This window comes from Hemiscyllium ocellatum, chromosome 13, assembly GCF_020745735.1.
Source record: "Hemiscyllium ocellatum isolate sHemOce1 chromosome 13, sHemOce1.pat.X.cur, whole genome shotgun sequence".
Classification (NCBI taxonomy): Eukaryota; Metazoa; Chordata; class Chondrichthyes; order Orectolobiformes; family Hemiscylliidae; genus Hemiscyllium; species Hemiscyllium ocellatum.
Window position 1 is genome coordinate 31491099 of NC_083413.1, and position 137250 is coordinate 31628348.

The 137250-nt window shown below is 45.3% G+C and overlaps 1 protein-coding gene across 9 annotated transcripts; it reads right to left on the reverse strand.

Annotated features, from left to right (window-relative positions):
• Positions 1-36812: 36812 nt before the first annotated feature.
• On the reverse strand, positions 36813-121342 carry LOC132821840 (mucin-2-like). 9 transcript variants are annotated; one of them, XM_060834699.1, is made up of 24 exons: positions 121134-121342; positions 103869-104012; positions 100457-100642; positions 99982-100164; positions 97027-97119; positions 96295-96390; positions 90221-90406; positions 89480-89575; positions 87247-87432; positions 86528-86623; positions 83935-84120; positions 83180-83275; positions 80939-81124; positions 77582-77767; positions 76830-76925; positions 74230-74415; positions 73476-73571; positions 70553-70738; positions 69800-69895; positions 58191-58316; positions 54133-54255; positions 39383-39506; positions 38277-38366; positions 36813-38052 (listed from the first exon to the last, which is right to left on the reverse strand). In XM_060834699.1, the coding sequence occupies exons 1-23, from the start codon at positions 121210-121212 to the stop codon at positions 38309-38311; spliced, it is 3090 nt and encodes a 1029-aa protein (XP_060690682.1). In that variant the 5' UTR covers positions 121213-121342; the 3' UTR covers positions 36813-38052; positions 38277-38308. The 9 variants fall into 9 exon arrangements, with proteins under 9 accessions (XP_060690682.1, XP_060690689.1, XP_060690681.1 ...); XM_060834706.1 differs by lacking the exon at positions 39383-39506; XM_060834698.1 differs by lacking the exon at positions 36813-38052 and having other exon boundaries at positions 38120-38366.
• Positions 121343-137250: the final 15908 nt, after the last annotated feature.

A 137250-nucleotide genomic window follows, 5' to 3' on the forward strand; every position in this document is an offset into this window, starting at 1 on the left:
GGGGTGGTGCCAGTGTAGTTGCGGAAGATGGACTGTTCCACATATCCTATGAAGAGGCAGGCATAGCTGGGGCCCATGTGGGTGCCCATGGCAACTCCTTTAGTTTGGAGGAAGTGGGAGGATTGAAAAGAGAAGTTATTCAGGGTGAGGACCAGTTCAGTCAGTCGAAGGAGGGTGTCAGTGGAAGGGTACTGGTTGGTGCGGCGGGAAAGGAAGAAGCGGAGGGCTCCAGTTCAGTCAGTCGAAGGAGGGTGTCAGTGGAAGGGTACTGGTTGGTGCGGAATTCATACCACAAGGTATGAATTCAGATTTCTCCAGTTTCCTCATTACCCCTCCCCCCACCTTGTCCTTTAACTCTCCCTCCCACTCCACCGAGGACATGCAGGTCCTTGGACTCCTCCACCGGCAGAACATAACAACTGTGATCTCCAGCATCTGCAGACCTCATTTTTTACCCTTATTTATAAAGACAACCTGGTACCAACACTCAGTACTTGCAAGCTTGTTCTCAATACATGGAGAGAAAAAATAGCTTGAGCAGTAACAAATTGCAAAGACTTTGTTATCGTGTTTTAAAAATTCAATGAATTTGAGAATGTGCCCCCTTAGCAGAGGTGAGTGCAGTTCAAAGCCAGTGCCATATTCCATTTATTTTGTGGCGCTGAAAAAACACAGCCAGTCAGGCAGTATCCGAGGAGCAGGAGAGATGATGTTTCCGGTATAAGCCCTTCATCAGGATTATGGGGTGAGGGGAGTGGTAAGGGGGCTGAGAGATAAATGGGAGGGTAGGGGTGAGGTAGCTGGGAAGGCAATAGACAGTTACAGGTGGTGGGGTGGTGATGGTGATGGTGATGGTGATGGGTTGGAGGGAAGGGTGGAGCTGATAGGTGAGAAAGAAGATGGATAGGTAGGGCAGTTGAAGAGGACAGTGCCGAGTTAGAGGGTTCGATCTGGGATGAAGTGGGGGGAGGGGAGATTAGGAAACTGGTGAGGCCGATGTTGCTGCCATGTGTTTGGAGGGTCCCAAGGCAGAAGATGAGATGCTCTTCCTTCAGGTATCAGATGGCTTGGATTTGGTGGTGGAGGAGACCCAGGACTTGCGTATTCTTGGCAGAGTGGGAGGGGGAGTTGATGTGGTCAGCCACAGGGCAGTGGGGTTGCTTTTTTGTGAACGATTTCTGGAAAGCTTTTTTACTTTTAATTTTATTCATTAGCACATAATCTTTCTACTGTCTTTAAAAACCATTAAAATCAGGTGTAAGGGTAGACCACACAACCTGGTAAAGCTATTGCATCATTCACTATAATCATGGTGGATCTTTGGCTTCAATTCCACTTCCGCCTGTTACTATATCCCATGATTCCCTGAGTGAGCAAAATTCTGCCCGATGCAGGTATAAATATATCTAAACATAGAATATTCATAATACCTTGACACGGAGAATTCCAAAGACTCTCAACAACTTGTGTGAGGAGATTTCAACAAATCTCAGTCCTAAATAATCAGCTGATTATCCTGATGAAATGTTCTTGCATTCCAGATTACTCAACCAGAAGAAACAAATTCAATGTCTAACCTGTCACGCCCTCCAAAAATCTACAGGTTTCAGTGAGATTATTCTTTTGTTGATCCCATTCTTGTAAACACTAGAGAATATAGAACTAATTTACTCTACCTCCCCTCTAAGGAGCAACCAATTATCCCAAGAACCAATCTTATGTTCTGCACTGCCTTAGATGTAAAATATTCCTTAAATATGGAGACCAGAACTTTCTCCCAGGTATGGTCTCCCCAAATCCCTTCACTACTATAACAAGATTTCTTTGTTCTTCTATTCTAGTCTCCAAAAGTCCAACTAGCCATTAGTCTTCCAAATTGCTTGCTTTACATGTGCACAGACTTACTGAGATTGCATACAAGTGCACCTCCTTCCTTCTGTACATCAATGTTGACATGTACAGCGAATGTTGGAGAAACTCAACAGGTTGGGCTGTATCTGTGGAGAGAGAGCAAAGTTAATGTTTTCAGTCAATTCTGAAGAAGGATCCAACCAGAATCGAAACAGTAACTCTTCCTCTTTCCCCACCTTTTGCCAGACTTGCTGAGTTTCTCCAGCGCACTCTGTGTTTGTTTCAGATTTCCAGCAGATTTGGTGTTTATCAACAATGACATGTTTTACATATTCAACATTGAGAGATTCTGCTGGAAATCCCTTTGAAATGTCCATACACTACAGTGTGAACTGGAATTGGAAAAGCTTGTCATGTTTATATTGATGCTGAAAATGTGTTGCTGGAAAAGCGCAGCAGGTCAGGCAGCATCCAAGGAGCAGGAGAATCGATATTTCGGGCATGAGACCTTCTTCAGGACAGGCTCATGCCCGAAACATCGATTTTCCTGCTCCTCGGATGTTGCCTGACCTGCTGCGCTTTTCCAGCAACACATTTTCCGCTCTGATCTCCAGCATCTGCAGTCCTCATTCTTTCCCAAGTTTATATTGATGTGAATATTGCTATTTGCGTTTATGCTTAAGTATTGAGGACGAATAAGAAGAACTGAAAGCAACAACTTTCCCAAGAAAGATTTCAATCTCTGTTAGCTCATAAAATAGCATCATGCTACAGCATGGTCTAGATTAGAGTGGTGCTGGAAAAGCACAGCATATCAGGCAGCATCCGAGGAGCAGGAAAATTGAGGTTTCGGGCAAAAGCCCTTCATCAGGAGTAGAGGCAGGGTGCCTGCAGGATGGAGAGATAAATGAGAGGGGGATGGGGTGGGGGTGGGGAGAAAGTAGCATAGACTACAATAGGTGAGTGGGGGTGGGGATGGGGATGGAGGTGGTAGGTCAGAGAAGAAGGTGGAGCGGATAGGTGGGAAGGGCAATTGGCAGGTACGACAGGTCATGAGGGCATGCTGAGCTGTAAGGTTGGAACTGGAGTAAGGTGGGGGGAGGGGAAATGAGGAAACTGGTGAAGTCCACATTGATGCCCTGGGGTTGAAGTGTTCTGAAGCGGAAGATGAGGCGTCCTTCCTCCAGGTGCTGGGTAGTGAGGGAGCGGCAGTGCAGGAGGGGGAGTTGAAATGTTCAGCCATGGGGCAGTGGGGGTGGTTGGTGCAGGTGTCCTGGAGATATTCCCTAAAGTACTCTGCTAGGACGCGTCCAGTCTCCCCGATGTAGAGGAGACCACATCAGGAGCAATGGATACAATAAATGATATTGGTGGATGTGCAGGTAAAACTTTGATGGATGTGGAAGGCTCCTTTAGGGCCTTGGATGGAGGTGAAGGAGGAGGTGTGGGTGCAGGTTTTGCAATTCCTGCAGTGGCAGGGGAAGGTGCCAGGACAGGAGGGTGGGTTGTTGGGGGGCATCACAGAGGGAACGGTCTTTGCGGAAGGCAGAAAGGAGTGGGGAGGGAAATATATCCCTGGTGGTGGGGTCCGTTTGGAGGTGGCGGAAATGTCGGTGGATGATTTGGTTTATGCGAAAGTTGGTAGGATGGAAGGTAAGGACCGGGGAGGTCCTGTCCTTGTTACGGTTGTAGGGGTGGGGTTTGAGGGTGCAGGGGCGGGATGTGGACGAGATGCGTTGGAGGGCATTTTTAACCATGTGGAAAGGGAAATTGTGGTCTCTAAAGAAGGAGGCCATCTGGTGTGTTCTGTGATGGAACTGGTCCTCCTGGGAGCAGATACGGTGGAGGCGGAGGAATTGGAAATATCGGATGGCATTTTTGCAGGAGCTAGGGTGGGAAGAAGTGTAATCCAGGTTGCTGTGGGAGTCGGTAGGTTTGTAAAAAATGTCAGTGTCAAATCGGTCTTCATTAATGGAAATGGAGAGGTCCAGGAAGGGGAGGGTGGTGTCAGAGATGATCCAGGTGAATATAATGTTGGGGTGGAATGTGTTGGTGAAGTTAATGAATTGCTCAACCTCCTCGTGGGAGCACGAGATGGTGCCAATGCAGTCATCAATGTCGCGGAGGAAGAGGTGGGGAGTAGTGTCGGTGTAACTACGGAAGATGGGCTGTTCCACGCAGCAAACAAAGAGACAGGCATAGCTGGGGCCCAAACGGGTGCCCATGGCTACCACTTTTGTCTGGAGGAAGTGGGAGGATTCAAAGGAGAAATCGTTAAGGGTGAGGACAAGTTCAGCTAAATGAATAAGAGTGTCCGTGTTGGGGACGTCGGGAGAGGAAGAAATGGAGGGCTTGGAGGCCCTGGTCATGATGGATGGAGATGTAGAGGGATTGGATATCCATGGTGAAGATGAGGCATTGGGGGCCGGGGAAACGGAAGTCTTGGAGGAGGTGGAGGGCATGGGTGGTGTCTCGAACGTATGTGAGGAGTTCCTGGACTATGGGGATAGGACAGTGTCGAGGTGGGTGGAGATGAGTTCAATGGGGCAGGAGCATACTGACACAATGGGTTGGCCACGGTGGTCAAGCTTGTGGTTCTTGGGAAGGAAGTAGAACCGGGCAGTGTGGGGTTCCCAGGCTATGAGGTTGGAAGCTGTGGGTGGGAGATCTCCTGAGATGATTAGGTTCTGTATGGTCTGGGAGATGATGGTTTGGTGATGTGGGGTGGAGTCATGGTCGAGGGGGTGGTAGGAGGAGTGTCTTCGAGTTGGCATTTGGATTCAGCGGTGTAGAGGTCAGTGCGTTAAGCCACCAATGCACCCCCTTTATATGCTGGTTTAATGGTGAGGTTGGGATTGGAACAGAGGGAATGAAGGGCACCGCGTTATGAGGGTGAGACATTGGAAAGGGTGAGACATTGGAGTGGGTGAGAGCTTGGACAGGTTGATGCGGTTAATGTCTCGGTGGCAGTTGGAAATGAAGAGATCGAGGGTGGGTAATAGGCCACAGACACAGAGACACGCACACACATACACACAGAGACACAAACACACACAGACACACACACACACACATAGGCACACATACACACACACAGACACACACACAGACACACACTCACACACAGACACACACATAGACACACACAAACATACACACAGACACACACACAAAGGGGGACACACAGACACACACAGGCACGCACACAGACACACACATACATACACACAGACACACACGCGCACACACAAACACACACACAGACACACACACATACACACACACATACACACACAGACACACAGACACACACACACAAACACACATAGACACACACACATTCACACACACAGTGACACACAGACACACACACAGATGCACACACACTCACGCACAGATACACACGCACACACACACACATACACATATACACACACACAGGCACAGAGAGACACACAGACACACACACACACCACACACACACAGACACACTAACACAGACACACACACAGACACACACACCACACACACAGACACACGAACACAGACACACACACACCACACAGACAGGCACCAACACAGACACACACACAGACACACACACACTCATACACACACAGACACATACACAGACACACACATGCACACACACACCACACACACACGACACATTAACACAGACACACACACTGACACGGACACACACACAGACACACACATGTACACACATACATACACACACACAGACACAAAAAGACACACACACATATAGACACACACAGAGGCACACACACATACACACAGACATGAGCACACACATACATACACACAGAGACACAAACACAGACACACAGACACACACACATACACACAGACACACACACACAGAAACACACACACGCACAAACACTGACAGACAGACAGACACACGAATACACATACACACACACAGACAGACAGACACACACAAAGACGCACACAGAGACACACACTCACCACACACACAGACACACTAACAAAGACACACACACAGACACACGCACACACAGACACACACTCACAGACACACACACAAATACACACACAGACCACACACACAGACACACTAACACAGACACACATACAGACACACTAACACAGTCACACACACACACATACAGACACAGATGCACACACACCACACACGCATAGACACACTATGACAGACACACACACCATGAACACAGAGACACCCACACCGACACTGTCACACACACAGACACGCACACTCACACATACAGACACACACACAGACACACACACAGGCACACACGCACACACAGACACACACACACACACACAGACACACACACATACACTAATACACACAGACACACACATACGCACACAAACATAGACACACGGAGACACAGACACACATGCACATACGCACACACACACATATATATACATCTGAAAATGTGTTGCTGGAAAAGCGCAGCAGGTCAGGCAGCATCCAAGGAACAGGAACTTCGACGTTTCGGGCATAAGCCCTTCATGTCCCTTGGATGCTGGCTGACCTGCTGCGCTTTTCCAGCAACACATTTTCAGCTCTGATCTCCAGCATCTGCAGACCTCACCTTCTCCTCCTATATACACATCTGCGCAACTTTCGATACAAGTTAGGTGACTGTGGCTCCCCTACATCTTCACTGCATTATAAAGGCATCCATTCCTGCTCGCTTCACTGTAGGGGTTGACTCTACATGTAACCCCAAATCTTCATATTACTTTGTTGGTCGCCCACCCCATCACAATCATCAGCTTTGCTCTTCTGGTTCCCACCAAACCGGTTTATTTATCTGACCAGTCACCTACTCACTTTATCACCTGAGCCCCAGGTATATCACACCATCATCATGCAAGACAGAGTAGTGTGTTGACCCCTTCCCCCACCTCCCACCAACCCCACCCCCCCCATCACCTTGAAGCCAGGGTGGTGGTGACTGTCAATGTTGTCCCTGCATCCTGACCTTTTTGTGACCAATGCAGTAGAACACCTAGATTTCGCGCACCTCACAATCCTGAAGTCCTTCTCCATATAGATAGTCCTCTGCTTTTTCATTACTCCTGCCTCAGTGAACATTTCATATTTTCCCACACAATACTCAAATGTACATTCCTGATCATTCACTTAACTGACCTCCATTGGTCTGTAACCTTACAATGTCTTCATCGCAACATACTTTCTAGGTTGGTGTCTTGGTGAATTTACCTACAATGACCTCACTCCCCTCATTTAAGACATCTAATACCTTGACGCCCCAGCACATACCACTGCAGGACTCCACTTATCACATTCTGTAAATCAAAGATTCATTTATGTGTACTGTTTCTTTTCTGCCAGAGAGCTAAAATTCTACCAAAAGCTGATATGTTGCCTCCATACCATGAGCCGTTATTTTCCACAATAAACTTTGATGGGCCCCCTTTCAAATGCCTGCCAGAAAGCCAAGTACGGTAGGTCAGTTGGCTCCCTTATATTCATAGCACATGTTTCTCCTTCAAAAAATTTCATTGAGTTGATCTAACATTTAACAAATGCTAAATCCATGTCTTCCCAATTCCTTTCCTCATGGATTTCTTTCTCCCAGACCCAAGTGAACTTAATTTAGCCAAGCATTCTTGTGGCAACAAAGAGTGAATTTATTAATCATTAAGCACAAACAGAATTAGAATTACAGCTTTTTTTGGAGATAAAGGGAGAGTGCAAAAAGTTAACACAAAATATATGTATCAGTTTTTGAACTGCTCATGAAGAATAGATAAAATGTCTAGAATGTGAAAGTAGGCCATTTGGCCCATCAAATCTATCTGCTCCTCAGAAGGGCATCCCACCCAGACCCATCCGATCCCTGACACCCTGCAATTCCCATGGCTATTCAACCTAATCTGCACATCCCTGGGCACTATGGGCAATTTAGTATGGTCAACCTAACTAACCTGCGTCTTTGGACTCTGGGAGGAAGCTCATGCAGACACAGGGAGAATATGCAAATTGCATGCAGACAGTTGACCTTAGCACTGTGAGGCAGCAGTGCTAACCACTGAGACCGCATTAAAATAGAGATAGCACACCTTATCAGAATTTTTTTGGCTTTGGAGATTGAACCTGATTGATTTTGTAACTAGTTTGCAGTACTCGGGGTGAGAGAATCTGTATCTGAAATCTAGCAGTAACTGGTGGATATATATTTTTATGGGACATTCCCAGCATGCATGCTTGAATCTAGGATGTACACAAGAGAATGTTTAGGCCCACTAGTACACTCCAATAAAGTTTGCAACTAGCTTGTAGCCCCTGCATCTGTGTGATCTTCAAAGAGAAGAACTCGAAAGTGTCTGCAGTTTGGGACAGAATCTGAAGAGGGTGGCCAAGTCGCCAGTCTCCCATTGTTTTTGCCATCATGAGTACAGTCAGTTTGAAGTTTCCCTGACTATTTAAATGTGCAACATTCCGTGGGCTTAACTCAGGAGTTTGCCGGTCACTGAATTTAAATGTGCAATGTTTCCATAGCAGTCCTATTAAAAACAATACGTTTTGCAATTAGAAGTAAAAATGTCTATAATTTCTTTAAGGATATTTTTCCTGTATCATTCCATGGCATGAATAAAATTATGTGGTATATTTTATTGAAACTGTATATCCATTTATTGTTTTTTTTACTGCAATTGGCTGAGAAATGTTTGTATCTTAATTTATACAAAGTTAGGAAATGCACGTCAGCAAAGGTGTGGTGAGGTTCAAGAGGACATCTAGGAGTTTAGTGCTGAGGGACATCAGAGCAGAAATAGACATTCAACTCTTCAAACCTTCTCCGCCATTTTAGATCATAGTTGATTATCCATCTCAGTTCCATGAACCCTTGTAATCCTCAACTCCCTTCAAGTCATTCGTAACCTGAAATATTTTGATCACGATCTTGGAGAAATTTTATGACTGAGCTTCCCTGACCCTCTGAAGTAAAGAATTCCAAAGATTCACCTCATCTCATTTCAGTCTGGAATACCTTATTTTGCTTTGAGATTGTGTGTCCTGGCTATACACCTCAACCCTCTCCTCTCTGTATCTACTCTTTAAGAATTTAATAAGCTTTAATCAGTTGTGCTAAAATTCTTTTAAATTTCAGGGAATGCAATCACTGTGGGACATCCCAAACTTATTTATTAAGACAACCTGGAACCAACATTCAGTACTTTCAAGCTGGATCTCAATACGTGGAGAGAAAAAATAGCTTGAGCCGTAAAAAAAACTGCAAAGACTTTGTCATCATGTGCACAAATTCAAAGAATTTGAGAATGTGTTCCCTGAGCAGAAGTGAGTGCAGCTCAAAGCCAGTGCCATAATCCATCCCTTCGATACTGGCTTCATATGGAGTACTTGTATTCAATTAACCTGGACTCCTCATTTTGTGAACATTTATCCCTCAAAGTGACATGATACCTCACTCATGACTCATGTGCATTGTGAAGATATCCTTGTTGCAGGAAGATCCATCCATATGTAATTTACTTCATCTGAGATGATGATAAAGTATTTATGAACAAAAATTCAATTCGTAAAAGCACGCTTTTATTTTCTCAGGACATTCAAACTATTGTTTGTGATTGTATTATGTTGAAAGGTCACATGTTTAATAAGCTGGAACTGGAATGTAAACAGACATGCTAGTTACTGGATTTATGATATTTTTAACAAGACTATTCATGTGAAGTCACGAGTAGATAACGTATTTTGAAGTGAAAGTCACAGGACGAGAAGCTTTAAACTTTTTAAATTCTTTGAATCCTATACAAACATCTAATTATTTCCAATCAATAGCAATCAACTAAATCATAGTTTAAAATGCAGCAAATATTATTAGATCTCCTTGTCAGAATCTTATTTTTTGCAACGTATAACAACTGTCCATTAAGGAAAATGTGAGGACTGTGGATGCTGGCAATCCGATCGAAATGCAATCACTGTGGGATATCCCAAACTTATTTATAAAAACAACCTGGAACCAACACTCAGTACTTGCAAGCTGGATCTCAATACGTGGAGAGAAAAAAATAGCTTGAGCCGTAACAAATTGCAAAGACTTTGTTATCGTGTTTTAAAAATTCAATGAATTTGAGAATGTGCCCCTTTAGCAGAAGTGAGTGCAGTTCAAAGCCAGTGCCATATTCCATTTATTTTGTGGCGCTGAAAAAAGACAGCCAGTCAGGCAGTATCCGAGGAGCAGGAGAGATGATGTTTCCGGTATAAGCCCTTCATCAGGAATATGGGGTGAGGGGAGTGGTAAGGGGGCTGAGAGATAAATGGGAGGGTAGGGGTGAGGTAGCTGGAAAGGCAATAGACAGTTACAGGTGGTGGGGTGGTGATGGTGATGGGTTGGAGGGAAGGGTGGAGCTGATAGGTGAGAAAGAAGATGGATAGGTAGGGCAGTTGAAGAGGACAGCGCCGAGTTGGAGGGTTCGATCTGGGATGAAGTGGGGGGAAGGGAGATGAGGAAACTGGTGAGGTCGCTCTCGCAGTCATGTGTTTGGAGGGTCCCAATTCAGAAGATGAGATGCTCTTCCTTCAGGTATCAGATGGCTTGGATTTGGTGGTGGAGGAGACCCAGGACTTGCGTATTCTTGGCAGAGTGGGAGGGGGAGTTGATGTGGTCAGCCACAGGGCAGTGGGGTTGCTTTTTTGTGAACGATTTCTGTAAAGCTTTTTTTCATTTAATTTTATTCATTAGCACATAATCTTTCTACTGTCTTTAAAAACATCAAAATCTGGTGTAAGGGTAGACCACACAACCTGGTAAAGCTATTGCACCATTCACTATAATCATGGTGGATCTTTGGCTTCAATTCCACTTCCGCCTGTTACTATATCCCATGATTCCCTGAGTGAGCAAACTTCTGCCCGATGCAGGTATAAATATATCTAAACATAGAATATTCATAATACCTTTACACGGAGAATTCCAAAGACTCTCAACAACTTGTGTGAGGAGATTTCAACAAATCTCAGTCCTAAATAATCAGCTGATTATCCTGATGAAATGTTCTTGCATTCCAGATTACTCAACCAGAAGAAACAAATTCAATGTCTAACCTGTCACGCCCTCCAAAAATCTATAGGTTTCAGTGAGATTATTCTTTTGTTGATCCCATTCTTGTAAACACTAGAGAATATAGAACTAATTTACTCGACCTCTCCTCTAAGGAGCAACCAATCATCCCAAGAACCAATCTTATGTTCTGCACTGCCTTAGATGTAAAATATTCCTTAAATATGGAGACCAGAACTTTCTCCCAGGTATGGTCTCCCCAAATCCCTTCACTACTATAACAAGATTTCTTTGTTCTTCTATTCTAGTCTCCAAAAGTCCAACTAGCCATTAGTCTTCCAAATTGCTTGCTTTACATGTGCACAGACTTACTGAGATTGCATACAAGTGCACCTCCTTCCTTCTGTACATCAATGTTGACATGTACAGTGAAAGTTGGAGAAACTCAACAGGTAAGGCTGTATCTGTGGAGAGAGAGCAAAGTTAATGTTTTGAGTCAATTCGGAAGAAGGATCAAACCAGAATCGGAACAGTAACTCTTCCTCTTTCCCCATCTTTTGCCAGACTTGCTGAGTTTCTCCAGCGCACTCTGTGTTTGTTTCAGATTTCCAGCAGATTTGGTGTTTATCAACAATGACATGTTTTACATATTCAACATTGAGAGATTCTGCTGGAAATCCCTTTGAAATGTCCATACACTACAGTGCGAACTGGAATTGGAAAAGCTTGTCATGTTTATATTGATGCTGAAAATGTGTTGCTGAAAAAGCGCAGCAGGTCAGGCAGCATCCAAGGAGCAGGAGAATCGACGTTTCGGGCATGAGCCCTTCTTCAGGAAAGGCTCATGCCCGAAACGTCGATTCTCCTGCTCCTCGGATGCTGCCTGACCTGTTGCGCTTTTCCAGCAACACATTTTCCGCTCTGATCTCCAGCATTGGCAGTCCTCACTTTCTCCTATGTTTATATTGATGTGAATATTGCTATTTGTGTTTATGCTTAAGTATTGAGGATGAATAAGAAGTAGGAACTGAAAGGATCAACTTTCCCAATAAAGATTTGAATCTCTGTTAGCTCATGAAATAGCGTCGTGCTACAGCATGGTCTAGATTAGAGTGTGCTGGAAAAGCACAGAAGGTCAGGCAGCATCCGAGGAACAGGAAAATCGACGTTTCAGGCAAAATCCCTTCATCAGGAATAGAGGCAGGGTGGAGAGAGAAACGAGGGGGGGATGGGGTGGGAGTGGGGAGAAAGTAGCATAGACCACAATAGGTGAGTGGGGATGGGGATGGAGGTGATAGGTGAGAGAGGAAGGTGGAGCGGATAGGTGAGAAGGGCAATTGGCAGGTAGGACAGGTCATGAGGGCATGCTGAGCTGTGAGGTTGGAATTGGGGTAAGGTGGGAGGAGGGTAAATAAGGAAACTGGTGAAGTCCACATTGATGCCCTGGAGTTGAAGTGTTCTGAAGCGGAAGATGAGGCGTCCTTCCTCCAGGTGTTGGGTAGTGAGGGAGTGGCGGTGAAGGAGGCCCAGGACCTACACGTCCTCGGCAGAGTGGGAGGGGGAGTTGAAATGTTCGGCCATGGGGCAGTGGGGTCAGTTGGTGCAGGTGTCCTGGAGATATTCCCTAAAGTACTCTGCTAGGACGCATCCAGTCTCCCGATATAGAGGAGACCACATCGGGAGCAATGGATACAATAAATGATACTGGTGGATGTGCAGGTAAAACTTTGATGGATGTGGAAGGCTCCTTTAGGGCCTTGGATGGAGGTGAAGGAGGAGGTGTGGGTGCAGGTTTTGCAATTCCTGCAGTGGCAGGGGAAGGTGCCAGGACAGGAGGGTGGGTTGTTGAGGGGCGTCACGGAGGGAACAGTCTTTACGGAAGGCAGAAAGGGGTGGGGAAGAAAATATATCCCTGGTGGTGGGGTCCGTTTGGAGGTGGCGGAAATGTCGGTGGATGATTTGGTTTATGCGCAAGTTGGTAGGGTGGAAGGTGAGGACCGGGGGGTCCTGTCCTTGTTACGGTTGGAGGGGTGGGGTTTGAGGTTGGAGGGGCGGGATGTGGACAAGATGCATTGGAGGGCATTTTTAACCACGTGGGAAGGGAAATTGTGGTCTCTAAAGAAGGAGGCCATCTGGTGTGTTCTGTGGTGGAACTGGTCCTCCTGGGAGCAGATATGGCGAAGGCGGAGGAATTGGAAATATCGGATGGCATTTTTGCAGGAGGTAGGGTGGGAAGAGGTGTACTCCAGGTAGCTGTGGGAGTCAGTGGGTTTGTAAAAAATGTCAGTGTCAAGTCGGTCTTCATTAATGGAAATGGAGAGATCCAGGAAGGGGAGGGTGGTGTCAGAGATGATCCAGGTGAATCTAAGATTGGGGTGGAATGTGTTGGTGAAGTTGATGAATTGCTCAACCTCCTCGCGGGAGCATGAGGAGGCGCCAATGCAGTCATCAATGTAGCGGAGGAAGAGGTGGGGATTAGTGTCGGTGTAACTACGGAAGATCGATTGTTCTACGCAGCCAACAAAGAGACAGGCATAGCTGGGACCCATACGGGTGCCCATGGCTACCCCTTTGGTCTGGAGGAAGTGGGAGGATTCAAAGGAGAAAATGTTAAGGGTGAAGACAAGTTCAGCTAAATGAATGAGAGTGTCAGTGGAAGGGTACTGTTGGGGACGTTGGGAGAGGAAGAAACGGAGGGCTAGGAGGCCCTGGTTATGACTGATGGAGATGTAGAGGGATTGGATATCCATGGTGAATATGAGGCATTGGGGGCCAGGGAAACAGAAGTCTTGGAGGAGGTGGAGGGCATGGGTGGTGTCTCGAATGTATGTGGGGAGTTCCTGGACTATGGGGGATAGGACAGTGTCGAGGCGGGTAGAGATGAGTTCAGTGGGGCAGGAGCATACTGACACAATGGGTTGGCCACGGTGGTCAGGCTTGTGGATCTTGGGAAGGAAGTAGAACCGGGCAGTGTGGGGTTCCCAGGCTATGAGGTTGGAAGCTGTGGGTGGGAAATCTCCTGAGATGATTAGGTTCTCTATGGTCTGGGAGATGATGGTTTGGTGATGTGGGGTGGAGTCATGGTCGGGGGGCGGTAGGAGGAGTGTCTTCGAGTTGGCATTTGGCTTCAGCGGTGTAGAGGTCAGTGCGCTAAGCCACCAATGCACCCCCTTTATATGCTGGTTTAATGGTGAGGTTGGGATTGGAACAGGGGGAATGGAGGGCTCCACGTTATAAGGGTGAGACATTGGAGTGGGTGATAGGTTGGACAGTTTGAGGCGGTTAATGTCTCGGTGGCAATTGGAAATGAAGAGATCGAGGGTGGGTATTAGGCCACAGACACACAGACACACACACACATACACACAGAGACACAGACACACACAGACACACACACACACACACAGACACACACTCACACACAGACACACACACATAGACACACAAACATACACACACAGAAACACACACAAAGGCACACACACAGACTCACACACGCACAGACACACACAGGCACATACTCACACACACACGCACACAGAAACACACACATACACATACACACACACATACACAGACAGACACACAGACACATACACACAGACACACTCACATACACATACATACATACAGACACACACACAGACACGTACACACAGACACGTACACACAGACACACACACAGACACACACACAGACACACACTCACCACACACACACTGACACACTAACACAGAGACACACACAGACACACACACTCATATGCACACACAGACACACACAAAGACACACACACACCACATGCACACACAGACACACACACACAGACACACACACAGATACACACACACAGACACACACACACATAGACACACACACACAGGCACACACACAGACGCACACAGACAGGCACGCACACATACACACACACAGACAGACACACACAGACACACACATGCGCACGCACACACACAGACATAGACACAGACACACACACAGACACACACAGACACACACACAGACATGCACACATACACACACACAGACACATAGACACACACATACAGACACACACACAGAGACAAACAGACACACAGACGCACACACACTCACGCACAGACACACACACAGACACACACACATACACATACACACAGACAGACACAGAGACATGCACACAGAGGCACACACACAGACACACACACAGACACACACACACAGACACACACTCACCACACACAGACACACTAACACGGACACACACACACAGGCACACACACCACACACAGACAGACACACACAGACACACACATGCGCACGCACACACACCTCAGGAGAGGGAAGAGGTCTTCATAGTAACCTTGGGGCTGGTGCAGAAATTGAGTCCATGTTGTCAGTATCACACTGCTGTGTGAACCAACCACCCAGCCAAATGAGTTAAACTCACCCCCAGGTCATGCTATTGAGATAGATGAGAAAAATGATTAAATTAGATTAGATTCCCTACAGCGTGGAAACAGGCCCTTCGGCCCAACAATCCACACTGACCCTCCGAAGAGTAACCCACCCAGACCCATTTCCCTCTGACTAATGCAGCTAACACTATGGGCAATTTAACATGGCCATTTCACTTAACCTGCACATCTTTGGGCTGTGGGAGGAAACCGGAGCACCCAGAGGAAACCCATGCAGACACGGGGAGAATGTGCATACTCCATACAGTCAGTCACCCAAGGTTGGAATCAAACCTGGGACCCTGGTGCTGAGAGGCAGATGCTGAAGCAAATTCATGTAAACCATCCTGAAATTGAGCCATGTCTCAGGATGGCCAGAGAACTACTTTACCGGCCAAATGTGATGAGACAAAGGACCAATCTAAACAGTGACATCAAACTAAGTAAGCTAAGGAGCTGACTGACTCATGACATCTAAGGAAGAAATTTGGAATAGATCCTTTACACTCTTAACCTGATATGGATTGTCCTGTCACGGTCAACCACTATTTAGTCTACTGAAAATGGCTGACATTACAACTACCAGTGAGGTTGTAGCAAGGGCAATAGAATATTTCCGTTTTCATGGCATTCTAACCATTATGATGAGAAAGGATGTCAATCAGTTAATGAGTGAGGTATTTGCACACTTGATAAACAATTGGGAAATTCAGCATTCTGTCACTGAAATATTAACCCCAGCCAATCATAATATGGAGAAACAATAGCTACTATTTGCATGGAATGTACCCCAGTTCAGTGACGAATGTTACACCACACCCAGATTATCTTTCTATCAGTGAACAAAAACTACTGAAGCCAAAAATAGTAACAATTATCAACTTGAATCTACAGAAAGACAAATTCCACATTAACAATGTAAAAAATAAAAGTTGGAGAACTGGTCTCCGTGAACACTCAAAGGATTCAACAAAAGCCAGTGCGTGTGGTCGTAATTATCCCACAAAGTGTACACAGCCTTTAGAAAGAAAAACATGTTTCTCATCTTTGTCTTACATGGGATAACATGAATTTTTATAATTGTGTCTTGTAGTTCTCCTGTCTCCCATAACAGGAAACATCAGTTCAGAATCCAATCTGTTCTGAGGATGCAAAGCAGCACTAACAGCATGGGTTTAATTCCCACATTGGTTGAGATTATCAGGATGGACTATCCTTATCAGTTTCTCCCCCGATCTAAGGCACATTGACCCTCAGGTTAAATCACCACCAGTCGTCTCTGTCTTATGATAGAGCAGTCCAACAATCCCTTGGGATAATGACGACTTTATCCTTCCCTTTAGATATCAGCCTTTCAGGTTCATCATCAAGCTTGACGTTTGAATCTTCATAACACATTGTGATTGACAAAATTAACTCACACAGAACAACCGAACAGTAACATGTTCTGGTGTTAACCCTCCCCACCCCATCCACTTTCCGCAAAGACCGTTCCCTCCGTGACTACCTGGTCAGGTCCACGACCCACCCTCCCGTCCTGGCACCTTCCCCTGCCACTGCAGGAACTTCAAAACCTGCACCCACACCTCCTCCCTCACCTCCATCTAAGACCCTAAAGGAGCCTTGCACATCCATCAAAGTTTTACCTACACATCCACCAATATCATTTATTGTATCCATTGCTCCCGATGCGGTTTCCTCTACATTGAGGAGACTGGACACCTCCTAGCAGAGCACTTTAGGGAACATCTTTGGGACAATCAATCCCACTGCCCTATGGCCGAACATTTCAACTCCCCCTCCCACTCAGCCGAGGACATGGAAGTCCTGGGTCTCCTTCACAGCCACTCCTTCACCAGCTGACGCCTGGAGGAAGAACGCCTCATCTTCTGCCTCGGAACACTTCAACCCCAGGACATCAATGTGAAATTCACCAGTTTCTTCATTTTCTCTCCCCCCACCTTACCCCAGTTCCAACCTGCCAACTCAGCACCATTCCCATGACCTGTACTACCTGCCAATCGCCCTTCCCATCTATCCGCCGCACCTTCCTATCACCTTCATCCCCACCTCCATCCACCTATTGCACTCTTAGCTACCTTCTCCCCAGCTCCACCCCCCTCCCATTTATCTCTCCACCCAGGAGGCTCCCTGCCTCATTCCTGATGAAGGGTTTTGCCCGAAACATCGATTTTCCTGCTCCATGGATGATGCCTAACCTGCTGTGCTTTTTCAGCACCACTCTAATCGTGACTCTGATCTCCAGCATCTGCAGTCCTCACTTTCACCCTGTGTTTGGCTGTTGTCAAAGGAAAACTCATATAATAACCCACCCTTGGTCAGGAGCATATTCAACTTCCTGTATATGTTAACAGCAAGACTCTGGAACATTTTGATTAATTCCCTTGCCTTAGAACTATTTATGAGAAGATCCAACACCAGGTCAGTTGCACTGGCTCAGCCTGATACAAACTACAGCAGTGACAACTAGATCTTCATAAGGGAACAAAAGTTTGCATAAAAAGTGAGGTCTGAAGATGCTGGAGATCAGAGCTGAAAATGTGTTGCTGGTTAAAGCACAGCAGGTCAGGCAGCATCCAAGGAACAGGAAATTCGACATTTCGGGCCAGAGCCCTTCATCAGGAATGAGGAGAGCGTGCCAGGCAGGCTAAGATAAAAGGTAGGGAGGAGGGACTTAGGGAAGGGGCGATGGAGATGTGATAGGTGGAAGGAGGTCAAGGTGAGGGTTATAGGCCGGAGTGGGGTGGGGGCGGAGAGGTCAGGAAGAAGATTGCAGGTTAGGAGGGCGGTGCTGAGTTCGAGGGAATCGACTGAGACAACCTTCCGCCTGGGAACCCTCCAACCACAAGGGATGAACTCAGATTTCTCCAGTTTCCTCATTTCCCCTCCCCCCACCTTGTCTCAGTCGATTCCCTCGAACTCAGCACCGCCCTCCTAACCTGCAATCTTCTTCCTGACCTCTCCGTCCCCACCCCACTCTGGCCTATCACCCTCACCTTGACCTCCTTCCACCTATCACATCTCCATCGCCCCTCCCCCAAGTCCCTCCTCCCTACCTTTTATCTTAGCCTGCCTGGCACACTCTCCTCATTCCTGATGAAGGGCTCTGGCCCGAAACGTCGAATTTCCTGTTCCTTGGATGCTGCCTGACCTGCTGTGCTTTAACCAGCAACACATTTTCAACAAAAGTTTGCATGTCAAACATAGTTGTTGCCTCCACCCTCCTGCCCTGCAGTGAGGCATAGACTTCATATCAATGAGGCATTAGAGTACTATAGAAATCTAGTCAACAATGCCCTCACCACATCCTCTGGGTTCAGCGTAAGCTTGCTGCCCAGTATCCCTGAAGCCGTGTTCACATGAACTAAGATTCACCCCAGGAAGATCTATGTGGATGGAAAGGATATTGTGTCCTTTTTGTTCAACTCTCACATGTCCAATCTTCCAAAGGAGGACAAAGAAACACTGCAAAGTCTGAAAGCTCTTCCTGAAGTACAATGCCGTTGAGTTTGATGACCTCATGTAGCAAGCTACCAATCACTCAGAATGACAACAACCTGTTCAACAAGTTGCATCATTCATCAAACTCCAACTACTTGACAAGAAGGTTGGAGGAGCGAAGAAGGATAGAAAAGGAGGCAAATCCCACACTCTGGGCCTCACCACCTCATGAGATGTCCTGTAATTCCTGAAAGTATGTAACTTAATTTGAGCCCTTGCGTTTAAATTTTCCAGCCGTATTGCCTTCTTGTCATGAAGGGTAGAACACTGAGACATGGCTGCTTGGTGACAAGGGCAATGGCAATTTTCCTTATCAACTTCCATGCTGCACATGCATTACCAATCCACATGACTGTCACAGCATTACTGCAGTGAGGAAAGCACTCACCAACATGACACATTGTGAATGGTGACCTGCCAACAGCATTAGAATGGGACATGTTCCAATTCCATTTAACATCCTGAATGAGGTATTCTTGCAAAGCAATGTGAGAATGATAATGTCTCCCAGCACCATGTGGAATCCTGCTATCTCAGCTAAACGATGTGTCTGCAAATCAAATGGTTTGATCATGAGTCCATGAAAGCCAATTAACACATGAGGATGTCTGTTGGAGAAAGTTCTAGCTTTTTCAGCAGCATCAAGTCGGTGAATATGTTTTACCTTCTGTAACAATTTGAGATTAACATTTCTAAGGAATGTAGGGTCATTCCAGACACATTGAGGCAATGGTTATTATTTTGAAAGTCTTGTTAATGGATACTCCCAAAGCTTCAATGTCAGAATACAGTTAGGTGTGAACAAGTATTTGCAATTATTTCTTGGTTAACACATTCACAACGACAATTAGATCTGCTAGAGGGTTATTGTCAAGGCCTCGCCTGCTAGCTGGAGAGCTGGTGAGAGGTCAGTGTTACCTCTTCCAGTGAAAGCACATTGAATCACCTGGCAATGAGGAACGGCTGCTGGCACCAGCAGGTTGTCACCCAGAGTCAAGACCAAGGGACTGATGTCCCACCAAGCAAGAGCTGCCAGATAATCAGAGGTTGGCAGCTCTTGCACTCAGTTTGCCCATGGAAAAAGCCATGGGAACTGCAAGAAGAGACCCACCTCCCACTGGACTCCCAGGATTTCATGGTTGTTCTTGGGTGGGAGGTCAGGGGCAGATGAGGTCAGGGAGGTTGAGAGTAAGTAAGGGGAATGCAGGTATACCCTTTTCCCTTACTATGTCCAGTCCCTCACTCAGGCACTGGTTGCTTTTGATGAAAGAGTCTCACTACCACCCCAGCCCATACTGTACTGATAAATGGCCCATAGAGGGTAGTCTATCAGGCATGTTGCCCAGTCACAGATCTATTTGCAGCTGCATTAATCCCAGCAACAAGGGCCTTTAGCTATCTTTGATTGGCCACATTCCTCAATGGTTTTTTGGTGTAGGTAGGAAAGCAGATCCTGGACCTCCCTGACAGTACTTAATTCGGATGGAGGCAAACAGATGGCAAGGTTTGAATATACCATCATCCTACCGAGCTAAGTTACCTTAGCTTTAAGCTCACTACTTCTGGCAGCAGAAGACTCCACCTGTATCTCTAAACAAATGGTTTGATTTTGATATCAAGCTTGTTTTAAAAGATTAGTAATATTCCTGTTAGATTCCCAGATCACGAAACTTTTCGGATGAGTTTTAGTTTACAAACTCCCATTATATTGCAGCTGTTTATCTTTTAATGTTAGTTTATTTTAAACTAAACATAATATTGCTGCAGGGCTGACTACAAAATAATAATGATTTGTTATTTATTCTGATTATGCCTTTCTTTTATCTTTTTTTTATTGACATTGAGCAATTGTTGGAATGAAACCAGTTTTTATGTTTCTGACTGTAGTTTTCACTTTAACCTTCAGAAATATATCCACCTTATGAGATCTTGAATTGTATTGTAGACATCGCACATGGGAGCTCAATATCTACAAGAATTAAGACAAATTCTTAGAAGATAACATTAACTTGAGATGTAACTGGAAGGATGAAAAAGTAGGCCTAAGGTTTACAAGTATAAAAGAGGGAGGCTTCAAGAAATTCATTATGAATTGGAATGGATCTCATGATTATGAAATCTCTGGAAGTAAGTAAAATCACCATAGTCTTACCAGACGATAAGACTAGTCATTAGAGAGATGACTAGTGGCGGCTTAATCTAAAGGTCACCATGCCTTAGGAGAGGGGAAGGAGCATCCTTTATAGTAACCTCAGCTGATACAGGAATTGAACTTTTGCTGTTAGCTTCACTCCACATCACAAACCAAACAGCCAGCCAACTGAGTTAACCATCAGGGGATAGGCATGCCTACATTGTTTGAAGCCCTTGAAGGAGATGCTGCTGTAAATCATTGGGTCAGCAACTCTGAGATCATCATAACTGCCAGAACACAAAGGCCATTCAAGTCTTTGACCCATTTCTGCTTTGAATCTTCTTAAATCCCATCACTGTCATTTTGGTATCTGTACAAGTTGCAGGTATTGTGACAAATAGAACTCTTGACGTCTACCCAACACTTCTCCTCATTCCAGTCCTCCCCTCCTGCACAAATACTTTAGATAATCAGGAAGTTCCATCTGTAAAAAGTTCTCTTCACTTATTGAGCTTCCTACAAAATGTTTTCCTGAATGCAATTTAAAGATTTTGTTCCCTCCCTACCTTGCACCCTAAAACAATGCCCATTAATACTTGAATAGTTAAACATTCCCTCATTGTAATGCTTATTATTCTTACGCTTCTGAAATTTTTAATTGTATAGTCACCCCCCCAACTATTCATGAATGTTTATAATACATACTCAACAGCTCCTTCAGCTGGAAGATCAACAGGTTTCGGACAGACCAAAGAGAATCTTTGACCAAGTTGATGATCCTCCAAGCACAGTTGATGTTTGTCTCGGTGTGCATCCCGGGGAACAGACCATAGAGAATGGAGTCCCACGTCATGGAGCTGCTCAGGACGAAACTCGACAAATACCATTGCATTCTTCTCCAGACTTCCCTTGCATAGGCACATTCCAGAAGGAGGTATGTGATAGTCTCATCCCCTCTCCTCCCCCCCCCCCCCGCAGCCACTTCGAAGGCAGCATGCGGTGCGGCAGAGAGTCCGGGCATGCATAAAGGATCTCACAGGCAGATCCCTCTCACCACCAGCCAAGCCATGTCTTGGTGCTTATTGGATAGTTCTGGCGATGAGGCATTCTGCCAAATAACTTTGATAGTCTGCTCAGGGAACCACTGAATAGGATCCACCCTCTCCTTTTCCTGAAAGGTCTCAAGGACACTACGTGCTGACCACTTCCTGATGGACTTGTGGTCAAAGGTGTTTTTCTTCATAAATTTCTCCACGAAGGACAGGTGATATGGAACGGTCCAACTACTTGGAGCGTTCCGCGGCAGCGAGGCCAGGCCCATCTCCTTCGCAACACCTTGTTTTGTTTCTGAATAGCTTTCTCGGTCTTCTTGCTGACCACCTTAAATGGAGTCTGCTCTCAACTAACACCATCACCCTTTTAGTTGCTCTTACAGAACCCTGTGTACACATTTGCTGCTACATTTACCTAAGTAATAGTTTGACTGTGTATTGTAAGTAATCTACTAAGTGAAGCACTTTGGAATACTTTGAAAACAGTTCATCTTTCCTTCCATATGCAGGCACTTGAAAAAATAGTGCTCACATATGGTTTTGCTCAGTGTTCTTTCCCATTGGAGGAACAGGTGAAAAATATTTCATGTACCTCTGAGACTTCGGTTAATTTCCAAGTAATTGAAGGAAGTCAATAGTTCAAGTAAGGGCAAGCACGGAAGGATTTCATGCTGTTACATGTTGATAGCTTGCAACAGCACATTGTTCTGTTGTCACTGATTCTCAATGCACAGATGAATGTTAGGAATAAATTAAATCAGAAACACCATTAGACTCAGCCAAGATGTTAAATGTGCAAAGACCATGAAATATCCAAATCACTCTGGGTACAAGGAAAATGCTAAACCAGAGTTTCACTTCACTTAAGTGCCAGAGAAAGTGTTACCTCTTTTGAGCTGCAGTTTGTTTGGTATAAAGAAATGAAAAGAAATGGTCACAGAATCAGCATAACATTTTGGACTTATTTGATGTATTGCAATTCTCATCAACTGTGTCAAGGACTCTCCATGTGTAGGTAAAGGATGAATGGATGATGGGATACCAGCCTCTGTAGAGTTATTTCACAAAGTAATTTGTGATTGTAATTATTCCAAACATTACTACATTCTCCCAATGCTGAAATTCTTATCCATTGCATGCAATAACAACTTAACTGAACAATGAAACTAATCCAGTAATTAATCAGTCTAACTTTAATATTAGTGGAATGCTATAAAATGTGCACTGAACAATGTTTATAATGGATCACGCTGACCTTAAAAATGATTGCCACTTGTACACTTTCATCCAGCATATTCCTTCCTTTCTGAGATAAAAGGTAGCCGAGTTTGGAGTCGACACAATCAGAACGCATGAAATGAAGGTGGCGGAACTGGTCCAACAACATTTATTTTATTTCTCAGTTTGGAGGATTTTGTGTTTTGTGGTATTTGTTTTGACAAGGTTAACAAAGTTTAGTTTTGAAATCTTATTAACTTAGTGAGTGACAAATTGTTTGAGCCCAAGAGAAAAGAAAGGTTGAAAACAAATGAAAAAGTAACTAATGCTTTGTTTGTGCATCACGGTCTGCTCCTTCACGGTCTGCTAGTTTGAGGCACGCAACAAAACGGTCACCTTTTTCCTAAAGCTGGAGCTACTCTGCTGGGTTCCCTGTTGATAGGGTCCCTTTTTTAACATGACTGAGAAAGCTGCAGGTGATGAAAATAAAGTGCAGAAAAAGTTGTGAATTAAACCTGTGCCACCTAATTCTAAGATGTTTTGATATTTTATATATTTGTCATTCTACAAGCATGTTATTGTTTTTTTTAACATGTTTTGCGTTTATACTTCTGTCAAAATGTAATCAGTTATAATAATGTGTCATAATGTGCATCTGTCTAAATACTAATAAGTTCTTCGGCACTTGAGAGAAAAGTGGCGTGCATTGAAAAGTGATGTGTCTGAATGTTCTCTCTTGAAGGAGCAGACCGTGATGCACAAACAAAGCATTAGTTACTTTTTCATTTGTTTTCAACCTTTCTTTTCTCTTGGGCTCAGCATTGCACATTTTTTTCCTTGCGGTTTAATCTTGTTTGGAGTTTTAATACAGGCATTTCCAGAGTTGATGTCGTAATGCAGTTTTTTTAAACGTGCTTTATTTTTCATGTATGTGAATTATGGTATGTAGATTTTACGGGTGCATAATGCTTATGTGCTTTGACACTGTGAGCAGATTTTTTTCCAATATCTGAAAAAAACATGAGCTGTAACAAGAAATTTAAGAGAAAAATGTGAGATTCTCGACATCAAGAAGAAAAAGTAATACTTTCCCCTTAAGGTTGAAGACATAAGAACAGGAGGAAGCCATTGAATCTGTTAAGCTAGCTCTGCCATTTAAGGTTAGGGTGAGGGTGATCAAACATCGTTATCCAGAGTATCTCCATAATTCTTTGTGCCACTGGTAATTGGAAATCGATCAATCATCACTTGAAGCACTTAGAGTTATAGAGAAACACAGAATGGAAACAGACCTTTTAATCCAACTCGCCCATGCTGACCAGATATCCTAAAATAATCTAATCCCATTTGCCAGCATTTGGCCCATATCTCTCTAAACCCTTTCTATTCATATACCCATCCAGATGCTTTTTAAATGATGTAATTGCACTAACCTCCACCACTTCCTTAGATTTCCCCTTAGATCCTTTTTAAATCTTTCCACTCTCACCTTAAACTTATGCCCTCTCGTTTTGGACTCCCCTACCCTGGGAAAAAAAACCTCGACTACTCACCCTATGTATGCCCTAGATGATTTTATAAACTATTATAAGGTGATCACTCAACCTCTGATACTCCAGCGAAAATAACCACAATAAAAATCAACCTGTCCCTATAGCTCAGACCCTTGTAAACCTTTTTTGAACCTTTCCCAAGTTGAACAATATCTTTCCTATAGCAGGGAGACCAGACATGAATGCAGTATTCCAAAAGTGCCCTAACCACTGTCATAAACAGCTCAAGGCCTACACTTAATCCATTGACTAACAATGGAAATCATAGCAAATGCCTTCTCCACTATCCTATCTGCCTGGGACTCCACTTGCAAGAAACTATGAACCTGCACTCCAAGGTCTCTTTCTTCAGCAACTGTCCCCAATCCTGCTCTGATTTGCCTTACCAAAATGCAGCACCTCACATTTATCTAATTAAACTCCATATGCCACTCCCCGGCCTATCGGTCCAATCTGATCAAGGCCCCATTGTACTCTGAGGTAACCATCTTCATCATGCACTATACCTCTAATTTTGGTGTCATCTACAAATTTGTTTATAAGAAATCATTTATATAAATGACAAAAAACAGTGGCCCAGCCCGGATCCCTGTGGCACACTGTTGATCACAGGCCTCCAGTCTGAAAGGCAATCTTCCACCACCACTCTCTATCTCCTACCTTTGACCCAGTTCTGTATCCAAATGACTTGTTCTCCCTGTATTCCATGTGATCTAACTTGCTAACCAGTCTACCATGCGGAACCTTGTCGAACAACTCACTGAAGTCCATACATTCAATATCCACTGTTCTGCTTTCATCAATCCTTTTCGTCACTTTTTCAAAAAACTCAATCAAGTTAGTGAGGCACGATTTCCCATGCACTAAGCCATGGTGACTATCCCTAATCTGTGCTTGTCTTTCCGAATACATGTAAATTCTGTTCTTCAGAATCCACTCCAACAACTTGCTCATCACTGACGTCAAGCTCAACGGTCTATATTTCCTTGGCTTTTCTTTACCATCTTTCTTTAATGGCACCACAGTAGCCAACCTCCAGTCTTCCAGCACCTCACCTGTGGCTATCAATGATATAAGTATCTCAGAAAGGGGCCCAGCAATCACTTCACAACTTCAGAGCCCCACTGATGCAAAATACTCATTTTAGTATCTCCCCCATCTCCTGTGGCTCCACACACAGAGTCATAGAGATGTACAGCACGGAAACAGACCTTTCGGTCCAACCTGTCCATGCCAACCAGATATCCCAATCCAATCTAGTCCCACCTGCCAGCACCCGGCCCATATCCCGCCAAACACTTCCTATTCATATACCCATCCAAATGCCTCTTAAATGTTGCAGTTGTACCAGCCTCCACCACATCCTCTGGCAGCTCATTCCATACATGTACCACCCTCTACGTGAAAAGGTTACCCCTTAGGTCTCTTTTATATCTTTCCCCTCTCACCCTAAACCTATGCCCTCTAGTTCTGGACTCCCCAACCCCAGGGAAAAGACTTTGTCTATTTATCCTATCCATTGCCCTCATAATTTTGTAAACCTCTATAAGGACACCCCTCAGCCTCCGACGCTCCAGGAAAAACAGCCCCAGCCTGTTCAGCATCTCCCTGTAGCTTAGATCCTCCAACCCTGGCAACGTCCTTGTAAATCTTTTCTGAATCTTTTCAAGTTTCACAACATCTTTTGGGAGACCTTGCTGATCTTTAAGGGGCCCTATTATCTCCCTAGTTACTCTTTTGTCCTTAATGTATTGTAGCACCCCTTTGGATTCTCCTTAACCCTATTTGCCAAAGATATCTCATGTCCCCTTTTTGCCCTCCTGATTTCCCTCTTCCCACTTTCCAGCCATCAGGTTACCTACAAATGTCCGCCCCAATCAACTTTTGGACATTCTTGCCTAATACCATCAAAATTGGCCTTCCACTATTTTGGATCTCAAACATTTACATCAGGTATGTCTTTTTACATAACTATTTTAAACTTTTTACATAACTAATAGAATTATAATCACTTGCCCCAAAGTGTTCCCCACACCCCCCCCTCCACCCCGCACTGACACCTCAGTCACCTGCCCTGCCCTTATTTCCCAAGAGTAGGTCAAGCTTTGCACCTTCTCTAGTAGCTGAAAATGTGTTGCTGGTTAAAGCAAAGCAGGTTAGGCAGCATCCAAGGTACAGGAAATTCGACGTTTCGGGCCAGAGCCCTTCATCAGGAATGAGGAAAGTGTGTCCAGCAGGCTAAGATAAAAGGTAGGGAGGAGGGACTTGGGGGAGAGGCGATGGAGATGTGATAGGTGGAAGGAGGTCAAGGTGAGGGTGATAGGCCGGAGTGGGGTGGGGGCGGAGAGGTCAGGAAGAAGATTGCAGGTTAGGAGGGCGGAGCTGAGTTCAAGGGAATCGACTGAGACAAGGTGAAGGGAGGGGAAATGAGGAAACTGGAGAAATCTGAGTTCATCCCTTGTAGTTGGAGGGTTCCCAGGCGGAAGATGAGGCGCTCTTCCTCCAACCGTCGTGTTGTTATGGTCTGGCGATGGAGGAGTCCAAGGACCTGCATGTCTTCGGTGGAGTGGGAGGGAGAGTTAAAGTGTTGAGCCACGGGGTGGTTGGGTTGGTTGGTCCAGGCGTCCCAGAGGTGTTCCCTGAAGCGTTCTGCAAGTAGGCGGCCCGTCCCCAATATAGAGGAGGCCACATCGGGTGCAGCGGATGCAATAGATGATGTGTGTGGAGGTGCAGGTGAATTTGTGGCGGATATGGAAGGATCCCTTGGGGCCTTGGAGAGAAGTAAGAGAGGAGGTGTGGGTGCAAGTTTTGCAGGGGAAGGTGCCAGGAGTGGAGGTTGGGTTGGTGGGGGGTGTGGACCTGACGAGGGAGTCACGAAGGGAGTGGTCTTTGCGGAACGCTGATAGGGGAGGGGAGGGAAATATATCCCTGGTGGTGGGGTCCGTTTGGAGTTGGCAGAAATGAAGGCGGATGATACACTGTATACGGAGGTTGGTGGGGTGGTAGGTGAGAACCAGTGGGGTTCTGTCTTGGTGGCGGTTGGAGGGGCGGGGCTCAAGGGCGGAGGAGCGGGAAGTGGAGGAGATGCGGTGGAGGGCATCGTCAATCACGTCTGGGGGGATTCTGCGGTCCTTGAAGAAGGAGGCCATCTGGGCTGTACGGTATTGGAACTGGTCCTCCTGGGAGCAGATGCAGCGGAGACGAAGGAATTGGGAAGATGGGATGGAGTTTTTACAGGGGGCAGGGTGGGAGGAGGTGTAGTCCAGGTAGCTGTGGGAGTCATTCGGTTTATAGTAGATTTCTGTGTTGAGTCGGTCGCCCGAGATAGAAATGGAAAGGTCTAGGAAGGGGATGGAGGAGTCTGAGACAGTCCAGGTGAATTTGAGGTCGGGATGGAAGGTGTTGGTAAAGTTGATGAACTGTTCAACCTCCTCGTGGGAGCACGAGGCAGCGCCGATACAGTCATCGATGTAGCGGAGGAAAAGGTGGGGAGTGGTGCCAGTGTAGTTGTGGAAGATGGACTGTTCCACATATCCTACAAAGAGACAGGCATAGCTGGGGCCCATGCGGGTGCCCATGGCAACTCCTTTAGTTTGGAGGAAGTGGGAGGATTGGAAAGAGAAGTTATTCAGGGTGAGGACCAGTTCAGTCAGTCGAAGGAGGGTGTCAGTGGAAGGGCGGCGGAAAGGAAGAAGCGGAGGGCTTTGCGTCCTTCGTGATGGGGGATGGAGGTGTACAGGGACTGGAAGTCCATCGTGAAGATAAGGCGTTGGGGACCGGGGAAGCGAAAATCATGGAGGAGGTAGAGGGCGTGGGTGGTGTCCCAAACGTAGGTGGGGAGTTCTTGGACTAAAGGGGACAGAACCGTGTCAAGGTACGCGGAGATGAGTTCGGTGGGGCAGGAGCAGGCTGAGACAATGGGTCGGCCGGGGCAGTCAGGTTTGTGGATTTTGGGCAGGAGGTAGAAACGGGTGGTGCGGGGTTGTGGGACTGAAGTTGGAGGCGGTGGATGGGAGATCCCCTGAGGCGATGAGGTTGTGGATGGTCTCGGTGATGATAGTTTGGTGGTGGGAGGTGGGGTCATGGTCAAGGGGGCAATAGGAGGAGGCGTCCGCGAGCTGGCGTTTGGCCTCAGTGGTATAAAGGTCGGTGTGCCAAACGACTACCGCGCCTCCCTTGTCTGCCGGTTTGATGGTGAAGTTGGGGTTGGAGCGGAGGGAGTGGAGGGCTGCACATTCTGAGGGTGAGAGGTTGAAGTGGGTGAGACAGGTGGACAGGTCGAGTCGGTTAATGTCGCGGCTGCAGTTGGCTATAAATAGATCAAGGGCAGGTAAGAGGCCAGTATGGGGTGTCCAGGTGGATGGGGTGTGTTGGAGGCGGGAGAAGGGAGAACTCCCCACCTATGTTCGGGACACCACCCACGCCCTCCACCTCCTCCATGATTTTCGCTTCCCCGGTCCCCAACGCCTTATCTTCATGATGGACATCCAGTCCCTGTACACCTCCATCCCCCATCACAAAGGACTCAAAGCCCTCCACTTCTTCCTTTCCGGCCGCACCAACCAGTATCCTTCCACTGACACCCTCCTTCGACTGACTGAACTGGTCCTCACCCAGAAGAACTTCTCTTTCCAATCCTCCCACTTCCTCCAAACTAAAGGAGTTGCCATGGGCACCCGCATGGGCCCCAGCTATGCCTGTCTCTTTGTAGGATATGTGGAACAGTCCATCTTCCACAACTACACTGGCACCACTCCCCACCTTTTCCTCCGCTACATCGATGACTGTATCGGCGCTGCCTCGTGCTCCCACGAAGAGGTTGAACAGTTCATCAACTTTACCAACACCTTCCATCCCGACCTCAAATTCACCTGGACTGTCTCAGACTCCTCCCTCCCCTTCCTAGACCTTTCCATTTCTATCTCGGGCGACCGACTCAACACAGAAATCTACTATAAACCGACTGACTCCCACAGCTACCTGGACTACACCTCCTCCCACCCTGCCCCCTGTAAAAACTCCATCCCATCTTCCCAATTCCTTCGTCTCCGCTGCATCTGCTCCCAGGAGGACCAGTTCCAATACCGTACAGCCCAGATGGCCTCCTTCTTCAAGGACCGCAGATTCCCCCCAGACGTGATCGACGATGCCCTCCACCGCATCTCCTCCACTTCCCGCTCCTCTGCCCTTGAGCCCCGCCCCTCCAACCGCCACCAAGACAGAACCCCACTGGTTCTCACCTACCACCCCACCAACCTCCGTATACAGTGTATCATCCGCCTTCATTTCCGCCAACGCCAAACGGACCCCACCACCAGGGATATATTTCCCTCCCCTCCCCTATCAGCGTTCCGCAAAGACCACTCCCTTCGTGACTCCCTCGTCAGGTCCACATCCCCCACCAACCCAACCTCCACTCCTGGCACCTTCCCCTGCAACCGCAGGAAATGCAAAACCTGCGCCCACACCTCCTCCCTTACTTCTCTCCAAGGCCCCAAGGGATCCTTCCATATCCGCCACAAATTCACCTGCACCTCCACACACATCATCTATTGCATCCGCTGCACCCGATGTGGCCTCCTCTATATTGGGGAGACGGGCCGCCTACTTGCAGAACGCTTCAGGGAACACCTCTGGGACGCCTGGACCAACCAACCCAACCACCCCGTGGTTCAACACTTTAACTCTCCCTCCCACCCCACCGAAGACATGCAGGTCCTTGGACTCCTCCATCGCCAGACCATAACAACACGACGGTTGGAGGAAGAGCGCCTCATCTTCCGCCTGGGAACCCTCCAACTACAAGGGATGAACTCAGATTTCTCCAGTTTCCTCATTTCCCCTCCCCTCACCTTGTCTCAGTCGATTCCCTTGAACTCAGCACCACCCTCCTAACCTGCAATCTTCTTCCTGACCTCTCCGCCCCCACCCCACTCCGGCCTATCACCCTCACCTTGACCTCCTTCCACCTATCACATCTCCATCACCCTTCCCCCAAGTCCCTCCTCCCTACCTTTTATCTTAGCCTGCCTGGCACCCTCTCCTCATTCCTGATGAAGGGCTCTGGCCCGAAACGTCGAATTTCCTGTACCTTGGATGCTGCCTAACCTGCTGTGCTTTAACCAGCAACACATTTTCAGCTCTGATCTCCAGCATCTGCAGACCTCACTTTTTACCTTCTCTAGTAGGTACAGCCACATACTGAATCAGAAAATTTTCTTGTACACACTTAACAAATTCCTTTCCATCCAATGCCTTAACACTAATGCATTCCCAGTCATTCCCATTTGGGAAGTTAAAATCCCCTACTAAAACCGCCCTGTCATTCTTACAGATAACTGGGATCTTGTTACAAATTTGTTTTTTGATTTCTTGCTGACTGTGAGGTGGGGGTGAGTGGGTGTTTGGGTAAGTGTTCCATAGTATAAACCTAATATAGTGATCATCCCTTTCTTATTTCTCAGATCCACCCAATTATCCTCCCTGGGCATACTCCCTGGACTAACCTCCCCAAGTGCAGCCGTAAGGTTATCCCCTGCTGTCTTGCCCTTCTTTCTATCCTTCCTATAGCATCTATATGCAGGAACATGATTGGCTGTGTCCAATCCTGAGCCATGCCTCTGTAATTGCTATGATATCCCAGTCCCATGTTCCCAACCATGTCCTGAGTTCATCCGACTTATCTGACAGCTCTGGCATTAGAATAAACTTTTCAGCTCTGCCTTGTTCTCTGCTTTGCTCTGCATGGGGCACGCCGTCCCCTTCGCACCACCTCACCCCCACCCCATCCACGCCACTGCCCACTAGTTTAAATCCATCCTTGTGGCTCAGGCAAATCTCCCTGTCAGTCCCCTTCCAAATCAGGTGCATTCCCTGTTTCCTGTAAATCCCTCGTTTCATCTCAGTGCTGCTCCAACCTATCCAAGTGATCCAATAGGATTCTCAACCAGACACACTTTTTTTTTAAGATTAGGTTAGGTTCTCCTGCAGACGTAATCATCAGAAAGATTTAAAAATCACACAACACCAGCTTTAGTCCAACAGGTTTAATTGGAAGCACACTAGCTTTCGGAGTGATGCTTTCCAGACATCACATCATTCCAGCCAGCACACCAGCTTTCCAGACATCACTGCCATCCATAGACCCCAGAGGCCTGCACAGTTGGTAATAAAATCAAAGGGGAAACTGGTCATTAGGTATATTCAAGGCTGATAGGCAGCAGGGTTTGGTTAAAAGGTGGGAAAGTGGAGTTAAAGATGATCAGATTCATCCTCATCTCTTTGAATGGTACAGCAGACTCAATGGGTCTTCTCTGCTCTTGTGCCATTGAACCACCTCCATCTCCAAACCACTCCCCATTGACACATAGTAATCGATCATTGTTTCTGCTGTGTTCCTGGCTCAAAGTCCTGGAATTGCCTTCCAAACAGCACTGTGCATCCACCAGGAGCAAAGAGACTGCAACAGTTCAAGAAGGCCACCTCTCAAAGCCAACGAGGATTGGGAAATAAATGCTGGCCCGGACAGCGGTTCCTTCATCTCATGAGTAAATAAAAATAAAATTATGGTCTTCTGATCTTATGAATTGGGAACTGTCACTTAATGTTCTCACAGTTCTGCTGAAAGTGAAAGAACCATGGCAGAGGTCAAACCAATACAGCATCCGGCAACCCTACCACTGCAAAGGTAATATCACTGCAGACAACTGCTGCTACAGTAGGAACTGCCACTAGCTGCTGTATAGCCTCCTGTAGGACAGGCAGCAGGACAAGAACCACCCCAAACAAAGAGAACTTTTGTGTGAAACAGCATCCATAGATTTAGGTGCAGAGTCCCACAAACAACTGAGAACCAGGGCAGTAGCTAACTAAAGGTCATTGTATGCCATCTGCTGGACAAGGACCTGTCATCACCAGGGTTATGTGGGTAATACCATCACTGTCATAAACCTAACACCTGAAATTAATTTCTTTTCCAGCAGATCATCTCAGAGAGCTATCGGAGACCTCTGGGGTATTTTGCAGTCCTTGATTCATAATGCATCCTGAATTTCACTTTACTGTCTGTCCAAAAGCCCACTAATACATCTCTTTCCTCCTTGAAAAGGAGAAATGAGCAGCTAATATCTTTGGATTCCCAACCATCTGAATGGAGGGAGCAATCAATTTCACCCTCATGGCAATCAGAACATCCTATCTTGCACCAGCAGATTTCATCAACAGAAAAGGATTCTGCTCCTTAATGTTTAGATTATTTGAGACCACCAGAGCCAGATGTTACAGGTCTATTCTAAATATCCAGGGGGCTGCCATGGTTTGTATATCCTGGACCACCCATGTGTCAGCCCTTTCAAAGCCCTTTGTTTTTACAAGAATGGTCTATGATTGACATACAGCTTTCACAATTCAATTACAATTGAGTTAACTAGAAAATGACAGACAGTTACAAAAGCTTTCTTGAGTGGAAGATAAACTATATTACTGACCAACAGTTATGAAGATGTAGGTATATCTTTAAGAGAGTTAAAAGCAGCAGAACTACTGGACCCAGCACCAAGTGTACTCAAAAAGGTAACAATGTAACACTGGGTCGAACCACTTGATTAGTTTGTTGTTTGGAGACAAAAGAAATAGAATATGGCCAATCAGTTTAAATTATACTCGAAACATATCAAGTTTGAATTGAGTAGATTGACAATCTTAAAAACTAACAACACAATCTGATGCTCTGGAGTATAAGACCAGGGAAAAGTGAACAGTTAGGAAGGAGACCTGCCGCATCCTAGCATGCCAGAGTCTGCCTGAAAAAATATCTCTCTTAAAAGTTCCTTTTTGACGGTAACCTGTAACGTAGAAATTCCTAACAAGGAGGAAAGAAAACACAGGAAAATCCGAAGACAAGAACCTCCAACTGCCTGGTTTTGAGATAAGAAGTATTGTTTTGTAAATCTTAACTGGGAAATTTATCAGACTAGTGTTATAGAAGTTAAAAATGTATTGCTGGAAAAGTGCAGCAGGACCTGCTGTGCTTTTCCAGCAATACATTTTTAAGCTCTGGTCTCCAGCATCTGCAGTCCTCACTTTCTCCTAGTATTATAGAAGGGAAGGTAACAGATAGGTTAGAGTAAGGAATGGTAAATAGTTCTTAATTAATTATTCTCTATTATACTTTAAGAAATAAAGTTGTTAATTTTTACTTTAAATAGTTCTTGGCCACTTGATTTTTACAGATTATTGCATGGGATTAATCTCTTCTGTGTTACTGGTTTTAAATTAAACAAGGAGGGTTTACCTCATGTCGTAACACAACCATGAGAAAGGCAATGATAAAACATCTGACACCAATCATTGACGCACACACAAGCAATGAGCTGAAAGGCTGGCTCTGCCACTGGCAGGGAGAATTATGGTTACATGGTTAAAACATTTTTAGAGTCCTCGAGGTGTTACATTTTTGACTAGTGGCCACATTATTCAAGTGATTGACTTTTGTAAAGGATTCTGATTTTTGAGTCCTTGGTGAATGGTTGTTTTCCCAATTTGCTTTTTATCACCAGGTGCTGCCCTACAAGAAGATGAAAGACATAGAGAAACAGAGAGAGGTCCAACTCTTGTCACAAATTCATTTCTCATTCTCTCTGCTCTGCAACTCAAAACCAGCTGTTGAAATATAGTTCAATGGATTCCAGAGCCAAGATCCTTTATCTTTTGAAGCTGGTTTCCAGTCAGCAAACTTGTCATCTCCCAACTCATCACGCAAGTATCATTGAAACAAAAGTAGCGAGTGTCTTGTCGCTGACTCAGTTGTCTAGTTTGAATGTTTTTGGATAGAAATGGCAATTTCTATGCAAATGGCTTTGTTATTCCACAAGGATCTCCCAAAGCTTGTCTCAAACTTTGGTCGCCTGCGGAAGTTTTAGGTCCATTTTTGTTTCTCTTTAAAAACTATTTAGTATGTGAAAGGTATCACATGTAACATTTGGATTGTGGACATTTCAATTTGATAGCCCATATTTACCACTACTGGGATAATGGCCAGCTTATATAGAGCATAGAACATGAACTGTACAGCATAGGAAAGAACCTTCGGCCCACGATGCTGTGCCGAACATGACACCAAATTCAACTCATCCCTTTTGTCTGCCCTATGTCTATATCTCTCCATTCCTTGTAAATTCATGACCTTATCTAAAAGTCCGTTAAACGTCCCTATCGTATCTGCCTCCACCACCACCCTGGCAGCACGGTCCACACTCTTAGTGTAAAAAACTTGGTTCTACTTGTTCCTAATTTTCTAATGGAAAGGATGAGCTTCTTACTGGGAAATTATTTGGCTGGAAATGTGATATTGTTGTCTCTGGAGATTTCAGGATGGCCTGCCAAGGCTGATGCAACTGAAGTTCTGCAGGGAATATTGAGAAACTGGAAAAAAATTACTTTGTTTAAACCTGATGTTAAATTGACTGGTATGTTTGAAGAGTAAAAATCAACCTGTTAGTTTAAAAAGAACATTTGAACATCAGACTATGGACAAAAGTTAAAGTCTATTGGAGAAATTTTCAAACAGCCTGAATTGAAACATGAGGTGGTTTTCCCTGGAGCATCAGAGGGTGAGGGTTGACCTGATTGAGGTTTATAAAATCATAAGGGGCATGGATAGGGTGAGTAGACAAGGTATTTTTTCTGGAATGGGGGGAGTCCAGAACTAGAGGCCCGAGGTTTAGGGTGAGAGGGGAAAGATTTAAAAAGGATCTAAGGGGCAACTTTTTCACACAAAAGATGGTGCATGTATGAAATGAGCGGCCTGAGGAAGTAGTGGAGGCTGGTTCAATTACAACATTTAAAAGGCATTTGGATGGGTACATAAATAGGATGGGTTGAGAGGGATATGGGCCAATTGCTGGTAAATGGGACTATATTAATTTAGGATATCTGGTCGGCATGAACAAGTTGGTCTGAAGGGTCTGTTTCTGTGCTGTACAACTCTATGACTTTATGACTCTATATTCATGATGTAGCAATGCCAATAGAGACACAGCTCTCAGTTAATGATAAGGCAAAGGAATAACGTGCTTTTTTGGAAAATATGGCTGCATGAATCGACACATTCTCAAATTAATTAGTTAGAACTTCACAAAATGTAATTGGAAACATTTAGCATCACAAAATTGCCAAAATCAAATTCAGTAGAGTACACAGAAACAGGGACATGCTGTGACCCGAACGAAATCTCTGGGATGAGCATACTCTGAAAAAAATTCATACAGTAGCTAGTGAGGGCTTTCCTTCGCAGAAGCATGATGCTGCATTTAAGCTGAAGAGGTGAATTAGATTGTTTTTCACAACAATTTGGATGTTCGGCTGTTGCCACATTAAAAACTGCCTGTAGACAGGAAGTAACCTAAGACCAAGAGATGAAATCTGTGCAAATTGATTCAGCAGAGAAATTCAAAACTGTTTGGAGCCACCACAAATGCCATTTGAGGGTACAGGTTTTCTCCAAAAAAACACATGAACAAAAAGAACAAATTTAGGCAAAAGGACATGGAGAAACTGGAAGAGTATACAGAATGGGAAAGGAGATGTCTTGGAAATATTAAAAGAAAATGAATCACCAGTAGTAAAGCAGTTTGTTTTTATTTGAAGAGCATAGGGACTTTCATAAATTGAACATTGAAAATTGTCACATTTTGATTGGTTTTGCTTTCAATGCAAAATATGTGGCTGTGAAATATGACCAATCAAAAATATTATTTATACATTATGCGATAAGTGAGTTGCTGGAAGATTTATAATGTTATTAAAATATGCTGTATTTTTGAAAGGACTATTTTGTGGAATCAGCACAGGCCAGACCAGGTACCTTTGGCATGTTTGCTTTTCTGAAGGATACTAGTGAACAAATGGGGTTTTAGGACAAACTGAAAGTTTCACAGTCACAGTTACTGAGAACATAGATTTTTATTCCATGTTTTCCTTACAAATTGAATTTAAAATGCCATTGTGGAACACAAACTCCAGTGTCCAAATTAGTAGACTAGTAACATTGCCACTATGCTATCCTACTCATGCGAATTTATCAGAAATTCTACAGGTTAACCTTCCTCAAAACATTTGGAGAAATGTTGGCAGCAGAGTGAAAGTATTTCTAAGGAAATTAATGACAGTAATTGTCTCATGATATGACCCTTTTTTTTACCCCAAATACAAAGATAATTGATTATTTCTTCTTGTGAGTTAATAATTAAATCATGAAAATATCTCACGAACGTCAGTGGGAAGTAATTGTTTCAGATTACGTCCTCCTGGAGTGTATCATTCATGCCAAAAACATCTGGGTGGGACGATTTCTGACCTTATGATGGATGAGAGGTTGTTGATGAGACAGATGAAGATAGTTGGACTTATGACACTGTCTTGAGGAGTTCTGGGGCTCTTGTGGTGCAGTGGTGTTGCCACCTCTGGACCAGAAGGTCCAGATCCCACCTACTCTAGGGGGGTGTAATGTCACCTTTCAATGGTTGATTGGAAATATCTACCCTGAGAAGCTCTTGCAATGATGTCTCATGACTAAAATCATTGGTACCAAATGTGGAGAATTATCCTTCTGATTCCCAGTACCTCGAGCTTTGATTGGGCTTTTTGATTCCCTATTCATTCAAATGCTATCTTGACATCATCGGCAGTCACTCTTATCTCCCGTCCAGAGTCCCTTCTTTTGTCCACGTTTGGACCACATTTGAAATGAGATCAGAAGCTGAGTGGCCCTCGCGGAACCTAAACTGAGCATCAGGGATGAGGTTATTGCTGGGTTTCTTGGCACTTTCAAATACCTCTTCAATGTGTTTGCTGATGATTAAGGATAGAAGGATTGTGCAAAATTGTCTCAATCTTGCTTTTTGTGGAAAGGATATACCTGGACAATTTTCCACATTGATGGGGATATACTAGTATTGGCTGAATGTGAACATCTGTGATGCTGGGGGTTTCAAGTGGAGACCCAGGTGGATCATCGCTGTGGCTCTTCTGCTGGAGATGATTACAATTGCACAACTGGTTTCTTTCTCTGCTAGGTGACCATTTAGCAATGGTACTTTCATATCTAGGTGATAAGTTGAAAATCAATCTCCAGGTCTTTTGAGGAACTGTACGAAAATTGGTTGGAGAAGCCTTTCAAATGTGCTGGAAATAAAATAATATGCTAATCAATTGAACATTGTGCTAATTTTAGAAGAATCATGCACCAAACTAGTGGAAATGTCAATTTATCTGGGTCTAATTACATACGTATTTATATTGAAAATTCTGCAGTACAGTTAGGGTATCGATTGTAGAGTCATAGGAAAGGATCCCAATGTGAAATTAACAGAAGATCAATCTGTATAATAACATGGTGTCCTTATTACGTTTAAAAATGATGAATATCGCACAATATTATTCAGGTTGCGATGTGGCGTGGGTTGTTCTCAGCTGGAAATGCTTCTTGTTCGAAGATCCTGGTGAAAAGATATTCAATGTCATATCATTTGTACAACATACACTTACATTCAGTTTATAATAATGCTTTTTATACTTAAGAAATGCACAAAATCACAGTATTCTCCTTCAGACAGGCAAGATCTAGTAAGTGAAGAAAACTACTTAAAGAATTGTATCCTGTGAGGTAGTATCACAGCTGTATTAAAACAGGAAGTTCTGGAGAAACTCAGTAGGGGTCTGGCAACTTCTATGGAGAGAAAAACGGAGTTAACATTTTGAGTCCAGTGATCCTTTGTTGGAACTGAAAGCAGCTGGGAAATGATGGCATTCATGCTGTTGACAAGGGATAGGTTTGCTGGTGGGGAAGGAGTGAGGCAAATAAATGTTTTTTCACTCTGTTTGGGCACTGTCTCCATCCATTTGTTTTAATCGTTTCCCACCACCCCACACATCCCTTGTCACGACCATAATTACCACCATTTCCTAGCTCCTTTCAGGTCCAACAAAGAATGGCTGGACTCAAAATGTTAACTCTGTTTCTGTCTCCACAGATGCTGCCAGACCTGCCGAGTCTCTCCAGTACTTCCTGTTGGAGAATCAGATTATCCAGCATCTGCAGGTCTATGTTTTATTTATCGTAACTATACAGTTGGGGTAAAGTGTCCCTGCATTTGGGAGGTAATAGCTTGTAGTATGGTTGAGAGTTAATAGTAAACATCCTACACCCAGTAGGTTTCATGGAATTCTTCAGTGTTATCTCAGTACTGAAGAATTGCTATTCTATTGAACTAAAGGAAAAAAGAAACTTCTTACATCTTAATAATCGCACTTCTCAAACTCAACATTTTATAATTATAGTGAAAATATTCTGCTTGGATGCTGTGGTTGAGATCAGTTGTTCCCATGATTTCACTTGAGTCAGGACATCAATCATAAAATAAGGTGAAGTAGAATATCTTTTTCATCAGCCAGTTAGTTGTTTAGTTGTATGAGAGTCGGCTAATACATTTCATGGTTATTTTCCACAACGTACCTTCCATTAAAAATCAAATTAGCTTCATGTTGAAAAAGTTGGCGAACTTTTTCTCGAACTCCTTCATCAGCCAGATTCACATCCTCGCTTGTGACAGTGACCCTGAGGATAACTTTGCGCTGCGCTGCACATAACGTGTACAATTATTAACGTGAATCGCAGAACTATTCCAGCACTTTCAGATTGCGAGTATGCGTAATTCTCAACATCACAGGTCATAAGGAGGCAATTTGGCCCATCATATCTGCACTGGCTCTACAAATGAGCAACCCACTTAGTGTCACTCTCCCTTTCTCCCCATAATTCTGCGCACCCTTCTTTTCAGATGACAGTCTAAAAAGCTTCAGGTGAACCTCTCTCCACCACACTCAAACAATTCATTCCAGAGCTTAGCCACTCTTGAGGTGGAAAGATTTTCTCTCCTGTTTCACATAAATGGAGCACAATGAGGGGAATGTGAAGTTGTCTGTTTTAGAAGAAAAGATTAAAACATGCATTGTCTAAATGATGAGAGATTGCAGAGCTCTGAGGTGCAGAGGGATTTGGGGATCCCAGTGCATGAAAAAGATAGTATGCAGGTTAAGGAATTACTTAAAAACTTGAATAAAATGTTATTGTTTGGAAAGTAGGGAGATATACTTCAGTTGTACATGGCACTGGTGAGACCACACCTTGAGGACTGTGTTAAATATTAATCTCCTTATTTAAGGAGGGATGTAAATGCAATGGAAGCAGATTTACTAGACTAATATCCAGAATAGGTGGGTTGTCCTGTGAGGAAAAATTGGTTAGGCAAGGCTCTCATTTATTGAAGTTTAGAAGAGTTAGATGCACCTTGACTGAAACAAGTCAGAGACTTGAAAGAGTGGATATAGAAGGATTGTCTCTTTTTTAGGAGAATCTAGAACCAAGAAGGCATAAACTCAGCAGATCTGGTGGCAGAAAAAGAATTAATATTTTGAGTCTGGTATGACTCTTCTTCAGAACTTCAGATCCTCAGTTCTGGAAAGGAATCATAATAACTCAAAACATTAACTCTTCTTCCTTCACAGATGCTACTAGACCTATTGAGTTTCTCCAGTGTTTTCTGTGCATGTTTCAGATTTCCATCATCTGCAGTATTTTGCCTTCACCTAATTGGATGTCACTGTTGAAAAATAAGGTGTTCCCATTTAAGATAGAGATAAGGAGAGCTGTTTTTCTCTCACAGAGGATTGTGAGTCTTTTGGACTCTCAGTCTCAAAAGCAATAGAAGCAGACTCTTTGAAAAATTCTGAATCACAAATAGATACATTCTTCAGCAAATGGATGAAACATTATCAGGGATATGTGGGAATGTGGACTAATCAGATCTGCCATGATTTTATTGTATAGGTGCTGGTATTGGCTGGGCTGGACAAAGTCATAAATCACATGACACCTAGTTATGGCCCAACTGGTTTATTTGAAACTGCAAGCTTTTGGAGCCCTTGTTCCTTCCTCGGGTAGCTAATGAGAGAGAATACTTTGGACTGTAACCTGGTGTCTTGTGATTAATGATTTTATTGAGTAACTGAGCAAGCATGAGGGGCTGAGTGGCCTGCCTTTGCTCCTAATGTTTATGTATATATGTTGTCTGTCACTTTAACTTCTTTGACAATTACTTTAAATGGGTGTCTTCTTGATCTCAATCCTTTCACAAATGAGAACAATTTCTCTGCATCTATATTCTGTCTCGACCTCTCCTGTCTTTGAGTGCCTCTGTCAAATCTCCTCTCAGCAAGCAAAATGTTCTGTAATAATTCAGGTTTTTGATTATTGGCAATTGTACAGATACAGGCAAAATAACCAAATATCCGCTGTAATGTGATGGTAGCCAGGCTCTTTGACTGTTGAGTGTAAATCGGAAGGTATCAGGTTAAAGCAAAAAGAAAAAGTGTCCATACTGGCATTCTCTTATAAAAACAAAAAAAAATTATAAACACATAACAATATCTGTCAGATTATTTGCACTTGAGTGTATGACCATCAAAAAATCATAGAATCATAGATATTTGTTGCAGGAAAAGATGCCCTTCAGCCCATCGTATGTGTGCCTGGATTTTGTTAGTGATCTACCTACCTGCCCTTCCCCACAGTTTGCCTGCAGTTATTTATCAGGTTTCCTTTTTAGAATTTGCATTCGCTTCTTCACCCTTTCAGGCAATGGGTTTCAAATCATAGCAATTAAATGGATTGAAACACTTTCTCCTACTTCCCCTCAGTCAGTGTCCCTGATATACTGACCTTTCTATCATTATAATTGCTTCTCCTTTTTATTCTATCAAATTTCTTCATGATTTGAATTGCCAGTGGAAAGTGAGGCCCCCTGCATCTCCTGAACGTTACCAACTACAGTAGACAGCTCTCAGCTTGGGGCTGGCTGCGACAAGGTGCCCACCATGTGACATCATGAATAGCAGCTCTTGGCCTTACACCCCTCTCAACTTGCAGCATACCCTCTTCCTGCCCTTCAGCTGATCACATCATCTTGAGCTTTTCCCTAATTCCATCCTTCCCCTTCTTAGCTCCTCCTTTCCAAGCATCCAAGAGTTTCCAGCTGACAGCCAAAGGAACAGCAGAAGGGGAAAAGAGAGTGACTGTGCAGTACTGATGTAGAAGAACTGATGCATGACCTTACACTTGGATTGACCAGCCTAGACACTATCATTGCATGTTATTTGGAGCCAACACTAGAGTGGGAATCAGCACATGATGAGTTGCCCACCATGTAATAGTTGCAACCAGGGTCAGGTGAAAGAGCTGTTCGTTTGCCAGCTCACCAAAGGGCTCAGTATTTGATGGGTATTGATACTGAGGACTCAGTTGAAGGCAGCAATGAGGCAGCACATAGTAAAGCACAGAATGGGTGTATGTACTGAGCATTGCTGGGTTCCAACATGGAGGGGTTCAACTCCAAACTTGCAGAGGGTATATTGTACAGCTGTCTTTCCCATAACCTCTACTCCAGCTCCCTGTTGTGTTACAGACCCATAGGTAATGGCACTACTGGCCCAATACCCTTTAGGGGTAAAGTATTAGCATGGATATGGGAATGGTTAACTAACTGGAAACAAAGAGTGGGGACAAATGCATGCTATTCTGGCTGGCAATTAGTAACTAGTGGTGTCCCTCAGTGATCTGTGTTGGGACTGTAATTATTCACAATTTACACAGATGATTTGGAGTTGGGGACCACATGTAGGGTGTCAAAGTTTGCAGATGAGACTAAGATGAGTGGCACAGCAAAGTGTGTAGAGAAGTGTGAACCTTTGCAGAGGAACATAGGTACATTGAACAAGTGGGCAAAGGTCTGGCAGGTGGAATACAATGTTAATAAATGTGCAGTCATCCATTTTGGTATCAGTAACAGTTAAAAGGATTATTACTTGAATGGTAAAAAGTTGCAGCATGCTGCTGTGCAGAGGGACCTGGGTGTCCTTGTGCATGAATCACAGAGGGTTGGTCTGCAGGTACAACAAGTAACTAGGAAGACAAATGGAATTTTGTCCTTCATTCCTAAAGGGATTGAGTTTAAAAATAGGGAGGTTATGTTACAGCTGTACAGGGTGCTGTTGAGACCACACCTGAAGTACTGTGTGCAGTTTTGTACTCCTTACATGAGAAAGGATGTACTGGCACTGCAGGGGGAGCAGAGGGCGTTCACTTGGTTGATTATGGAGTTGACCTGGTTGGCTTATGAGGGGAGACTGAGTAGATTGGAATTATATTCATTGGAATTCAAGAGAATGAGGGGAGGATCTTATAGAAACATAAAATTATGAGGGAATAGATAAGATAGAAGGAGAGAGATGTTTCCACTGGCAGGTGAAGACAGGACAAGGAGGCATGGCCTCAACGTTAGAGGGAACAGATTCAGAACTGAATTGGGAAGGAACGTCTTCACCCAGAGGGTTGTTAATCTATGGAATTCCCTGCCTAGTGAAATAGTTGATGCTACTTCAGTAAACGTTTTTAAAGCTAAGGTAGATGTTTTTGAACAATAAAGGAATTAAGGGATATGGTGAGAGGGCGGGTAAGTGGAGCTGAGTCTAAGCAAAGATCAGCCATGATCTTATTGAATGGCGGAGCAGCTCAAAGGGCCGGACAGACTACTCCTGCTCCTAGTTCTGATGTTCTTATGTTCTAACACCAATTACAATGTCTGTACAAACAGGCTACCTCATTCTCTGTCAACCGTGAGAGAATGTAACCACCCAATCTGGGTAAATGCAGGAACTCACAAAGACATATGCAAAAGAAAAAAAGAGCACTGTGCTTTCAGACATTTTGAATTAGGAAAGTATTTTTTTGAAAAAGACATAGCTTACTGCTTGCGTTAAAATGCAATCATGTACAAAAGTACTTTCTGTCTTGCCATAATCTTGTGACCTGTACCATGCAGCACACTCACTAAGCAGCCATTTGATATCAGTTCAATAAAGAGTTAGTGCACACAAGACTATTGTCAGTAGCTGGATCTTTAAATGCCATGACTAAAATAGAGTTTCTTACTTCTTTTATCAAGTGTGCACAATACAGACATTTCCAGTTTGAAAATGCTCAATTTATCCTGACTCTCTGTATCCTGCTGGTTAAACTATCCTCCATCCATGCCAATAAGATCCTCCTCGTAAAATTTTGTGGCTATTGTTCAAAGGTAGTATTGTAGTCTCACATCGGTTGACTGAAATCTGTGAGAGAGTTTCAACAGTTTTGTGTTCATAACTGTTCATACATAACTGGGCAGTCCAGGGTCAGAGGTGAAGCCGATCCCCAGGTAATCCTCCATAGTGCCTCAGTTGAATTTTGGGCTCGTTCAAAACTGTTTCTAGTGTTATCCCTGTAATGTTTACCAGCACTTTCTAACACCAGGTTTTCAACCGTGTTAATCTACATCATTGTCCTTTACCTTATACTGTTCCAGCTCCATTCTCAGTGGTTCGAGGTTACAGGTTTGGCGTGTACTGTCAAAGGAACATGCATAGTGGCTGCATTGTACCATCTACAAGATACACTGCAGCAACTTACCCAGGCTTTGACAGGACATTCCAAACCTGCAACTTTGACCACTGAGAATGGGATGGCATGGTTACACAGTGGTTAACCCTAATGTTTCACAACACCAGGGACCTGGGTTCAATTCCAGCCTTGAGCAACAATCTGTGGATAGTTTTGATGTTTTCCCTGTGTCTGTGTGACTTCCTCCTACAGTCCAAAGAGGTGGCAGTTCGGTAGATTGGCTACACACTTTCCTCATTCCTGATGAAGGGCTTATGCCCGAAATGTCGAATTTCCTGTTCCTTGGATGCTGCCTGACCTGCTGCACTTAACCAGCAACACATTTTCAGCTATGATAAATTATCTATAGTGTCTAGGGATGTGCATGCTCAGGATATTAGCCATGGTAAATGCAGAGCTATGGTATGGGACTGGGTTTGAGTGGAATAGTCTTCAGAGGGTCAGTGCAGACGTGATGTGTCAAACAGCTAGGGCATTTAAGAGTCAACCACATTGCTGTGGGTCTGGAGTCACATGAAGGCCAGACCAGGTTAGGCGAAGAGATTTCCTTCTCCAAAGAACATTGGTGAACCAGATGGGTATTTCTGACAATCGACAATGGTTTCATGGTCATTGTTCGACCCTTATTCCAGATTCTTTATTGAATTCAAATTCCAAGATCTGCCAAGGAAGTATTAGAATCAGGGCCCCAAAATATCAGCTGAGTTTCTGGATTAATGGTCCAGTGATATTATCAAATAATTTCTGACAATGCCTCCCAAATGTTTATTGAATTTAAATTCAACCATCTGCCTGGATATCCTGATATGGTAACTTCAGCCAGAGTGAATCCATGATGTTGGCATCACTTGACATGACAAACCTGCTGCCACTCAACGAAGCTGACTGACCATCCCTCACCTCCCCCGCCTCCCCCCCCCCCCAACACCGAAATAGAGAACTCAGTTTAAAAATACAGGGCCTCCCATTAAATACAAGGATGAGGAGGAATTTATTTTCAATAGCATTATTAATCTTTGGAACTCACTGCTTCAGACAGCAGTGGAAGCTAAATGCACTGAAGGCTGAATTAGACAATTTTCGAACAACAGCGAGTCAAATGTTTTAGGGGAACATATTGGGAACCGGAAGCGCGACCACAATCAAATTAGCCAAGTTCATATTGAAGGTTGGAACAGATCTGAAATGCCAGTTAACCTACTCTTGCTCCAATTCCTTATGTCCTTAAAAAGAACCTAAATAGCATTCCGAGAGAGAAAATGAGAGTTTTTGTTTCAAATTTTTTTTGGACTGATTCTGCTTTTTCACATTTACTTCACTTTATTATCTCTTGGAGTCTCAAGCAGAGCAGGACAGGTCAGTGGGCTGGAGTCCCAAGTGATGTGGGGACGGTCAGTGGGCTGGAGTCCTGAGTGATGTGGGGACGGTCAGTGGGCTGGAGTCCCAAGTGATGTGGGGACGGTCAGTGGGCTGGAGGCCTGAGTGATGTGGGGACAGTCAGTGGGCTGGAGGCCCGAGTGATGTGGGGACGGTCAGTGGGCTGGAGGCCCGAGTGATGTGGGGACGGTCAGCGGGCTGGAGTCCCGGGTGATGTGGGGACGGGAAGTGGGCTGGAAGCCTGAGTGATGTGGGGATGGTCAGTGGGCTGGAGTCCCGGGTGATGTGGGGACGGGCAGTGGGCTGGAAGCCTGAGTGATGTGGGGACGGTCAGTGGGCTGGAGTCCCGAGTGATGTGTGGACGATCAGTGGGCTGGAGGCCCTAGTGATGTGGGGACGGTTAGTGGGCTGGAGTCCCGAGCAATGGGATGGTCAGTGGGCTGGAGTCCTTTGCAAGTTGGGTATGGTCAGTGGGCTCTAGACCCGAGCGATGTGGGGATAGTCAATTGGCTGGAGGGCCGAGCAAGGTGGGGATGGTCAGTGGGCTGGAGACCCGAGCGATGTGGGTCAGTCAGTGGGATGGAGTCCTCAATGATTTGGGGATGGTCAGTGAGCTAGTATCCTGAGCAATGTGGGGACGGTCAGTGGGCTGAAATCCCGAGTGATGTGGGACGGTCAGTGGGCTGGTGTCCCGAGTAATGTGGGAACGGTCAGTGGGCTGGAATCCCGAGCGATGTGAATCGGTCAGTGGGATGGAGTCCTGAGCGATGTGGGAACGATCAGTGGGGTGGAGTCCCAAGCGATGTGGGAATGGTCAGTGGGCTGGAGTCCCGAGCGATGTGGGGACGGTCAGTGGGCTGGAGTCCCGAGCGATGTGAGGATGGTCAGTGGGCTGGAGTCCTGAGCGATGTGGGGACGGTCAGTGGGCTGGAGTCCTGAGCGATATGGGAATGGTCAGTGGGCTGGAATCCCGAGCAATGTGAGTCGGGCACTGGGATGGGGTCCTGAGCAATGTGGGAATGGTCAGGAGGATGGAGTCCTGAGTGATATGGGAATGGTCAGTGGGATGGTGTCCCGAGCGATGTAGGGATGGTCAGTGGGCTGGAGTCCTGAATGATGTGGGAATGGTCAGTAGGCTGGAGTCCTGAGTAACGTGGGGTTCCTCAGAGGGATTGAGCCTCGAGCGATGTAGGGACGGTCAGTGGGATGGAGTCCTAAGTGATGTGGTTCGGTCAGTGGGCTGGTGTCCTGAGTGATGTGGGAATGGTCAGTGGATGGAGTCCCGAGTGATGTTGGGATGGTCAGTGGGCTGGAGTCCCAAGTGATGTGGGGATGGTCAGTAGGTTGGAGTCCCGAGCGATGTGGGGATGGTCAGTAGGCTGGAGTACTGAGAGATGTGGGGATGGTCAGTGGGCTGGAATCCCGAGTGAGATGCTGATGGTCAGTAGGTTGGAGTACTGAGCGATGTGGGAATGGTCAGTGGACTTGAATCCTGAGTGATGTGGGAATGGTCAATGGGATGGAGTCCTAAGCGATGTGGTTCGGTCAGTGGGCTGGTGTCCTGAGTGATGTGGGAATGGTCAGTGGGTGGAGTCCTGAGTTATGTGGGAATGGCCATTGAGCTGGAATCCCACGCGATGTAGGGATGGTCAGTGGGCTCAAGTGTCGCTCCAGCGATGTGGGGACGGTCAGTGGGCTGGAGGCCCGAGTGATGTGGGTCAGTCAGTGGGCTGGAGGCCCGAGTGATGTGGGGACAGTCAGTGGGCTGGAGTCCCGGGTGATGTGTGGATGGTCAGTGGGCTGGAGGCCCAAGCAATGGGATGGTCAGTGGGCTGGAGTCCTTTGCAAGTTGGGTATGGTCAGTGGGCTATAGACCCGAGCGATGTGGGGATAGTCAATTGGCTGGAGGGCTGAGCAAGGTGGGAATGGTCAGTGGGCTGGAGTCCTGAGCGATGTGGGTCAGTCAGTGGGATGGAGTCCTCAATGGTTTGGGGATGATCAGTGAGCCAGTATCCTGAGCAATGTGGGGATGGTCAGTGGGCTGAAATCCCGAGTGATGTGGGATGGTCAGTGGGATGGAGCCCTGAGCGATGTGGGAATGGTCAGTGGGATGGAACCCTGAGTGATATAGGGGTGGTCAGTGGGCTGGAATCCCAAGTGATGTGGGACCGTCAGTGGGCTGGAATCCCGAGTGATGTGAGTCAGTCAGTGGGATGGAGGCCTGAGCGATGTGGGAACGATCAGTGGGCTGGAGTCCTTTGCAAGTTGGGTATGGTCAGTGGGCTGTAGACCCGAGCGATGTGGGGATAGTCAATTGGCTGGAGGGCCGAGCAAGGTGGGGATGGTCAGTGGGCTGGAGTCCTGAGCGATGTGGGTCAGTCAGTGGGATGGAGTCCTCAATGGTTTGGGGATGATCAGTGAGCCGGTATCCTGAGCAATGTGGGGACGGTCAGTGGAATGGAGCCCTGAGCGATGTGGAAATGATCAATGGGGTGGAGTCCCAAGCGATGTGGGAATGGTCAGTGGACTTGAATACCGAGCGATGTGAGAATGGTTAGTGGGATGGAATCCCGAGTGATGTGGGGACGGTCAGTGGGTTGGAGTCCCGAGCAATGTGGGAATGGTTAGTGGGCTGGAGTCCCGAGCGATGTGGGGACGGTCAGTGGGCGGCAGTCCCAAGCGATGTGGGGACGGTCAGTGGGCTGGAGTCCCAAGCGATGTGAGGATGGTCAGTGGGCTGGAGTCCCAAGCGATGTGAGGATGGTCAGTGGGTTGGAGTCCCGAGCAATGTGGAGACGGTCAGTGGGATGGGGTCCTGAGCGATGTGGGAATGGTCAGTAGGATGGTGTCCCGAGCGATGTAGGGATGGTCAGTGGGCTGGAGTCCTGAGTGATGTGGGAATGGTCGGGGGCTGGAGTCCTGAGTAACGTGGGGTTCCTCAGTGGGATGGAGCCTCGAGCGATGTCGGGACGGTCAGTGGGATGGAGTCCTAAGTGATGTGGTTCGGCCAGTGGGCTGGTGTCCCGAGTGATGTGGGAATGGTCAGTGGATGGAGTCCTGAGTGATGTGGGAATGGTCTTTGGGCTGGAATCCCAAGCGATGTAGGGATGGTCAGTGGGCTGAAGTCCCGAGCCATGTGGGAATGGTCAGTGGGCTGGAGTCCTGAGTGATGTGGGGATGGTCAGTGGGTTGGAGTCCCGAGCGATGTGGGGACGGTCAGTGGGCTGGAGTCCCAAGCGATGTGAGGATGGTCAGTGGGCTGGAGTCCCAAGCGATGTGGGGATGGTCAGTAGGCTGGAGTACTGAGCGATGTGGGAATGGTCAGTGGACCTGAATCCCGAGTGATGTGGGAATGGTCAATGGGATGGAGTCCTAAGCGATGTGGATCGGTCAGTGGGCTGGTGTCCTGAGTGATGTGGGAATGGTCAGTGGGTGGAGTCCTGAGTTATGTGGGAATGGTCATTGAGCTGGAATCCTGCGTGATGTAGGGATGGTCAGTGGGCTCAAGTGTCGCTCCAGCAATGTGGGGACGGTCAGTGGGCTGGAATCCTGAGCAATGGTATGGTCAGTGGGCTTGAGTATTAAGCGATGTGGGGATGGTCAGTGGGCTGGAGTCCTTTGCAAGTTGGGTATGGTCAGTGGGCTATAGACCCGAGCGATGTGGGGATAGTCAATTGGCTGGAGGGCCGAGCAAGGTGGGGATGGTCAGTGGGCTGGAGTCCTGAGCTTTGTGGGTCAGTCAGTGGGATGGAGTCCTCAATGATTTGGGGATGGTCAGTGAGCCAGTATCCTGAGCGATGAGGGGACGATCAGTAGGATGGAGTCCTGAGTGATATAGGGATGGTCAGTGGGCTGGAATCCCGAGTGATGTGGGACCGTCAGTGGGCTGGAATCCCGAGCGATGTGAGTCAGTCAGTGGGATGGAGTCCTGAGCGATGTGGGAACGATCAGTGGGATGGAGCCCTAGTGATATAGGGATGGTCAGTGGGCTGGAATCCTGAGTGATGTGGGACCGTCAGTGGGCTGGAATCCCGAGCGATGTGAGTCAGTCAGTGGGATGGAGTCCTGAGCGATGTGGGAACGATCAGTGGGGTGGAGTCCCAAGCGATGTGGGAATGGTCAGTGCGCTGGAGTCACGAGTCATGTGGGAATGGTCAGTGGACTTGAATACCGAGCAATGTGGGAATGGTCAGTGGGATGGAGTCGTGAGCGATGTGGGGACGGTCAGTGGGCTGGAGTCCCGAGCGATGTGAGGATGGTCAGTGGGTTGGAGTCCCGAGCAATGTGGGTATGGGGAGTGGGCTGGAGTCCCAAGCAATGTGGGGATGGTCAGTGGGCTGGAGTCCTGAGCAATGTGGGAATGGTCACTGGGCTGGTGTCCTGAGTGATGTGGGGACGGTCAGTGGGCTGCAGTCCTGAGCGATTTGGGGAAGGTCTGTGAGCTGGGGTCCCGAGTGATGTTGGGATGGTCAGTGGGCTGGAGTGCTGAGTGATGTGGGGATGGACAGTGGGCTGGAATTCCGAGCGATGTGTGGACGGTCAGTGGACTGGAGTGCTGAGTGATGTGGGGATGGTCAGTGAGCTGGGGTCCTGCGTGATGTGGGGACAGTCAGTGGGCTGGAGTCCCAAGTGATGTGGGGATGATCAGTGGGCTGGAGTCCCAAGTGATGCTGGGATGATCAGTGGGATGGAGTCCCCAGCGATGTGGGAATGGTCAATGAGATGGAGTCCCAAGCAATATGTGAATGGTCAGTGGGCTGGAATCCCATGCAAGATGCTGATGGTCAGCGGGTTGGAGTCCCGAGCGATGTGGGAGTGGTCAGTGGACCTGAATCCTGAGTGATGTGGGGTTGGTCAGTGGGCTGGAGTCCCGAGTGATTTGGGGACAGTCTGTGGGCTGGAGTGCTGAGCAATGTGGGGATGGTCAGTGGGCTGGAGTCCCGAGTGATGTGGGTACGGTCAGTGGGCTGGAGTGCTGAGCGATATGGGGATGGTCAGTGGGCTGGAGTCCCAGTTGATGTGGATTAGTCAATGGGATGGAGTACCGATTGATTTGAGGACGGTCAGTGGGCTGGAGTCCCAGTTGATGTGGATTAGTCAATGGGATGGAGTACCGATTGATTTGGGGACGGTCAGTGAGCTGGAATCCTGAGCAATGTGGAGACGGTCAGTGGGCTGGAGTTCCGAGTGATGCGGGAACGGTCAGTGGGCTGATGTCCCGAGCGATGTGGGAATGGTCAGTGGGCTGGAGTCCCGAGAGATTTGGGGATGGTCAATGGGCTGGTGTTCCGAGCGATGTGGGGACGGTCAGTGGGCTGGAATCCCGAGTGATGTGGAGACGGTCAGTGGGCTGATGTCCCGAACGATGTAGAGATGGTCAGTGAGCTGGAGTCCTGAGAGATTTGGGGACGGTCAATGAGTTGGTGTCCCAAGTGATGTGGGGAGGGACAGTGGGCTGGAGTCCCGAGTGATGTGGGGATGGTCAGTGGGTTGGAGTCCCAAGTGATGTGGGGACGTCAGTGGGCTGGAGTCCTGAGTGATGTGGGGACGGTCAGTGGGCTGATGTCCCGAACGATGTAGAGATGGTCAGTGGGCTGGAGTCCCGAGAGATTTGGGGACGGTCAATGGGCTGGTGTCCCAAGTAATGTGGGAATGGTCAGTGGGCTGGAGTCCCGAGTGATGTGGGGATGGTCAGTGGGCTGGAGTCCTGAGTGATGTGGGGACGGTCAGTGGGCTGGAGTCCTGAGTGATGTGGGGACGGTCAGTGGGCTAGAGTCCCGAGCGATGTGGGTACAGTCAGTGGGCTGGAGTCCCGAGTGATGTGGGGACGGTCAGTGGGCTGATGTTCCGAACGATGTAGAGATGGTCAGTGGGCTGGAGTCCCGAGAGATTTGGGGACGGTCAATGGGCTGGTGTCCCAAGTGATGTGGGGATGGTCAGTGGGCTGGAGTCCTGAGTGATGTGGGGACGGTCAGTGGGCTGGCGTCCTGAGCGATGTGGGGACAGTCAGTGGGCTGGAGTACCGAGTAATGTGGGGACGGTCAGTGGGCTAGAGTCCCGAGCGATGTGGGGACGGTCAGTGGGCAGGAGTCCTGAGCAATGTGGGGAAGGTCAGTGGGCTGGAGCCCCGAGTGATGTGGGGATTAGACTAGATTCCCTATAGTATGGAAACAGGCCTTTCGGCCCAACAAGTCCACACCGACTCTCCGAAGAGTAACCCACCCAGACCCATTTCCCTCTGACTAATGTTTCTAACACTATGAGCAATTTAGCATGGCAATTCACCTAACGTGCACATCTTTGTACTGTGGGAGGAAACCGGAACACCTAGAGGAAACTCGTGCAGACAGAGAGAGACCTGAGTGGAGTGGTCTGGTTGTCGGACTGAGGACCAGTCCCTGTGGTCAGCAGCTTGCAGGGTGTGTCAGACCATGTGTGGAATCCCCCGCAACGATCTTCTGCTGGCTCTTTATAGAAATACTGCAATGCATATTGGTTTAACTTTCCTTCTCATTTTTCAACTTATACTATGAAAAACTGTAAGTAATGTTACCTTTCCCCCTTAATTCGCTATTTTGTATTGAAGATTTGTACCTAAGATGGTGACATGTGAGGCGACATTGTAATCTTTTCACTGTACTGCTGTACTTCTGTATTTGAACACACTTGGTAATAAACCTATTTGAATTTTAACTCTAATTCACTAGATCCCACATTGGCAAAAAAAAACAAAATGGGAGAAAATCATGAATAAAACTTCAATAACAATAGAGATATTAAGGTAAGTAAGAGGAACTGGGGGAAAGGGAAAGAGTGAGGTGGGAAATTTAATAACCTCGATGGAGAAAAACATTATGAGGTATAGCAGTCCTATGAAGCAGATGAAGAAGACAGAGGCAAAGAGTGATCATGGTCAAAGGAAAAGAGCAATTGAGGGAATAGCCAGCCAGTGATAAAGCACACAAGCATCAAAGCAAAGTCTGATTGAGAGAAAGCCACAAACAAAGGAGAAAAAAAAATCAGGAATGTAAAGTGCTCAATGCATTGTCAAACAATGTACAACCCTCTTCTCAAAAGTCCCCACTTTTCTCAAATCCCAAATATCTACAAAGAATTGTCTTCACCCTCCTATCCTTCACATCAATTACTCCCACATCTGATGCCTCCCACTTGCTTTTTTTTTGCCCAGTGCTTGCAATATTTTGTTAATATCTTGATCCATTCCTGTGTTGCCTTGTTATTTTCTACTTCACCCTGAACACCTATATCATCCCATCCTTTCACTGTTCACACTCCATACTTCCATCTCCTACTCAAACACTCAGATGTTCCCCATTCTTGATTTCTTCCCATATTTTTTCAGATTCCACTTTAAACACTCATTCTCTTATACTTCCCATATATTCCAACTTGCTCCTTCTCTCATGAAACATTTTGCATCCTACATCCTAAATGTCTATTTATTTCATCAATTATTTCTTCCACAGTACATCATGTATCCTTTGGCATTATGTTTTCAAATCCAATACCCACATCTACAAAATCCAACCTCATCCGTTCTAATAAAACCAGAATAAAGACTCCACTCCCACAATATTTCAATCATTCCTCAGCAATTGCATATACATTGTGTTTATTTGTACTCTTAGTATGCTAGACATGAAATCATTGTTACTGGGTTCGGGGGTGAATACTGTAATTAAATACTGAGAAAAGTGTGTAAAGCTTGGTTCCTTCACTATCCTTCAAAATTTACTTTCTGAATTATAACATATTTCACCACAATTGCTCCCACAATATACAGAACATAATATTCCCAACCTATCTATTTGTGATAACAAAGACAATATTGGTCAAAAACAAAAACAGAAGTTGTTGGAAACGCTCAGCAGGTCTGGCAGCATCTGTGGAGAGAAGTCAGAACTCACATTTTGGGTCTGGTGACCCTTCCTAAGGACCAGACCAGAAACGTGAGTTCTGACTTCTCTCCAGATGCCACCAGACCTGCTGAGCTTTTCCAGCAACTTCTGCTTTTGTTTCTGATTTCCAGCATCCGCAGTTCTTTTGCTTTTTGTACAATATTGGTCAAGTCCAGAATAATATATTTCCAGGTATTCAGTAAAATAGAGAAATTTTGTATTAAGTTATTAACTTTCTTTAACAGTTGTAACAAATTCTATAATCATAATATTTAAGTCACATGACAATGCAAAAAATTGTAACTAATCCATAATTGTCTTACACAATCTAAATTGTCTACAAGCAATGGCCGATTTTTAGATAAGTTTCAAGCCATCAGTGGCAGAGAAATGTTATGTTTGAGGATTTCCTACCTTCACAGAGAGAAGGGATTCGGGTGTTGACTCTATAGCCAGGATAACAGCTGCATTTGAAACCTCCTATCGTATTCGTGCAGATTTGTTGACAGCTTCCTATGGCTGTACATTCATCGATATCTGGAGAAAAATGATCCAATCGTTTCTTACTTGGGTTGATTGACATTAAACTGCACATTGCCAATCTACTCATGGCTTTCTGAGCTGCAACAGTGACCGACAGGTTGCTTCTGTGTTGCATATTTCAGTGATCGTGTGCTATTTCTAACCTTCCGCAATGGGGAACGCCAGCAGAGTAATGGACACTCAGGAAGGCAGGACAAATCCAGTTCACACAGCACCAGATACCATATAGTGAGTTTGAAGAATGTGATTGAATACTGGTGAATGAATGAATAAATGGGTGAGTGGATGAGTAGGTGAGTGAGATGTGAATGTGATTGAGTGGAGGAGGAGAGTAGTTGGATATGGTGGATGGGGTCAGTATGTGGCTGAGGTGGGTAGATGGGGGAATGGGAAGGTGCCCAACATCACATCAAGTAATAATATTACTACTGTTAAATGTAAAGAGGAATCTAAAATTGTGTAGTGTAGCATGTGTTGGAAACTTAAGACCAAAACCTTAAGTTTGGCCCACAAATTTCTTACCCAACTATCCTGCCCAACCACTCAATCACATTCCCACCTCACTCACCTACTCCTTCACTCACTCATCCACTCACCCATTTATTTATCCATTCACCAGAATTCAATCTCATTCTTCAAATTCACTGCATGGTATCCGGTGCTGTGTGAATTGGATTTGTCGTGAACTGATCTTGAACCAGTATTTTAGCGAAAAGGATGAACGGGGTAGTCACTAGGACTTTAAACTAGTGAGTCGCGGGGAATGGAAGGGGAAAATGACAGGAAGTATGATGGTAAATAAAAAGGTAAACAGTAGAGATGGAGAGTGTGAAGATAAAATCGAATACCATGGTCCTGTACTTAAACAAGGGAGACGACTATAGGATGAGGGAAGAGTTGGCTGAAGTAGACTGGAAACAAAATCTTTAAGGTGGAACAGTTGATGACCAATGGAAGACTTTCAAAGCATTTTTCAAAGCGCTCAAACAAAAAAAAACAATTCCAGTGAAAAGGAAGGACTGTAACAAAAGGGGTAATCTGCCATGGGTGTTCAAGGAAATAAAGGAAGCTATCAAACTGAAAGAGAAGGCACACAAAGTGGCCAGGAAACTAGAAGATTGGGAAAGCTTTAAACATCAACAGAAAGTCCCAAAAAGAGCTATAAAGAAAAGTGAGGTAGAACATGAGAAAAAAACTAGCTCAAAATATAAAGACAAATAGCAAAAGTTTCGATAAATATATAAAATGAATAAGAGTGGCGAAACTAAACATTGGTCTTTTAGAGGATGAGAAGGGGAATTTATTAATGGGATATGAGGAAATGGTTGAGGCATTGAACAGGTATTTTGTGTCGGTCTTCATAGTGGAGGACACTAATAACATGCCAGTAATTGACAAAGAGACGAAGCAAGGTGAGGATTTGGAAACAATCATTATTAGCCTATGGAGCTAAGGATAGACAAGTCTCCTGGCCCTGATGGAATCCATCCCAGGGTGCTAAAAGATATGGCAGGAGAAATAGCAAATGTACTAGTGGTAATTTTCCAAAATTCACTGGACTCTGGGGTAGTCCCTGCAGATTGAAAAACAGCAAATATGATGCCACTGTTTAAAAAGGGAGGTAGGCATAAGATGGAGAATTATAGACCGGTTAGTTTAACTTCTGTAGTGGGGAAAATGCTTCAGTCTGTTTTCAACCAAGAAATAGCAAGGCATCTCGATAGAAATGGTCCCATTGGGCAGACAAAGTATGGGTTCAGGAAGGGCTGATCATGCTGAGCTAATCTTTTGGAATTCTGTGAAGACATTACAGACACAGTGGACAACAGTGACCCAGTAGATGTGGTGTAACTGGATTTTCAAAAGGCTTTCGACAAGGTGCCACACAAAAGACTGCTGCACAGGATAAGGATGCATGGTGTTACGGGCAATGTATTAGCATGGATAGAGGATTGGTTAACTCACAGGAAGCAAACAGTGGAGATAGGTGAGTGCTACTCTGGATAGTAATTAGTGACTAGTGGTGTCCTTCAGGGATCAGTGTTGGGACTGCAATTATTCACAATTTATATGGATGATTTGGAGTTGGAGACCATGTGTAGTGTGTCAAAGCTTGTGGATGTCACTGAGATGAGTGGTAGATCAAAGTGCAGGGGACTGTGAAACTTCACAGAGGAACATAGATACTTTGAGTGCGCAAAGGTCTGTAAGGTGGAATACAATGTTAATAAATGTGAAGTCATCCATTTTGGTAGGAATAGCAGTAAAAAAGATTATTATTTGAATGGTAAAAAGCTGCAGCATGCTGTTATGCAGAGGGACCTGAGTGTCATTGTGCATGAATCACAGAGGGTTGGTCTGCAGATGCAACAGTTAATGAGGAAGGCAAGTGGAATTTGTCCTTCAGAGCTAAAGGGATTGACTTTAAAAGCAGGGAGGTTATGGTGCTGGTAAAGCCACGCCTGGAGTACTGTGTGCAGTTTTGGTCTCCTTACTTGAGAAAGGATGTATTGGCAGAGGAGGGTCAGTGGGTTGATTCTGGAGTTGGCTGAGGAGAAACTGAGTATACTAGGATGGCATTCATTGAAATTTAGAAGAATGAGGGGTAACCTTATAGAAATGTATAAAATTGTGAAGGGATACATAGGATAGACAGAGAGAAGATGTTTCCACTGGCAGGTGAAACTAGGACAACAGAGCATAGCCTCAAATTTAGGCGGGGAGGAGGGGGCAGATTTAGGACTGAATTGAGAAGGAAATTCTTCACCCAGATGGTTGTGAATCTATGGAATTCTCTGCCCGGTGAAGGAGTTGATGCTCCTTCAGTGAATGTTTTTAAGGCTTTTTTTAACAATAAGGGAATTAAGGGGTATGGTGAGAGGGTGAGTAAGTGGAGCTGAGGCCACAAAAAGATCAGCCATGTCCTTATTGAATGGTGGAGCAGGCTTGAAGGGCCAGATGGCCTCGTCCTGCTCTGAATTCTTATGCTCTTATGGTGTTGTAGATAAGGCCAACATTTGTCGACCATCGCTAGTGAACTAACGGTTTCCAATGCCACTTCAGGGGGAAGCTAAGCATTAACCATATGTTGTGGGCCAGACTGTGTATGGGCAGCAGATTGAAATCCCAACAGGATATTAGTGAACAACCTAATAAATTTCAGGGTGTTCTTTTGTTCCAAAAATCAATGACAGTTGCCATGTCAACATCACTGAGATGTGGAAGTGCAAGTGTTGGACTGAGGTAGATAAAGTTAAAAATCACACAACACCAGGTTATAGTCTAACAGGTTTATTTGGAGGTACAAGCTTTCGGAACACAATGTTCCAAAAGCTTGTCCTTTCAAATAAACCTGTTGGACTATTATAACCTGGTGTTGTGTGATTTGTAACATTATTGAGGCCAGTTATTATTCCAGTTTTGTTAACAAAATTTCATTAGCAGTTATTTTGGGATGTTAACCCATATCCACAAGCCAATTACCTAGGTCTTTGGATTATTGGGTTCAGTGACATTACCATTATATCAAGATATGACAATTTGCATTTTATTATGTTCCTAAATGCATGAGCACTATTGGCATGTCTTGCCTCTCCTGCAAAATCTCAAGTTCCCTCTGCACTTTACTTTCAATGACAAAAAGGTTGAGTTACGGCAAATCCCAAAATGGAAAATGTAAACTTTGTGAGAGAAACTGTGAAATATACTTGAAAATTTCATAAATACTACATAATTTTGAATAGTTTACCTCATAAAATCTCAAAAATGTCAACACAAACAATTTATTGAGTCTCTGTTCAGTTGTTCAGGTGAACAAAACAATTTGTTTCGAGCTATCTGGATTTTTTTACTGTTATGAGAAATGCAGAATGGAATTTAGTTTCCAAAGCATCAATTGCAAGGAATTGATAAGTTTGAAGATTTCCTACCATCACAAAGAGATGTGTTCTCCTCATTTTGCCTGAAACCATGAAAGCAGCTGCAGATGAAACTGTCAATTGTATTTATACAGACTTGTTCACAGGTTGCTATGTTGGCTTCACATTCATCAATATCTGCAAAGACAAGTTCAACCATTCCTTCAAAAACTACATCAATATTTAGGCATATTATGCCAGATGAAATTATACGTTTGGGCTAACCATGATAAACAGATTGCTATATACATTCATTTGTAATATTAAACTTGCAATTAAAGAACTTACGGGTACAATGTTGGCAAAATTTAAATCTCTAAGTCAGTTCAGTAATATTTTGAGTTTTGAGAAGATTTGGATCTCAAGTTGATGTTCTGGGTGTAGGTTTGCTTGCTGAGCTGGGAGGTTCATTTCCAGACGTTTGTCACCCTACTAAGTAACATCTTCAGTGGGCCTCAGGCATTGTTTCACCTGAGGCCCACTGAAGATGTTTCCTAGTAGGGTGATGAAAAGTCTGGAAATGAACCTTCCAGCTCAGCGAGCAAAACTACATCCAGATATCCTGATCTAATTTTCTAATTTCCGGGGAATGGAAACTTGGCAGATATAGAGCAGGCTCCTGATCCACTATGACCTACACAAGCCCCTGCTGTAGTTTGTTTTTGTACTCCAGTTGGGATCTGTAAATAGAGTGTCTAACTGTGTTACTGAAAACCTATTAAAAGCTCACTGTACATGTTGCTCATTAAGTGGCATCAAGAGGCGTGCAAATGAACACAGAAATGGAAGATAAGACAGATGAATGTGTCACTGGAAAAATTGTGCAGAGAGAGAGCTTTAGATTCCTGGAACATTGAGATTGGGTCAAGGGCGATGGCACCTGGACAGGACAGAGAGTTTGCATAGGAGCATGGCCAGGACTGAGTTCCTTGGCAGGTCGATGTGTTAGTATTGTTCAAGAGGTTGAAACTTACCCAGCAAGGTCATGGGAATAGGAGAGAAAAGAGAAAAGTAACACCAGGACGCACAAAATGCCAGGAGAGGCCAACTGTAATAAAATAGAGAATGGAAAATTAATAGACAGAGTCAGATGAGACAGAAAATGAAGAATTCTAATCAGGATTATTCTGCCTGTATGCGAATGCGTGGAGCAGAGTTACAGGCTCAGCTTCCTAAATGGGATCATGATGTTATGGTGATAACAGCAAGCTGGCTCAAAGAAAGATAGATAGAGTCATAGAGTTGTACAGAACGGAAACAGACCCTTCAGTCCAACCTGTCCATGCCGACCAGATATTCCAACCTAATCTCATCCCACCTGCCAGTACCCGGCCCACATTCCTCCAAAACCTTCCTATTCATATATCTATCCAAATGTCTCTTAAACCAAAGGGGTGTTGTGTATATACCCGTATTAACTCAGGAGTAACCCCCTCCAGGGCCCAGGACTCAACAAACCTAACCATCCTGGTTAAACAAATGCCCTAGTTAAGATAGCTGACAAATCTATGTCCAAAGAATTCAAATAGGGAATACTTTGCCTTGACCCCAACCTGTCACAACCGAAAATGGCAGAGTATGCTGGGTTCATCAACATGAAATGAAACTTCTTTATTTAAAAAAACAATTCATTTCTGCTCAATTGAAAAGTCAGATGGTGACCGAGGAGGAACGTTGGACTGGGAGTAGACCAGCCAACCCTTTGAGCTGATCCAGTATCCACTGCTGTTGGTGAAAGAGTGTTCCAAACCTCTCCCACGCTTTGTGTGCGAAAATGCTTCTTAGTATCTCTCCTGAATGATCTGACCTTCAAATTCAAACAGATGAGGGTCAATGCTCTTAATATTTTTGTGTCTGAACAAATGCGTGTCTGTTTAATGAAGTCTTTAAAATCAGCAATAATGGTCTGCTTACAAGGTGTTCAGAAAAGAAAAAGAGGGATCATTTTTGGTAAAGAGACCACTGCAGTATTGGAGGAAAAGAATGTTAAGTGTGTTTAAGGACAGGATTTATCAGGCAAAGGAATAACTGGATGCAATCAGCAAGAAAATTATACAGAGATGTAAACATCATGCAATAGTTATAAATGGAATGCTACCCATACAGACTGGATAAGTCCCGGTGTAAGGGACTGGGAAGGATCAGTGTTCCTCTATGGTCTACGAGGTAAAATCCAACAACAGCAGTATGTATTCAATACCCAAGAAAGGAGGAAATGGTACAACTGGTGGTTAGCAATGAGATAATTAGAGGCAGCATAGTGACTCGGTGGTTAGCACTGCTGCCTCACAGCGCCAGTGACCCGAGTTCGATTCCCACCTCGGGCAACTGTCTGTGTGGACAGACAATATCTAAAAGCAGATATTCGCAGGTAAAGGGAAGGCTGGAAAATGGGAAGCCTTCAGAAATGAGATAACAAGAATCCAGCGAAAGTATATTCCTGTCAGGGTGAAAGGGAAGGCTGGTAGGTATAGAGAATGCTGGATGACTAAAGAAATTGAGGGGTTGGTTAAGAAAAAGAAGGAAGCATATGTCAGGTACTGACAGGATAGATCGAGTGAATCTTTAGAAGAGTATAAAGGCAGTAGGAGTATACTTAAGAGGAAAATCAGGAGGGCAAAAAGGGGACATGAGATACTTTTTAACTAATAGAATTAAGGAGAATCCAAAGGGTTTTTACAAATACATTAAGGACAAAAGCGTAACTAGGGAGAGAAAAGGGTCCCTCAAAGATCAGCAAGGTGACCTTTGTATGGAGCCTTGGGGGATATACTAAATGAATATTTTGCATCAGTATTTACTGTGAAAAAGGATATGGAAGATATAGAATGTAGGGAAAAAGATGGTGACATCTGAAAACTGTCCATATTACCGAGGAGGAAGTGCTGGATGTCTTGAAACACATAAAAGTGGATAAATCCCCACGACCTGATCAGGTATACCCCAGAACTCTGTGGAAAGCTAGGGAAATGATTACTGGGCCTCTTGCTGAGATATTTGTATCATCGATAGTCACAGGTGAGGTACCAGAAGACTGGAGGTTGGCTAATGTGGTGCCACTGTTAAAGAAGGGTGGTAAGGACAAGCCAGGGAACTATAGACAAGTGAGCCTGATGTTGGTGGTGGGCAAGTTGTTGGAGGGAATCCTGAGGGACAGGATGTACACATATTTGGAAAGGCCAGGACTGATTACAGATAGTCAACATGGCCTTGTACATGGGAAATCATGTCTCACAAACTTGATTGAGTTTATTTGAAGAAGTAACAAAGAGGATTGATGAGGGCAGAGTGGTAGATGTAATCAATATGGACTTCAGTAAGGCGTTCAAGAAGGCTCCCCATGGGAGACTGATTAGCAAGTTTAGATCTCATGGGATGCAGGGAGAACTAGCCGGTTGGATTAGCTCAAAGGTAGAAGACAGAGGGTGGTGGTGGAGGAGCATTGTTTTTCAGACTGGAGACCGGTGGAGTGCCACAAGGATCGGTGCTGGGTTCACTACTTTTTGTCATTTACATAAATGATTTGGATGTGAGCACAAGAGGTACAGTTAGTAAGTTTGCAGATGACACCAAAATTGGAGGTGTAGTGGACAATGAAGAGGGTTACCTCAGATTACAACAGGATCTGGACCAGATGGGCCAATGGGCTGAGAAGTGGCAGATGGAGTTTAATTCAGATAAATGCAATTTGCTGCATTTTGGGAAAGCAAAACTTAGCACTACTTATACACTTAATAATAAGGTCCTAGAGAATGTTACTAAACAAAGAGAACTTGGAGTGCAGGTTCATAGCTCCTTGAAAGTGGAGTCGCAGGTAGATAGGATAGTGAAGAAGGCATTTGGTATACTTTCCTTTATTGGTCAGAGTACTGAGTACAGGAATTGGGAAGTCATGTAGGCTGCTGTACAGGATATTGGTTAGACCACTGTTGGAATATTGCTTGCAATTCTGGTCTCCTTCCTATTGGAAAGATGTTGTGAAACTTGTAAGTATTTAGAAAAGATTTACAAGGATGTTGCCAGGGTTAGAGGATTTGAGCTATAGGGAGAGGCTGACCAGGGTGGGGCTGTGTTCCCTGGAGCGTTGAATGCTGAGGGGTGACCTTATAGACTTTACAAAATTATGAGGGGCATGGATAGTGTAAATAGACAAAGTCTTTTCCCTGGGGTTGGAGAGTCCAGAACTAGAGGGCATAGATTTAGGCTGAGAGGGGAAAGATATAAAAGAGACCTAAGGGGCAACCTTTTCACACAGAGGGTGGCATGTGTATGGAATGAGCTGCCAGAGGATGTGGTGGAGGCTGGTGCAATTTAAGAGGCATTTGGATGGGTAAATGAATAGGAAGGATTTGGAGGGATATGGGCTGGGTGCAAGCAGGTAGGACTAGATTGGATTGGGATATCTGGTCGGCATGGATGGGTAGGACCAAAAGGTCTGTTTCCGTGCTGTACATCTCTATGAATCTATGAGTCTAATAATCATTTTGCAGAGAGCACACATCAAATGGGCAAACACAAAGAATGTAGGACAGTATAGCACAGGAGCAGACGCTTCAGCCCACCTTGTTGGGAGGTCATGTTGCGGCTATACAGGACATTGACTAGGCCACTGTTGGAATATTGTGTGCAATTCTGTTCTCCCTCCTATGGGAAGGATATTGTGAAACTTGAAAGGGTTCAGAAAAGATTTCCAAGTACGTTGCCAGAGTTGGAGAGTTTGAGCATTAGAGAGAGGCTGAATATACTGGGCCTATTTTCCTGGAGCATCGGAGGCTGAGAAGTGACCTTATAGAAGTTTATAAAATCATGAGGGGCATGGATAGGATAAATAGACAAGGTGTTATCCCTGGGGTGGGAGAGTCCAGAACTAGAGGGCATAGGTTTAGGGTGAGGGGGGGGGAAAGTTATAAAAGTGACCTAAGAGGCAACTTTTTCACACAGAGGGTAGTGCGTGTTTGGAACGAGCTGTAAGAGGAAGTGGTGGAGGCTGGTACAATTGCACCATTTAAAAGGCACCTGGATGGGTATACGAATAGGAAGGGTTTAGAGGGATGTCGGCTATATGCTGGCAAATGTGACTAGATTAATTTATTATTTCTAGTCAGCATGGACGAGTTGGACTGAAGGGTCTGTTTTGGAGCTGTACATCTCTATGACTCTATGACTGGATAAGTTTCACTGATAGACCAAACATGGTGGGAGAAACAGGGGCTGAACAATGGCCTACCTTGAAATAGGAGATAGTTCAAGCATGGTTAAGATATATTTCCTCAAAAATGGAAAGGTAGGGAAGGAAACAAAGCTAGAGCTCCTTAGATTACAAAGCAGATAGAAATTAAAGAAGAGCAGATTTAAGGGATTAAGTCGAATTGAGAATGAAGCTGAATATGGAAGGTGCAGCAGGAAATTGAAAAAGCAGACCTGAGAAGCAAGGAAGGAATTTTAGGTTGAGTGCAGAACGGGCAACAATGCTCTGAAAAAAATCTTACCATCTTCAGGGATTTGTGCACAAGCACCCCAAGATCCCTCTGTTCCTCTGAGTTTTCTAGCTTTCTGTCTAAAACTTAAAGCTTGGCAGTTTTTTGTCAATCATCATTAGCTGATACATTCTCCAAAGCAATGTCTCTGCCAATCAACCAACCAGTACTGTCCTCTTATACAGCATTTCTCTTTTACTTCACATTTCTACTTCTTGCAAATTGCCCTGATGAATACAAAATGAAAGGCTTCAAAATTACATCTTTCTCCAGCAATAAATGCCAGATTGTTCAGCAACTGATAACCACTGTTAGGTGTTATCTTCTGATTTCTGAAACAACAGGTTAGTACACATCCTGTTGACAAAAGTTGATGGGACATGCTGAAGGATATGATTCATCAGTCATTGGACAGACAGCCTATCGTGCTGCATTGCACGAGCACTGGAATTCATTTACCCTATTTCTCAATCATCTGGAAGGGGAAGAATGTTTTCAGCTTGTTGGCAGCATCCAATTATTAGAAAATGCCACTCATTGCTACTGAACAGCAGCAGTGTGAAAGAGCTAACTTCACCTATTGCTCAAATCTTTGCAATACCTAACACCTCCATGATAGTTGGATGCTTTTCAAGTCCAAAGATGGTGGCAAAATACCCATCCATAGATATGTGTGATGCACATTGAGCAATAATCTATTGGGAGTAACTAATGGAGTCCATGATGGTTTTGATGATAGCTTTTAGAACCAAAGAACCTTTTCCATTCAATAGATTGTCCAGGCATTACAGAGCTGATGAAGGAATTGTTGAAGTGTAATCAATATTATAATGCTGAATGATTATAGCGAAGATCCTGAGAAGGCCCCTTGGAAAAAGCATTGGTGATTGTTTCTTACATTATGTCAATTCATGGAATGTGTATTGTTATGAAAGTATAAAAGTGTACTGTGCCTTTAAGAGAGTGAAGCACACAGAACGCTGGAGAATTTACAATGTGGTCCAGCACCGAGCACTGGCTGAGTTGCTATGAGACAAAAATAAATTCGAATTTGGCCAATCAGTTTAAATTATCCCCCAAAATACTAACCTCCAATCAAGTTTGAATTTAGTATATTAACAATATTAAAACCCAATGTGATGCTTTGGGGTATAAGACAGGGAAAAATTGAACAGTTGACAGGTGAACTGCCAAGATTAAAGTGGTACTGAAAAAGCACAGAAGGTCAGGCAGCGTTCAAGGAGCAGGAAAATTGACTTTTTGGGCAAAAGCCCTTCATCAGGAACGAGTTCCCCAAAATATCAATTTTCCTGCTCTTCAGATGTTGCCTGACCTGCTGTGCTTCTCCAGCACCACTCTAATCTTGACTCTAATCTCCAGCATCTGCAGTACCCACCTCCACCTGGGTGAACTGCCAAGCCAACAGCATGTACAGACTGCCTGAAACACAGCTCTCTTAAAAGTACCTTTATCTATCAATGACTTGTGAAATAGAAAAAAGGAAGAAAATCTACAGAAGAAGGTACAAAGAGAAGATTCGACAGCTGCCTGGTTTTGAAATGTTAATTTTTTGGTAAATCTTAATCGGGGGCTTTATCAGACTAGAATTGTAGAAGGGGAAGGTAAGGGATAACTTAGAGAAAGGATTGTAAATAGTTGTTAGTTAATATTCTATGTTAGACTTAAAGAATTTAGATCTTAAATTTTTTTGTATTTTAAATAGCGACTTTGGGAATAGTTCTTTGCCTCTCGAATTTCAACAGATTACAATATGGGTTAAATCATATCTGTTTTGCAGGTTGAAATTAGCAGGGGCGGTTGATCCCGTATTGTAACAGTATATTGTTGCAATGGTTGGTGTGACAGTACTGTGACTTTAAGAAGTATATTTTATCCTTTTATTTATAGAGAAAGTTTGAGACAGAGGTCTCAAGCGGTCTGCGCAAAGCCAATAACGTAATCAGCTTTTGAGACATTGGATTTTTTTTTGAAAAGTTGGGACAATAGAAGCAGCCTGAATGGGTGGAGCATCATGTTATATCAAAGAAAGTCTTAGAAGAAACACATCACATGACAACATTTGGTAATCAGGGTCCTATTCTCTATGGTCGTTGTCATGGACCAGGCCAGACCTGCTCAAAACACTTCAAGAAATTAGCCCAGACCCTACCTTTGCTCGTATGCAGAAGAAGGTGTGCAACGGATATTCCAAGAGTGACACAGCTGGCCAAACCACTTAATTTTAAATAAAACCAAATTTTTTTTGCAAGATTATTGAATGAAACACAAACAAAGGAGAACCAAACACAGAATAACTTAAACTAGCTGAAAACCCAACAGATCATCCAAACTTAATGATGCTGTTACAAATACTTTCAACAATCCCCATAAACACTCCATAACAACATTAAATCTGAGAAATATTTAAATATCCAAATATGGCATATTCTTGTCCTCCATGTATTGGTGTAGTTAGAACACAATACAACCGGATTCTGTCAGTAATGCAAGGGTAGGTGATTTGTCCAGGTCTTCAGTCAGCATCAATGTTGGGCCCACTGCCAAATCCAACAAAGATTTCTCCATCCACAGTTGTCTACTGGTTCATATGGGTCTTTTAATCCTCAATGCAATAGAAATGGAGCAATGCAGCCTTTCAAAGTGCACTCAGAGGAGAACAAGAGAAGATGGATAGGAAGAGGACAGGCTTCCTGTTCTACAATATTAACAAACATCGGGATTGTCCAATGAACAAAGATTAAACAGGTTTGGACTTTACTCAGTGGTGTTTAGAAGAATGAGAGATGACCTCATTGAGACATACAGTGTTCTTAAGGGGCTTCACAAGGTAAATGCTGAGAAGATGGTTCTCCTTATGGGGGAATCTAGGTTCACAGAACATTGTCTCTGAATTAAGGTTGCAAACTTAAGATGCAGTTGTGGAAGAATTTCTTCACCTTGAGGACAGACTCCTGATCAATAGGGGAATCAACGGTTATAAGTAAATGGCAGGAAAGTGAACATGAGGAATGCTGGCCAGTCCATGATTCTAATGAATGGCAGAGCAGGCTCCAGGAGCTGACCGGCCTGTTCCTGTTCCTATTTCTTATTATCTTATCGCTCAAAGCGTGAATGTAATTAACCAGCCTGAAGCTAACATAACCAGTTATCTTTTACCGATATCTAACAAACTAGATTTTAACTTCAGAACGTGGCTTCACCACTTGAAAATAGTTAGCTCCATAGATCAATGTTACAAGATGGGTTTGGAGCATCATGTTAACACAAAGAAAATCTTAGAAGAAACACGTGCACACATCACATGACAACATTTGGTAATCAGGGTCCTATTCTCTATGGTCATTGTTGTGGACAAGGCCAGACCTGCTCAGAACATTGACAGAAATAGCCCAGACCCTACCTTTGCTCATTTTTTCAGAAGGCATACAGTGGATATTCCAATAGTGATGCAACTGGCCCAACCACTTTGTTTAAAACAAAACAGAATTTATTTACAAGTTTACCGAATGGAACACAAACAAAAGAGAACAGAACACAGAATAACTTAAACTAGCTGAAAACCCAACAGATTATCCAAACTAGGTTCTCAGGAGATAGTCTCTGAAGAAAGGTTGCAAATTTATGGTGGAGTTGAGGAAAAATTTCTTCTCCCAGAGGACAGACTCCTGCTCAATAGGGGAATCAACTGTTCTAAGTAAATGGCAGGAAAGTGAACATGAGGAATGTTGACCTGGCCGTGATTCTAATGAATGGCAGAGCAGGCTCCTGGAGCTGTCCAGTCTATTCCTATTCATATTGCTTATTATCGTACTGTGCAAACTGTTAATTTAGTTTAGATTAGGTTAGATTCCCTACAGTGTGGAAACAGGCCCTTTAGCCCAACAAACCCACACGAACCCTCCAAAGAGCAACCCGTCTAGACCCATTTCACTCTGACTAATGTATCTAACATGATGGGCAATTTAGCATGGCCAATTCACCTGATCTGTGGGAGGAAACCCACGCAGACACTTGAAACTACGTAGCTCCACAGACTAATGTCACAAGGTGGGTTTGTAGTATTAGATAAACCCAAAGAAAATCTTAGAAGAAACATGTGCACACATCACATGAAACATTTGGTAATCAAGATCATATTCACAATAGCTGTTGTCATGGACAAAGCCAGACTCACTCAAAACATACCAAGAAATTAGCCCAGACCCTAACTTTGCTCGATTTTTAAGTGGATACTCCAAGAATGATGCAACTCACCCAACGAACAATGAATTTCAATCCAGCAGTCCATCAGTAATCAAATATTACTGCTGTCATGAAATGGACCAAGACAGCTTCACCCTTTCTATGGGATAACATATAATCATGATCACAATGGAAATTGGAGATCGTAAAATCTAGGATAACTAATATCGCTACATTCTAACTTTTCCATTTACAGAGTCATAGAGTCATAGAGATGAACAGCATGGAAACAGACCCTTTGGTCCAACCCGTCCATGCCGACCAGATATCCCAACCCAATTTAGTCCCACCTACCAGCACCCAGCCCATATCCCTTCAATCCCTTCCTATTCATATACCCATCCAAATGCCTCTTAAATGTTGCAATTGTACCAGCCTCCACCACATCCTCTGGCAGCTCATTCCATACATGTACCACCCTCTGTGTGAAAACGTTGCCCCTGAGTACTCTTTTATATCTTTGCCCTCTCACTCTAAACCTATGTCCTCTTGTTCTGGACTCCCTGACCCCAGGGAAAAGACTTTGTCTCTTTATCCTACCCATGCCCCTCATAATTTTGTAAACCTCTATAAGATCACTCCTCAGCCTCCGATGCTCCAGGGAAAACAGCCCCAGCCTGTTCAGCCTCTCCCTGTAGCTCAAATCCTCCAACCCTGGCAACATCCTTGTAAAGCTTTTCTGAACCCTTTCAAGTTTCACAACATCTTTCCAATAAGAAGGAGATCAGAGTTGCATGCAATATTCCAACAGTGACCTAACCAATGTCCTGTACAGCCGCAACATGACTCCCCAACTCCTGTACTCAATACTCCGATCAATAAAGGAAAGCATACCAAACGCCTTCTTCACTATCCTATCTACTTGCAACTCCACTTTCAAGGAGCTATGAACCTGCATTCCAAGTTCTCTTTATTCCACAACACTCCCTAGGGCCTTACCATTAAGTGTATAAGTCCTGCTAAGATTTGCTTTCCAAAATGCAGCACCTCGTATTTATCTGAATTAAACTCCATCTGCCACTTCTCAGCCCATTGGCCCATCTGGTCCAGATCATGTTGTAATCTGAGGTAACCCCCTTTGCTGTCCCCTATACCTCCAATTTTGGTGTCATCTGCAAACTGACTAACTGTACCGTTTATGCTCACATCCAAATCATTTATGTAAATGACAAAAAGTAGAGGACCCAGCACCGATCCTTGTGGCACTCCACTGCTCACAGGCCTCCAGTCTGAAAAACAGCCCTCCAACACCACCCTCTGTCTTCTACCTTTGAGCCAGTTCTGTATCCAAATGGCTAGTTCTCCCTGTATTCCATGAGATGTAACCTTGCTAATCAGTCTCCATGGGGAACCTTGTCGAATGCCTTACTGAAGTCAATACAGATCACATCTACTGCTCAGCCCTCATCAATCTTCTTTATTACTTCATCAAAAAACTCAATCAAGTTTGTGAGACATGATTTCGCACACACAAAACCATGTTGACCATCTTGAATCAGTCCTTGCCTTTCCAAATACATGTCCCTCAGGATTCCCTCCAACAACTTAGCCACCAAGTAGATTTCACTGTACAGACTGATGCTTTTTCAGATTGTAACATAACTTGAATTTACGCTTGAGTGCATTTACAAGAGAACTCTGTTAAAATTTACCAAGCCCAAACGTTTTAAAATTAAAACATATATTGGCCATTACTTTGTAAAAAGAAATTGTTCTCATCTTTGGAAGGGACTGGAGACCAGTGCTCAGTTTATTCTAATCCTGACATTGTTTTAGCTCAGCGTGGTGAAACATGTTAAAGTTTACTGCATGCATTGTCCAATTATCAGTACTGTGGGCAAGAAATAGCTTTCATGAGTACAGTTTGATGTTCACAGTTACCTGGTGTTGTGGAACTGACATCACTTGTTGAGATTGTCATGCTCTGAGTTGTCGATGGTTGAGTGCTGCTCAGTGTAGTTGGAGGGACCTGTGTAACTGAAGATGATGCAGAGGTTTGTGATGTATTTGTTAGTAGTTGGAAGGAAGAAAAGCTTCCTGTTGTTATTGCAATACTTGATGTGGCTGTTTCAATAAAAAATCATTTTGGACACTTTAACAATGTATAACACAGTTTGTTACCACTTCCAAATCTGCAAGAGCTTCATAACCCAGAACAATTTTATATATCATTAGATTGGTGGCTTCAACAATACTATCTAAAAAAAAATTGCTACCCACATGAACTTCCTGGTTAAATATCCACTATAAGTGCACACTATTAGAACATAGAACAGTACAGCGCAGTACAGGCCCTTGAGCCTTCGATGTTGCGCCGAGCTGTTGAACCAATCTGAAGCCTATCTCTCCTACACTACTCCATTTTCATCCGTATGTTTATCCGATCACCATTTAATGTTGGCAACCCTACAATTTTTGCAGGCAGTATGCCCCACACCCCGAAAGCTCTCTGAGCAAAGAAACTACCTCTAGCATCTTTCCTATATGTATCACCCCACAATTTAAAGCTTTGTCTCCTTGTGCTAGCCATCACCTTACGAGGAAAACATTTGTTTAACATTTCTGCAGGAAATCATGTTACAATTGACTTTGCTCCAGTACATGTGCTGTGAAACATCATATAACTTAGCTTACAACTTGCTGTTGTTTGGCGATTGTTCCCCGTTGTTGGGTTTGGTGTGGATTCTGTTGTTGATTGCTGAGGGGTGTTCTCTGCAGTTGTCACTCCTGGGATGGGTGCAGAGGCTGCTGTAGTTGTTAATTGTCCAGGTGTAGATGATGTTCCAACCAGAGGAGTTGTGGTCGGACTAGTTGTTCCAGCTGTGTAAACAAAATCAAATGTCAGTCTTCAAAGAACGTTCCTTCTATACAAATTAAATGACAACATTAAATCTGAGAAATATTTAAATTTCCGGATATGGCATCTTCTTGTCCTTCATATATTGATGCAATTAGAAGATAATAGAACCGGATTCTGTCAGTAATGCAAGGGTAGGTGATTTGTCCAGATCTTCAGTCAGCATCAATGTTGGGCCCATTGTCAAATCCAACAAAGATTTCTGCATCCACAGTTGTCTACAGGTTCATATGGGTCTTTTAATCCTCAATGCAGTGGAAATGGAGCAATGCAGCCTTTCAAGGTGCACTCAGGGGAGAACAAGAGAAGATGGATAGGAAGAGGACAGGCTTCCTGTTCTACAATATTACCAAACATCGGGATTGTCCAATGTGCAAAGATTAAACAGGTTTGGACTTTACTCAGTGGAGTTTAGAAGGTTGGGAGATGATCTCATTGAAACATTGAGTGTTCTTAATGGGCTTCACAGGGTAAATGCTGAGAGGATGGTTTTCCTCAAGGGAGAATCTGGGTTCACTGACATGGTCTCTGAATAAAGGTTGCAAATGTAAGATTGGGTTGTGGAAGAATTTCTTCGCCTCGAGGACAGACTCCTGATCAATGTGGGAATCAACGGTTATAAGGAAAAGGCAGGAAAGTGTACATGAGGAATGTTGGCCTGTCCATGTTTCTAATGAATGGCACAGCAGGCTCCAGAAGCTGACCAGCCTATTCCTGTTCCTATTTCTCATTATCTTATGGTGCAAAGTGTTAATGTACTTTAGAGAAGATTCCCTACAGTTTGGAAACAGGCCCTTTGGCTGAACAAGCCCACACTCACCCTCTGAAGAGCAACCCACTCAGACCCATTCCCCTCTGACTATTGTTGTGGTTCTGCTCGCCGAGCTGAAAGTTTTTGCTGCAAACGTTTCGTTCCCTGGCTAGGGAACATCATCAGTGCTGTTGGAGCCTTGTGTGAAGCGCTGCTTTGATGTTTCTTCCGGTATTTATAAATACCGGAAGAAACATCAAAGCAGCGCTTCACACGAGGCTCCAACAGCACTGATGATGTTCCCTAGCCAGGGAACGAAACGTTTGCAGCAAAAACCTCCAGCTCGGCGAGCAGAACCACAACAACGGATACCCGAGCTACAAATCTTCAATCAGATTTTAATCCCTCTGACTAATTTACCTAAGACAAAGGGCAATTTAGCAATGCCAAATCACCTGACCTGCATATCTTTGGACTGTGGGAAGAAACCAGAGCACCCAGAGGAAACCCACGCAGACACAGGGAGAATGTGCAAACTCCACACAGGCACTCGCCCAAGGCTGGAATCGAACCTGGGATCCTGGTGCTGTGAGCCAGCCATACTAACCACTGAGTCACCATGCCACCCACCGGGCCTCATGCTAACATAACCAGTTATCTTCCTGATATGAAACAAACTAGTTTTTTAACCTATGAATGTGACTTCACCACTTGAACCTACTTAGCTCCACTGACTAACATCCAAACCTGTTTGTAGTATCAGATTAAGCCAAAGAAAATCTTAGAAGAAACACGTGCACACATCACATGACAACATTTGGTAATTCAGATCCTATTCTCAATCACTGTTGTCATGGACAAGGCCAGACTCAGTCAAAACAGTTTAAGAAACTTGCCCAGACCTTCACTTTGATCGTTTTTTAAGTGGATACTCCAAGAGTGGGCTACTCTTTGGATGGTCGGTGTGGAGTTGTTGGGCCAAATGGCCTGATCCACACTGTGGATTCTATGATTATCAGGAGTGAAGCAACTGGCCCTATCACTTTGTTTTAAACAAAACAGAAATTATTCCCAAAATTACCAATTAACAAACAAAGGAGAACAGAACACAGAATAACTTAACCTATCTGAAAACCCAACAGATCATCCAAACCTAATGATGCTGTGGCAAATACTTTCAACAATCCCCATAAACATTCCCTTGGCACAAAAGGTAAAGTCAAACCCAGGTTCCTACAGGAGAGATGTCAGAGAGAGGGAGGATCAGCTTGACCCTTGGGTCCAGCAGCTTCACAACTGACTGTCTGTTAAACCCAAACCAAACCCAAACCAGAGTAAGACTCTGCTGGATGAACTGGCCACACCTCTTTCATTCCACAAAGGTAATTTAAAATTTAAATTTTAAACCTTCTTCAAGTAGATCAACCCTAGACATTACAGAACCTGTGTCTTTATGACCTCCTGAAAAGAAACAATGAATTTCAATTCAGCACTCCATTTTTCATCAAATATTACCGCTGTCATGAAATGGACCTAGACAGCTAACCCCTTTCTTCAGGTTAACACATAGTCTGGATCGCAGTGGAAATTGCAGATCATAAAATCTTACATAAGAAACATCGTCACATCCTAACTTTTCCATTTGCATGTAGATTTCACTGTGCGGGCTGATGCTTTCTCAGATTGTAACATAACTGACATTTACACTTGGGTGCCTCGACAACAGATCTGTGTTAAAATAACATAGCACAAACATTTTAAAATTAAAACATATATTGGTCATTATTTTGCCAAATGATCTGGAGAACAGTGCTCAGCTTCATCTAATCCTGACATTGTTTTAGCTCAGCGTGGTGAAACATTTTAATGTTTACTGCATGCATTGTCCAATTATCAGTACTGTGGGCAAGAAATAGCTTTCATGAGTACAGTTTGATGTTCACAGTTACCTGGTGTTGTGGAACTGACATCACTTGTTGAGATGGTCATGCTCTGAGTTGTCGATGGTTGAGTGCTGCTCAGTGTAGTTGGAGGGACCTGTGTAACTGAAGATGATGCAGAGGTTTGTGATGTATTTGTTAGTAGTTGGAAGGAAGAGAAACTTTCTGTTGTTACTGCAATACTTGATGTGGCTGTTTCAATAAAAACTCATTTTGGACACTTTAACAATGTATAACCCAGTTTGTTACCACTTCCAAATCTGCAAGAGCTTCATAAACCAGAACAATTTTAGATATCATTATATTGGTGGCTTCAACAATACTATCTAAAAAAATTATTGTTGCCCACATGAACTTCCTGGTTAAATATCCACTATAAGTGCACATTATTAGAGCATCGAACAGTACAGCGCAGTACAGGCCCTTTGGCCCTCGATGTTGTGCCGAACTGTTGCACCAATCTGAAGCCTATCTCTCCTACACTATTCCATTTTCATCCGTATATTTATCCAATCACCATTTAACGCTGGCAAGCCTACTATTGTTGCAGGCAGTACGCTCCACACCCCTAAAGCTCTCTGAGCAAAGAAACTACCTCTAGCATCTGTCCTATATGTATCACACCACAATTTAAAGGTCCGTCTCCTTGTGCTAGCCAACACCATCCGAGGAAAATATTTGTTTAACGTTTCTTCAGGAAATCATGTTACAATTGACTTTGCTCCAGTGCATGTGCTGTGAAACATCATATAACTTAGCTTACAACTTGCTGTTGTTGGGAGATTATTCCCTGTTGTTGGGTTTGTTGTGGATTCTATTGTTGATTGCTGAGGGGTGTTCTCTGCAGTTGTCACTCCTGGGATGGGTGCAGAGGCTGCTGTAGTTGTTAATTGTCCAGGTGTAGATGATGTTCCAACCAGAGGAGTTGTGGTCGGACCAGTTGTTCCAGCTGTGTAAACAAAATCACATTTAAACCTTCAAAGAATTTTCCTTCAGTACAATATAAATGACAACATTAAATCTGAGAGATATTTAAATTTGCAAATATGGCATCTTCTTGTCCTTCATGTATTGATGTAGTTAGAACATTATAGAACCGGGTTTTGTCAGTAATGCAAGGTTAAGTGATTTGTCCAGATCTTCAGTCAGCAGCAATGCTGGGCCCATTGCCAAATCCAACAAAGATTTCTCCATCCACAGATATCTACAGGTTCACATGGATCATGTAATCCTCAATGCAGTGGAAATGGAGCAATGCAGCCTTTCAAAGTGCACTCAGGGGAAAACAAGAGAAGATGGATAGGAAGAGGACAGGCTTCCTGTTCTACAATATTACCAAACATCGGGATTGTCCAATGAGCAAAGATTAAACAGGTTTGGACTTTACTCAGTGGAGTTTAGAAGAATGAGAGATGATCTCATTGAAACATTGAGTGTTCTTAATGGGCTTCACAAGGTAAATGCTGAGAGGATGGTTTTCCTCATGGGAGAATCTGGGTTCACAGACATGGTCTCTGAATAAAGGTTGCAAATGTAAGATTGGGTTGTGGAAGAATTTCTTCGCCTTGAGGACAGTCTCCTGATCAATGTGGAAATCAATGGTTATAAGGAAAAGGAAGGAAAGTGTACATGAGGAATGTTGGCCTGTCCATGTTCCTAATGAATGGGACAGCAGGCTCCAGAAGCTGACCAGCCTATTCCTGTTCCTATTTCTCATTATCGTATGGTGCAAAGTGTTAATGTACTTTAGACTAGATAAGATTCCCTACAGTGTGGAGACAGGCCCTTTGGCCGAACAAGCCCACACTCACCCTCTGAAGAGTAAACCACACAGACCCATTTCCCTCTGACTAACTTACCTAAGACAAAGGGCAATTTAGCAATGCCAAATCACCTGACCTGCATATCTTTGGACTGTGGGTGAAAAACCACGCAGACACAGGGAGAATGGGCAAACTCCACACAGGCACTCGCCCAAGGCTGGAATCGAACCTGCGACCCTGGTGCTGTGAGCCAGCAGTACTAACCACTGAGCCACCATGCCACCCACCGGACCTCAAGCTAACATAACCAGTTATCTTCCTGATATGAAACAAACTAGTTTTTTCACCTAAGAATGTGACTTCACCACTTGAACCTACTTAGCTCCACTGACTAACGTCCAAACCTGTTTGTAGTATCAGATTAAGCCAAAGAAAATCTTAGAGGAAACATATGCACACATCACATGACAACATTTGGTAATCCAGATCCTATTCTCAATCGCTGTTGTCATGGACAAGGCCAGACTCAGTCAAAACAGTTTAAGAAACTTGCCCAGGCCTTCACTTTGATCGTTTTTTAAGTGGATACTCCAAGAGTGGGTTACTCTTTGGATGGTCGGTGTGGAGTTGTTGGGCCAAATGGCCTGATCCACACTGTGGATTCTATGATTATCAGGAGTGATGCAACTGGCCCTATCACTTTGTTTTAAACAAAACAGAAATTATTCGCAAAATTACCGAATGAAACACAAAGGAGAACAGAACACAGAATAACTTAACCTATCTGAAAACAGAACAGATCATCCAAACTTAATGATGCTGTGGCAAATACTTTCAACAAACCCCATAAACATTCCCTTGGCACAAAAGGTAAAGTCAAACCCAGGTTCCTTTAGGAGAGATGTCAGAGAGAGGGAGGATCAGCTTGAACCTTGGGTCCAGCAGCTTCACAACTGACTGTCTGTTAAACCCAAACCAAACCCAAACCAGAGTAAAACTGTGCTGGATGAGCTGGCCACACCTCTTTCATTCCACAAAGGTAATTTTAAATTTAAATTTTAAACCTTCTTCAAGTAGATCAACCCTAGACATTACAGAAACTGTGTCTTTATGAACTCCGGAAAGGAAACAATGAATTCAGCAGTCCATTTTTCATCAAATATTCCTGCTGTCATGAAATGGACCTAGACAGCAAACCCCTTTCTTCAGGATAACACATATTCTGGATCGCAGTGGAAATTGCAGATCATAAAATCTTACATAAGAAACATCGTCACATCCTAACTTTTCCATTTGCATGTAAATTTCACTGTGCGGACTGATGCTTTTTCAGATTGTAACATAACTGAAATTTACACTTGGGTGCCTCGACAACAGATCTGTGTTAAAATAACATAGCACAAACATTTTAAAATTAAAACATATATTGGTCATTATTTTGCCAAATGATCTGGAGAACAGTGCTCAGCTTCATCTAATCCTGACATTGTTTTAGCTCAGCATGGTGAAACATGTTAAAGTTTACTGCATGCATTGTCCAATTATCAGTACTGTAGGCAAGAAATAGCTTTCGTGAGTACAGTTTGATGTTCACAGTTACCTGGTGTTGTGGAACTGCCATCTCTTGTTGAGATTGTCATGCTCTGTGTTGTCGATGGTTGAGTGCTGCTCAGTGTAGTTGGAGGGACCTGTGTAACTGAAGATGATGCAGAAGTTTGTGATGTATTTATTAGTAGTTGGAAGGAAGAGAAACTTTCTGTTGTTACTGCAATACTTGATGTGGCTGTTTCAATAAAAAATCATTTGAACACTTCAACAATGTATAACACAGTTTGTTACCACTTCCAAATCTGCAAGAGCTTCATAACCCAGAACAATTTTATATATCATTAGATTGGTGGCTTCACCAATACTAGCTAAAAATATTATTGTTGCCCACATGAACTTCCTGGTTAAATATCCACTATAAGTGCACACTAGTAGAACGTAGAACATTACAGCGCAGTACAGGCCCTTCGGCCCTCGATGTTGCGCCGAGCTATTGCACCAATCTGAAGCATATCTGTCCTATACTACTCCATTTTCATCCTTATGTTTATTCGATCACATTTAATGTTGGCAAGCCTACTATTGTTGCAGGCAGTATGCTCCACACCCCTAAAGCTCTCTGAGAAAAGAAACTACCTCTAGCATCTTTCCTATATGTATCACCCCACAATTTAAAGCTTGGTCTCCTTGTGCTAGCTATCACCATCCGTGGAAAACATTTGTTTAACATTTTTGCAGGAAATCATGTTACAATTGACTTTGTTCCAGTGAATGTGCTGTGAAACATCATATAACTTAGCTTACAACTTGCTGTTGTTGGGAGATTGTCCCCTGTTGTTGGGTTTGGTGTGGATTCTGATGTTGATTGCTGAGGGGTGTTCTCTGCAGTTGTCACTCCTGGGATGGGTGCAGAGGCTGCTGTAGTTGTTAATTGTCCAGGTGTAGATGATGTTCCAACCAGAGGAGTTGTGGTCGGGCCAGTTGTTCCAGCTGTGTAAACAAAATCATATTTCAGTCTTCAAAGAATTTTCCTTTTATACAACTTCAATGACAACATTAATTCTGAGAAATTAATAAATTTGCAAATATAGCATCTTCTTATCCTTCATATATTGATGCAATTAGAAGATAATAGAACCGAATTCTGTCAGTAATGCAAGGGTAGGTGATTTGTCCATGTCTTCAATCAGCATCAATGTCGGGCCCTTTGCCAAATCCAACAAAGCTTTCTGCATCCACAGATATCTACAGGTTCACATGGGTCTTTTAATCCTCAATGCAGTGGAAATGGAGCAATGCAGCCTTTCAAGGTGCACTCAGGGGAGAACAAGAGAAGATGGATAGGAAGAGGACAGACTCCCTTTTCTACAATATTACCAAACATCGGGATTGTCCAATGAGCAAAGATTAAACAGGTTTGGACTTTACTCAGTGGAGTTTAGAAGAATGAGAGATGATCTCATTGAAACATTGAGTGTTCTTAATGGGCTTCACAGGGTAAATGCTGAGAGGATGGTTTTCCTCATGGGAGAATCTAGGTTCACAGACATGGTCTCTGAATAAAGGTTGCAAATGTAAGATTGGGTTGTGGAAGCATTTCGTCACCTCGAGGACAGACTCCTGATCAATGTGGGAATCAACGGTTATAAGGAAAAGGCAGGAAAGTGTACATGAGGAATGTTGGCCTGTCCATGTTTCTAATGAATGGCACAGCAGGCTCCAGAAGCTGACCAGCCTATGCCTGTTCCTATTTCTCATTATCTTATGGTGCAAAGTGTTAATGTACTTTCGAGAAGATTCCCTAAAGTTTGGAAACAGGCCCTTTGGCTGAACAAGCCCACACTCACCCTCTGAAGAGCAACCCACCCAGACCCATTTCCCTAAGACAAAGGGCAATTTAGCAATGCCAAATCACCTGACCTGCATATCTTTGGACTGTGGGAGGAAACCAGAGCACCCAGAGGAAACCCACGCAGACACAGGGAGAATGGGCAAACTCCACACAGGCACTCGCCCAAGGCTGGAATCGAACTTGGGACCCTGGTGCTGTGAGCCAGCAGTACTAACCACTGAGCCACCATGCCACCCACCGGACCTCAAGCTAACATAACCAGTTATCTTCCTGAAATGAAACAAACTAGTTTTTTCACCTAAGAATGTGGCTTCACCACTTGAACCTACTTAGCTCCACTGACTAACGTCCAAACCTGTTTGTAGTATCAGATTAAGCCAAAGAAAATCTTAGAGGAAACATGTGCTCACATCACATGACAACATTTGGTAATCCAGATCCTATTCTCAATTGCTGTTGTCATGGACAAGGCCAGACTCAGTCAAAACTGTTTAAGAAACTTGCCCAGACCTTCACTTTGATCGTTTTTTAAGTGGATACTCCAAGAGTGGGTTACTCTTGGGATGGTCAGTGTGGAGTTGTTGGGCCAAATGGCCTGATCCACACTGTGGATTCTATGATTATCAGGAGAGATGCAACTGACACTATCACTTTGATTCAAACAAAACAGAAATTATTTGCAAAATTACCGAATGAAACACAAAGGAGAACAGAACACAGAGTAACTTAACCTATCTGAAAACCCAACAGATCATCCAAACTTAATGATGCTGTGGCAAATACTTTCAACAATCCCCATAAACATTCCCTTGGCACAAAAGGTAAAATCAAACCCAGGTTGCTACAGGAGAGATGTCAGAGAGAGGGAGGATCAGCTCGAACCTTGGGACCAGCAGCTTCACAACTGACCGTCTGTTAAACCCAAACCAAACCCAAACCATAGGAAAACTGTGCTGGATGAACTGGCCACACCCCTTTCATTCCACAAAGGTAATTTTAAATTTAAATTTTAAACCTTCTTCAAGTAGATCAACCCTAGACATTACAGAACCTGTGTCTTTATACCTCCTGAAAAGAAACAATGAATTTCAATTCAGCACTCCATTTTTCATCAAAAATTCCTGCTGTCATGAAATGGACCTAGACAGCTAACACCTTTCTTCAGGTTAACGCATAGTCTGGATTGCAGTGCAAATTGCAGATCATAAAATCTTGCATAAGTAACATCGACACATCTAACTTTTCCATTTGCATGTAAATTTCACTGTGCGGACTGATGCTTTTTCAGATTGTAACATAACTGAAATTTACATTTGGGTGCCTCGACAACAGATCTGTGTTAAAATAACATAGCACAAACATTTTAAAATTAAAACATATATTACTCATTATTTTGCCAAATGATCTGGATACCAGTGCTCAGCTTCATCTAATCCTGACATTGTTTTAGCTCAGCGTGATGAAACATGTTAAAGTTTACTGCATGCATTGTCCAATTATCAGTACTGTGGGCAAGAAATAGCTGTCATGAGTAAAGTTTGATGATCACAGTTACATGGTGTTGTGGAACTGACATCACTTGTTGAGATTGTCATGCTCTGAGTTGTCGATGGTTGAGTGCTGCTCAGTGTAGTTGGAGGGACCTGTGTAACTGAAGATGATGCAGAAGTTTGTGATGTATTTGTTAGTAGTTGGAAGGAAGAAAAACTTTCTGTTGTTACTGCAATACTTGATGTGGCTGTTCCAATAAAAAATCATTTTGGACACTTCAACAATGTATAACACAGTTTGTTACCACTTCCAAATCTGTGGTAGTTTCATAACCCAGAACAATTTTATATATCATTATATTGGTGGCTTCAACAATACTATCTAAAAATATTATTGTTGCCCACATGAACTTCCTGGTTAAATATCCACTATACGTGCACACTATTAGAACATAGAATATTACAGCGCAGTACAGGCCCTTCGGCCCTCGATGTTGCGCCGAGCTGTTGCACCAATCTGAAGCCTATCTCTCTGACACTACTCCATTTTCATCCGTATGTTTATCCGTTCACCATTTAACGCTGGCAAGCCTACTATTGTTGCAGGCAGTACGCTCCACACCCCTAAAGCTCTCTGAGGAAAGAAACTACCTCTAGCATCTTTCCTATATGTATCACCCCACAATTTAAAGCTTTGTCTCCTTGTGCTAGCCATCACCATCCGTGGAAAACACTTGTTTAATATTTCTGCAGGAAATCATGTTACAATTGACTTTGTTCCAGTGAATGTGCTGTGAAACATCATATAACTTAGCTTACAACTTGCTGTTGTTGGGAGATTGTTCCCTGTTGTTAGGTTTGGTGTGGATTCTGTTGTTGATTGCTGAGGGGTGTTCTCTGCAGTTGTCACTCCTGGGATGGGTGCAGAGGCTGCTGTAGTTGTTAATTGTCCAGGTGTAGATGATGTTCTAACCAGAGGAGTTGTGGTCGGACTAGTTGTTCTAGCTGTGTAAACAAAATCATATTTCAGTCTTCAAAGAACGTTCCTTCTATACAATTTAAATGACAACATTAAATCTGAGGGATATTTAATTTTGCAGATATGGCATCTTCTTGTCCTTCAAGTATTGATGTAGTTAGAAGATAATAGAATCGGATTCTGTCAGTAATGCACGGGTAAGTGATTTGTCCAGATCTTCAGTCAGCATCAATGCTGGGCCCATTGCCAAATCCAACAAAGATTTCTGCATCCACAGTTGTCTACAGGTTCATATTGGTCTTTTAACCCTCAATGCAGTGGAAATGGAGCAATGCAGCCTTTCAAGGTACACTCAGGGGAGAACAAGAGAAGATGGATAGGAAGAGGACAGACTCCCTTTTCTGCAATATTAACAAACATCGGGATTGTCCAATGAGCAAAGATTAAACAGGTTTGGACTTTAAGGTCAGTGGAGTTGAGAAGAATCAGAGATGATCTCATTGAAGTATAGAGTGTTCTGAAGGGGCTTCACAGGGTAAATGCTGAGAGGATGGTTTTCCTCAAGGGAGAATCTAGGTTCACAGAACATAATCTCTGAATAAAGTATGTAAACTTAGGATGGATTTGTCGAAGAATTTCTTCGCCGCAAGGACAGACTCCTGATTCATCGGGGCATCAACGGTTGTAAGTAAATGGCAGGAAAGTGAACATGAGGAATATTGGCCTTTCCATGATTCTAATGAAAGGCAGAGCAGGCTCCAGCATCTGACCGGCCTATTCCTGTTCCTATTGCTTATTATCTTATCGTTCAAAGCGTGAATGTAATTAACCAGCTTGAAGCTAACATAACCGGTTATCTTTCACCGATATGTAACAAACTAGATTTTAGCTTCAGAACATGGCTTCACCACTTGAAAATAGTTAGCTCCATAGATCAATGCCACAAGATGGGTTTGGAGCATCATGTTAACACAAAGAAAATCTTAGAAGAAACACGTGCACATATCACATGACAACATTTGGTAATCAGAGTCCTATTCTCTATTGTCGTTGTTGTGGATAAGGCCAGACCTGCTCAGAACATTGACAGAAATTAGCCCAGACCCTACCTTTGCTCAATTTTTCAGAAGGCATACAGTGGATATTCCAAAAGTGATACAATTGGCCCAACCACTTTGTTTTAAACAAAACAGAATTTATTTCAAGTTTACCGAATGAAACACAAACAAAGGAGAACAGAACACAGAATAATTTGAACTAGCTGAAAACCCAACAGATCATCCAAACTTAATGATGCTGTTGCAAATACTTTCAACAATCCCTATAAACACTCCCTTGGCACAAAAGGTAAAATCAAACCCAGGTTCCTACAGGAGAGATGTCAGAGAGAAGGAGGATCAGCTTGAACCTTGGGTCCAGCAGCTTCACAACTGACTGTCTGCTAAACCCAAACCAAACCCAAACCAGAGTAAAACTCTGCTGGATGAACTGGCCACTCCCCTTTCATTCTACAAGTTTGTTTAAAATTTAAATTTTAAACCTTCTTCACACAGATCAACCCTAGACATTACAGAACCTGTGTATTTGTGACCTTCTGAAAAGAAACAATGAATTTCAATTAGCAGTCCATCTTTTATCAAATATTACCGCTTTCATGAAATGGACTGAGACAGCTAAGCCCTTTCTTCAGGATAACATATATTCTGGATCGCAATAGAAATTCGAGGTCATAAAATCTTGCAGAAGAAATATCGTCACATTCTAACTTTTCCATTTGCATGTAGATTTCACTGTGCGGACTGATGCTTTTTCAGATTGCAACATAACTGAAATTTACACTTGAGTACCTCAACAATAGATCGATGTTAAAATTACACAGCACAAACATTTTAAAATTAAAACATGTATTGGCCATTATTTTGCCAAATGTTCTGGATACCAGTGCTCAGTTTATTCTAATCCTGACCTTGTTTTAGCTCAGCGTGGTGAAACATTTTAAAGTTTACTGCATGCATTGTCCAATTATCAGTACTGTAGGCAAGAAATAGCTTTCATGAGTACAGTTTGATGTTCACAGTTACCTGGTGTTGTGGAACTGACATCACTTGTTGAGATTGTCATGCTCTGAGTTGTCGATGGTTGAGTGCTGCTCAGTGTAGTTGGAGGGACCTGTGTAACTGAAGATGATGCAGAAGTTTGTGATGTATTTGTTAGTAGTTGGAAGGAAGAAAAGCTTCCTGTTGTTATTGCAATACTTAATGTGGCTGTTTCAATAAAAATTCAATTTGGACACTTTAACAATGTATAACACAGTTTGTTACCACTTCCAAATCTGCAAAAAAATTCATAACACAGAACAATTTTATGTATCATTATATTGGTGGCTTCAACAATACTATCTAAAAAACTTATTGTTGCCCACATGAACTTCCTGGTTAAATATGCACTATAAGTGTACATTATTAGAGCATTGAACAGTACAGCGCAGTACAGGCCCTTTGGCCCTCAATGTTGCGCCGAGCTGTTGCACCAATCTGAAACCTATCAATCTTGCAGTACTCCATTTTCATCCGTATGTTTATCCAATCACCATTTAACGTTGGCAAGCCTACTATTTTTGCAGGCAGTATGCTCCACACCCCTAAAGCTATCTGAGCAAAGAAACTATCTCTAGCATCTGTCCTATATGTATCACACCACAATTTAAAGCTTTGTCTCCTTGTGCTAGCCATCACCATCCGAGGAAAGTATTTGTTTAACTTTTCTGCAGGAAATCATGTTACAATTGACTTTGCTCCAGTGCATGTGCTGTGAAACATCATATAACTTAGCTTACAACTTGCTGTTGTTGGGAGATTGTTCCCTGTTGTTGGGTTTGTTGTGGATTCTATTGTTGATTGCTGAGGGGTGTTCTCTGCAGTTGTCACTCCTGGGATGGGTGCAGAGGCTGCTGTAGTTGTTAATTGTCCAGGTGTAGATGATGTTCCAACCAGAGGAGTTGTGGTCGGGCCAGTTGTTCCAGCTGTGTAAACAAAATCACGTTTAAATCTACAAAGAATTTTCCTTCAGTACAATATAAATGACAACATTAAATCTGAGAGATATTTAAATTTGCAAATATGGCATCTTCTTGTCCTTCATGTATTGATGTAGTTAGAACATAAAAGAACCGGATTTTGTCAGTAATGCAAGGTTAAGTGATTTGTCCAGGTCTTCAGTCAGCAGCAATGCTGGGCCCATTGCCAAATCCAACAAAGATTTCTCCATCCACAGATATCTACAGGTTCACATGGATCATGTAATCCTCAATGCAGTGGAAATGGAGCAATGCAGCCTTTCAAGGTGCACTCAGGGGAGAACAAGAGAAGATGGATAGGAAGAGGACAGGCTTCCTGTTCTACAATATTACCAAACATTGGGATTGTCCAATGAGCAAAGATTAAACAGGTTTGGACTTTACTCAGTGGAGTTTAGAAGAATGAGAGATGATCTCATTGAAACATTGAGTGTTCTTAATGGGCTTCACAAGGTAAATGCTGAGAGGATGGTTTTCCTCATGGGAGAATCTGGGTTCACAGACATGGTCTCTGAATAAAGGTTGCAAAGGTAAGATTGGGTTGTGGAAGAATTTCTTCGCCTCGAGGACAGTCTCCTGATCAATGTGGAAATCAATGGTTATAAGGAAAAGGCAGGAAAGTGTACATGAGGAATGTTGGCCTGTCCATGTTCCTAATGAATGGCACAGCAGGCTCCAGAAGCTGACCAGCCTATGCCTGTTCCTATTTCTCATTATCGTATGGTGCAAAGTGTTAATGTACTTTAGAGAAGATTCCCTACAGTGTGGAGACAGGCCCTTTGGCCGAACAAGCCCACACTCACCCTCTGAAGAGTAAACCACACAGACCCATTTCCCTCTGACTAACTTACCTAAGACAAAGGGCAATTTAGCAATGCCAAATCACCTGACCTGCATATCTTTGGACTGTGGGAGGAAACCCACGCAGACACAGGGAGAATGGGCAAACTCCACACAGGCACTCGCCCAAGGCTGGAATCGAACCTGCGACCCTGGTGCTGTGAGCCAGCCATACTAACCACTGAGCCACCATGCCACCCACCGGACCTCAAGCTAACATAACCAGTTATCTTCCTGATATGAAACAAACTAGTTTTTTCACCTAAGAATGTGGCTTCACCACTTGAACCTACTTAGCGCCACTGACTAACGTCCAAACCTGTTTGTAGTATCAGATTAAGCCAAAGAAAATCTTAGAGGAAACATATGCACACATCACATGACAACATTTGGTAATCCAGATCCTATTCTCAATTGCTGTTGTCATGGACAAGGCCAGACTCAGTCAAAACAGTTTAAGAAACTTGCCCAGGCCTTCACTTTGATCGTTTTTTAAGTGGATACTCCAAGAGTGGGTTACTCTTGGGATGGTCAGTGTGGAGTTGTTGGGCCACATGGCCTGATCCACACTGTGGATTCTATGATTATCAGGAGTGGTGCAACTGACACTATCACTTTGATTCAAACAAAACAGAAATTATTTGCAAAATTACCGAATGAAACACAAAGGAGAACAGAACACAGAGTAACTTAACCTATCTGAAAACCCAACAGATCATCCAAACTTAATGATGCTGTGGCAAATACTTTCAACAATCCCCATAAACATTCCCTTGGCACAAAAGGTAAAATCAAACCCAGGTTGCTACAGGAGAGATATCAGAGAGAGGGAGGATCAGCTTGAACCTTGGGTCCAGCAGCTTCACAACTGACCGTCTGTTAAACCCAAACCAAACCCAAACCATAGGAAAACTGTGCTGGATGAACTGGCCACACCCCTTTCATTCCACAAAGGTAATTTTAAATTTAAATTTTAAACCGTCTTCAAGTAGATCAACCCTAGACATTACAGAACCTGTGTCTTTATGAACTCCGGAAAAGAAACAATGAATTCAGCACTCCATTTTTCATCAAATATTCCTGCTGTCATGAAATGGACCTAGACAGCTAACACTTTTCTTCAGGATAACACATAGTCTGGATCTAGTGGAAATTGCAGGTCATAAAATCTTGCATAAGTAACATCGTCACATCCTAACTTTTCCATTTGCATGTAGATTTCACTGTACAGACTGATGCTTTTACAGTTTGTAACATAACTGAAATTTACGCTTGATTGCCTCTACAATAGAACACTGTTAAAATAACACAGCCCAAACATTTTAAAATAAAACATACATAGGCCATTATTTTGCAAAATGTTTTAGAGCCCATTGCTCAGCTTGATCTAATCCTGATACCGTTTTAGCTCAGCGTGATGTAACATGTCAAAGTTTACTGCATGCATTGTCCAATTATCAGTACTGTAGGCAAGAAATAGCTTTCGTGAGTACAGTTTGATGTTCACAGTTACCTGGTGTTGTGGAACTGACATCACTTGTTGAGATTGTCATGCTCTGAGTTGTCGATGGTTGAGTGCTGCTCAGCGTAGTTGGAGGGACCTGTGTAACTGAAGATGATGAAGAGGTTTGTGATGTATTTGTTCGTAGTTGGAAGGAAGAAAAACTTTCTGTTGTTGGTGCAAAGCTGATGTGACTATTCCAATAAAAAATCATTTTGGACACTTTAACAATGTGTAACCCAGTTTGTTACTACTTCTAAATCTGTAGGAACTTCATAACCAAGAACAATATTATATATCATTATATTGGTGGCTTCAACAATACTATCTAAAGAAATTATTGTTGCCCGCATGATCTACATATACATCGAACAGTATAGCGCAGTACAGGCCCTTCGGCCCTCGATGTTGTGCCGAGCTATTGAACCAATCTGAAGCCTATCTGTCCTACACATTCCATTTTCATCCTTATGTTCATCCAACCACTATTTAAAGTTGGCAAGCCTACTACTTTGCAGGCAGTACGCTCCATACCCCTACTGCTCTCTGAGAATAGAAACTACCTGTGGCCTCTGTCCTATAATTATCACTCCTCAATTTAAAGCTTTGTCTCCTTGTGCTAGCCATCACCATCCGTGGAAAGCATTTGATTAACATTTCTGCAGGAAATCATGTTACAATTGACTTTGTTCCAGTGCATGTGCTGTGAAACATCATATAACTTAGCTTACAACTTGCTGTTGTTGGGAGATTGTCGCCTGTTGTTGGGTTTGGTGTGGATTCTGTTGTTGATTGCTGAGGGGTGTTCTCTGCAGTTGTCACTCCTGGGATGGGTGCAGAGGCTGCTGTAGTTGTTAATTGTCCAGGTGTAGATGATGTTCCAACCAGAGGAGTTGTGGTCGGACCAGTTGTTCCAGCTGTGTAAACAAAATCATATTTCAGTCTTCAAAGAACCTTCCTTTTATTCAACTTCAATAACAATATTAAATTTGAAAAATATTTAAATTTCAAAATATGGCAACTTTTTGTCCTTCATATATTGGTGTAGTTAGAGCACAATAGAACTGGATTCTGTCAGCAATGCAAGGGTAAGTGACTTGTCCAAATCTACAGTCAGCATCAATGCTGGGCCCATTGCCAAATCCAACAAAGATTTCTGCATCCACAGTTGCCTACTGGTTCATATGGGTCTTTTAATCCTCAGTGCAGTGGAAATGGAGCAATGCAGCCTTTCATGGGACACTCAGGGGAGAACAAGAGAAGATGGATAGGAAGAGGACAGGCTTCCTGTTCTACAATATTACCAAACATCGGGATTGTCCAATAAGCAAAGATTAAACAGGTTTGGACTTTACTCGGTGGATATAAGAAGATTGAGAGACAAACTCATTGAAACACAGTGTTCTTAAGTGGCTTCACAGTGTAAATGCTGAGAGGATGGCTTTCCTCAGGGGAGAATCTAGGTTCACGGACATGGTCTCTGAATAAAGGTTGCAAACATGACATTGAGTTGTGGAAGAATTTCTTCACCTCGTGGACAGACTCCTGATCAATAGGGGAATCAACGTTATAAGGACAAGGCAGGAAAGTGAACATGAGGAAAGTTGGCCTGTCCATGATTCTAACGAAAGGCAGAGCAGGCTCTAGCAGCTGATCGGCCTATTCCTGTTCCTATTTCTTATTATCTTATCGTTCAAAGCGTGAATGTAATTAACCAGCCTGAAGCTAACATAACTGGTTATCTTCTGAATATGTAACACACAAGATTTTAACTTCAGAACGTGGCTTCACCACTTGAAACTAGTTAGCTCCATAGATCAATGTCACAAGATGGGTTTGGAGCATCATGTTAACTCGAAGAAAATCTTAGAAGAAACACGTGCACACATCACATGACAACATTTGGTAATCAGAGACCTATTCTCTATGGTCGTTGTTGTGGACAAGGCCAGACCTGCTCAGAACATTTACAGAAATTAGCCCAGACCCTACCTTTGCTCATTTTTTCAGAAGTCGTACAGTGGATATTCAATAGTGATGCAACTGGCCCAACCACTTTGTTTTAAACAAAACAGAAATTATTCGCAAAATTACCGAATGAAACACAAACAAAGGAGAACAGAACACAGAATAATTTAAACTAGCTGAAAACCCAATGGATCATCCAAATTTAATGATGCTGTGGCAAATACTTTCAACAATCCCTATAAACATTCCCTTGGCACAAAAGGTAAAATCAAACCCAGTTTCCTACAGGAGAGATGTCAGAGAGAGGGAGGATCAGCTTGAACCTTGGGTCCAGCAGCTTCACAACTGACTGTCTGCTAAACCCAAACCAAACCCAAACCAAAGTAAAACTCTGCTGGATGAACTGGCCACTACCCTTTCATTCAACAAGTGTGTTTTTTAATTTAAATTTTAAACCTTCTTCAAGTTGATCAACCCTAGACATTACAGAATCTGTGTTTTACAACCTCCTGTAAAGAAACAATGAATTTCAATTAGCAGTCCATCTTTTATCAAATATTACCGCTGTCATGAAATGGACTGAGACAGCTAAGCCCTTTCTTCAGCATAACACATATTCTGGATCGCAATGGAAATTTGATGTCATAAACTCTTGCATAAGAAATATCGTCACATCCTAACTTTTCCATTTGCATGTAGATTTCAATGTGCAGACTGATGCTTTTTCAGATTGTAACATAACTGAAACTTACCCTTGAGTGCCTCTATAATAGATCTGTGTTAAAATTACACAGCCCAAACATTTTAAAATTAAAACATGTATTGGCCATTATTTTGCCAAATGATCTGGATACCAGTGCTCAGTTTCATCTAATCCTGACCTTGTTTTAGCTCAGCGTGGTGAAACATTTTAAAGTTTACTGCATGCATTGTCCAATTATCAGTACTGTAGGCAAGAAATAGCTTTCATGAGTACAGTTTGATGTTCACAGTTACCTGGTGTTGTGGAACTGACATCACTTGTTGAGATTGTCATGCTCTGAGTTGTCGATGGTTGAGTGCTGCTCGGTGTAGTTGGAGGGACCTGTGTAACTGAAGATGATGCAGAAGTTTGTGATGTATTTGTTAGTAGTTGGAAGGAAGTAGAGCTTTGTGTTGTTATTGCAATACTTGATGTGGCTGTTCCAATAAAAAACCATTTGGACACTTTAACAATGTATAACACAGTTTGTTACCATTTCCAAATCTGCAAGAGCTTCATAACCCAGAACAAATTTTATATATCATTATATTGGTGGCTTCAACAATACTATCTAAAGAAATTATTGTTGCCCACATGAACTACGTGGTTAAATTTACACTATAAGTGCACATTATTAGAACATCGAACAGTACAGCCCAGTACAGGCCCTTTGACCCTCGATGTTATGCTGAGCTATTGATCCAATCTGAAGCATATCTGTCCTACACTATTCCATTTTCATCCCTATGTTCATCCAATCACTATTTAAAGTTGGCAAGCCTACAGTATGCTCCATACCCCTACTGCTCTCTGAGGATAGAAACTACCTCTGGCATCTCTCCTATATGTATCACTCCGCAATTTAAAGCTTTGTCTCCTTGTGCTAGCCACCACCATCCAAGGAAAACATTTGATTAACATTTCTGCAGGAAATCATGTTACAATTGACTTTGTTCCAGTGCATGTGCTGTGAAACATCATATAACTTAGCTTACAACTTGCTGTTGTTGGGAGATTGTTCCCTGTTGTTGGGTTTGGTGTGGATTCTATTGTTGATTGCTGAGGGGTGTTCTCTGCAGTTGTCACTCCTGGGATGGGTGCAGAGGCTGCTGTAGTTGTTAATTGTCCAGGTGGAGATGATGTTCCAACCAGAGGAGTTGTGGTCGGACCAGTTGTTCCAGCTGTGTAAACAAAATCACATTTAAATCTTCAAAGAATTTTCCTTCAGTACAATATAAATGACAACATTAAATCTGAGAGATATTTAAATTTGCAAATATGGCATCTTCTTGTCCTTCATGTATTGATGTAGTTAGAACATAATTGCGCCGGATTCTGTCAGTAATGCAAGGGTAAGTCAGCTTCAATATTGGGCCCATTGCCAAATCCAACAAAGATTTCTGCATCCACAGATATCTACAGGTTCACAGGGATCTTGTAATCCTCAATGCAATGGAAATGAAGCAATGCTGCCTTTCAAGATGCACTCAGGGGAGAACAAGAGGAGATGGATAGGAAGAGGTCAGGCTTCTTTTTCTACATTACCAAACATCGGGATTGTCCAATGAGCAAAGAGTAAAGAGGTTTGGACTTTACTCACTCGAGTTTAGAAGAATGAGAGATGACCTCATGAAACATAGCGTGTTCTGAAGGGGCTTCACAGGGTAAATGCTGAGAGAATGGTTTTCCTCATGGGAGAATACAGGTTCACAGAACATGGTCTCTGAATAAAGGTTGCAAATTTAAGATGGAGTTGAAGAAGAATTTTTTCTCTCAGAGGATAGACTTCTGATCAATAGGGCAATCAACTGTTGTAAGCAAATGGCAGGAAAGTGAACATGAGGAATGTTGACCTGGCCGTGATTCTAATGAATGGAGCTCTAGGAGCTGTCCAGTCTATTCCTATTCATACTTCTTATTATCGTGTGGTGCAAAGTGTTAACGTACTTTAGATTAGATTCCCTACAGCGTAGAAACATGTCATTCAGCCTATAAGTCTGCACTAGCCCTCTGAAGAGCAACCCACCTAGACCCATTTCCCTATGACTAATGTCCCTCACATTATGGGCAATTTAGCATCGCCAATTCAATTGACCTGCACATCTTTGGACTGGGGGAGGAAAACAGAGCACCTGGAGGAAACCCACACAGTCACGCAGAGATTGGGCAAACTCCACACAGGCAGTAGCCCAAGGCTGGAAGTGAACCTGGGACCCTGGTGCTGTGTGGCAGCAGCGCTAACCACTGAGCCACCGTGCCACCCACCAGCCTGAAGCTAACATAACCAGTTATCTTCCTGATATGTAACAAACTAGTTTTTTAACTTAAGAATGTGGCTTCACCATTTGAAACTACTTAGCTCCACAGACTAATGTCACAAGATGGGTTGGTGGTATTAGATTAACCCAAAGTAAATCTTAGAGGAAATATGTGCATACATCACATGACAACATTTAGTAATCAAGATCCTATTCTCAATCGCTGTTATCATGGACAAAGCCAGACTCGCTCGAAACATTTCAAGAAATTAGTCCAGACCCTAACTTTGCTCGATTTTTAAGTGGATACTCCAAGAGTGATGCAACTCGCCCAATGAACAATGAATTTCAATCCAGCAGTCCATCTGTTATCAAATATTACTGCTGTTATGAAATGGACCAAGACAGCTTCATCCTTTCTACGGGATAACATATAATCATGATCACAATGGAAATTGGAGGTCGTAAAATCTAAGATAAGAAATATTACCATCTTCTAACTTTTCGATTTATAGAGTCATAGAGATGTACAGCATGGAAACAGATGCTTCGGTCCAACCTGTCCATGCCGACCAGATATCCCAACCCAATCTAGTCCCACCTGCTAGCACTTGGCCCATATCCCTCCACACCCCTCCTATTCATATACCCATCCAAATGCCTCTTAAATGTTGCAATTGTACCAGCCTCCACCATATCCTCTGGCAGCTCATTCCATACACGTACCACCCTCTGCATGAAAAAGTTGCACCTTAGGTCTCTTTTATATCTTTCCCTTCTTACCTTAAGCCTATGCTGTCTTGTTCTGGACTCCCCGACCCCAGGGAAAAGACTTTGTCTATTTATACTATCCATGCCCCTCATAATTTTGTAAACATCTATAAGGTCACCCCTCAGCCTCAGATACTCCAGGGAAAATAGCCCACCCTGTTCAGCCTCTCCCTATACCTCAGATCCTCCAACCCTGGCAACATCCTTGTAAATTTTTTCTGAACCCTTTCAAGTTTTGCAACATCTTTCCGATAGGAAGGAGACCAGAATTGCATGCAATATTCCAACAGCAGCATAACCAATGTCCTGTACAGCCGCAACATGACCTCCCAACTCCTGTACTCAATACTCTGACCAATAAAGGAAAGCATACCAAATGCCTTCTTCACTATCCTATCTACCTGCTACTCCACTTTCAAGGAGCTATAAACCTGCAGTCCAAGGTCTCTTTGTTCAGCAACACTCCCTAGGACCTTACCATGAAGTGTATAAGTCCTGCTCAGATTTGCTTTCCCAAAATGCAGCACCTCGCATTTATCTGAATTAAACTCCATCTGTCACTTCTCAGCCCATTGGCCCATCTGGTCCACATGCTGTTGTAATCTGAGGTAACCCTCTTCGCTGTCCCCTATACCTCCAATTTTGGTGTCATCTGCAAACTTACTAACTGTACCTCTTATGCTCGCATCCAAATCATTTATGTAAATGACAAAAAGTAGAGGGAACAGCACCGATCCTTGTGGCATTCCACTGGTCACAGGCCTCCAGTCTGAAAAACAACCCTCCACCACCACCCTCTGTCTTCTACCTTTGAGCTAGTTCTGTATCCAAATGGCTAGTTCTCCCTGTATTCCATGAGATCTAACCTTGCTAATCAGTCTCCCATGGGGACCCTTGTCGAACGCCTTACTGAAGTCCGTATAGATCACATCTACTGCTCTGCCCTCACCTATCCTCTTTTTACTTCTTCAAAAATCTCAATCAAGTTTGTGAGACATGATTTCCCATGCACAAAGCCGTGTTGACTATCCTGAATTAGCCCTTGCCTTTCCAAATACATGTACATCCTGTCCCTCAGGATTCCCTCCAACAACTTGCCTACCACCGAGGTCAGGCTTACCAGTCTATAGTTCCCTGGCTTGTCTTTACAGCTGAAGGCAGTAAACAGTGGCACCACGTTTGCCAGCCTCCAGTCATCTGGCATCTCACCTGTGACTATCGATGATACAAATATCTCAGCAAGAGGCCCAGCAATCACTTCTCTAGCTTCCCACAGAGTTCTCGGGTACACCTGATCAGGTCCTGGGGATTTATCCACCTTTAACCGTTTCAAGACATCCATCACTTCTTCCTCTGTAATCTGGACATTTTTTTGCAAGATGTCACCATCTTTTTCCCTACAGTCTATCTCTTCCATATCCTTTTCCACAGTAAATACTGATGCAAAATATTCATTTAGTATCTCCCCTATTTTTTGTGGCTCCACACAAAGGCCGCCTTGCTGATTTTTGAGGGGCCCTATTCTCTCCCTAGTTACACTTTTTTTCTTAATATATTTGTAAAAACCCTTTGGATTCTCCTTAACTCTATTTGCCAAAGCTATCTCATGTCCCTGTTTTGCCCTCCTGATTTCCCTCTGAAGTGTACTCCTACTTCCATAATGCTCTTCTAAAGATTCACTCGATCTATCCTGTCTATACCTGCCAATGCTTCCTTCTTTTTCTTAACCAAACCCTCAATTTCTTTTGTCATCCAGCATTCCCTATACCTACCAGCCTTCCCTTTCACCCTGACAGGAATACACTTTCTCTGGATTCTTGTTGTCTCATTTCTGAAGGCTTCCCATTTTCCAGCCGTCCCTTTACTTGCGAACATCTGCCTCCATACTGCTTTCGAAAGTTCTTGCCTAATACTGTCAAAATTGGCCTTTCTCCAATTTAGAACTTCAACTTTTAGATCTGGTCTATCCTTTTCCATCACTATTTTAAAACGAATAGAATTATGGTCACTGGCCCCAAAGTGCTCCCCCACTGACACCTCAGTCACCTGCCCTGCCTTATTTCCCAAGAGTAGGTCAAGTTTTGCACTTTCTCTAGTAGGTACATCCACATACTGAATCAGAAAATTGTCTTGTACACACTTAAGAAATTCCTCTCCATCTAAACCTTTAACACTATGGCAGTCCCAGTCGATGTTTGGAAAGTTAAAATCCCCGACCATAACTACCCCTTTATTCTTAGAGTTAGCTGAGATCTCCTTACAAGTTTGTTTCTCAATTTCCCTCTGACTATTAGGGGGTCTATAATACAATCCCAATAATGTGATCATCCCTTTTTTATTTCTCAGTTCCAACCAAATAACTTCCCTGCATGTATTTCCGGGAATATCCTCCCTCAGCACAGCTGTAATACTATCCCTTATCAAAAATGCCACTCCCCCTCCTCTCTTGCCTCCCTTTCTATCCTTCCTGTAGCATTCGTATCCTGGAACATTAAGCTGCCAGTCCTGCCCATACACCAGCTACTCAGCCATGCACTCATCTGCTCCATCCTTCTATTCCTGCCCTCACTAGCTCATAGCACTGGGAGTAATCCAGATATTACTACCCTTGAGGACCTCCTTTTTAAATTTCTGCCTAACTCTCTGTAATCTCCCTTCAGAGTCTCAAACTTATCCCTTCCAATGTCGTTGGTTCAATGTGGACAATGACCTCCTGCTGGCCCCTCTCCCCTGTGAGAACATTCTGCACCCTCTCTGAGACATCCTTGATCCTGGCATCGGGGAAACAACACGCCATTCTGCTTTTTCTCTGCTGGCCACAGAAACGTCTGTCTGTACCTCTGACTACAGAATCCTGTAACACAATTGATCTCTTGGAAGCTGATGTACCCCTTGTTGCATTACAGCCAGTCTCAATACCAGAAACTTGGCTGTTTGTGCTACGTTTCCCAGAGAATCCATCAGCCCCTACATTTTCCAAAATAGCATACCTGTATGAAATGGGTATATCCACAAAAGACTGCTGCATTAGCTGCCTACCTCTCTTACCCTTCCTGGAGTTAACCCATCTATGTGACTCTATCTGAGACATTCCCCCCTTCCTATATCTGCCATCCATCACATACTGTTGCTGTTGTACATGCAGGTTTAACGAATGAAACACGAAGGAGAACAGAACACAGAGTAACTTCACCTATCGGAAAAACCAACAGATCATCCAAACTTAATGATGCTGTTGCAAATACTTTCAACAATCCCCATAAACATTCCCTTGGCACAAAAGGTAAAATCAAACCCAGGTTCCTACAGGAGAGATGTCAGAGAGAGGGAGGATCAGCTTGAACCTTGGGTCCAGCAGCTTCACAACTGACTGTCTGCTAAACCCAAACCAAACCCAAACCAGAGTAAAACTGAGCTGGAAGAACTGGCCACTCCCTCTTCATTGTACAAGGAATTTTTTATTTAAACTTTAAAGCTTCTTCATGTAGATCAACCCTAGACATTACAGAACCTGTGCCTTTACGACCTCCTGAAAAGAAACAATGAATTTCTATTCAGCAGTCCATCTTTTATCAAATATTCCTGCTGTCAAGAAATGGACCTAGACAGCTTCACCCATTCTTCAGGATAACATATAATCCTGATCACAATGGAAATTGGAGGTCGCAAAATCAAGGATAAGAACTATCACCACATTCTAACTTTTCCATTTGCATGTCGATTTTACTGTACAGATTGACGCTTTTTCAGATTGTAACATAACTTGAATTTACGCTTGATTGCCTCTACATTAGAACCCTGTTAAAATTACCCTGCCCAAACATTTTAAATTTAAAATATGTATTGGCCATTATTTTGCAAAACGAAATTGTTGTCATCTTTAGAAGTGTCTTGGTACCAGTGCTTAGCTTGATCTAATCCTGAAATCGTTTCAGCTCAGCGTGATGAAACATTTTAAAGTTTACTGCATGCATTGTCCAATTATCAGTACTGTAGGCAAGAAATAGCTTTCATGAGTACAGTTTGATGTTCACAGTTACCTGGTATTGTGGAACTGCCATCACTTATTGAGATTGTCATGTTCTGAGTTGTCGATGGTTGAGTGCTGCTCAGTGTAGTTGGAGGGACCTGTGTAACTGAAGATGATGCAGAGGTTTGTGATGTATTTGTTAGTAGTTGGAAGGAAGAAAAACTTTCTGTTGTTACTGCAATACTTGATGTGGCTGTTCCAATAAAAAATCATTTTGGACACTTTAACAAGGTATAACACATTTTTTTTCCACTTCCAAATCTGTAGGAACTTCATAACCCAGAACAATTTTACGTATCATTATATTGGTGGCTTCAACAATACTATCTAAAAATATTACTGTTGCCCATGTGAACTTCCTGGTCAAATATGCACTATAAGTGCACATTATTAGAAAATAGAACATTACAGCCCTTCAGCCCTCGATGTTGCACCGAGCTATTGTACCAATCTGAATCCAATCTATTCTACACTATTCCATTTTCATCCGTATGTTTATCCAATCACTATTTAACGTCGGCAAGCCTACTATTGTTGCAGGCAGAAAGCTCCACACTCCTAAGAGAAAAGAAACTACCTCTGACATCTGTCCTATATGTATCACTCCTCAATTTAAAGCTTTGAGTCCTTGTGCTAGCCATCACCATCTGAGGGAAACATTTGTTTCACATGTCTGCAGGAAATAATGCAATTGACTTTGTTCCAGTGCATGTGCTGTGAAACATCATATAACTCAGCTTACCACTTGCTGTTGTTGAGAGATTGTTCCCTGGTGTTGAGTTTGGTGTGGATTCTGTTGTTGATTGCTGACGGGTGTTCTCTGCAGTTGTCACTCCTGGGATGGATGGAGAGAACCAGTTGTTGAAGCCGTGTAGACAAAATTACATTTAAGCCTTCAAAGATTCTCCCTTTCACACAACTTAAATTACAACATTAAATCTGAGAAATATTTAAGTTTCCAAATATGGAATCTTCTTGTACTTAAAGTTTTGCTGTAGTTATAACAAAACAAAGTAGATCTGGTTTTAAGATCTGTCAGAAATGCAAGGGTGAATGAATTCTCTAGATCTTTGATCAGCATCAATGCTGGGCACATTTCCAAATCCAACAAAGATTTCTGCACCCACACTGGTCTACTGTGTCAGATCTGTCTTTTAGTCCAAAATGTAATAGCAATCGCGCAATGTAGCCTTTCATGGGGCACTCAGGAGAGAACAAGAGAAGATGGATAGGAAGAGGACAAGCTCCCTTTTCTGCAATATTACCAAACATCGGGATTGTCCAATGAGCAAAGATTCAACAGGTTTGGATTTTACTCACTGGAGTTTAGAACAATCAGATGTGTTCTCTGTAACATATAGTGTTCTTAAGGAGCTTGACAGGGTAAATGCTGAGAAGATCTTTTTTAAGGGAGAATCTAGGATCACAAGACATAGTCTCAGAATAAAGGTTGCAAACTTAAGACAGAGTTGAGGCAGAATTTCTTCTCCCAGAGCATTGTTAGTCTTTACAACTCCTTGCTGCAGAGAGGGATGGGAGGAAGAGTCCTTGTTTTTATTTGAGGCTGAGATAGATTCCTGATGACTAGGGAAATCAAAGCTTAAAAGGAAAAGGCAGGAAAGTGAACATGAGGAATGTTGGCCTGTCCATGATTCTAATGAAAGGCAGAGCAGGCTCCAGGAGGTGACCGGCCTATTCCTGATCCTATTTCTTATTATCTTATAGTTCAAAGTGTTAATGTAGTTAACCAGCCTTAATCTAACATAACCAGTTATTTTCCTGCCATGTAATAAACTTGTTTTTTAACTTAAGAATAAGACTTCACCACTTTAATCTGGTCAGCTCCATAGACTAATGGTACAAGATGAGTTAGTAGCATCATATCAACCCAAAGAGCATCTTCTTAGAAATAAATGCGCACATCCGATTACAACACCTGGTAATCAGGACCCTATTCTCAATGGCTGTGGGGAAGGTTCTATGTGGAACTCACAGAATGCTTCCCACCATAGGATCTGCATTGCAATAATTCCTTGCTGCAGCATTTTTTTCAAATGCATCTGCACATACCTTTCCCGTACCCACCTCAACATTTGGAATATGAAAGCAGAACCCCCCCACCACAGGAGGTACACACTATTTCTGACAATTTAAAACCCCAAGAATTTATTCCATGCAAACTTTTAAATAAAATTTTCTATCTGTGGCCTTTATACATCATCCTGTTGAAATTGTGTCTTTGTTACCCAGACCTATTCCTTTTAAATCTGTAATTTTTCCTCACATCTTCTTCTGGTAGACTTGGCTTTCCAGATTTAAAAAAAAGGTTCATTTTCCAGAAGACCAAAAAGTCACAAGAAATAGAAACTGGAGGAGGCCTGCTCTGCCATTCAATAGGATCGTGGCTGAGCCAGCATGCCTCATGTCTACTTTCCTTCAAAACCGTTCAAATCCTTTATTGATCAATAAATTGTCAACTTAACCTTAAATATACACAAGCACTCTTCCCCCATGGCTCTCTGTAGCAAGGAATTCCGAAACTGTCCCGATTCTGTAGAACTGATCTAAATTTCTTTTTGGTTCCTTTCACTGATCAGTGTAACAGTGCCTCGTGGTGCCTAATGTCAATGGCAGTGATATTCCTTCTAAGAGGTGCAAATTTTCTTTCACACTCACTTGCCTTCTCTTTCTGGTCTTTGCATTATTTCTCATAAAGGTATTTTTTTCCATTAGGGTTCTATAACTGAATCCCCTTTGCTATGGTACCTATTTTCTGAGTGTGGATAGATTTTCTCTCATTTCCAAGCCCACACTGTTGCCCCAGTGCTTCTTATGAATCTCCTGGTTCTCAAAGAACATCTGCGTGACAACACTATCATAACGTAAATAAAGAAAAGCCTCACCAGTTATTTCCATCTCAAGAAATGCCAACCAGTTTGACTAACTTGGCAAAAGTTCTTTCTGGCTTTCCGAAATGAGCCTTTGATATAGAGATGGATATTAAAGTTCACTTCTTTGATTTCCCAGTTCATTTGGGATGCTCCAAGAAATTGCCAAAATGCACATCAGTGAATTTCAATCCAGCAATCCATCGTTTGTCAAATATTATGCTGTTAGTGGTCACTCCTGGCATGGATGGAGAGGCTACTGTAGTTATTAATTGTAAAGGTGTAGATGATGTTCCAACAAGAAGAGCTGTGTTAGGAGCAGTTGTTGTAGAAACTGCCATACTGTTGTCATGGACAACTTCCCCCTTTCATAAGTGCAATATATACTCAGGATCCCAATGGAAATTGGAGATCGTACAGTCGAGGATAAGAAATATCATCACGTCCCACCTTTTCCATTTGTGTGGAGGTTTCACTGTACAGACTGATGCTTCCTCAGCCTGTTCTGTAACAGGACTTGAATTTAATTTTGAGTGCATCTACAATAGAACCCTGCTAAGACTCAGTCCTGTCAAAATATACCAACCCAAACATTTTGAAATTACAATATGTTGGCCACCATTTTGTCAAAAGAAATTGTTGCCATCTTCAGAAGGGTCTGGAGGAGAGTGCTTTGATTGATTTAATCCCTGACATCTTTTTAGCTCACCATGGTGAAATATTTTAAAGTTTAATGCATGCATTGTAGAATTATCAGTACTGTAGTCAAGAAATAGCTTTCATAACTAAGGTTGGATATTCACAATTACCTGGTGTTGTGGAACTGCCATGACTTGTTGAGATGGTCATGTGGCGAGTTGTTGATAGTTGAGTGCTGCTCAGTGTAGTTGGTAGCACTGGTGTAACTGAAGATGATGCAGAAGTTTGTGATGTATTTGTTAGTGGTTGGAAGGAAGAAGAGCTTTCTGTTGTTATTGCAATACTTGATGTGGCTGTTTCAATAAAAAAAAAAGAAAAACTCGTGTTGAACACTTTGACAGTGCATAATATAATGTGCCATATTTTCGGAATCTGTAGGAGCTTCATATTTAAGAACAATTTTATACATCATTATATTGGTGGCTTCAACAACAGTATCTAAAAAATTATTGTTGCCCACATGAACTATATGGTTAAATGTACACTATAAGTAAACACTATTATTCAATATTTCTGCAGGAAATCATGCTGCAATTGACTTTGTTCCAGTACATGTGCTGTGAAACATCATATAACCAAGCTTACTATTTGCTGTTGTTGTGAGATTGTTCCCTGTTGTTGGGTTCGGTATGGATTCTGTTGTTGATTGCTGAGGGGTGTTCTCTGCAGTTGTCACTCCTGGGATGGGTGCAGAGGCTGCTGTAGTTGTTAATTGTCCAGGTGTAGATGATGTTCCAACCGGAGGAGTTGTGGTCGGACCAGTTGTTCCAGCTGTATAAACAAGCTCACGTTAATGCCTTGAAAGAATCTTCCTTTTATTCGACTTAAAGGGCGGCAATAAATCTGAGAGATATTTAAATTCCTAAATATGGCATCTTCCAGTACCTAATGCATTATGTGGTACCACCCCAGCTGTAGTTGTAACAGAACAAAATAGAACTGGATTTAAGTTCTGTCAGAAGTGCAGGGCTGAATGAATTGCCCAGATCTTCAGTCAGCATTAATGCACTGCACATTGCCACATCCAACAAAGATTTGTGCGCCCAAAGTTGTCCAGTGTTTCAGACGAGTCTGTTAATCCTAAACGCACTAGTAATAGAGCAATGCAGCTTTTCAAGGGGCACATAAGATCAGAAAAGACATGATGGACAAGAGGACATGCTCCCTTTTTGCAATATTACCCAATATAAGGAGGAGATTTTGTGAAGTTCTCAAGTCTTTTAGTGTGAGAGTGACTGGACGGCTGAGTGATGGATGAGTGGCTTGTGAAATGGAGTGGGCAGTCATATCCAGTTGGGATCGGTGGGTAATTGAGTTGGGTTGGAGGTAAGTTAACAGGAAAAAGGAACGGGTTGGTCAGCTCGGAGAAAAAAATAGTCTGGTTGGGGATAAGCATATTGGGTTGGATTTGGAGGCCTCGTTTAAAGAAATGAGTGCTTTGGTCATGTCAGCGGGAGTGAACGAGTAGATTTGTTTCATTGAGGGTTGAATAGGCCATTGAAGGTATTTGGATCAGGTCAAGGAGTGGTTAGTCAGGTTGGGTTCAGGAGTTATTTTTATTCATTTGTGGGATGTGGGCATTGCTCTCAGCACAAGCTTTTGTTCTGCATGCCAAGTTGCACTTGAGAAAGTAATGATGAACTGTATTCTTGGACTGATGCAGTGCATTTGCTCCCCATACATCCACAATCCCATTTTGGAGATCATTCAAGGATTTTCACCCAGTGACACTGAAGGAGCAACAATGTATTTCCAGGTCAACATGATGATTGCCCTGGAGGAGCACTTGCAAGGGTGGTTTTCCCATGGATCTGCTGCTCTTGTTCTCCTAGTTGGTAAAAGATGGATTTGGAAGGTAGTGTTATAGAGTCACAGAGTCATAGAGATGTACAGCACAGCCGCAGACTCTTCACTCCAACTCGTCCATGCTGACCAGATATCCTAACCCAATCTAGTCCCACCTGCCAGCACCCAGCCCATATCCCTCTAAACTGTTCCTATTCATATACCCATCCAAATGCCTTTTAAATGTTGTAATTGTACCAACCTCCACCACTTCCTCCAGCAGCTCATTCCATACATTTACCACCCTCTGCTTGAAAAGGTTATCCCTTAGATCTCTTTTATATCTTTCCCCTCTCACCCTAAACCTATGCCTTCTAGTTCTGACTCCTCCACCCCAGGGAAAATACTTTGTCTATTTACAATATCCATGGCCCTCATGATTTTTTCAACCTCTATAAGGTCACCACTCAGCCTCTGATGATCCAGGGAAAACAGCCCTAGCCTATGCAACCTCTCCCTATAGCTCAAGTCCTCCAACCCTGGCAACATCCTTGTAAATCTTTTCTGAACCCTTTCAAGTCTCACAACATCTTTCTGATAGGAAGGAGACCAGAATTGCATGCAATATTCCAACAGTGGCCTAACCAATGTCCTGTACAGCCACAACATGACCTCCCAATTCCTGCACTCAATACTCTGACCAATAAAGGAAAGCATACCAAATGCCTTCTTCACTATCCTATCTACCTGTGACTCCACTTTCAAGGAGCTATGAACCTATGAGGTAAGCTTCTTTGCTGTTCACTACACCTCCAATTTTGGTGCCATCAGCAAACTTACTAACTATACCTCTCATGCTCACATCCAAATCATTTACATAAATGATGAAAATTAGTGGACCCAGCACCGATCCTTGTGCCCCTCCACGGGTCACAGGTCTCCAGTCTGAAAAAACCCCTCCACCACCACCCTCTGTCTTCTACCTTTCAGCCAGTTCTGTATCCAAATGGCTCGTTCTCCCTGTATTCCGTAAGATCTAACCTTGCTCACCAGTCTCCCATAAGGAACCTTGTTTAACGCCTTACTAAAGTCCATATAGATCACATCTACCACTCTGCCCTCATCAATCCTCTTTGTTACTTCTTCAAAAAACTCAATCAAGTTTGTGAGACATGATTTCCCACGCATAAAGCCATGTTGACTATCCCTAATCAGTCCTTGCCTTTCTAGATACATGTACATCCTGTCCCTCAGGATTCTCTCCAACAACTTGCCCACCACCGACATCAGGCTCACAAGTCTCTCGTTCCCTGGTTTGTCCTTACCACCCTTCTTAAACAGTGGCACCACATTAGCTAACCTCACCTCACCTGTGACTATCGATGATACAAGTATCTCAGCAAGAGGCCCAGCAATCACTTCCCTGGCTTCCCACAGAGTTTGAGGGTACACCTGATCAGGTCGTGGGGATTTATCCATTTTTATGCATTTTAAAACTTCCAGAACTTCCTCCTCTGTTATCTGGACATTTTCCAAGATGTCACCTTCCATTTCCCCACATTCTATATCTTCCATGACCTTTTCCACAGTAAATACTGATGCAGAATATTTGTTTTGTATCTGCCCCATCTCCTGCAGCTCCACACAAAGGCCGCCTTGCTCTTGTCTTGAATAATGTTGAAAAATCCCCTCAGTGCTCCAGATAACTACCAAATAAGCGGAATCTCTGGTGCTCTGCTGTATCACAGGTGAATAAGGAAACCTGTCCCTCGCTGATGTCCAAGGCAATGCATTTTGATATCAAAACGATGGAAGAACACAAAATCATTCAGTTTAGCCGGAAGGAATTGCTTCTGGCCACACATGCTGCTGAGCACAGTTTTTCTGAGTTCACCTTTTTAGGATATTGGCATCATGCCAATTTCAATCCTCAAAGACCTCCTGTGATGCATTTACCTGTCCATGTTGCCAGCTTGCTGACACACGGTATGGCCTGTGTACAGTTCAAAAAGAGGTATGCTAATCTTAAAATGGCTTTTAATTGCCTTTTTTAAGTGCCTCAGCTCCCTTTACGACATGGCCATGATAGATTTCCTTCTACATTTGCAATCAACCTTGGAAAGATGGAAGAGGGTGTATCCATGTGAGGACCTTGAACTGTTTTTCAATTTTCAACACAAAAAATCTCTTGAAGATAGTTTCTGATTCTTACCAGTTTCTGTTCTGGAGCTAACAGTGGTTGATGATGATTGAATAATTGATTGGGTTGTACGTGCTGATTCGGAAGTGAATTCACCAGTTGCTGTTGTCTTTGCTGTTTGTACAGATGTAGAAGTCTCAGTAGGAGCTGTTGAAGCTGTGTATACAAAATATGGAGTCATCCTGACAATGTAAGGTGACACTAAGTGTTACGTTCAAATATTGTGACATAATATCTGAGTAAATGTGTAATATTGCAAGATCCAATCACATCTTCAGCCAAAAGTGTAAAATGGCTGATCCATCTCATCCCTTGTATCTCAGATATCCACCACTCAATGTAATATCAAGAAACATCAGATGACACTAGACAGTGCAATGATAACATTCATGCTGTAATCCTGAAGGCTTGTACTCCTGAACTACCGTTGCTGCAAGCCAAGCTGTTTCAGGGCCTATACGTGCGTCTACTCAAAAATGTCCTATGTACTGTCCACAAAATCACGATCCAATCTGGCAAATTATCTCCCTGTGAACTTACACTCAGCGATCAGTAAAGTGATGGAAAGGGTTGGTGATTGTCCCATCAGGAAGCACTTGCTCATCCAAATCTGCTCAACACGGCTCAGTTTGGATTCTGATAAGAACTTGCTCAATGCCTTATTATAGACTTAGTTCCAATATTGTGAAAAGTGATGATTTTCAGTTGAGAGCTCCTCCCCTTCATATCAAGGCTGCATTTTATACGTTTGACAGCAGGGAGCCTGAACAAATTGTAATCAGAGGGAATTAGTAGAAACTCTCCACTAATTGGATCACGCTGAGCACAAAGGAGGAGGGTGGTGGTTACTGAATGATGATAATGACAGTCTCAGCTGATTGCTCTTTAGAATCAACTTGTCCAGACATATTGTGAGACATCTCAGGCACAGGTAGGACTAGAGCCAAGACCTTCTGGCCCAGAGAAAGGGATGCTACCACTCTGCTACAAGTGCCTTGTTCTTTAGGATCATTTTAATATTTTTCGAATCAACTTGCCCAGTGATGTGATTGCATATCTCAGGAGCAGGTGGAACTTGACCTTAAACTTGAAGAGGCTGGGTCACCACCAAGATGCCACAGAGTCCTAGTTCCTCAGGATCGATAATTGTATAATCAACCTATTCAGAGATGTCATGATCTACTTCTAGAAGAGTTGGGACTAGAACCCAGGCCTCCTGGCTCAGAGGTGAGGACACTATCCCTGTGCAATAAGAGCCCTAGTTCCTCAGGGTATTGTCCTCAATCCAACCATCTTCAGCTGCTTCATCAATGACATTCCCCACAATCTAAGAGCAGTACTGGAAATGTGCACTGATGATTGCAACTCTTCTTGGTCTCTGAAGCTGTCAGAGTTTATATATAACTAGATGCAGGCAACCCTTGGCTGATAAATGGCAAGTAAATTTGCATAAATATTGGAAAATGAATATTTTCCACAAAACAAGATCCAACACTTTGCATTGATGTGCAATGGCATTATTATCAAGTGAGTTCTCTGCCATCATCATTCTGGGCATCATGAACACAATGGAATACTCCCTACTTGACACAATGAATGCAACTCCATCAATATGCAATGGAATACTTCATAATATAAAAGCCTATGGTGTTGAGATAGTGTATTAGCATGGATAGACAATTGGCTAACTAATAGAAAACAGAGTGTTGGGATAATGGAGTCATTTTCAGGCCTACAGCCTGTAACTGGTAGTGTGCCACAGGGATCAGGCTACAATTATTTCAGATATATCTACACTAATGACTTGCATGAGGATAGTGAATGTACAGTAGCAAAGTTTACAGATGGCATAACAATAGATGGGAATACATGTGGGGAGGATGCACAAAGGCTCTGCAGGGGGAATGTAGATAAGGTGAGTCAGCAAATGGAATGGAATGTGGGAAAGTGTGAGGTTATGTCCTTTGGCAGGAAGAATAGAGGAGCTAATTTAATTAAACTCAGAAAGATTGTAGAAAGTTATTGATCAGAAGGATTTGGGAATCCTGATCCACGAATTACAAAAAACTGGCATCCTACCTCATGAGGACAGAGGAAAGGCAAATGAAATCTTGGCCTTTATTTCAAAGGAAATGGAGTTTAAAAGTAGGGAGGTTTTGCTAAAACTATACAAGGCACTGGTCAGACCAGGGCTGAAACACTGTGAACAGGCTGGAGCTGCTTGTTTGAAAAAAGACACACTGCATTGAAGGGAGTCCCGCCAAGGCTCTTTGAGGCCGATGCCAGGTGTGGAAGGATTGTCTTATCAAAAAGCAAGAGCAGAATAGGCCTGTACTCTTCAGAATGTAGAAGAATGAGAAATGGTCTTATTGAAATGTACAGGATTCTTCAGGGACTTGTCAAGGTAGATGTGGAAAGGTTGTTTCCCCATGTGGAATAGTCTAAGACCAGAGGACATCACCTCAGAATAAGGTGTAAAAATTAGAATAGAATAGAATCGAAGTGAATAGATTAGAATATCCTGTATGCACTGTGTACTCCATTGTCGAAGTAGGGTGAAAAGCTTTTACAATGTCTGTCTCAAATGGCACCATCTTAGGCACAAGTACCTAGATATAAATCTTGGACACAAAAGAGGAATAGAAAATAGTTTCACGACTTTACAGAATTTAAAAACTAAGTTAGAAATAAGACATCATGAAAGGATCGACTTTACAGGCCAGTAAAATCATTTCAAATAAACCTGACAGTGGAGCAGCCCAGCACAGAGCCTCTGCACGTGGCCTGACCACTTGTGGCAGATCCCATTCCGACAGCCATCCCTGCTCCGAGCCAAGCCTGCAGATCACTCCACACCAGCACTCAGTTCCAAGGTAAGCTCCAGAACAGCGTCCCCCACACCCATCTGCGTCCACATTCCCGCTTCCTGTGTCCTGCTCTGAGACTCGGACCGCTCATCCTTCTCTGAGTCTCGGAGCAGCACGAGAGGAGTGAGTCTCAGAGCAGTACAAGGGAAGTGGGTCTCGGAGTAGGGCGAAGGGAGAGAGTCTCGGAGTAGAGTGAGGGGAGAGAGTCTCGGAGTAGGGTGAGGGGGGAGTCTCGGAGTAGGGTGAGGGGGGAGTCTCGGAGTAAGGCGAGGGGAGAGAGTCTCGGAGTAGGGTGAGAGGAGAATCTCGGAATAGGGTGAGGGGAGACAGTCTCGGAATAGAGTGAGGCGAGCGAGTCTCAGAGAAGGGGGTGGGGACTGAGTCTCAGAGCAGTGTGAGGGGAGTGAGTCTCAGAGCAGTGCGAAAGGAGTGAGTCTCAGAGCAATGTGAGGGGAGTGAGTATCAGAGCAGTGCGAGGGGAGTGAGTTTCAGAGCATTCTGAAGGGAATGAGTCTTGGAGCAGTTTCAGGGGAGCGGGTCTCGGAGCAGTGCAAGGGGAGTGAGTATCAGAGCAGTGCGAGGAGAGTGAGTCTCAGAGCAGAGCAAGGGGAGCGAGTCTCGGATCAGGGCGAGGGGAGTGAGTCTCAGAGCAGTCTGAGGAGAGTGAGTCTTGGAGCAGTATCGGGGAGCGGGTCTCGGAGCAGCGCAAGGGGAGTGAGTATCAGAGCAGTGCGAGGGGAGTGAATCTCAGAGCAGAGCAAGGGGAGCGAGTCTCGGAGCAGGGTGAGGGGAGTGAGTCTCAGAGCAGCGTGAGGGGAGTGAGTCACAGAGCAGTGCGAGGGAATTGAGTCTCAGAGCAGTGTGAGGTGATTGAGTCTCAGAGCAGCGTGAGGGGATTGAGTCTCAGAGCAGCACGAGGGGAGCGACTCTCAGAGCAGTGCGAGGGGAGTGAGTCTCAGAGCAGTGTGAGGGGAGCAAGTCTCAGAGCAGCACGAGGGGAGTGACTCTCAGAGCAGTGCGAGGGGAGTGAGTCTCAAAGCAGAGCAAGGGGAGCGAGTCTCGGAAAGGGAGAGGGAAGCAAGTCTCAGAGCAGTACGAGGGGAGTGAGTCTCAGAGCAGTGCGAGGGGAGTGAGTCTCAGAGTAGTGCGAGGGGGTGAGTCTAAGAGCAGTGCGAGGTAGTGAGTCTCAGAACAGCATGAGAGGAGTGAGTCTCATAGCAGTGTGAGGGGAGTGAGTCTCAGAGCAGCGTGAGGGGAGTGAGTCTCAGAGCAGTGTGAGGGGAGTGAGCCTCAGAGCAGTGCGAGGGGAGTGAGTCTCAGAGCAGTGTGAGGGGAGCAAGTCTCAGAGCAGCACGAGGGGAGCGACTCTCAGAGCAGTGCGAGGGGAGTGAGTCTCAAAGCAGAGCAAGGGGAGCGAGTCTCGGAAAGGGAGAGGGAAGCAAGTCTCAGAGCAGTACGAGGGGAGTGAGTCTCAGAGCAGTGCGAGGGGAGTGAGTCTCAGAGTAGTGCGAGGGGGTGAGTCTAAGAGCAGTGCGAGGTAGTGAGTCTCAGAACAGCATGAGAGGAGTGAGTCTCATAGCAGTGTGAGGGGAGTGAGTCTCAGAGCAGCGTGAGGGGAGTGAGTCTCAGAGCAGTGTGAGGGGAGTGAGCCTCAGAGCAGTGCGAGGGGAGTGAGCCTCAGAGCAGCATGAGGGGAGTGAGTCTCAGAGCAGTGCGAGGGGAGTGAGTCTCAGAGCAGTGTGAGGAAAATGAATCTCAGAGCAGTGTGAGGGGAGTGAGTCTCAGAGCAGAGCGAGGGGAGCAAGTCTTGGACAAGGCAGAGGGAAGCAAGTCTCAGAGCTGCGTGAGGGGAGTCAGTCTCAGAGCAATGTGAGGGGAGTCAGTCTCAGAGCAGTGTGAGGGGGTTCAGTCTCAGAGCAATGTGAGGGGAGCGTGTCTTGGAGCAACACGAGGGGAGCAAATCTCAGAAGGGAGCGAGTCTTGGAGCAGGCCAGTGGAACGAGTATCAGAGGAGGACAAGGAGGGCACATCCCAGAGCAGCGCGAGGGGAGCGAGTTTTGAAACAGGGCGAGGGGAACCAGTCTCGGAGCAGTGTGAGGGGAGCAAGTCTTTGAGTAGGACGAGAGGAGCGAGGGGAGCGAGTCTCAGAGAAGGGCAAGGGGAGCAATTCGGTGAAGGTCGAGGGGAGCCAGTCTTGGAGAAGTGCAAGGGGGACCGGGTCCCGGAGAAGGGTGAGGGGAGCGAGTTCGGAGAAGGGTGAGGGGACCGAGTCTCAGAGAAGGGTGAGGGGAGTGAATCTCAGAGCCGTGCAAAAGGAGTGAGTCTCAGAGCAATGTGAGGGGAGTGAGTATCAGAGCAGTGCGAGGGGAGTGAGTTTCAGAGCAGAGCAAGGGCAGCGGGTCTCGGATCAGGGCGAGGGGAGTGAGTCTCAGAGCAGTATGAGGGGAGTGAGTCTCAGAGCAGTCTGAGGAGAGTGAGTCTCGGAGCAGTATCAGGGGAGCGGGTCTCGGAGCAGCACAAGGGGAGTGAGTATCAGAGCAGTGCGAGGGGAGTGAATCTCAGAGCAGAGCAAGGGGACCGAGTCTCGGAGCAGCGTGAGGGGAGTGAGTCACAGAGCAGTGCGAGGGGATTGAGTCTCAGAGGAGTGTGAGGTGATTGAGTCTCAGAGCAATGTGAGGGGAGTGAGTCTCAGAGCGGTGCAAGGGGAGTGAGTCTCAGAGCAGTGTGAGGGGAGCGAGTCTCAGAGCAGTGTGAGGGGAGTGAGTCTCAGAGCAGAGCGAGGGGAGCGAGTCTTGGACAAGGGAGAGGGAAGCGGGTCTCAGAGCTGCGTGAGGGGAGTCAGTCTCAGAGCAATGTGAGGGGAGTCAATCTCAGAGCAGTGTGAGGGGGTTGAGTCTCAGAGCAATGTGAGGGGAGCGTGTCTTGGAGCAACGCGAGGGGAGCAAATCTCAGAAGGGAGCGAGTCTTGGAGCAGGCCAGTGGAACGAGTATCAGAGGAGGACAAGGAGGGCACATCCCAGAGCAGCGCGAGGGGAGCGAGTTTTGAAACAGGGCGAGGGGAACCAGTCTCGGAGCAGTGTGAGGGGAGCAAGTCTTTGAGTAGGGCGAGAGGAGCGAGGGGAGCGAGTCTCAGAGAAGGGCAAGGGGAGCAATTCGGTGAAGGGCGAGGGGAGCCAGTCTTGGAGAAGTGCAAGGGGGACCGGGTCCCGGAGAAGGGTGAGGGGAGCGAGTTCGGAGAAGGGTGAGGGGAGCGAGTTCGGAGAAGGGTGAGGGGAGCGAGTCTCAGAGAAGGGTGATGGGGGCAAGTTCGGAGAAGGATGAGGGGAGCGAGTCTCAGAGAAGGGTGAGGGGAGCGAGTTTGGAGAAGGGTGAGGAGAGTGAGTCCCGGAGAAAGGTGAGGGGAGCAAGTCTCGTAGAAGGGTGAGGGAAGCGAGTCTCAGAGAAGGGTGAGGGGAGCGAGTTCGGAGAAGGGTGAGGAGAGCAAGTCTCAGAGAAGGGTGAGGGGAGCGAGTTGGGAGAAGGGTGAAGGGAGCGAGTATCGGAGAAGGGTGAGGGGAGCGAGTTCGGAGAAGGGTGAGGGGAGCCAGTGTTGGGATAGTGCGAGGGGGACCGGATCCCGGAGAAGGGCAAGGGGAGCGAGGTCGGAGAAGAGTGAGAGGAGCGAGTCTCGGAGACCACAAGGGAACCGTGTCACGGAGCAGCATGTGGGGAGACAGTCTCGGAGACAGGCGAAGGGAGCTAATCCCTGAGCAAGCACGAGGGGACTAGTCTTAGAAATGGTGAGGGGAGTGAGTCTCAGAGCATCGCGAGGGGAGCAGGTGTCGGAGAAGAGTGAGGGGAGTGAGTCTCGGAGCAGTACAAGGGAGGCACAGTCTTGGAGCAACGTGAGTGGAGCGGGTTTCGGAGCAGCATGACGGGAGCGGGTCTTGCAGACGTGCAAGGGGAGTAAGTCCAAGAGCAGCACAAGGGGAGCATGTCTTGGAGACAGGCGAAGGGAGTAAGACCTGGGACAGCGTGAAGGGAGATTTTCTCGGAGCAACACGAAGGGAGCGAGTCTCGGAGGGGGACGGATCTCGGAGCAACGCAAGTGGAGCTCCCCTCACACTTGTCCGAGATTCACTCCCCTCGCTCTGCTCTGAGACTCACCCCCCTCACATTGTTCTGAGACTCACTCCCCTCGCACTGCTCTGAGACTCACTCCCCTCACATTGTTCTGAGACTCACTCCCCTCGCACTGCTCTGAGACTCACTCCCCTCACACTGCTCTGACACTCACTCCACTTGCACTGCTCTGAGACTCACTCCCATCACGCTGCTCCGAGACTCAGTCCCCTCACACTGCTCTGAGACTCACTCCCTTCACACTGCTCTGAGACTCACTCCCCTCACGCTGCTCTGAGACTCACTTCCTTTGCATTACTCTGAGACTCACTCCTCTCACGCTGCTCTGAGGCTCAATCACCTCACACTGCTCTGAGACTCACCCCCCTCGCACTGCTCTGAGACTCACTCCCCTCGCACTACTCTGAGACTCACTCCCCTCACACTGCTCTTAGATTCACTCCACACACACTGCTTTGAGACTCACTCCCTTCGCATTGTTCTGAGACTCACTCCCCTCGCACTATGATACTCACTCCCCTTGCACTGCTCCGAGACTCACTCCCTTCGCATTACTCTGAGACTCACTCCCCTCACGCTGCTCTGAAACTCACTCCCCTCACACTGCTCTGAGACTCGCTCCCCTCGCACTGCTCTGAGACTCACCCCCCTCGCACTGCTCTGAGACTCACTCCCCTCGCACTGCTCTGAGACCCACACCCTTCACATTGATTTGAGACTCACTCCCTCACACTGTTCTGACACTCACTCCCCTCACACTGCTCTGAGACTCACTCCCTTCACATTACTCTGAGACTCACTCCCCTCACACTGCTCCGAGACCCGCTTCCTTTGCTCTGCCCGGAGACTCACTCCCCTCACGCTGCTCTGAGACTCACTCCCTACACATTGATTTGAGACTCACTTCCCTCACACTGCTCTGAGACTGGCTCCCCTCACACTGCTCTGAGACACACTCCCCTCGCACTGCTCCAAGACTCAATCCACTCACACTGCTCTGAGACTCGCTTCCCTCACCCTTGTCCAAGACTTGCTCCCCTTGCTCTGCTCTGAGACTCATTCCCCTCGCACTGCTCTGAGACTTACTCCCCTCACACTACTCTGAGACTCACTCACCTCACACTGCTCTGATACTCACTCCCCTCGCTCTACTCTGAGACTCACTCCCCTCACACTGCTCTGAAACTCACTCCCCTCACGCTGCTCTGAGACTCCCTCCCTTTACATTGATTTGAGTCTCACTCCCCTCACACTGCTCTGACACTCACTCCCCTCACGATGCTCCGAGACTCACTCCCTTCACATTGCTCTGAGACTCACTCTTCTCACACTGCTCTGAAACTCACTCACCTCACGCTGCTCTGATACTCAGTCCCCTCGCTCTATTCTGAGACTCACTCCCTCACACTGCTCCGAGACTCACTCCCCTTGCACTGCAATGAGAGTTGCTCCCCTCGCACTGCTCTGAGACTCACTCTCCTCACGCTGCTCTGAAACTCACTCCCCTCACGCTGCTCTGAGACTCTCTTCCCTCTCCCTTGTCCAAGACTCGCTCCCCTTGCTCTGCTCTGACACTCATTCCCCTCACACCGCTCTGAGGCTCACTCCCTCACACTGCTCTGAGACTCACTCCCCTCACGCTGCTCTGAGACACACTCACCTCATGCTGCTCTGATACTCACTTCCCTTGCTCTACTCTTAGACTCACTCCCCTCACGCTGCTGAGAGTCACTCCACTCGTACAGCTCTAAGACTCACTACCCTCACATTGCTCTGAGACTCACTCCCCCCGCACTGCTCTGAGACTTACTCCTCTCATGCTGCTCTGAGACCTGCTCCCCTCACACTGTTCTGAGACTCACTCCCCCCGCACTGCTCTGAGACTCACTCCCTTCAGATTGATTTCAGACTCACTCCCCTCACACTGCTCCGAGACCCGCTTCCTTTGCTCTGCCCGGAGACTCACTCCCCTCACGCTGCTCTGAGACTCACTCCCTTCACATTGATTTGAGACTCACTTCCCTCACACTGCTCTGAGACTCGCTCCCCTCACACTGCTCTGAGACACAGTCCCCTCGCACTGCTCCGAGACTCAATCCATTCACACTGCTCTGAGAATCGCTTCTCTCTCCCTTGTCCAAGACTTGCTCCCCTTGCTCTGCTCTGAGACTCACTCCCCTCGCACTGCTCTGAGACTTACTCCCCTCACACTACTCTGAGACTCACTCACCTCACACTGCTCTGATACTCACTCCCCTCGCTCTACTCTGAGACTCACTCCCCTCACACTGCTCTGAAACTCACTGCCCTCACGCTGCTCTGAGACTCACTCACCTCACACTGCTCTGACACTCACTCCCCTCACGATGCTCCAAGACTCACTCCCTTCACATTGTTCTGAGACTCACTCCCCTCACACTGCTCCAAGACTCGCTTCCTTTGCTCTGCCCTGAGACTCACTCCCCTCACGATGCTCCGAGAATCACTCCCCTCGCACTGCTCTGAGACTCCCTCCCTTTACATTGATTTGAGTCTCACTCCCCTCACACTGCTCTGACACTCACTCCCCTCACGATGCTCCAAGACTCACTCCCTTCACATTGCTCTGAGACTCACTCCCCTCACACTGCTCCGAGACTCGCTTCCTTTGCTCTTGCCTGAGACTCACTCCCCTCACGATGCTCCGAGACTCACTCTCCTCACACTGCTCTGAGACTCACTCCCCTCACGCTGCTCTGAAACTCACTCCCCTTACACTGCTCTGAGACACACTCCCCTCGCACTGCTCCGAGACTCAATCCACTCACACTGCTCTGAGACTCGCTTCCCTCTCCCTTGTCCAAGACTTGCTCCCCTTGCTCTGCTCTGAGACTCACACCCCTCGCACTGCTCTGAGACTCACTCCCCTCGCACTGCTCTGAGACTTACTCCCCTCACACTGCTCTGAAACTCACTGCCCTCACGCTGCTCTGAGACTCACTCACCTCACACTGCTCTGACACTCACTCCCCTCACGATGCTCCAAGACTCACTCCCTTCACATTGCTCTGAGACTCACTCCCCTCACACTGCTCCAAGACTCGCTTCCTTTGCTCTGCCCTGAGACTCACTCCCCTCACGATGCTCCGAGACTCACTCCCCTCGCACTGCTCTGAGACTCCCTCCCTTTACATTGATTTGAGTCTCACTCCCCTCACACTGCTCTGACACTCACTCCCCTCACGATGCTCCAAGACTCACTCCCTTCACATTGCTCTGAGACTCACTCCCCTCACACTGCTCCGAGACTCGCTTCCTTTGCTCTTGCCTGAGACTCACTCCCCTCACGATGCTCCGAGACTCACTCTCCTCACACTGCTCTGAGACTCACTCCCCTCACGCTGCTCTGAAACTCACTCCCCTTACACTGCTCTGAGACACACTCCCCTCGCACTGCTCCGAGACTCAATCCACTCACACTGCTCTGAGACTCGCTTCCCTCTCCCTTGTCCAAGACTTGCTCCCCTTGCTCTGCTCTGAGACTCACTCCCCTCGCACTGCTCTGAGACTCACTCCCCTCGCACTGCTCTGAGACTTACTCCCCTCACACTACTCTGAGACTCACTCACCTCACACTGCTCTGAGACTCACTCTTCTCGCACTGCTCTGAGACTCCCTCCACTTGCACTGCTCTAAGACTCATTCCCCTCACGCTGCTCTGAGACTCACTCCACTCGCACTGCTCTGAGACTCACTCCACTTGCACTGCTCCGAGACTCACTCCCCTCACGCTGCTCTGGGACTCCCTCCGCTCACGCTGCTGAGAGTCACTCCTCTCATGCTGCTCTGAGACTCAGTCCCCTCACGCTGCTCTGAGACTCCCTCCACTTGCACTGCTCTAAGACTCATTCCCCTCACACTGCTCTGAGACTCACTCCCCTCACGCTGCTCTGAAACTCACTCCCCTCACGCTGCTCTGAGACTCTCTTCCCTCTCCCTTGTCCAAGACTCCCTTCCCCTTGCTCTGCTCTGACACTCACTCCCCTCGCACCGCTCTGAGACTCACTCCCTTCACACTGCTCTGAGATTCACCCCCCTCACACTGCTCTGAGACTCACTCACTTCACACTGCTCTGAGACTCACTCCCCTCGCTCTACTCTGAGGCTCACTCCCTCACACTGCTCTGAGACTCACTCCCCTCACGCTGCTCTGAGACACACTCACCTCACGCTGCTCTGATACTCACTGCCCTTGCTCTACTCTTAGACTCACTCCCCTCACGCTGCTGAGAGTCACTCCACTCGCACAGCTCTAAGACTCACTACCCTCACATTGCTCTGAGACTCACTCTCCTCGCACCGCTCTGCGACTCACTCCCCTCACACTGCTCTGAGACTCACTCACCTCGCACTGCTCTGAGACTCACTCCTCTCATGCTGCTCTGAGACCTGCTCCCCTCACACTGCTCTGAGACTCGATCCCCTCACACTGTTCTGAGACTCACTCCCCTCGCACTGCTCTGAGACTCGATCCCCTCACACTGTTCTGAGACTCACTCCCCCCGCACTGCTCTGAGACTCACTCCCTTCACATTGATTTGAGACTCACTCCTCTCACACTGTTCTGACACTCACTCCCCTCACACTGCTCTGAGACTCACTCCCTTCACATTACTCTGAGACTCACTCCCCTCACACTGCTCCGAGACCCGCTTCCTTTGCTCTGCCCGGAGACTCACTCCCCTCACGCTGCTCTGAGACTCACTCCCTTCACATTGATTTGAAACTCACTTCCCTCACACTGCTCTGAGACATACTCCCCTCACACTGCTCTGAGACTCGCTTCCCTCTCCCTTGTCCAAGACTTGCTCCCCTTGCTCTGCTCTGAGACTCACTCCCCTCGCACTGCTCTGAAACTCACTCCCCTCACGCTGCTCTGAGACTCACTCACCTCACACTTGCTCTGATACTCAGTCCCCTCGCTCTACTCTGAGACTCACTCACCTCACACTGCTCTGAGACTCACTCTCCTCGCACTGCTCTGAGACTCGCTTCCTTTACATTGATTTGAGTCTCACTCCCCTCACACTGCTCTGACACTCACTCCCCTCACGATGCTCCAAGACTCACTCCCTTCACATTGCTCTGAGACTCACTCCCCTCACACTGCTCCGAGACTCGCTTCCTTTGCTCTGCCCTGAGACTCACTCCCCTCACGATGCTCCGAGACTCACTTTCTTCACATTGCTCTGAGACTCACTCCCCTCACGCTGCTCTGAAACTCACTCCCCTCACGCTGCTCTGAGACTCACTCACCTCACACTTGCTCTGATACTCAGTCCCCTCGCTCTACTCTGAGACTCACTCCCCTTACACTGCTCTGAGACTCACTCCCCTCGCGCTGCTCTGAGACTCCCTCCCCTCACGCTGCTGAGAGTCACTCCTCTCATGCTGCTCTGAGACTCAGTCCCCTCACACTGCTCTGAGACTCACTCTTCTCGCACTGCTCTGAGACTCCCTCCACTTGCACTGCTCTAAGACTCATTCCCCTCACGCTGCTCTGAGACTCACTCCTCTTGCACTGCTCTGAGACTCACTCCCCTCACATTGCTCTGAGACTCACTCCCCATGCACCACTCTGTGACTCACTCCCCTCACACTGCTCTGAGACTCACTCCCCTCACACAGCTCTGAGAGTCGCTCCCCTCACGCTGCTCTGAGACTCACTGCCCTCGTCCTGCCCTCAGACTCACTACCCCCGCACTGCTCTGAGACTCACTTCCTTCACATTGATTTGAGACTCACTCTCTTCATACTGCTCCAAGACTCGCTTCCTTTGCTCTGCCCTGAGACTCACTCCCCTCACGATGCTCCGAGACTCACTCCCCTCACATTGCTCTGAGACTCACTCCCCATGCACCACTCTGTGACTCACTCCCCTCACACTGCTCTGAGACTCACTCCCCTCACACAGCTCTGAGAGTCGCTCCCCTCACGCTGCTCTGAGACTCACTGCCCTCGTCCTGCCCTCAGACTCACTACCCCCGCACTGCTCTGAGACTCACTTCCTTCACATTGCTCTGAGACTCACTCCCCTCACACTGCTCCGAGACCCGCTTCCTTTGCTCTGCCCGGAGACTCACTCACCTCACGCTGCTCTGAGACTCACTCCCTTCACATTGATTTAAGACTCACTTCCCTCACACTGCTCTGAGACTCGCTCCCCTCACACTGCTCTGAGACACACTTCCCTCTCCCTTGTCCAAGACTTGCTCCCCTTGCTCTGCTCTGAGACTCACTCCCCTCGCACTGCTCTGAGACTTACTCCCCTCACACTACTCTGAGACTCACTCACCTCACACTGCTCTGATACTCACTCCCCTAACGCTGCTCTGAGACTCACTCACCTCACACTGCTCTGAGACTCACTTCCCTCGCACTGCTCTGAGACTCCCTCCCTTTACATTGAGTCTCACTCCCCTCACACTGCTCTGACACTCACTCCCCTCACGATGCTCCAAGACTCACTCCCTTCACATTGCTCTGAGATTCACTCCCCTCACACTGCTCCGAGACTCGCTTCCTTTGCTTTGCCCTGAGACTCACTCCCCTCACGATGCTCCGAGACTCACTCCCGTCACATTGCTCTGAGTCTCACTCTCCTCACACTGCTCTGAGACTCACTCCCCTCACACTGCTCTGAAACTCACTCCCCTCACGCTGCTCTGATACTCGCTTCCTTTGCTCTGCCCTGAGACTCACTCCCCTCACGATGCTCCGAGACTCACTCCCTTCACATTGCTCTGAGACTCACTCCCCTCACACTGCTCTGAGACTCACTCCCCTCACACTGCTCTGAAACTCACTCCCCTCACGATGCTCCAAGACTCACTCCCTTCACATTGCTCTGAAACTCACTCCCCTCACGCTGCTCTGAGACACACTCACCTCACACTGCTCTGATACTCGCTTCCTTTGCTCTGCCCTGAGACTCACTCCCCTCAGGATGCTCCGAGACTCACTCCCTTCACATTGCTCTGAGACTCCCTCCCCTCACGCTGCTGAGAGTCACTCCTCTCATGCTGCTCTGAGACTCAGTCCCCTCACACTGCTCTGAGACTCACTCTTCTCGCACTGCTCTGAGACTCCCTCCACTTGCACTGCTCTGAGACTCATTCCCCTCACACTGCTCTGAGACTCACTCCCCTCACATTGCTCTGAGACTCACTCCCCACGCACCACTCTGCGACTCACTCCCTTCACAGTGCTCTGAGACTCACTCCCCTCACACAGTTCTGAGAGTCGCTCCCCTCACGCTGCTCTGAGACTCACTGCCCTCGTCCTGCCCTCAGACTCACTACCCCCACACTGCTCTGAGACTCACTCCCTTCACATTGATTTGAGACTCACTCTCCTCATACTGCTCTGACACTCACTCCCCTTACACGGCTCTGAAACTCACTCCCTTCACATTGCCCTGAGACTCACTCCCCTTACACTGCTCCAAGACTCGCTTCCTTTGCTCTGCCCTGAGACTCACTCCCCTCACGATGCTCCGAGACTCACTCCCTTCACATTGCTCTGAGACTCACTCCCCTCACACTGCTCTGAGACTCACTCCCCTCACGCTGCTCTGAGATTTCACTCCCCTCACACTACTCTGAGACTCGCTTCCTTTGCTCTACCCTGAGTCTCACTCCCCTCACACTGATCTGAGACTCACTCCTTTCACATTGCTCTGAGACTCACTCCCCTCACACTGCTCTGAGACTCACTTCCTTTGCTCTGCCCTGAGACTCACTCCCCTCAAACTGCTCTGAGACTCACTCCCCTCACACTGATCTGAGACTCACTCCCCTCATACTGATCTGAGACTCACTCCTTTCACATTGCTCTGAGACTCACTCCCCTCACACTGCTCTGAGACTCGCTTCCTTTGCTCTGCCCTGAGACTCACTCCCCTCACACTGCTCTGCGACTCACTCCCCTCACACTGCTCTGAGACTCACTCCCCTCGCGCTGTTCCGAGACTCGCTTCCCTCACCATTGCCTGAGACTCACTCCTCTCACGCTGCTCTGAGACACAGTCCTCTCGCACTGTGCTTCCTCACGCTCTGTTCTGAGACACACAGCACCAGTGCTGTTCCAGTCCGTTCATACCTGGCCTCCAGGGCTCACTGCTTACAACTGCCTCTGCTCCAGGAATAGCCTCCAAGGCTCAGGGAAGTGAAAAAGAAAAGGAAGGAAGAAAGAAAACCAACAGGTGGAGCAGAGGCCCACCGACAGGAGCATCTTATTCTGCTGCTGCTCAGATTTGAGCAAACTTGGGAAAATCTTTACTACAGAAGCCTGTTGAAGCTGGATTATTACTTATATTTGTGGATGAGATCGATAGATTTTTAATCAGCAAAGGAATAAAGAGTATGGGGAAAAAGCAAAAAAATGGAGTTAAAGATGATCAAATCAGCCAAGATCTCAGAAAATGGCGGAGCAGATTTGCTGATTGGAAGGCCGACCTCTACTGCTCCATTTTCTGTTTTTGTGGTCTTCCTATCTCTCCTGAAATGTATTTGAGGTGTTTCTGCCTGGCACTATTATCTCAAGTTTGACTTCCAGTAGTTATTGGGCAAATCTGTCAGCAGTTAAACCCCAGCCCCTCTTGAACTGAATACTGAGTCACTAATCGGCGTCATTTGAAAAAAACCAAGCCTGTGATTACATTGTTGTTTTGCAGGAGCCTGTGATCAAGATTTCACATTCCTGAAATCTTGCAAAAGAGATACAACAACATTCCATCAGTTGAGTAGGTGGTTAAGTTGAGAGGCAATGGCTTTTAAAACATTTCAGAACTTCATTAACGTGCTGGAAACACCACCAGAAGTTTTAGTTTGCTATCTGCAATTTTAGGTTCAAAACTGAACCTGCAGTAAGGACAACAGTGATAGAATTCTTAGCTGACTGTTCAGAAGATATTTCTCAAAACTGTAATGTACACCTTGGGTGAAACCATCAAAACACAATTCCAATTAAAGATACAAACCTTCTTGCTTCAAGTTTCATTTTATTTCATCCCTGTCAGTCCATGGGATAAGGGCCAGTTTAATAGAAATTCAAAAAGTGACATTGATTCTTAACTCAGCTAGCTCATTAGTGTATCACTTGCATGTTTTGTGTCAATATATGGCACTGTCGTGTTGGAGATTCACACAGTGCAGTTTCAAAATTTGAAGGTGCTTCATATCATTAAGACGACAAGACAAAATCCAATTGAGAGGCCTGGGCTGTCAAAGACAGCACCATTCACTGATGCCTGACCTGGTGGTCTGCTGAGGTCCAGAGAAAGGCTAACTTTGCCCATCTGCTGGCAGCACCAAGGGGGCAGAGCTGGAGGTGGGAGAGGAGGTCAGGATTCACTCAAAATAGAGTTGGAGGGGGAAATAAAACACTCCACTCCCTGCGGTGCCCACCTCTCTCTGAAAATCTCAAGGGTGTTGTTGGACACCGCGTGCTCCTTCTCCAGGGACACCTGGACACGGACATAACCACGGAAGAGGGATAGGCAATCAGCCCTAACAACCTCCTCTACGGCCCGAGGTTCCCATTTATATCTGTCAGCCAGGGCTCCCCGATTGGCCAAGTTTAACAGCCCCCAATCAGGGATCTCATACTCAGTAAGATCTATCTGGTCAATCTCATTCCAATCCCTAAAAAGGGAAGTTGTTAGGATCCACTCAAGAATCAACTGTGAATATTTTGGAGGAAGTGAGGACTGCAGATGCTGGAGACCAGAGTTGAAAAATGTGGTGCTGGAAAAACACAGCAGGCCAGGCAGAGTACAAGGAGCAGGAGAATCAACGTTTTGGGCATAAGCCCTACTTCAGGAATGTTCAAACAATGATAATGTTCTGTTCCTCCTGGGCGTATAAAAACACTGGGGCTTCAGGCTCAGATTCACAACATTGGGGTTCATTTGCTACAACATCAGTAATGACCCCTCACAGAATCAGCAATCATGAAGATTAGTGAAATTTGACACTGACCACAAACTTCGGATCATTACGAAATTTTCATGATTCCTTTTCACCTGATATGGAGTTCAGACCGTGTCATCTCTCTGAAAGTGCATTGATTTTAGCCAGGATAAATCACTCAGTTTACTAAAAAATGCACTGAAATATAAAGAGCATTATTCAAATGTATTTACACCTGATGCCAAGGGACATCCTCCAATGATGTTTGCTGTTCTGAAATCAACATTTTGCATCTTTTAGCCACAATCACTGACAATAAAAATATCAGATCTCTTTACCTGTTGCGTTCTGTCTGGAAATGAAATCGCTGATAACCAGCAAAAGAAGGGGATAAATCCATGCCTTTGCTCTCTCCATGTTGTTATATACTTTCTGTACTCTTGTACACAAGGATATTATAGCCTGTGTTAACTTCCTTAAAGTACATTACTCAACCGTATTCTGCTGTCAGCATTCAGTTTCAGTGAACACTCCTTCCTTCTCTGTAACTTCTCCTAGCTGGCAGTTTTTCTAACAATGCTTCCTGGTTATAGTTAAGAGTCATAGTGTTATAGAGTCATAGAGTCATACAGCACAGAAACAGACTCTTCAGTCCAACTGTACTGACCATAATATCAAAACTAAACTTGACCCACCTCCCTGTGTCCCATAAACTTGTCCCATATCCCTCTACACATTTCTTATTCATGTACTTATCCAAATGTCTTTTAAACATTGTAACTGTACCTGTATCTACCATTTTCTCTGAGAGGTTTATTCCACACACGAGCCACTGTCTGTGTCAAAAAAATACCACTTATGTCTTTTTTAAATCTTTCTCCTCTCACATTAAAAATATGCCTCTAGTTTTTAAATCCCACATCCTAGGGAAAAGGCAACTGCTATTCACCTTATCTATACTCCTCATGATTTTATACACACCTATAAGGCCATCCCTCAACCTCCTATGTTCTAGTGAAACATAGCCTATCCAGCCTCTCCTTATAACTGAGCCCCTCTATTTCCAGCAACAATCTGGTAAATTTTTCTTAACCTTTCACAACTCAGAGGAGATCTTTGTAAAGTCTGTGTGTTCTGCCACATGGGTAGATTTCTAATAGTTTTGCCAAAGTATTTATGCTGAAAACTGAAAGGGATAATAGGATTATACTCATGATTTGGAGATGCCGGTGTTGGACTGGGGTGTACAAAGTTAAAAAATCACACAACACCAGGTTATAGTCCAACAGGTTTAATTGGAAGCACACTAGCTTTCGGAGCGACGCTCCTTCATCAGGTGGTAGTGGAGGGCTCGATCGTAACACAGAATTTATAGCAAAAATTTGCAGTGTGATGTAACTGATTATAGTCGTACAGGATAGAAACAATTAAGCAATCCATTTTTCTAGTTCACTTGAATAGTCTTTCTTCTTCAACAAAACTGAATAAAACATACAAAGAGATTCTGACAGGATGGCTGTTCAAGTTATAATCGGGTCAGCATGAGCATTTCAACTCCTCTTGATCTAACAATAACACAAAACATCAGACTAATAGAATGGTTGGAGGACAAAAGCAGACCATTCAGTCAATCAATCCCATGGCAGCTCTCTGCAAGTGCAATCAAGGGAAACAAATAGACAGTACTTACACTTCTTTGGTCCTCTCAAACAATCCCAATATCTACTGAGGACTTAGTGATTGTTAGCCCATCCAGATAGTAGCTCAATCAACACCTGATTTATTGGGACTGTCAATAGCTTCCCTTCATGAAGAAAGGTGCAAAATACTTGTTTAGTACCCAGGCCAACCAACATATAGGGAGCAGATGTTACAATAAAAGCAAGATTTAAATTCAAAGGATATTTGAAAATGTAACTTCAGGAGCTGTCAGTGAAAATCCCTCTGTTGGATTATATCAAGCCATCGTGATGGATCATGAAATGTCTCACTTGGAAAATGTCAAAGGAACTTCAGACAGCAACACTTCAAATTCCTTTCAAAAAACTGAACTGTGCTCTCTATGAATTGTTTCCCTGACTTTAGACACGATGCATTCGAAAAAAGGCCATTCTAGGTGAAAGGGTGGTTTACCCATTCAGGCCTACACAAGAAAGGAGGTTTAAAATCAATCGCAACTCCGGGTGTGTGTTTGACATTGTGCTTGCATGCTGATGTGCTGGCTTCAAGTTCCACTGTGCCTGCCATCCCCACACTGATTGATGATGTCACTACCGCCCCCATCATGGCCAGTCCCACAACCACTTCTGCCCCTCACAATTCCTCATGCATCACATGTGACATCACTTCCGCCCCCTCACATCATCGCTGATGCCACACGCTCAGTGACTTCCACTGCCATGGTCGCCACCACTTCTGCCCCCACAGGCGCCACTCACCGGCAGTCTGTTGACACGCCCCCCACAGACCCCACTGTCACTATCCCCACCCCCCAGAACCCCGAGGGAAACACTACCCCTGCTCATGACTCTACCCCCATTTCCCCCACCACCACATCCACTCCAGTTACAGGTTCCGCCCCCATTCCCAGCTCCACACCCACACCAGATCCCAGCTCCCAGCCCTGCCGGGTTTTCACCATCCCCCCAGACCTCCCCCTCACTGGGGACGAACGATCAGTCCTCAGCAAAGGACTTACCTTCATCCCCCTCCATCCACGAATCAATGAATTTAATACATGCCGTGACGTCAAGCAATTCTTCCATCACCTCCGCCTCCGTACTCACTTTCACAATCAGGATTCCCGCCCACCTTCCGAGGACCCCTTCGCCCATCTCCAACACACTGCATCCAGCTAGACACCCCGCGTTGGCCTATTACCTGCCCTCGACCTCTTCATTTCCAACTGCCGCCTGGACATTAACCACCTCAACCTGTCTGCCCCCTTTTCCACTCCAACCTCTCACCCTCACAACGCGCAGCCCTCCAATCCCTCTGCTCCAATCCCAACCTCACCATCAAGCCAGCGGATAAAGAGGGCGCAGTGGTAGTCTGGCGCACTGACCTCTACACCGCTGAAGCCAAACGCCAACTCAAGGACACCTCTTCCTACTGCCCCCTCGACCATGACCCCACCCCCCTCATCACCAAACCATCATCTCCCAGACCATACAGAACCTCATCACCTCAGGAGATCTCCCACTCACAGCTTCCAACCTTATAGTCCGGGAATCTCGGACTGCCCAGTTCTACCTCCTTCCCAAGATCCACAAGCCTGACCACCCTGGACGACCCATTGCCTCAGCACGCTCCTGCCCCACTGAACTCATCTCTACCTACCTCGACACTGTCCTATCCCCCCAGTCCAGGAACTCCCCACATATGTTTGAGACACCACCCATGCCCTCCACCTCCTCCAAGACTTCCGTTTCCCCGGCCCCCAATGCCTCATCTTCACTATGGATATCCAATCCCTCTACACCTCCATCCGCCATGACCAGGGCCTCCAAGCCCTCCGTTTTTTCCTCTCCAGACGTCCCCAACAGTACCCTTCCACCGACACTCTCATTTGTTTGGCTGAACTGGTCCTCACCCTTAACAATTTCTCCTTTGCATCCTCCCACTTCCTCCAGACCAAAGGGGCCCTGGGCCTCTTTCACCACCGCTCCCTCACCACCAGACACCTGGAGGAAGAACACCTCATCTTCCGCCTCGGAACACTTCAATCCCAGGGCATCAATTTGGACTTCAACGGCTTCCTCATTTCCCCTTCCCCCACCCCACCCGAGTTTCAAACTTCCAGCTCAGCACTGTTCCCATGACTTGTCCTACCTGCCTATCTCCTTTTCCACCTATCCACTCCACCCTCCTCCCTGACCTATCACCTTCATCCCCTCCCCCACTCACCCATTGTACTCTATGCTACTTTCTCCCCACCACCACCCTCCTCTAGCATATCACTCCACGCTTCAGGTTCACTGCCTTTATTCCTGATGAAGGGCTTTTGCCCGAAACGTCGGTTTCGCTGCTCCTTGGATGTGATCCGGAATCTGGTTTCCAGCATCTGCAGGCATTGTTTTTACCTCTAAAGTGTGCTGCCTAACTCAGAACCAAATACCCCTGTATCTGTAAACAACTACTCAGAATCAGACACCTGAACAGCTGCAACGTCGCACAAACTATTCATCAAAACTAAGCAAACGATTAATTGTATATTCCTTTTTTATTTTTAATTGTTGCACTCAACTCATTTCTAATCTGTGTGTATGGGTGTCACATTTCTTGTGTTTTAGTGGTTAATAAACTTAACCTGTCTTTAACACAAGAAAAACCGGTTCAACTCGTTCCTTCTAAAACAGGAATATGTTTGGACTGGGAAAAGATAACCATAACGAAAGAGATCCTTTTAAAATTAAACTTGTTGCAACCAAATGAGAGAGGGGTTGAGTGAAGGAACGCAGCTACACATCTCTCCTCATCCAGGGGCATAGGCATATGGTGCTATCACATTGGGAATTGCTTGTAACATGGACATGATGGACACATGCATTTAGCATCTAAATCTGCTGATTTTTGAAGCCAACTCTTCTTTATTGAGAGAGCACCATAATTTTATGTGACTGCGGGCTCGTCAATCTTATGTCGGTACCAAAAAACCAAAGAACTGTGGATGCTGAAAATCAGAAACAAAATCAAAACTTGCTGGAAAAACTCACCAGTTCTGTGAGAGAAAGCAAAGTTATTGTTTTGGGTCCAGTGGCCCTTCTTCAGAAGTGGTTGTAGCTAGGAAAATGTCAGTATATATAGAATCCTTACAGTGTGGAAGCATGTCATTCGACACGTCAAGTCCACACTGGCCTTCCTCCTAAACTCAGATTCTGCCTGGCCTGCTGTGTTTTTCCGAGACCACATTGTGAACAAGCGAATACAGTATACTGCTTCTCCCATGTCAGTTAGACCCATGAGTCGAGGAGCAGCAGATGGACTTTAATTCGGATAAATGCGAGGTAAGGGCAGAACTTATCCAGTTAATGGTAGGAGTGTGGTCCTGGAAAGACACAGCAGGTCAGACAGCATCCGAGGAGCAGGCGAATTGACGTTTTGGGCAGAAGCCCTTCATCAGGAATGAGGCTTGTGGGCTGGGGGTTGAGAGATAAATGGGAAGGGGATGGGGTTTGGTAGCTGGGAATGCGATAGACAGATGAACGTGGGCAGAAGGTGATAGGTTGGAGCGGAGGGTGGAGTGGATAGATGGGAAAGGGGATGGACAGGTCAAAAGGGTGGTGCCGAGTTGGAAGCTTGGGATTGGGATAAAATGGGGGGAGGGGAGATGAGGAATCTGGTGAAATCCACATTAATCCCATGGAGCTGCAGGCTTTTCAGGCAGGAGCTGAGGTGTTCTTCCTCCAGGCATCGGGTGGTAAGGGTTTAGCGATGGACGAGGCCCAGGACCTGCATGTTCTTGGTGGAGTGGGAGGGGGAATTGAAGTGTTCAGCCACAGGGAGGGAGAATTTGTCCTAGAGATGTTTTCTGAAATGGTCCACAATTTGGCACCCTGTCTCCCCAATGCAGAGGATACAGTAGATGACATTGGTTGAGATACAGGAAAATTTCTGTTGGACGTGGAAGGATCATTTGGGGCCTTGGACGGAGGTCAGGGGGGAGGTGTGGGCGCAGGTTTTACACTTCCTGCAGTGGCAGGGGAAGGTGCTGGGAGTGGGGTGTGGGAGTCACGGAGGGACTGGTCTCTCTGAAATGCTGATTGGGATGGGGTGGGAAATATGTCCCTACGATGGGGTCTGTTTGTAGGTGGCAGAAGTGGTGGCAAATGATGCAATGTACAGAGGAACCTCGATTATCTGAATATTAATTATCCAAATATCGGATTATCCAAAGAAAATCTCGGGGTCCCAATCGAAACATTGCATCAAAGAGCTGTGTCAATGCTGATCATGTCTTTTGTTTACGATGATTAAAAATGATCTCGGCTCACTGAAACGTTACCGAGAACAGTCCTGGACATCGATGGGAGCCCAGGCACCGTCTCCAAATGACTGACCTCTCGCCCTCCCTCTCTCTCTCTTTCCCAGGAGTTCAATACAGGGATGAAACCTAACCCCCCCCACCCCCCCCTTTCCCAGATATTCTCTCTAACACTGTCCTGTACAGGGCAGAGGTGGAACTTTCAAAATGTTGCAGTAAAACAGTGTGTGTGTGTGTGTGTGGCTGTCTGTGAGTGAAGGAGAAAGTGAGGTCTGCAGATGCTGGAGTTCAGAGCTGAAAATGTGTTGCTGGAAAAGCGCAGCAGGTCAGGCAGCATCCAAGGAACAGGAAATCTGACGTTTCGGGCATGAGCCTGAAGAAGGGCTTATGCCCGAAAAGTCGAATTTCCTGTTCTTTGGATGCTGCCTGACCTGCTGCGCTTTTCCAGCAACACATTTTCAGCTCGTGTCTGTGGGTGTGGCTATGTTTGTGTGTGTGTGCGTGTGTGTGCGTGTGCATGTGTGTGGCTGTCTGGGTGTTTGTGTGTGTGTGTGGGTGGGTGTGGCTGTCTTTGTGTGTTTGTGTGTGGCTGTCTGTGTGTGGGTGTGTGCATGTGTATGTGTGTTTGTGTGTGGCTGTCTGTGGGGTGTGCATGTGTATGTGTGCATGTGTGTGGCTCTGTGTGTGTGTGGCTGTCTGTGTATGAGTGTGTGTGGGGGTGTGGCTGTCTGTGTGTGTATGTGTGTGTGCACAAGTATGTGTGAGTGGCTGTCTGTGTGCGTGTGTGGCTGTGTATGTGCGCACGCACGTGCGCGTAGCTGTGTGTATGTGCCTCTGTGTGTGTGTGCACACGCACGTGCATGTGGCTGTCTGTGTGTGTATGTGGATCTGTGTGTGTGTCTGTGGGTGTGTGCATGCATGTGTCTGTGTGTGTGTCTGTGTATTTGTGTGTGTGTGTCTGTATGTGTCTGTCTGTGTGTTTGTGTGTGTCTGTGTGTGCATGTGTGTGTCTGTGTGTGTCTCTGTATTTGTGTGTCTGTGTGTGTGTGCATGTGTTTGTGTGTCTGTGTGTGTCTGTATGTGTATATGTGCGTGTCAGTGTGTGTGTGTCTGTGCGTGCGCCTGTGTGTCTATGTGTGTGTCTGTATGTCTGTGTGTGTCTGCGTGTATGTGTGTGCGTGTCTGTGTGTGCATGTGTCTGTGCGTGTATCTGTGTGTGTCTATGTGTGTGCATGTGTCTGTGTGTGGGTATGTGTCTGTGTGTGTGTCTGTGCATGTGTCTGTGTGTGTCTCTGTGTCTGTGTATGTTTGTGTGTCTGTGTGTGTGTCTATATGTGTCTGGGTGCGTGTGTCTGTGTGTGTGTGCATATGTCTGTGTGCGCGCATTTGTATGTCTGTGTGTGTCTGTGTGTGTGTGCTTCTGTGTGTGCACGTGTGTCTGTGTGTGTATGTCTGTGTGTGCATGTGTCTGTATGTGTATGTCTGTGTGTGTGTGCGTGTGTCTGTGTGTGTCTGTGTGTGTTTGTGTGTGTGTGTGTGTTTGCGTGTGTCTGTGTGTGCGTGTGTCTGTGTGTGTATCTGTGTGTGTCTGTGTGGGTGTGCGTGTGTCTGTGTGTGTCTGTGTGGGTGTGTCTGTGTGTGTATACTATTTGGTGACTTACCCCACATAGGCAGCAGCTGTCTTACTGTGTGTGTGTGTGTCTGTGTGTGTCTGTGTTTGTGTGTGTCTGTGTGTGTGTCTGTGTGTGTCTGTGTGTGTGCGTGTGTCTGTGTGTGTGCATGTGTCTGTGTGCGTGTGTCGTATGTGTATGTCTGTGTTTATGTGCGTGTGTCTGTGTGTGTCTGTGTGCGTGTAACTGTGTGTGCGTCTGTGTGCATGTGTGTCTCTGTGTGTCTGTGTGTGTCTGTGTTTGCGTGTGTCTGTGTGTGCGTGTGTCTTTGTGCGTCTGTGTGTGTATCTGTATGTGACTGTGTGTGTGCGTGTGTCTCTGTGTGTCTGTGTGAGTGTACTATTTGGTGACTTGCCCCACATAGGCAGCAGCTGTCTTACTGTGTGTGCGTGTTTGTGTGTGTGTGTGTGTGTGTGTGTGTGTGCGCGTGTATCTGTGTGTGTGTGTCTGTGTGTCTATGTGTGTGTGTATGTCTGTGTGTGAGTGTCTGTATGTGTACGTCTGTGTGTGTGTGTGTGTGTGTGTCTGTGTGTGTGTGGGTGTATCTGTGTGTGTGTCTGTGTGCGTGCGTGTGTCTGTGTGTGTGTTTGTGTGTCTTTGTGTGTGTCTGTGTTTGCATGTGTCTGTGTGTGTGCGGGTGTCTTTGTGCGTCTGTGTGTGTATCTGTATGTGTGTGTGTGTGTGCGTGTGTCTGTGTGTGTCTGTGTGTGTGTATTATTTGGTGACTTACCTCACATAGGCAGCAGCTGTCTTACTGTGTCTGTGTGTGTGTGGCTGTGTGTATGTGTGTCTGTGTGTGTCTGTGTGTGTCTGTGTGTGTGTACTATTTGGTGACTTACCTCACATAGGCAGCAGCTGTCTTACTGTGTCTGTGTGTATGTGGCTGTGTGTGTGTGTGTGTGTCTGTGTGTGTCTGTGTGTGTACTATTTGGTGACTTACCTCACATAGGCAGCAGCTGTCTTACTGTGTCTGTGTCTGTGTGGCTGTGTGTGTGTGTGTGTGTGTGTGTGTGTGTGGCTGTGTGTGGCTGTGTGTGTGTACTATTTGGTGACTTACCCCACATAGTCAGCAGCTGTCTTATTGTTGGTGTACAATCCGGCTGCTCAGGAGAGGGAGGGGGGCTGACAGAGATTGGGGGAGGGCGGAGGGTGAGGGGACATGGAGGAGGCGACACGGCCAGGATCAGAGGAGCAGACAGATTTGGGTGGGGGTGGTGGCAGGTGTGGGGGCGGTGTTGGGAGCAGGGGTGGCGGAGTTGGATGGTGTTGGGGCAGATGGGGGTGGGGTGGTGGGACAGGGTCAGAGGGTGGGCGGGGGAAGGGGGGGCTCGTGCATGGTGTGCTACTGCCTGGGCCCCTAGAGGAGAGGCATTGAATCGATTAAATGAATAATCAGTTATCCAAACGAAATAGTGCCCCCCCCCATATTGTTCGGATAATCAAGGTTCCTCCGTATACGAAGGTTCATGGAGTGGAAGATGAGGACCGGGAGAGGGGTTCTGTCCTTGTTGCATTGGGAGGGGTGGAGTCCAAGGGCGGAGGTGCATGAAGTGGAGGAGATGTGCTGGAGGGCATCGTCAATTAAGTGAGAGGGAATGTTGCAGATTTTGAAGAAGGAGGCCATCTGGATTTTCTATGGTGGAATTGGTCATCCTTGGAACAGACGCAACGAAGGCAGAGGAATTGGGAATAAGGGATGGTGTTTTTACAGGAGGCAGGGTGGGAGGAGGTTTAGTCCAGGTCGGTGTGGGAGATGGTGGGCTTGTAGTAGATGTCTGTAGTTCGTCGATCACCAGAGACAATGATGGAGAGGTCCGGAAAGGGATGGAGGTGTCCGAGATTGTCCAGGTGTATTTGAGGCTGGAGTGAAAGGTGTTTGTTAAGATGATGAACTGTTCAAGCACCTCATGGGAGCACAAGGTAGCGCTGATACAGTTATCGATGCAGAGGAGGGAAAGGTGGTGCCGATGTAGCTGCGGAAGATGAACTGCTCCACGTACCCAACAAAGAGACAGGAATAGCTGTGGTCCATGTAGATGCCCATGGCTACTCCTTTGGTTTGGAGAAAGTAGGAGGATTGGAAGGAGAAGTTGTTCAAGGTGAGGACTGATTCGGCCAGACTCTGAATCTTCAGCATCTGCAGTCCTCACTTTCTCCTAGTTAATAGTAGGAGCCTGTTGTTGTCGAACAGAAGTCCCCAGGGGTAGAGGTACAAAATTTGTTGAAAATTGCATCACAGGCAGAGAGAGTGATTATGAAGGCATTTAACACATTTGCCTCATTGCTCAGACCATTGAATACAGGAGTTGAGGCATCATATTGAAGTTGTACAGAATATTGGGCCAATACCAATGTTGGGCCTTGCAGTAACGGTGCAGATTACTGATGTTCACGTCAATCAGCAAAAGCTGTCTGAGGTCCTTTTTTGTGCTAGAGCACAGGTAACGTCACACCTAACTCTATCTGTGTAGACCTGGTCTCACTCATAACTGCATCAGTTACACTCTGCTGAATTTTGGTCCAAATATTATCAGGAATTGGGATCCGACAACAATTTTCAACTTGGGGCATGGTCATGGCATCAACCACATTCACCTATAGCTAGGCAAGGGTGGGTTCCTTCTGTGGTCACACTTCAGGGCATTAGCATTTGCACTACTTTTCTTAACATGTACTGGATCAGGAATTGAAAATGTGCAAATTCAGTGGCTAAATGGGTCTGTGTTTCTCCCAGACTGGTGGATGATTGAAAGGAAGTGAGTGGTTTGTTTGACTGCAAATTGTTCACATTCCGCACCACTCAGAATGTCTCTGAACCTCTGAGAAATAACTGACCTTGAAACCAGCAGTCCATTCTCCAGATTCCTGAATCAGAAACCTTCATGTTTCAGAAACAGAAACCAAAACATTCTTCTTGTTCAGTTTAAGGTGTCAACTGAGATTGGTGATACACATTCTTTTCTGCCCTTGAATCATGGATGGAATGGCTACAGGATGAAAGGGACTTGAAAATTTGGTTGGACAAGAATAGATGATGGAGAGAGTCACCTCTACGGGCGACCTTGGCCCATTCATCCTCCACTCCCGCCACCTCCCCACGTCCCAGGGCACCTTCCCCCAGCAATCGCAGAAGGTGTAACACCTCCCCTTTTACTTCCTCCCTCCACACTATCCAAGGCCCCAGACTCACCTTCCCGGTGAAGCAATGACTTGCCTACACTTCACTCAATCTAATCAACTGTCTTCACTGATCACAATGTGGTGTGCTCTACACTGAGGAGACGAAGCGCAGACTGGGTGACCGCGTTGCTGGACACCTGGGTTATGCCACAAAAATGACCCTGAGCTTCGAGAGGCCTGTCACTTCAACACCCCACTGCTCACCTCATTGCTCCACTGAAGCTGAGCACAAACTGGAAGAGCATCACCTCATTTTCCATGGAGGGACCTGCAATATCAAACTCAATCATTTTAAAGCTTGAGGCACCTTCTCCCATATCCTTACCTCAAGCCCCACACACCAGGCTAGTCAGCCCATGGGCTGCTACCACAAACAACCCATTGTCAGCCACTAATAGTACCATTATTGGCGCCCCCAGGTTGACCTTTATCCATTCCTTTCTCTGTCCAGGGGTTTTTCTCTTGCTCTGGACTCCATCTCCACCTATCATCCACTACCACCACCAACCCCCACCTCAATTTCAGCACATATACCAACCCTTTTCCCAGCTCCAATCACTTCTGAAGAAGGGTCACTGGACCCGAAACATGAACTCTCGCTTCTCTCTGCCTGTGCTGCCAAAGCCTCCAAGATTTTCCAGCAATTTCTGTTCTCATTTCACCTGTGCTACCTGCCTGGCCCTTGTTGTCAGCCCCGCATCGCCGAGTCCCACTCTGCCTGTTTCCTTTTAAAATGTGCGTTGGCAACCTCTGGAATTGTGCAACCTCCATAGCTCATTGCCTCACAGTTGCATTGCAGTGCTGCCTCCTGGTGCTCGCATTCAGCTGGTGCAGCTTGAGCTCATTCAGCCGATGAGGTTTCCTGCTGCTGTTATTCTCAAGCTGTGTGGAAAGAAACTCAAAGTTCTCAATCATACAAAATCCATATTAAACAGGACAGAATTGCCCTGCCCTATACTGATTGTTACTCCTAACTAAAGACATAAATGTCAATAGTTACACATGTATTTATTTGTTGGACTGATGTTGCTTTTTTTAAAAACTCACACTCAGTCATTTGCGGTCCTCCTCCTAAGAACTCCTGGGGTTCCTTCAGCTCCATACAACCTTCCTGTCTGGCCACAGTCCTGCTGTGCTCAAACTTCCAATGAAAAGAGAATATAAAAAAATAGAAAATACTAAACTAACTGTTGGTTTGTAACTCACTCCTCAATTATTTTCCAATTGATGCAGAGAATGCTGGGAAAACTCAGCAGGTCTGGCACTATCTGTGTAGAGAGAAACAGAGTTCACGTTTTGAAGCTTGTGGAATCCTGCATGCAATTCTGGTCTCCCCGCTGTAAGAAAGATGTTGTGAAACTTGAAAAGGTTGAGAAAAGGTTTCAAAGAATGTTGCCAGGTTTGGAGGGTTTGAGCTACAGGGAGCGGCTGAATAGGCTGGGGTTATTTTCCCTGGAGAGTTGGAGGCTGAGGGCTGATCTTATATAGAGGTTTATAAAATTACAAGGGGCAGGGATAGGGTGAATAGCCAAGGTATTTTCCCCAGAGTAGGGGATTCCAAAACTAGAGGGCATAGGTTTAAGGTGAGAGGAGAAAGACATAAAAGATTCCTAAGAGGTAAATTTTTCATGCAGAGGGTGGTGTGTGTATGGAACGAGCTGCCAGAGGTAGTGGTGGAGGCTGATGCAGTTACAATATTTAAAAGGCATCTGGATGGGTGTTTGAATAGGAGGGGTTTGGAGGGACATGGGTCAAGTGCTGGCAAATGGGAATGGATTAATTTACGATATCTGGTCAGCATGGACGAGTTGGACCAAAGGTATGTTTGGGTGCTGTACATATCCATGACCCTATGACTCTGGATACTAAAATGACAAATCCTTAACTGACATATGAAAGGTCAAGAAATGTATGGCCTGAACTTCATGTCCTCCCTGAAGAGTTGAAAGGAACCAGAATGGAACTGAAGGAAGCATCTCATCGATAGGTGTAATATGGTTGAGCACCATAAATGTGCTTCATTAACTTTCTTTTATTCCTTCCTCATCCGTAGTAATTGTCTTGTCTTTGTGTGTCTGTTTGTATATATATGACAATTACTAAAAAGGGAAGAATTTAAATTGTAATGTCTTTTTAGTTAGTAACTCATGTTTCTTTGAACAGCTTGCAACAAATAGCTGTTTTCTTGTCGTTGACAAACCCTTATCCGTTGGTATGTTTTGACTTGTGTTGATTTTAAGGACTCCTTAACACAGTCACCTAAAACAGTCAGTCAATAATTTGGAGGAATATTTTCATAGTCTGTTGAAATTTAGATATGGAACATTAATTAATGAGGCAAACAAAAGAAATATGTGACCCAGGTCAGATGAGAATGCCTCCCTGATCCCGAGCCCATCTAGAAAATGGAAGAGTTGAGGCTCCACATTCCAATGCCCCAGGTGGCCTTTGGTCACTGTCTTTGTTCTTCACTCAGGAGAAAGTGAGGACTGCAGATGCTGGAGATCAGAGTCAAAAAGTGTGGTGATGGAAAAGCACAGTCAGTCAGGCAGCACCGAGTAGCAGCAGAGTCAACGTTTTGAGCACAAGCTCTTTATCAGGAATGTGGGGGAGGCCCAAGGGGGCTGAAAGATAAGTGAGAGGAGGGTGGGGCTGGAGGAAGGTAGCTGGGAATGTGATACCTCCCCCCTCACCTCCATCCAAGGCCCCAAAGGAACCTTCCATATCTGGCAGAGATTTTCCTGCACCTCTACATACGTCATCTACTGTATCCGTTGCTCCCGATGTGGTCTTCTCCAAACTGGGAAGACAGGATGCCAACTTGCAGAACGTTTCAGCGGAAATCTCTGGGACACATGCACTAAACAACCCCACCACCCTGTGGCTGAACACTTCAACCCCCCCTCCCACTCCACGAAGCAAATGCAAGTCTTGGGCCTCCTTCACTGCCAGATTCTAGCCACCAGACACCTGGATGAAGAACACCTCATCTTCCCCCTTGGGACCCTCCAACCACATGAGATCAATGTTGATTTCACCAGTTTTCTCATCTCCCCTCCCCCCACCTTATCCCAAATCCCACCTTCCAACTTGGCACCGCCCTCTTGAACTGTCCGACCTGTCCATCTTCCTCCCACCCATCCACTCCACCCTCCTCTCCGACCTAGTGCCATCACTCCCTATCTTCATCCACCCATAGAATTCCCAGCTGCCTACCCCCAGTCCTCTCCCTTCCCATTTGTCTCTCAGCCCCCTTGGGCCTCTCTCACATTCGTGATGAAGGCATTATGCTCAAGATATCGACTCTCCTGCTCCTCGGGTGCTGCCTGACCGGCTGTGCTTTCCCACCACCACACTTGTTGATTTTGTCCTTAACTCAGGTTGATGTAGAGGACGTAGCAGTCTTTCAACATGAAAATGGAGGCTCATTCCCCTGAATCTCTCTCTCCACACCTGTCCCAATAGACATACTTCAGATTAGATTTTAGATCCTATTAGATTACCTACAGTGTGGAAACAGGCCCAACATGTCTACACCAACCCGTCGAAGCACAACCCACCCAGACCCATACCCCTACATTTACCCCTTCACCTAACACTACGGGCAATTTAGCATGGCCAATTCACCTAACCTGCACATCTTTGTGATTGTGGGAGGAAACCGGAGCACCCAGAGGAAACCCACGCAGTCACAGGGAGAATGTGCAAACTCCACACAGACAGTCACCTGAGGTGGGAATTGAACATGGGTTTCTGGCGCTGTGAGGCAGCAGTGCTAACCACTGTGCCACCCTGCTGCCCACTAGTTTATTTTGAGGGATGACCATGTGGATGTATCAGGAGCCAGGCTGAAGCAAATCCCAGGAGCAGGGTTTGTCCCTTGTGGGAGAGAGGGAATGTGAGAAACCATTGAAAGAGCTGGGACTCTCTGCAATGTGAGTAAGGGTGATGGCTGTTGTGGGATGGATGAGAGTGATGTTTTTTGGGGGAGGGAGATAAGGATGGTGATTGTTGTGGGAGGGGGTGAGGGTGGTAGATGGTGGGGGAACGGAGGTAAGGGTTGCTGTTGTTTGGGGAGGGGGTGAGGGTGGTGATTGGTAAGGGAGAGAGGTAAGGGTGGTGGTTGTTGTAGGTGGGGGTGAAAGTGGTGGTTGGTGGGGGAGGGAAGTAAGAGTGGTGGTTGTTGTGGGAGGGTGTGAAGGTGGTGTTTGGTGGGGGAGGGAAGTAAGAGTGGTGGTTGTTGTGGGAGGGTGTGAAGGTGGTGTTTGGTGGGGGAGGGAGGTAAGGGTGATGATTGTTGTAGGAGGGGGTAAGGATGATGATGGTTAGTTGGAGGTATGAGGATGGCAGTTGGTAGAGGAGGGGGTTGGGAAGGTGTTGTTCCTCCAGCCAACTGGACCTCCTAGTCACCGCCGACTTCAATTCCCTTTCCCACTCTCTTTCCGACATGACCATCCTTGGCCTCCTCCATTGCCACCATGAATCAGACTGCCTCATCTTCTGCCTGAGCAGCCTACAGCCTGGAGGATTCAACATTGAGTTCTCCAATTTCAAGTAACCTCCCTTCCCCTCCCTCAACTCCCTTCCCAACCCCTCTCCTTCCCTTCCATTCCTCTCATCGATCCTTCCTTCTGGCCACCAACAGGATTCATTCCTCCCATCGACCAACCAGGTCATACCCTCTACCTGTGTTCACCTATCCCCACCTCACCACCCTGCCAAGCCACCCTCTTTATCTGCAGCTTCCCTGACACCCACCCCCAGTCCTGAAGAAGGGTTAGAACCGAAATGTTGACTTCTCCACCTCCTGATGTTACCTGGCTTGCTGTTTTTTCCAGCCTCCTGTCTGTCTGTCTTTATTTCTTAACAGTTTATTCCAGACAGAGTTATTACTGATTCTTTCCGTGTGTAACAGTTTCTCTGCTGAATGAGCTGCTTGACTCTACATCATCCACCAATCTTCTAACCTCAAGTAAGTCTCCTCTGTGAATCCTATTCTGAGCCTGTACCCCCAATTATTGGTTTAACAACATTGGCGTGGCCACCATTGTCCAGCTGCTTGATGACTTAGTGGTTTCAGGGTCATACACATCCTGCATCTTATTCCAACCTATGTTTGATTTTGGAGAAATACTCTTGTGCTGATTAGATGGTCATTCCCATCAGTCTTGTGATCGATGCATGTCCTTCTCCTCAGCACTGCTCCCTCAATATCTTCGGCGCCATCTTGAACACCCGATTTAATCTCGTGAAGCTTGGCTTTCCACTCATTGGCTTGGCTGTTCCCATTGGAGGTTATGGTGAACCCAAGGAGATTGTCCTTGGGAAGGACTGAGTCCATGGCCAAAGAAGAGTCACTTGAGACAAAATTCTGATTTCTCTCCACAGATACTGCCAGACCTGCTAAAGCTTTCCAGCAATTTCTGTTCTCATAAACTCTGAAAGGTATTCAGGCTACTTTCATTTATTTCCGGGAGACTAAGAATGAAGACAGTCATGTAGAGTACATGTGAATTGTTCACACAGTCTGTGACCCTCCGGATGGTAGGGAGAGATGTGGATCAGAATAAAGCATCAAGCTTGCAAGGCTTCTGCAGGCTGTTCAACTGTAGGCTGTGCCTT

Excerpts from the sequence above, each read along its gene's own strand:
- LOC132821840 (XM_060834699.1), bottom strand. The coding sequence starts at position 121,212 with ATGGAGAGAGCAAAGGCATGGATTTATCCCCTTCTTTTGCTGGTTATC. Across the intron at positions 90,407-96,294 it reads TGGCAGTTCCACAATACCAG|CTGGAACAACTGGTCCGACC; the intron begins GTAACTGTGAAC and ends TTGTTTACACAG. Across the intron at positions 76,926-77,581 it reads TCTCCCAACAACAGCAAGTT|TTACACAGGTCCCTCCAACT; the intron begins GTAAGCTAAGTT and ends CATCATCTTCAG.